At 43.2% G+C, this 136,214-nt stretch overlaps 3 protein-coding genes across 5 annotated transcripts; 2 read left to right on the plus strand and 1 right to left on the minus strand.

Moving 5' to 3' along the window:
• The first annotated feature begins 12,134 nt into the window (after positions 1 to 12,134).
• MYL7 (myosin light chain 7) lies at positions 12,135 to 19,752 on the plus strand. Its single transcript, XM_075855370.1, has 6 exons — positions 12,135 to 12,228; positions 14,205 to 14,280; positions 14,935 to 15,039; positions 15,957 to 16,035; positions 16,520 to 16,568; positions 19,648 to 19,752. Exons 1-6 carry the CDS (start codon positions 12,193 to 12,195, stop codon positions 19,750 to 19,752), a joined length of 450 nt encoding a protein of 149 aa, XP_075711485.1. The 5' UTR covers positions 12,135 to 12,192.
• An 11,263-nt stretch (positions 19,753 to 31,015) lies between these two features.
• Positions 31,016 to 55,930, plus strand: POLD2 (DNA polymerase delta 2, accessory subunit). Of its 3 annotated transcripts, none has more exons than XM_075858666.1 (11): positions 31,016 to 31,109; positions 35,093 to 35,321; positions 38,406 to 38,527; positions 41,589 to 41,712; positions 42,097 to 42,211; positions 46,500 to 46,698; positions 48,547 to 48,627; positions 52,375 to 52,532; positions 52,603 to 52,730; positions 54,448 to 54,549; positions 55,196 to 55,930. In XM_075858666.1, the coding sequence occupies exons 2-11, from the start codon at positions 35,102 to 35,104 to the stop codon at positions 55,336 to 55,338; spliced, it is 1,392 nt and encodes a 463-aa protein (XP_075714781.1). In that variant the 5' UTR covers positions 31,016 to 31,109; positions 35,093 to 35,101; the 3' UTR covers positions 55,339 to 55,930. The 3 variants fall into 3 exon arrangements, with proteins under 3 accessions (XP_075714781.1, XP_075714782.1, XP_075714780.1); XM_075858667.1 differs by lacking the exon at positions 31,016 to 31,109 and adding an exon at positions 31,122 to 31,167; XM_075858665.1 differs by lacking the exon at positions 31,016 to 31,109 and adding an exon at positions 31,363 to 31,443.
• A 422-nt stretch (positions 55,931 to 56,352) lies between these two features.
• AEBP1 (AE binding protein 1) lies at positions 56,353 to 92,469 on the minus strand. The gene is made up of 22 exons (XM_075858664.1): positions 92,139 to 92,469; positions 88,850 to 89,172; positions 86,029 to 86,766; positions 84,689 to 84,748; positions 83,709 to 83,774; positions 83,430 to 83,513; positions 75,859 to 75,933; positions 73,627 to 73,701; positions 72,986 to 73,042; positions 72,185 to 72,250; positions 71,969 to 72,078; positions 71,466 to 71,605; positions 69,830 to 69,914; positions 68,610 to 68,754; positions 64,622 to 64,710; positions 64,400 to 64,523; positions 64,092 to 64,288; positions 63,541 to 63,720; positions 63,058 to 63,448; positions 60,399 to 60,538; positions 59,375 to 59,474; positions 56,353 to 57,052 (listed from the first exon to the last, which is right to left on the minus strand). Exons 2-22 carry the CDS (start codon positions 89,127 to 89,129, stop codon positions 56,511 to 56,513), a joined length of 3,744 nt encoding a protein of 1,247 aa, XP_075714779.1. The 5' UTR covers positions 89,130 to 89,172; positions 92,139 to 92,469; the 3' UTR covers positions 56,353 to 56,510.
• Between the last annotated feature and the right edge of the window lie 43,745 nt (positions 92,470 to 136,214).

Below are 136,214 nucleotides of genomic sequence, written 5' to 3' on the forward strand. Positions count from 1 at the left end.
GTAACCCGTATCCTGTATCCCGTGCTCTGTTCTAGTTTCTGAGCCTCTTAGTGTTGCAGTCGTGCCCTACTGCACCTGCTGTCGTTTGCCACGTCCAGTGTCGTGTGCCACGTGTGGCGCAACCTGCTGCACCTACTTCCATCCGTGCTGAAGCCACAGCCACTGCCTGGACTAGTTTAGGTACCCGTGTGTTACGAACTGCTATAGACTTTTGTATAGACTGTGACTAGGCCAGCTGCCTCTCCGCTATGGCGGAGCGGCCTAGTGGGTCCACATACCCTGTGATCGTGACACAGTCTACGGAACATGTTCGTAAATTGCAAGCTGATTTGAACACACTAAGTGTTTGGGCATCCACTTGGCAAATTAAGTTTAATGTAGATAAATGTAAAGTTATGCATCTGGGTACCAAAAATCTGCATGCATCATATGTCCTATGGGGAGCTACACTGGGGGAGTCACTTGTTGAGAAGGATCTGGGTGTACTTGTAAATCATAAACTAAATAACAGCATGCAGTGTCAATCAGCTGCTTCAAAGGCCAGCAAGATATTGTCGTGTATTAAAAGAGACCTGGACACACGGGACAGAGATGTAATATTACCACTTTACAAAACATTAGTGAGGCCTCATCTAGAATATGCGGTTCAGTTCTGGGCTCCAGTTCATATAAAGGATGCCCTGGAGTTGGAATAATACAAAGAAGAGCAACGAAGCTAATAAGGGGCATGGAGAATCTAAGTTATGATGAAAGATTAAAAGAATTAAACCTATTTAGCTTTTAAAAAAGACGACTAAGGGGGGACATGATTAAATTAATAAAATAATAAATATATTAATGGCACATACAAAAAATATGGTGAAATCCTGTTCCATGTAAAACCCCGTCAAAAAACAAGGGGGCAACCTGCAGAGACGACAAACCTTCTTTACTGTGAGAACTGTGAATCTATGGAATAGTCACCGCAGGAGCTGGTCACAGCAGGGACAGTAGATGGCTTTAAAAAAGGCTTAGATAATTTCCTGGAACAAAAACAAATTAGCTCCTATGTGTAGAAATGTTTCCTTTCCCTTTTCCCGTCCCTTGGTTGAACTTGATGGACATGTGTCTTTTTTCAACCGTACTAACTATGTAACTATGTAACTATGACATGTAAAAAAAAAATAACGTTTAGTTACCCTTTAAATTTCAATGGCACTCCGGGAGAAAAAAGACCAAAATATAACAGTAACACTTCGTCCTCTATACATCTTACTTTGTTCAACCTTGATGAATGGAGAAGTGGAAAGAAATGGATCTTCTGAAGGCGCTGCTGCGTGGTGAAATCAACGGAGTAGCAGAGAGGTTTAGTCTGGTATAAAATATCTTTTATTGGAACAAGAAGTGGCTACGCGTTTCGACGCTGAACAAGCGTCTTCCTCAGGCCATGTACACATTAGACTTCTGACCCTTATAAATCAAAATGAATTCAAATTAACAAGAATAAAAAAACCGCCAAGTCTGCCGGGGTCAGAGTGCGACCGTGACGTCACAACCGTTTTTTTTAGGAAACATTAGAACGTAAAACCACAATCAAAAGAAGAAAAATCACATTGATAAAAACGAATACAATGAATAAATAGTTTAAAAGCATAAAAACTTGGTGATAGTGATACATAAGAATAATGCGTAAAACCATAAATAGTATTGCTTGAAAAACAGATAACGAAGATACAGGAGAAAATATATTCTTATACAAAACCAGATGAAACAAAGTTTTTTAATTAATTAATAAAACTTTTAGTGTTGTTAAAACGTTATAATGACTTTAGAGGAGACGTAATTTTGAAAGGTTGCTAGGTTACACAGAGAACGCTTGAACGCGTCTAAGTGACCTAGACAACCAATTGAACTACGGAAGCCGAGGATGGTCATAACGTAGGATAAAAAAAAGCGTAGTGTACCGAGAAGACTGCAATGGGTGAGTTGCAGAAAAAATATATATTTGTATGTGTATGTATTTACCTTTTATCGGAACAGTTTACAGACATGTAAGACATAATTAAAGTGAATCTTTTCACATAATTAGATGAAAACCTTTGTGTATCACACTAGGTAATTTAAATAGATCTAAACATTTGTATATGACAATAAATGTTGGTGATTAAAATATAATGGATGAACAAGAAAATACACAATGTATATCAAAAATAGATATGTTTAAAACTAGTTACTTTTTTTCAAAAGAATTATTCACTTATCTCATGTTTGTAAAAAAAATATATAGCATTTCATTTATCAGCTGATGTATACAAGAAGGGTAAGGAGAAAAAAAGTTTTTATTATTATGAATGCATAAAATTGAGATACGTTAGTCCAATGTGGATTCAGAGATATCATTAAGGCCCCCTGGGTGTAGTGTTTGTAGTCTAAATATCCAATAATTTTCTCTCTGTTTGAGTTTACTGAACCTATTGGGAACATCTGGATGGATATCTTCAATAGGGGTAATATAAATTTTATTAAATTGGCAATTATGTGCGTGTGCACAATGACGGGAAACGCTGTGTTTTAAAAAACGGTATTAACATTAAATCGATGTTTGTTTATTCTGGAGCGCAGGCATTGTGTGGTCCTGCCTATGTATTGTAATTGACATGAACACTCCATTAGATAGATCACATAAGAGCTACTACAGTTGAGGAATGATTTTATTGGAAATTATTACTTGGTAACCGTAGATGTGTAGGTATATTTCTTGTGAGTGATGTTGTTACAACAAAGACAACGTGAATGACCACACTTGTAGGAGCCATTAAAATTGGAAAGAAAATTTGCCTGGGGCAATTTCGATTTCCAAACCCTACTGGGAGCTAGAATATTTTTCAGAGTTAGAGAGCGTCTAAACTCGCTCGGGCTGGTATTGTATCCTTCAAATATGGGTCATTTTTTATGATATGCCAATATTTACATAGAATGGCCCTAACTACAAAGGTGCACGCCGCAAAGCCATAGCGTTATCCCAAGATTCCTGTGTAAATTCAACACACAGGAAACCCAAATCCAATAAATACAATACAAATTTCATCACTACATACAACAAAGGGAATAAAGCAGTTAGGGCCATTCTATGTAAATATTGGCATATCATAAAAAATTACCCATATTTGAAGGATACAATACCAGCCCGACCGAGTATTACGTTTAGACGCTCTCTAACTCTGAAAAATATTACGTCACAATGTCAGTTGGAGTACATTACACTACGTGTGTAGTGTAATGTATTCCAGCAGCGATCAGAGCTGCAAGTCTAAGTGTCCCCTAGTGGGACAAGTGAAAAAAGTAAAAAAAAGAATAAAAATGTTTTAAAAAAAAAGTGTAAAAATAAAAGTTATAAGTGATATAAACAATATATTTCCTGTAATAAGTCTTTTATTATAGGAAAAAAAATGAACACGTAAAAAAAAGTACACATATCTGGTATCACCGCGTTCGTAACGACCCCAACTATAAAACTATAGTATTATTTTTCCCGCATGGTGAACACCGCAAAAATTAAAAATAAAAAACAAAGCGAGAATCACTATTTTTTGGTCACCACCCCTCACAAAATATACAATAAAAAGTGATCAAAAAGTCGCATGTACGCCAAAATTGTACCAATACAAACTACAACCCGTCCCGCAAAAAACAAGCCCTTACACAGCTTTTTTTACTGAAAAATAAAAGAGTTACGGCTCTCAGAATATGGTGACACAGAAAATAAATTATTTTCTAAATAAGTTATTTTATTGCGCAAACGCTGCAAAACATAAAAAAACTATATACATCTGGTATCGCCGTAATCGTACCGACCCGCAGAATAAAATATAATGGTCATTTATAGCCCATGGTGAACGCTGTAAAAAATAAATAAACATCATTGTCAGAATTGATGGTTTTTGGTCACCAGGCTTGCTGAAAAATGGAATAAAAAGTGATCAACAAAATGGCATGTACCCCAAAATGGTACCAATGAAAATTACAGATTGTCCCGCAACAAATAAGCCCTCACGCAGCTCCGGTGGTGAAAAAATAAAAAAAGTTCCGGCTCCCAGATTATGGCGATGCAAAATGTGCAGAGCGTTCCAAAAGCGGATAAGATCGGGCACCATTTATAAGTGCCACAAAGGCCACATATCTGCGGATTATTATTTATTTACCGCATTATTATACCCTCTTATTATGCCCCTGATGTACTCTGCCCAGCCTACATATGCCCCCACATTATAAACTGAAATACCAGCAAAACGCCAGAGCTACTACCAAGCAAAATCTGCGCTCCAAAAGCCAAATGGCGTCCCTCCCTTCTGAGCCCTACAGCGTGCCCAAACAGCCGTTTACGTCCACCGATATGGCATCGCCATACCCGGGAGAACCCGGTTAATATTTTATTTGTGGTATTTGTGGCACAAACTGGGCACAACATATAGTGCACTAAAATGGCACATCAGTGGAAAATTGTAATTTTCACTTTCCACCATCGGCTGCGCATTAAACCCTTCGCGCACCATGACTTAATAGCATGTCGTGGTGTGGGGGGTGATATATGGAGCGTCTCACGCACTGAGCCCGCGCCATACGCTGCGGGTGTCAGCTGTGTATTACAGCTGATACCCGGGACTAACGGACAGAAACAGCGATCGTGCTGTTACAGGATCATGTAAAAATGACAATATACTGCAATACATTAGTATTGCAGTGTATTCTACCAGTGATCTAACGATTGCTGGTTCAAGTCTCCTAGGGGGACTAATAAAATATGTAAAAACAAAAGTAAATAGTTATTATTAGTGGAAAAAATTAAATATTTAAAGTCCAAAAAGAAACCCTTTTCATATTTTTTCTCTAAAGTAATGTAAAAAAATAAAAAATATATACAAAATTGGTATCGCTGCGTCCGTAAAAGTCCAAGCTATTACAATATGCCATTATTGAACTCGCACGGTGAACGCCGTGAAAAATAAAGAATTTTAAATGGCAAAATCGCAGTTTTTTGGTCACCTTCACTCTACCAAAAAATGTAATAAAAAGTGCTCAAAAAGTCTTATGTACCAAAAAATGGTACCAATAAAAACTACAGCTCGTCCCGCAAAAAATAAGCCCCCACACCGCTCTATTGACGGGAAAATAAAGAAGTTGTGGCTCTCGGAAAGCGGGGAGGAAACACGATAAAGAAAAAGCAAAACATGGATAAGTCCGGAAAAGGTTAATTATTTTCCAATGCAAAAACATTTATGACCACATGTGGGGTATTGCCGTACTCGGGAGAAATTGCTTTACAAATGTTGGGGTGCATTTTCTCCTTTATCCTTTGTGAAATTGAAAAAATTCAACATTTTAGTGGAAATAATGTTGATATTAATTTTCACGGCCTAATTCTAATAAATTCTGCAAAAGACGTGTGGGGCATACATAGATTCCTTAAGTGGTGTAGTTTCCCAAATGGGGTTACTTTTGGGGGGCTTCCACTGTTTCGGTCTCTCAGGGGCTTTGCAAATTCGACATGACACCCAAAAACTATTCCAGCTAAATTTGAGCTCCAAAAGCCAAATGGTGCCCCTTCCCTTCTAAGCCCCGGTGTGGGTCCAAACAGCAGTTTATTACCACATATGGGGTATTTACGTAATCAGGAGAAATTGTTTTACAAATGTTGGGGTGCATTTTCTCCTTTATTCCTTGTAAAAATTAAACATTTCTGAGTTCTTACAGAAAAAAAGTCGATTTTTACCTTTACAGACTAATTCCAATGACTTCAGCAAAACAACTGTAGGGTCAAAATGCTAACTGTACCCCTAGAAAAATTCCTTGAGGGGTGTAGTTTCCAAAATGGGGTCACTATTGGGGGGTTTCCACGGTTTTCATTCCTCCAGTGCATTGCAAACGCGACACGGCACTGAAAACTATTCCACAAAATCAGAAATCCAAAATCCAAATGGTGCTCCTTCTCTTCTGAGGCCTGCTGTGGGTCCTAACAGCAGTTTATTACCACATATGGGGTATTGCTATAATCGTAAGAAATTGCTTTACATGTGTTGGGGTGTTTTTTTTTACTTTATTCCTTGTAAAAATGTAAAATTTTTACGTTTTTCACAAAAAAAGTAGATTTTCATCTTCACATACTAATTCAAATAAATTTAGCAAAAAAACTGTGGGTTCAAAATGCTATCTATACCCATAGATCAATTCCTTGAGGGGTATAGTTTCCAAAATGGGGTCACTTTTGGGGGGTCTTTACTGTTTTGGTACCACAAGACCTATTCAAACCTGACATGGTGCCTAAAATATATTCTAAAAAAAGGAGGCCCCAAAATCCACTAGATGCTCCTTTGCTTCTGAGGCCTGTGTTTCAGTCCATTACCGCACTAGGACCACATGTGCGATATTTCTAAAAACTGCAGAATCTGGGCAATAAATATTGAGTTGCATTTCTTGGGTAAAACCTTCTGGGGTAGAGAAAAAATGTATTACAAATTAATTTTCGAAAAAAAAAAATGAAATTTGTAAATTTCACCTTTACTTTGCTTTCATTCCTGTGAAACGCCTAAAGGGTTAAAACACTTTCTGAATGCTGTTTTGAATACTTTGAGGCGTTCAGTTTTCAAAATGGGGTGATATATGGGGACTTTCTAATATATAAGGCCCTCAAAGCCACTTCAGAACTGAACTGGTCCCTGAAAAAATTGGCTTTTGAAATTTTCTTGAAAATATGAGAAATTGCTGCTAAAGTTCTAAGCCTTGTAACGTCCTAGAAAAATAAAAGGACGTTCAAAAAACGATGCAAATATAAAGTAGACATATGGGAAATATAAACTAGTAACTATTTTGTGTGGTATTACTATCTGTTTTACAAGTAGATGCATTTAAATTTAGAAAAATGCACATTTTTGCTAATTTTCTCTAAATCTTGGTGTTTTTTACAAATAAATATTGAATTTATCGACCAAATTTTTTCCCTAACATAAAGTACAATATGTCACGAGAAAAACATCTCAGAATCACTTGGATAGGCAAAAGCATTCCGGAGTTATTACCACATAAAGTGACACATGTCCGATTTGAAAAATCGGCTTCGTCCTGAAGGCCAAAACAGGCTCAGTCCTGAAGGGGTTAATGATATCTCTGAATCCACATTGGACTAACGTATCTCAATTTTATGCATTCATAATAATAAAAACTTTTTTTCTCCTTACCCTTCTTGTATACATCAGCTGATAAATGAAATGCTATATATTTTTTTACAAACATGAGATAAGTGAATAATTATTTTGAAAAAAAGTAACTAGTTTTAAACATATCTATTTTTGATATACATTGTGTATTTTCTTGTTCATCCATTATATTTTAATCACCAACATTTATTGTCATATACAAATGTTTAGATCTATTTAAATTACCTAGTGTGATACACAAAGGTTTTCATCTAATTATGTGAAAAGATTCACTTTAATTATGTCTTACATGTCTGTAAACTGTTCCGATAAAAGGTAAATACATACACATACAAATATATCTTTTTTCTGCAACTCACCCATTGCAGTCTTCTCGGTACACTACGCTTTTTTTTATCCTACGTTATAACCATCCTCGGCTTCCGTAGTTCAATTGGTTGTCTAGGTCACTTAGACGCGTTCAAGCGTTCTCTGTGTAACCTAGCAACCTTTCACAATTACGTCTACTCTAAAGTCATTATAACGTTTTAACAACACTAAAAGTTTTATTAATTAATTAAAAAACTTTGTTTCATCTGGTTTTATATAAGAATACCTTTTCTCCTGTATCTTCGTTATCTGTTTTTCAAGCAATACTATTTATGGTTTTACGCATTATTCTTATGTATCACTATCACCAAGTTTTTATGCTTTTAAACAATTTATTCATTGTATTCGTTTTTATCAATGTGATTTTTCTTCTTTTGATTGTGGTTTTACGTTCTAATGTTTCCTAAAAAAAACGGTTGTGACGTCACGGTCGCACTATGACCCCGGCAGACTTGGCCGTTTTCTTATTCTTGTTAATTTGAATTCATTTTGATTTATAAGGGTCAGAAGTCTAATGTGTACATGGCCTGAGGAAGACGCTTGTTCAGCGTCGAAACGCGTAGCCACTTCTTGTTCCAATAAAAGATATTTTATACCAGACTAAACCTCTCTGCTACTCCGTTGATTTCACCACGCAGCAGCGCCTTCAGAAGATCCATTTCTTTCCACTTCTCCATTCATTTTGACAAGCGGTCCTCTTTGGGAACCGGTCCGGATCTGGCAGCAGCACTTGTGGATTTATCTTGCGACTTATACATTTGGCCTTAGGTGAGCATGGTAATGTTTTTCATCTTCACCTGCTTAACCTATTGACCTGCACAATGTGGCGCCGTGTTTTTTGCTCTTTTCTTCACTATTTGTTCAACCTTGACCTCTACCCAGGGTTGGCAGGCCCACCAGCAGATCCTCCAGTGAGCCGATGTGATGAAACAATAATGTGCCCCAAAGATCCAGTAGAAGACAACCTAATTTGGAGCTGAATTTGGAGTCAATCTATTTCGTATGGGTTGGTTTACAAATAACCTATTTATCAACCTTTGAAACAATAATGTGCCCCAAAGATCCAGTAGAAGACAACCTAATTTGGAGCTGAATTTGGAGTCAATCTATTTCGTATGGGTTGGTTTACAAATAACCTATTTATCAACCTTATTGATGATATGTCCTGTGTGTGTGAAATTATAAAAACAAAGATTACAATGCAATTTAAAGCGGACCGGCACATGTTCTGTATAAATGGCGGGTGGTCCCAGAGAATCATGGGCCCAAGGAACCCTACTATGACACTGTGTATAAATTATGTATTCCTAACTGCATCCCCCTACACTTTATCTCCTGCGATCCTTGTGGAGAACCTGCAGTATTAACATACACTAGAAGGGCTTGTGGTGTGCACTGATACTAGCTATCTGACCTAGAAAATGGCATTTTTAGAGGGTGTTGGGGGTCGTAGACTAGTTAAGGAGTCTCCATCACCTTGTCTTATTTGCCCATAGGATAAGTTCTTAGAAATATATTTGAAAAAAAAAATGGTTAAAGTAGAAAAAATAGGACCACCGGCGCTGCTATATGGAAGTGAGCAATATGAAGACTTAGGCAACCATTAGATAAAGGACTTTAATGTCAGACAGGCTACGCGTTTTAACACCGAACCGGTGTCTTCCTCAGGCCAATACAGACTGTGCGGTTCCAGATCTGCTGATGGGATGGCAGTTGACCAATGTGTTTTCATATAATATAGTCCATCCAACATAGCATAATATACAGGGATATACACTGTGAAGTTGAGCCGTGTATCTAATTATATCATGTGTGATACCGTCTGCTTAGTTATTGGTCAGACAGAGGAATGAATACAAGAGGCTGGAACCGCACAGTCTGTATTGGCCTGAGGAAGACACCGGTTCGGTGTTGAAACGCGTAGCCTGTCTGACATTAAAGTCCTTTATCTAATGGTTGCCTAAGTCTTCATATTGCTCACTTCCATATAGCAGCGCCGGTGGTCCTATTTTTTCTACTTTAACCATTTCCTCAACTGACAACAAACATTGTTTGGCTGTGATTTGGACCTGGCTGCAGCTTTCTATGCCGTTATGACACTTACTGGTGTCCACTACTCAAGGTGAGCGTAATTGTCACATTTATTGTGGTCCTTTGTTCTACCTGGCTTTTACTTTGCACTATGTGGCGCCGTGTTCTTTTTTCTATTTTATTTTAGAAATATATTTGACATGTTAAAAAGGAGAAATTGAAGTTCAACTCAAAGCCTAGGGCTGTCCCTGCTCTTCAAGGACAATTGGCCAGTGTTCAACTTTATTAGCTATAGATATGTATATAATCTGTCTGGGAGATTCTGGGTGGGATGAAACTATAAGTTTAATTATAAAACACTGAGAGAAAGTCTATAGAAAACTTGTGTGCAGGAGAAGAGAACCAAATTAGCTATGAGATATCGGTATAAAGTGTTCTGGGGTTTCCATGTAGGACATCAGTAAGGGCTGATATCAACTGGAGGCATTGGAATTTGAACACTTAAGCCCTTATCTCTTGCAGCTCTGTAGGGCCATCTTTGGTTCTCTGCCTCTGGCATAGTCCTATTTTAACTATAGTTCAGATAAAGAGTGGTATAAAAAGTGGGGGTCTGCGGACAGACGGGCACTGGACAAAAGAAGACAGAAGAAATGGTAAGTGGCTGGTGTTTATATGCTATATATACCTATATATTCTATATATTCCTTTCCGTTTTATATCCTGGCAACTATATAGTCATGTGATGCTTTATATACTAGCCCCTACATACAAGACTTTCAATGGCTACCTGTAAGTAGCAGGAATAGTCTCAAGCTCTTTCACTCAGTTAGAATTTGATTCTGTGGTGTGATTTTCATTTATTTATTCGTACCTGTTTTAACAAGTGCTGTATATATATATATAGTTATTTTGCACGTCGCCGCATCTGCGAGAATCTAGTGAATTTGTCCCTCTGCAAAATATGGATAAAAATAACCCACAATGAATGGAGAATATGTCTCACACGAGACCACTATTTGCTATCATCAATTTTCAGCCTATTTGTGTACTTTCGATGCTATGTTTTATGTATATGGCTCAAAATGACAGACATGTCAATGTATATTGCAAAATAAAAATGTCACACATGTAGCAAAGTGAATAATAATATAACCTTACTAAATATTATGCCAAACAAAGCAACACATAAACAGTGTGACACAGTGAATATATATATATATATATATATATATATATATATATATATATATATATATACCTACTGTACAAGACCAGTAAGAAACAAAATATAAAGAATAGCATAAAAAGAGCCAGCATACAAAAGTAAAGGAATGGTCACTTAGCTTATGGCCTTGGGAAAAGCTATGTTGTCTGCACCAACACCCAGGGAATATCTCAAGGAGAGTCTTTAGACGTCTATTTCAATTGAGCTTACCCTTCCTTGAGGGGTACCACCTTTTATACCCTCATGCCACCTTTATCACAGTTAGTATAACATTCTCCAAAAGACCCTTGTTCTCACCAAAGCTCCCAAGGCTCCCTTATCGGCATGTATGTGTGTTTAAATGATGTGAACTCCTACTCTTAGTAATACATTACGTCCTTGTTCTTTGGTCCCCCCCTCCCATCTCCCCACCCCCGGGTACATCTTTGCAACAATATTAGCTCCAAGTGGTAGAACCAACGAAAATTAACTCCTTGCTTACATAAAAATACTTAGGACATAGATAACATGAACAAAGCTTAGAGATGTAATTAAATAATAGTAAAGTAACATTAAAACCTATAGCACTGAATGTATTGTACTGTGTGCCACGTTATAAAGAGGATCTGTCACAGAGAGTCTACTAGATGTCCTAGACAGGTATATGCCAACCTCAAAATTGGGCAAGTATATACCAAATCTACTGGATATATGCGACACCTTCCACCATATTTTCCAACCAATAAGGCCCCATGCACACGGCCGTGCCCGTAATCACGGGCCGCGATTGCAGGCACGGCTGGCCTCCGACGGCCGCGGACAGCCACCCACATTCTCGGCCCATGCTCTCATACAATCTATGTGCTCCCATTCCATCCTATCTTTTGCGGTACACTTCTATGGCCCGGACTCCTTACCGTAAATAAAAGGGAAGATGTCTTTTTACGGCCATGTGCATGGGGCCTAAACTTATCAGTGCTGATCTTCTGGAAGACCTGATGTTCCCACAAGGAGCTTCGGGTGTTCAGACTGTTTCTTGCGTCAGCTAATATATGATGAACAGGAGAAATTGGTACAAGCCATACTGGTTGTTTTGGTTGGTACAGCTCCAGTACTGGACCCATTGAGCCGCACTAACTATTGATATGTTGTTCCAAGTTGTCTACCACACAATGGAGATTTTGCCATCTACTAGTTCACATACTAGTCAAATTTCTTCTTACTATTTTTTCCACATTCTTTTAGTAACTGCTTTCTGTTCAGATTATTTTTTATATTTTTTGTGTTTTTTCCTTACCTCTCCCTCTATTTATTACTTTGCAGGCCAGCAGGAAGGCAGTGACACGTGGAAAGGCCGCAGCTAAACGTGCCCAGAGAGGGTCCTCCAACGTCTTCTCCATGTTTGAGCAGTCACAGATCCAGGAATTTAAGGAGGTGAATAAAGTTCTGAAATCAGACCTAGAGCTCAATAGAACTTCTCGGCAAACCTATATGTCGAATGTCATTGCTAGCAAAAAACAAAAATGTCACGGAATTTGTTCAGTCTTGAACTTATATCCAATCTCTAAATAGAAAATGTTTCCAAGAGCAAGCACATATAAATCATTGAGTTAGGTTCTTAAGGCTGCATTTTCTTAAAGAGGCTCTGTCACCAGATTTTGCAACCCCTATCTGCTATTGCAGCAGATCGGCGCTGCAATGTAGATTACAGTAACGTTTTATTTTTAAAAAACGAGCATTTTTGGCCAAGTTATGACCATTTTTGTAGTTATGCAAATGAGGCTTGCAAAAGTCCAAGTGGGTGTGTTTAAAAGTAAAAGTCCAAGTGGGCGTGTATTATGTGCGTACATCGGGGCGTTTTTACTTCTTTTACTAGCTGGGCGCTCTGAAGAGAAGTATCATCCACTTCTCTTCAGAACGCCCAGCTTCTGGCAGTGCAGATCTGTGACGTCACTCACAGGTCCTGCATCGTGACGGCCACATCGGCACCAGAGGCTACAGCTGATTCTGCAGCAGCATCAGCGTTTGCAGGTAAGTCGATCTTACCTGCAAACGCTGATGCTGCTGCAGAATCAGCTGTAGCCTCTGGTGCCGATGTGGCCGTCACGATGCAGGACCTGTGAGTGACGTCACAGGTCTGCACTGTCAGAAGCTGGGCATTCTGAAGAGAAGAGGATGTTACTTCTCTTCACAGCGCCCAGCTAGTACAAGTATTAAAAACGCCCCGATGTACGCACATAATACACGCCCACTTGGACTTGTACTTTTAAACACACCCACTTGGACTTTTGCAAGCCTCATTTGCATAACTACAAAAATGGTCATAACTTGGCCAAAAATGCTCGTTTTTTAAAAATAAAAACGTTACTGTAATCTACATTGCAGCGCCTATCTGCTGCAATAGCAGATAGGGGTTGCAAAATCTGGTGACAGAGCCTCTTTAAGCCACGAGATGGAAACTTTTTTTTTGAGTCAGAATCTGTGTATATTTTGTTTGTAAAAAAAAATCACCCATTGTTTTCAATGGGAAACTGTTCCGCATAATTTTCAATGAGCGGAATTGAAAACCACATCTCTGAAAAAAAAGTGACATTTCACTCCTTGACGCAGTTTCCGCAGCCTATTCCGCCATGAAAACAATGTCGGGTAGCCACAAGTAGATTAGTCCTATTGAATGGGGGTAATCTGAGTGCAAAAACATGGCCCTTTTTAATGGAAAAACTGCAGTAGAAATCCAAGGGTCAACCTTGGATTTCTGTTTTGGAATTGAGGCAAAATCCACATTGGATTTATTTTTTTTATGGCTTATACGTCCGTGCAACGCGCGTGATTTTCACGTGCGTCGCACTGAGCTATATTAGTCTATGGGGCCGTGCGTGATTTTTACTCAGCGTGAGTCCGCTGAAAAAAAGTCACGACATGTCTGTTCTTTGGGCGTTTTTCGCGCATCACGCACCCATTGAAGTCAATGTGTGCGTGAAAACCACGCATGCCACACGGAAGCACTTCCGTGCGAACTGCATGTTTCGCGCAACAGCTGTCAAAAGTGGAAATATGCTGCTGCCCCACGGAGCTGTTAAGTGCCTTTTGCGCAGGCAAAACGCAGCGTTTTTTGCCTGCACAAAAACGGCACGTTTGTGTGAATCCAGCCTTAGGAAAAATCCTCCATGTGAACATAGCCATATGTCATTATTGAGTGGAATTTATCACTGCATAAATACACAGGCTTGCCATTCAGGATTCTAGGGAATTTGGGTGAAAACCCCATGTAGAGCTGTAATGATGGCGTATTATCCAAAAATAAATAATGTATATATGCATAAATGACTGCATAGAATTTTATTTACTTATTTATATTATATTCCATATTAAAATGTGACAAGCCATTTTATGTGTTTTTCTATTGCTAGGCCTTCAGTTGTATAGACCAGAACCGTGATGGTATTATTACCAAGTCTGACCTCAAAGAGACCTACATGCAGCTGGGTGCGTAACTCTTTTTGCCTATAAATCATACAAGAACCTAATGTTTTATAAATAAAAATAACAAAAATGAATTAATTAAAAATTGCTTTCATAAAAAGTATTTAAAAAAAACAAAATCTTTACTAAATCAAAGTTCTGGGTCATCCTGTCTATTCAGATGTTTCTCAGTTATATCTAATGCCAAAGCTGGGTGACAACCGAGATGGCTGCCATTACAGCCTTAAAGGGAACCTGTCACATTGAACATGCAGTCTGATCTGCAGGCAGTATGTAAAAGAGCAAGAGGAACTGAGGAGATTGATATATAATTTTGTGGGAAAAGACTCAGTATAACTTGTAATTTATTCATTTAAATCCCTGCTCATTTGGGGCTTAAGGGTCCAGAGGGCGGTCCTATGTAGTGATTGACAGTTTTCCCTCTATGTACTCTAATACATTAAAGTCTGTCAACCACTAAACAGTACCACCAACTGGACTCCTAAGCATAGAAAGAGCTGGGATTTATAACATGCTGCCCTCAGATTGTAGTATTTTTAAGCTGACAGGTTTTTTTAAGCTCCCTTTACACTGCGTGGCCATTCAGAAATCCAGAAAAAAATTATTCCCCATCCATGACGTCCTACGGTTTATTAATCCCCCTTCTTACTTCTTCAGGTAAAATGAATGCAAATGAAGAGGAGCTTGACGAAATGTTAAAGGAAGGAAAGGGGCCCATCAACTTCACTGTGTTCTTGTCACTGTTTGGAGAGAAGCTCAATGGTAGGTCCATCAATAGCGTTCATGACATTCCTTTTCTTCCTCCTGAAGGAAATACTTAGATTGGGCCGTGCAGGTGGCATTTACTGGCTTCAAAACTCTCCTCTGTTGGTGTTTGCTGAGTTAGTCCATCAGGCGATCAGTCGGAGCTCCATCTAGATGCTACAGCCCCATCAACCTCGAACAATTGCTACTTGTCTCTTTACTTCAGGAAATCTTTATTGTGTCGGGAGTGACTTCATCCCTGGGGCTACACCAGCCCAAAGTCACATTAGTTTTACCCTTAAGGTCCTCTTACACAGTCCAATATGGGCCATGAAAACGAGCGCCGATCAATGAGGCAGCTCGCTGATCGGCGCTCGTTTGCTCCTTTCACATGGAGCTATGATCAGTAATGTATGGGAACTAGTGATCGTTACTACGATCGCTCGTGTCGTCCCCATACATTCCTAACATGTCGGCAGCACATCTCCCTGTTTACACAAGAAGATGTGCTGCCGACAACGATAACATTTGTTAATGCATAAACTATACAATCAGCCGATGAACAAGCATTTGCGTTTTTCATGCTTGAAAAAGGTCCCAATGTGGGATGGAAACGTTGCATTTGCCATGTTGGCACAATAAACCAAACGTTTTTCATCTTTACTACTGGAGTGCTGCAGGATTTATTTCTGGGATATCTGTATGGTTTGTGGATCGAGACTGCTTGCTGGCACCCTTTATTATAGGATTTTAATATATATATATATGGTACTTGGACCAAACTCAGTTACTCATGTGTGACAGTTCTGTAAATGCTGTGTGAGTCCAATATAAATTTAGCTCAAAACCGATGTAAAAAAGAAATTTTTATCCAAACTCTTGTTCCTCTAAATGGCACATAGATAATTGACTCTCTGAACATATTTCCTTCCCAGGGACGGACCCAGAGGATTCTATAGTCAGCGCATTCAAACTTTTGGACCCCAATGGAACTGGAAATGTCAACAAAGATGAGTATGTGACGTTGATTCTTTTGGGTAGATTGGACATCTAGGATTGTCAGTGGATTGTCTGCCAGCCCCTGTAGACATCAAAGTCTAACGTCTATGGGCAGCTTTAGATAATGCAGCCATCTAAAGGGGGTTTTACACTGGGCGATTATCGTGCAGATGAGTGTTTGTTCGTATAACGCACGTTGATGATAATTGCCCTGTGTAAACAGGAAAGCGATCAGCAGATGAACGAGCAAACACTCGATCATCTGCTGATTGTATCGTTTAAAAAAAGTGACATATCGTTGTCGGCAGCGCGTCTCCCTGTGTAAACAGACAGACGCGCTGCCGACATGATGATAATGTATGGGGACGAGCGAGGCAGGAGCAAACGAGCACCGATCAACGATTGTCGGCAGGTGTAAAAGGCCCTTTACACAGGGTATTCTTTCAGCAAGCGATCAGTGAACAAATATACTAATCTGAAATTATTTCCCTATCTTCAGGTTAAAACAATTACTGATGACACAAGCGGACAGATTCACAGCAGATGAGGTAAGATTCACAATTTTGGCATTTTTAACCCTCATACAGTGCCATAACTTGTAATATACATCCTATTATGTAAATGATCAATATTACCCCAAAATCTGAACAATATTTATTCAAAGTCATGTTATTGACTGTATACGCCAACTGCTAGTACCAAATGTCTGCCTTTCTGAAAATTTGCGTGGCTGTAAACCACGGCAATTCATGGTAAAACTATGAGCAATTTTGCTGCGCTGTTCTTGGCTGCACGACAACTATGGTCTCATTATCATCTCGTTTTTGCCTACGTTTAACACATACGCCAGGAAAAGCTCCTAACGTATACATTAAAAGTAGGCTGTGACGGATACCTAAGGCTGCGTTCACACGACCATGTTACGTCCGTAATGGATGGAACGTATTTCGGCCACAAGTCCCAGACCGAACACACTACAGGGAGCCGGGCTCCAAGCATCATAGTTATGTACGACGCTAGGAGTCCCTGCCTCTCCGTGGAACTACTGTCCAGTACTGAAAACATGATTACAGTACGGGACAGTTGTCCGGCAGCGAGGCAGGGACTCCTAGCGTTGTACATAACTATGATGCTAGGAGCCCGGCTCCCTGCACTGTGTTCGGTCCGGGTCCTCCGGCCGAAATACGTTCCGTCCATTACGGACGTAATGTGCTCGTGTGAATCCAGCCTAACAGTGGCATCTGTCACCTATAGACTAAAATGGTGTTTGTTTAAAGTCTAAGTCTTGAAAAGCTATTGAAAAGCCCATGACATATACGTTCAACAGATGCCTGTGCCATACGTCACCCATAGGCTCCCATGCGTATATATGCTATTCCATACTTAGGAAAAAAAGGGATAACGACATATACCAGTCCGACGAGTCCAAAAGGATACCCTTTTGGCCTTCGTCGGTCTAATGGAGCCCTATGGACAAATTTAGCATGTATGTCAGGAATTTTCCCAACGTACACGCTAAACGCGACCAAAAATTAGATGTGAACAGGTTCGCACGGCCACTGCGTATACATGCACTCTAAAGCTAGCCATATATAGAACCTAGACCCATAAAATGTTCAGTGGTGTTTTTCGTAACTTTTTTTAATCCGAGTTTTAGTGTGGCCCGATGTTACATTAAAGTCTACAGTAAAATATCAAATGCACTACACAGAACTGCGTTTTGGTTTGTGGCGTTTTTGAGGAAATTTTGTGGTCAATGGTGTTTTTTTCCAAATGCACATGTTCTGGGTATGGTGTTTTTCCAGGTCTTGTTTTTCCCATAGACTTCTCTATAGGACTTCAAAAATGGCAGAAAAAAAGCATGTACAAAATGACACCACATAAAAAACACCACCAAAAATGCCACTAAAAATGCCTAAAAAATGATGTTTCATTTTAATAATGCAAGCGTTTTAGGAAGCATTTTTTGATGCAGTGTAAAATGGCAGAAATGTTCTGTGTGTGAAGGAGGCCTTAAAGCTAACAAATCAGTGTTGTACGACGTGATCCAACCCAGACTGGAATTGTTGTTTCGTCCTATAATTATCTAATGTTTATATCCAGCATAGGGTGTATTCACATGAGCAGGTTTTGTGACTTTTTTTGCAACAGTTCTGCAAAATTGTGGTATAAATCCTGTGGTTTCAGCAAACACGCAGTGTTTTTGCCTGAATTTTGACATAAAAGCCATACCTCCCAACCGACCCAGATTCAGCACTATGCTTAGGGAAGCTCTTGATGTCACTGTCCATATATGGACAGTGACATCAGTGGCTACTGATTGAGCGGAATCCCCGTTGACGATGATCTGGCCAGGGGTTTCGCTCCTAGAGGAAACCCCTGAGGTCACTGTCCATATATGAACATTGACATCAGGGGCTCCTCCTGGACCAGAATCCCCGGCCAGAGTCGGCAGCGGGGATTCCGCTCAAGGAGTAGCCACTGACGTCACTGTCCAGATGTGGACAGTGACATCAGGGTTTCCCTCTAGGAGCAGAATCCCTGGCCTTTGCTCCGACTGGGGATTCAGCTCCTAGAGTGAGCACCAATGGCGATATCGACAGGGGGCGTAGCGCTATCTTCAAGAGGGGTGTGGCACTATCAACATGGACACTGTGGCACTATATAGGGGAACTATCTACATGGGCACTATCCACATGGGCACTGTGGCACTATCTACAAGGGCACTGGCACTTTATATGTGGGCACTGGCACTAGTGGCAGCTTTGGGGGCATTATAGTGTATGGGGGCAGCTATGGGGCATTATACTGTATGGGGCAGCTATGGGGGCATTATACTGCATGGGGGCAGCTATGGGGCATTATGCTGTATGGGGAAATTTGTTTGGGCATTATACTGCATGGGGGCATCTGTATGGGGATTATACTGTATGGGGGTATCTGTGTGGGCATTATACTGTGTGGGGGGACATCTGTGTGGGCATTATACTGTATGGGGGCATCTCTGTTGGCTTTATACTGTATGGGTGCATCTATGGGGGCATTATACTGTATGGTGGCAGCTAGAGGACATTATGCTGTGTGGGGGCAGCTATTTGGTGTTATACTGTGTGGGAGGCACTATAGGAGCATGATACTGTGTGGGCTGAACCGGGTGTGTATGGGAGGGGATTGGGTAGGATTAGAGGCGTGGATTAAATGAAAAAACATTTGCCGCGGCGCCCTATAAACGCGCCGCATAGGTTGTCCATCTTTCAATCAAAACACTACAAAACCTACTCATGTGAATACACCCTAAGGCCCTGTTCACAAAGAGTTTTTTGCCGCAGTTTTTGCAGCTTTTTTTATGCGTTTCTCTGCAAAAAACACTTGCGGTTATTTAATCTTTCTGTTGAAGAAATAGCTAAAAAAAAAAATAGCCTAAAAAGACGCGGCAAAAATCGCGGCAAAAAACGTGTCAAAAAACACGTGTGGTGCAAAACCACTTAAAAAAACCGGAGCTGATTTTTCCAGACAGAATTTTTTGCCTGCAAAAAAACTCTGTGTGAACAGGGCCTAACTGTACAGGTTAGATTTCGATTTCATAAAACAGTCCTGTATTGCTCGCTAATCCTTGCTATTTTCCAGGTGGAACAAATGTTTGCTGTGACCCCAATTGATGTGGCTGGGAACATTGACTACAAGTCTCTGTGTTACATCATCACACATGGAGACGAGAAGGAAGAGTCATGAGCTTATAACGTTATCATATGCTAATTAAATGCTCTATTTTCTACAATAGATTTCTTATGTGTCTTGAATTGCTGATTTCAGCGCTAAATTACAATATTTTAGAGATTCCATGCCCTTGTTGCCCATACATACAAATCAGAATCCATTCTTCATTTTTTTCATAGCTATGACTAAAGCCTGTATAGATTGCGCAAGTGTGAACATTGTTCTACTGGATTCTGGAAATGAGTGGTGGTCCAAAATCACAGACTTCACCAATGTGTTCTTTCTAAATGTTTTTATCATATATTAGAAAATCGATTTGACTGAATTTCCGATGTAAGGCAGTTGTTGCAATAATAATAATAATAATAATATATTGCATAGTTTCAACACTCAAAAACATAAATTATTCCAAACGTCTATATTCAGACCCCATTTTGTCACAACACACAATGGGACTCATTTTTATATTTTTCTGCAAACTTGGATCAAATTCCACAAATGTCGCATCTTAGGCTATGTTCACATCTGAACTTGGTTTTCCGTTATTGTGTTTTCTTATAGAAAAAAAATAGACGTTGTGGATGCGTCACATGACAGAAGCCAATGGCGCCTGACGGAAACCATTGACTTTAATGGTCCCGGCCGGGTTCCGGCATTTTGCCAGTCAAAATAGTGCTGCATGCTGTGCTATTCTGTCTAGCAAAATTGACGGAATCTGTGACTGAGCCTCCTAATAAAGCCGTTGATGTATGTGAGCGGTTCTCTCTGTGGCACTGTTATATAGCAACTATATGGCAGAATTATTCTGGCGCTGGATTATGTACGTATGTAATATGCAGGGACTACAGGGAATATAATGTGAGCACTGTGGGTATGGCCATACTGATGGGAAAGGTAAAAGCTTTGTGCCCGCAGGAGCTTGAAATGTAGATACAGAATTGCAAGGCAACCAGTCAGACATGATTAGATTGGCACTGTGCGAAGGCAAATAGCAGCAGTAAAGACATGCCAATTCAGTTGCGGTGATAGGCTCTGTTCACAATGATGTTGTGGTTTTCATTTATAATGGAGCCATGACAACTATGCCGGATCCGATTTCAAACTTATACCAACAAATCCTGTAAGTTTTCATCAGGACCCCAGTATTTTTGATGGCTAGGTTACATACCTTTCTTCACTGCAGCAGGTGTCCTCTACAGACAGGGTTCTCTCTTAGGGTATGTTCACACGCACTGTTTCCAGACGTAATTTTGGCGTTTTACGCCTCGAATTACGCCTGAAAAAACGGCTCCATTACGCCTACAAACATCTGGCCATTGCTTTCAATGGGTTTTACGATGTTTTGTTCCCACGATGTGTAATTATACGTGTCGCTGTCAAAAGACGGCGCGTAAAAAGACGCCCGTGTCAAAGAAGTGCATGTCACTTCTTGGGACATTTTTGGAGCCGTTTTTCATTGACTCCATTGAAAAACAGCTCCAATTACACTACCGTTCAAAACTTTAGGGTCACTTAGAAATTTCCTTAATTTTGCAAGAAAAGCACCGTTTTTTTCAATGAAGATAACATTAAATTAATTTAGAAATACACTCTATACATTGTTAATGTGGTAAATGACTATTCTAGCTGCAAACGTCTGGTTTTTAATGCAATATCTACATAGGTGTATAGAGGCCCATTTCCAGCAACCATCACTCCAGTGTTCTAATGGTACATTGTGTTTGCTAACTGTGTTAGAAGGCTAATGGATGATTAGAAAACACTTGAAAACCCTTGTGCAATTATGTTAGCACCGCTGTAAACAGTTTTGCTGTTTAGAGAAGCTATAAAACTGACCTTTCTTTGAGCTAGTTCAGAATCTGGAGCATTACATTTGTGGGTTCGATTAAACTCTCAAAATGGCTAGAAAAAGAGAGCTTTCATGTGAAACTCGACAGTCTATTCTTGTTCTTAGAAATGAAGGCTATTCCATGCGAGAAATTGCCAAGAAACTGAAGATTTCCTACAACGGTGTGTACTACCCCCTTCAGAGGACAGCACACACAGGCTCTAACCAGAGTAGAAAGAGAAGTGGGAGGCCCCGCTGCACAACTGAGCAACAAGACAAGTACATTAGAGTCTCTAGTTTGAGAAATAGACGCCTCACAGGTCCTCAACTGGCAGCTTCATTAAATAGTACCCGCCAAACACCAGTGTCAACGTCTACAGTGAAGAGGCGACTCCGGGATGCTGGCCTTCAGGGCAGAGTCGCAAAGAAAAAAACATATCTGAGACTGGCTATGTAATGAACCTGACAAAATGGTCCAAATTGTTATAGTAGAATGAAAAAAAAAATTCCTTGTTTAATTCTTTTTTTTATAAAAACAAATATATATATACGACTTTTCAGTTTAAATAAATATATATATATATATATACATATATATATATATATATATATATATATATATTTAAACTGAAAAGTCGTGAGTACATATGTATTCACCCCCCCCCCCCCCCCAAAAAAAAGTTCTGGTCAAACCAATTACTTTCAGAAGTCCCACCGTTAGTTGAATAAGGTCGCGTCGCCCTGTGCGCACTTAAACTGTCACATGATCTGTCACATGATGTCAGTATAAATACACCTGAAACACACCCGAGTCTACAACACCACAAAGCAACATGAAGACCAAAGACCAAACAGGTCAGAGACAAAGTTGTGGAGACGTATAGATCAGTGTAAGGTGTAAAAAAAAATATCCCAAATGTTAAACATCCCACAGAGGACTATTAAATCCATTATAACAAAATGTAAAAAATAAGACAACTACAAACCTGAGAAGAGAAGGCCGCCCACCAAAACTCACAGACCGGGCAAGGAGGGCATTTATCAGAGATTCAACAAATGCATCAACGATAACACTGAAGAAGCTCCAAAAATCCACAATGGAGATGGAAGTATCTGTCCATAGGACCACTATAAGCCATGCACTCCACAGAGAGGGGCTTTATGGAAGAGTGGCCAGAAAAAAAGCCATTGAGTAAAGAAAAACACGTTTTGAGTTCGCTAAACAGACTCCCCAAACACATGGAAGAAGGTTCTCTGGTCAGATGAGACTAAAATTTAACTTTTTGCCCATAATGAGAAATGCTATATGTGACGCAAACCCAACACTTCCGATCGTCCCAAGAAAACTATTCCCACAGTGAAGCATGGTGGTGCTGGTATCCTGCAGTGGGGGGTGCTTTTTATCGGCAAAGACTGGAGAACTAGTCAGGATTGAAGGAAAGATGGATGGCAATTCTTGAGGAAAACCAGTTTTGGTCTGCCGGAGAATTGAGATTAGGACGGAGGTTCACCTTCCAGCAGGACAATGACCCTAAGGGTATGTTCACACGCAAACTCAAAAACGTCAAGGGAAAACAGCTCCTGATTTTCAGAAGTTTTTTAAGCCACTCGCGATTTTCGCTGCGTTTTTCACTGCGTTTTTTACGGCCGTTTTTTAGCTGTTTTCTATAGTATATTAAAAAACGGCTCCAAAAACGTCCCAAGAAGTGACCTGCACTTCTTTTTCGCGTCCGTTTTTTTTTTTTTTAAACATATTTTTATTGAATTTTTTCACCACACAAAAAAAACACAAATCATACAGTAATGCATTGCCATAATAATAAACATTACAAAAAATGTATAAATGAACATGTGATAGTGAATGCTTCCCAGCAAACTAGGTTTGATCTTGGAAGTTATTCCCCATGGGCTATCAGCCCTCCTTCATCTCCTCTATCTCCTCTATCCTTCCCTTCCTTTAACCCCACCTGTCGGGTATTCCTGTAAACATTGTTACATAACTTTGCATATCTGCCTAACTTACATAACTAAACAATACACAGAACAAATAAGAAATTGGAGCATACATAACAATTGGAGCTTCGTGAAGCAGTTCACCAACTCAGGCAGCTAGTCCGCAAGAATAAAGAAATCCCAGTGGATATATATGCTTTACTCCCGTGATATTTTCAGTGCCCCTAAAGTGCCCTTAAGATCTTCAATCAAGTACCATGACGTTCCCGTAAACGGATCTATGATGTCCCTTCGTTCTTCACTGGTGAAATATTTTGTGAGGAAAAGCTTCCATTTCTCAAAGAATTTTTTGCTCTGCGTGTCTTTATTCTGTAATATACCAATGCGGTCTAGATAAAACAGTTTCCTCAACCCCTGGACCACCATGTTCTGAGTCGGTACTTCAGCTACCAGCCAGTTTTGGAGTATGCACCTCTTTGCCACTATCAGTGTGGCATGGGCCATGGGAGCTAAATGTGTCGTTTCTGTCTCTTCTAATTCTCCATCATGTTGTATATGGAATAAGACCTCCATTGGCCCTAAATTCCCATGGAACCTGCCCACCTGCTGCAATAAGGATGTTATCTCCCCCCAGAATGGCTGAATATGTGCACACGCCCAAAGGCCATGATACATGTCTGTCTTTGAGATATTACATCTAGGGCATGACGTTTTCCTATCTGGTTGTGAGGCGGAGGGGGCCAGGGTAAATGCATATATTGCTTGGTGAATGATCTTCAGATGAGTTTCCCTCCAGTTTTCGTTGTGCACGTGTGCCCTGAAATCCACCAGCCCTTTTTCAATATGCTTTTCAATGCCTGGTAAATTAAACAGTTTTTCCCATCTCCCAAAGGCCTGCCCCGGGGACATCTTCACTAGTGTTGGTCTGAGTGTACTATATAATTGGGAAATGGAGTGTCTGTGATTGTCCGTGAACCATGAATCAAACAGGTTGGGGGGGACCTCATCCGCTACATCCGCTAGTTTAGTTTTACAGTGATTAACTATTTGTAAGTACTGTAAGTGCTGATGCCGAACAAAAACATATTTATTCTGGAGCTCCTGCAAGGTTAACCACCTCTTATCCTGCGCGTGGAACATATCCCCCAGAGTCGCTACCCCTTTCTCCCTCCATTCTGACATTAGTTTGTTAGATCTTCCTGCTGCAAACTCTGGGTGCTGCCATAAGGGCATATGTTTTGAAATGCGATAAGAGAGGTTATAGTGTTTGCGCAATACCTTCCAGGCAATGATGGTATCTCGTAACAGAGATGATTTCTTGACGATCTTTGGGAGACAAGTGAACGTTGTGTGTACCAGAGCCATGAGATCCCAAGGTTTTGCTAGCTGTCTCTCCAGTCTAGTATTGGAGTGGAACTCTGTGTTGTGTTTCCAATCTAGCAGATGTCTACTCAAGCAGGCCAGGTTATAACCCCGAATGTTAGGGAAATTGACCCCTCCTTCCGCCTTCCTCATCATGAGTTTCGTGAGCGCTATTCTTGGTTTCTTCCCCCCCATATGAATTTGGTAAATGATGAGTTGAGTGTATTGATATCTGAGTGCTTGACCAGAAGTGGGATAGTCTGGAGCGGGTAGAGTAATTTCGCAAATCCTGACATTTTGACCAAACAGCTCCTTCCCATCAGTGATAGAGGTAGACTGTGCCATCTCAGAAGATCTGCTTGGATATCTTGTATAAGGGGGGGATAATTTAGATCATACAGCGAGTTGGGTGCCCGACCCACTTTAATACCCAGATAAGTAATGTTTGACTTAGCCATCTCAACATCCAGGGAGGCTAGGGACCGCCTATATGTTGGGTCCTGCGTTCCCAAATCTAATAACTGGCATTTTAACGTGTTAACTTTGTACCCTGAGTAGCTCCCAAAGTCGTTCAATGCCTGGAAGATACGCGGAACATCTTTAAGGGGGTCTGCGAGAAATAACAAGATGTCATCTGCAAACAACGTTTCCTTGACCTCCATCTCCCCCACCCTTATGCCCGTATATAAATTGGATGACGCCAGATAACGTGCCAGCGGCTCCAAAGCCAGATTGAACAGCAGTGGCGATAGCGGGCACCCCTGTCTTGTACCTTTACATAGACGGAATGGTTTAGACAGAAAGCCTGGTGTGGAGATTCTAGCCTTAGGGTCTTTGTATATGTGGTGTAATAATATCCTGAATGCCCCCGTTATTTCCATCTTATCCAGGACAGCATCCAACCAATTCCAACGGACATTGTCAAAAGCTTTCTCCGCGTCAAGTAAAAGTAAAGCCGAATGTTCCCCCGGAAATGGGTTATGCTGTACTCTATCTAGCACTGCCAGAACCGTCCTGATGTTGGTGACCGCCGACCTACCTTTAATAAAACCTACTTGTTCTGGGGCTATGAGGAACGGCATTATATTCGCTAACCTATCAGCTATGATTTTGGAAAGGAGTTTAGCGTCCACGTTTATGAGCGATATGGGTCTGTATGATCCTGGTAGTAGGGGGTCCTTTCCAGGTTTAAGCAATAATTTCACATAAGATGTATCTGCTGATGGTGGTAACCCCTCCTCTCCCAGAGCACTGTTAAACAAGGAGACCAAAGTCTCCGTAATCTGTTCCCGCATTACTTTAAAAAATTCGCCGGTCAGTCCATCTGGACCAGGCGCCTTACTATTTTTAAGGTTTCTTATTGCCTCATCCACCTCCCCCCTTGTGACCCTGGCATTTAGAAGTTGCAACTGTTCCGCGGAGATGACCGGTAAAGTGACCTTGTCTAACAGTGTGTCTGTCAGCGGAAGGGAAGATGTATCAGAGTACAGCTCCTCATAAAATTTAGCCAAGATGGAATTAATACTAGTTGGATCGCATGTTTCTCGCCCATTATGATCCCTTAATTTCGCTATGTGCTGCACTGAGCGCTTTCCTCGAGCCATATTGGCCAAAAGTTTACCCGCCTTACTTCCGAACTTATGTAAAGTAGCTTCAAAGTCTCGAGTATATATTGTTTCTTTCTGAGCTGCCCACTCGTCAAAAGAGTGTTTTGCCTGAATCCAGGCCTGTCTGGCATCTAATGTAGGGTGTGCCAAATATGCTGTATAGGTTGCCCTCAGTGCAGCACTAGAAGCATTAAATTTTTGTGTTATTTCCCGTTTTTTGCTGGCAGTATACGCCATTATCCTTCCCCTCAGCACTGCCTTGGCCGTATCCCAGTACAGTGAGGGGTCATCTCTGTGTTCTGAATTCGTCGACGTGTATTCTAACCACCACCCTCTTAGCTGTCTCACAAAGGTGTCATCAGTTGCTAAATGAGCCGGGAATCTCCATATGAAGTCTGATCCTCTGGGATATATTTCCTGAAAATCTACTCGTACCGGGGCGTGATCTGAGATCACTAGGTCCCCTATCTCAGCGGCTCTCAGCCTCGGTTGTAGTGTTGGGGATATTAAGAGGTAGTCAATCCTGGACCAGGACTGTTGAGCGTGGGAGTAATGTGTAAATTCCCGGGCATCCGGGTTACCCCTTCTCCAGGGATCTATTAAGTGTATTCTTTCCATCAGAGGTCCCAACACTCGGTCCTGTTTTCTGGGAGCCCCTGTTGGAATGGATCCCGTGCTTTGTGAACTGTGTGTGCGTCTATCCTCCTTGTGATCAGAAACTGAATTAAAGTCACCTCCCACTATTTTGTGCTGGACATTATCTGACATAAGGGCCCTTTCCAAACCATTGAAAAACTCAATATTATCACTATTAGGTCCATACACATTATAAATGCTTAATATCCCACATGGTGTGCTTAGAGTAATATGGAGCAGTCGCCCTTCCTTATCTGCATCAGTATGAATTACCTCGTGTACCAGGTTTCTGTTTATTAAAATAAGTACCCCCGCTTTACGGCCACAAGCTGAAGAGCCGTATACTTGGCCCACCCACAACTTTTTCATGCGGTGGAAGTCGCTCTCCTCCAAATGTGTCTCCTGAAGAAGAGCGATGTCCGTATGGAGTTTTTTTAAGTGACGGAGTACCATCATTCTCTTGTTAGGGGACCTAAGCCCCTTTACATTCCACGAGGTCAGCTGCATAAAGTGGGCGTTCCGAAAAGGTTCACAATTGACTGGTCATAAATATCTAATTCTAGGCAAGCGTGCTTTGCTGCCTTGGTAGCCGCCCGGCGGCGTCTGCTCCAGATTGCTCCCAACATTACAATAACAACATTTACATTCGGTGCCAGAAAATTGGCACAACCTTTAACAACAAAATGCCCATCCAGGAATGTCACCAGCATTTCCTGTGAGACAAACTTTAAATTGGCATACATAACTTCACTTTTTTCTGGTCTGTGACCCCTCCCCCCCTCCCCTTCCCGCCATCTTTTCGTGATATATTGGAACTTAACATTTTAATTTTTAAAGTATCAAAAAATAAGTTGTGCTTCCTATACAACACGGGTACAAGTGCTTATGCCTATTATAGCAAGAATTTTGTCGGCATAATATCCCACCAGAACCAATTGCCACATTAATATATAAGGCACAATCAAATGCGCTCATGGAGCCTCTATGCGATACTTATCAGTCCGGGATGGTTGCAAGCCGGTTTTCTGAGCGTTGTCGATGTGGCATCTTCGACGATTCTGCCCGTTGTTGCTTGGGTGAGGAAGTGGAATTGCGGGCGATATCTGACCATGTACAGTCCCTCGATGAAGAAACTGGTGTACGGGGACCTTCACCTCCTGTATCTTGACTCGCCGTCTCCTCTCCCGATTGTCTAGGGCCCCGAAGTCCAGGGATCTTGTCTACATATAATGCCGCCTCCTCAGGATTGTGGAATACCTTGGTGGCGCCATCCGTCTGCATGATCCTCAAAGTGGCCGGATACTGTAGCTGAAATTTAATTTTGCGTTTGTAGAGGGAGGTGCAAACCCCTCCAAATGCTCTCCGCCGCCTTGTGACTTCTGCCGAATAATCTGCAAACAGGATGACTTTTGCCCCCCTTATATGCAAAGGGGTATTGCGGTTCCTGAAAGTGCGCAAAAGTTCCTCTTTGTCATTGTAATCCAAGTACCGCATGATCACCTGGCGCGGTCTGCTTTGCGGCTCTCCTTTGGCGTTGGCGCTCGGACCAGGGGGGCCCACTCTGTGTGCCCTTTCCACTCTGCAAGATCTGGTCAGACCTAGCGCTTCTGGTAACTCCGTCTCGCAGATGCCCTGGAGGAGCTGCGGTCTAATATGCTCAGGCAGTCCCACTATCCTTAAATTGTTTCTTCTGGACCGATTCTCAAGATCTTCTAAGCGGTCTCTGAGTTTTGTGTTATCTCGCATTAGGTCTCTAATGCAGGTATGTGCCCCTGCTGATTCATCCTCCATGAGGCCAACCCGCTGCTCCAATTCATCTAGTCGATTGCCATGAGATGTCACCTCATTTTGGAGTTTTTGGAGCGTTGTTGTGACTGTGGCTATTAAGGATTCTCTGATGTCGGGGGCCAGTTGGGTAGCTACCTCAATTGCCAGCTTCCGATAATCAATCTGTGAGTCAGTCATTACCGACGGCGATAGCATTTCCCTCTGAATTTCTGGGCTCTGAGACCGGCTCTGTGAAAGTGGTGGCTGCAGCGGCGCCGCCATCTTGGATGGCCCCTCACCTCGTGTGCTGTGCTCGGCCGGACAGGAGATCTCTCTGCTGCCGCTCCGGAGGAGATATCTCTCCATAAACCTCCCGGTTCTTGTCCCCCACCTCTCCTCCTAATGCCTGGGTGTTTATATCCTGCGGGTGTGTGGCGTAGATGGGTTAGGGGATCAGGGCTTCAGGAGCTCATGCAGCTCCGTCCTCACATCCCAGCGCCGGAACCGGAAGTATTCGCGTCCGTTTTTCAAAACGGCCGCGTAAAAAGACGGCCTATCGGAGCAGAATTCCGTTTTTCCCATTGAAATCAATGGCCAGATGTTTGGAGGCGTTCTGCTTCCGATTTTTCAGCTGTTTTTCGGGCATTTACGGCCGAAAATAGGCCATGGGAACATACACTAAATATACTGCGAAAGCTACAGTGGGGGGGGGGGTGTTTAAGGGGAAACATATAAATGTCTCGGAATAGAGGAGTCACAGCCCAGACCGCAATCCAATTGAGAATCTGAGACATGACTTGAGGACTGCTGGACACCAACAAAACCATCTAACAGGAAGGAGTTGGAGCAGTTTTGCCTGGATGAATGGGCAATAATCCCAGTGTCTAGATGTGCTAAACTAATAAAGACACACAGCACCCCCAAGAGACTTGTATCTGTGATAGCAGCAAAAGGGGGTGGTAGACATGTTGTATAAATCAAATGGCACAAATCCCCCAAAAAATCCATTATAATTCAAGGTTGTAATCCAACAAAACAGGAAAAACACCACGGCCACATAAACAAGGACAGACGTGGGAAAGGGACACAATACACCAGGGATGTGTCCCTGATCATTGGGAGCGGTGATCTCCTCCTGGATGTGGATGAATGGAGATGGGTAGCGGCATGTACTGTTGGATTTCAATGCAAGAAAAAGGATCCAATCCAATTTTCAGCACTAAGGGCCTTTTCACATCAGGGTTCGGCTTCTGTTCATCTGTTCCGTTCAAGCTTTCCATCAGAGGAACAAATGAACGGAAAGCCGAACGGAAACCATCGCATCCATTTGCATTACCATTGATTTCAATGGTAATGCTTCCGTTTTAGTTTGTTTCTGTTCTGTAAAGGTTCTGGGTGGTTTTTTTTCCACGGAAACGGTAGCGTAGTCGACAGCGCTAGTGTGAAAGAACTGGAAACTTTACAGAACAGAAACAAACTGAAACAGAAACATTAAATTGACATCAATGGTAATGCAAATGGAAGCGAAAGTTTCTGTTCGGCTTTCCGTTCATCTGTTCCTCTAACAGAACGGTTGAACGGAACAGATGAACGGAACCATAACGCTAATGTAAACGAGCCCTAAATATAAAGCTCTGAGGTCGTTACAGAAGTGGGATTTTTTTTTTTGTCCACAATATGGTGCGCATTATAAAACCGTATTCTGTACCGTATAGTGGTCACCATTGTTCTGTACTGAGTGCGATATTTATGACACCATATTCCTGAACCAGTGTGTTTAGAGGGTAATACAGTATGATGTAGGTTATCAAATGCTGTGATTTTGTATATGGCTCATCCATGCAGTATTCAGCATCCATGACACAGATCCCAATGACGCCGGTGTACATCCGAAAGCCTTACATTACATTTCCATAAACTGTGAATTGAATTGGAGGGTTCCCCAATATATTTGACTTGTTTGTATTCCAGCTAAAATGAAGCTTTATAGACAGCTAGACATCTCATTGTAATTCCTAGCTAATAAATCACATGCATTTCATAGTCAGATGCATTTCATAGGTTTACCACAAGGGGCTGTAAAGCGTCTCGTTTTCCCACTTTCTGTTCGATTAATATTTATGACCTTCTCAACATGGCCGACTTCAGACGTCGTCGCTGGACGATTACGTCACGGCGACAGCTGAAAGAAGATCTTCAGTGGCGGGAGCTGCTGAACGGTGAGGTTTTGGTGCTATTGCTTTAGCTGAGAGTAGTGTAAATCCCGCATGATAATATGTACGTTTATTTATTATGTGACTGTTGTTCCAGCGTGCACTGTGAGCATGGCATGCTGGGACTTGTAGTGCCACACGTCAGAGAACCACGTGTCACCCAATCATATGATCTCTTTTATATCCTATTGGGACACTAGTGCGGTCAGTGTTACTAGTGCACTGGTCTCCAACCTGAGGCTCTCTAGTTGTTGTCAAACTTCAACTCCCAGCATGCTGGGAGTTGTAGTCTCACCAGATTGGTGACCACTACACTGAGTGCAGTTCGTTATTTTCGATGGTATGGTAACCTGCTGTAAGACCTGCTCCCAGTGTTATATATAGCCAATGCTTACTCTGCAATATAATATGATATTGTTACATCCATGTGATGCCATATTTGCGCACCTTTTTTATATACGCAGTACATGTGCCCTTGTTTGACTTTTTAATATATTGTATTGCGGTATCTCTGGAAAAAACGCAGACTTTTTTATTTGGTTTCAATCCTTTTATTGAAGAAGTACGACAACATCGCCCCGCGGTACGGAGCAAGTAAAATCCCTGCCCCCCCCCCTTCTTCTTTTTTTTTTTTTTTTTTTATATAAATCTCATACAACCCCTTGAATTACTAGCAACAGGTTTACAAACTTACATTACTTAGGCCTCATGCACACGGCCATAATTTTGATCCTCAATTGCAGGTCAAAGTACGGACCCATTCATTTTCATTGCCCACGGACACCTTCCCGTATATCTACGGGATGGTGTCCGTGCCGTAGAAATGACCCAGAAAAAATAGGACATGTCCTATTTTTTTGATTTTGCTGACCCTGATCCCATACTTTATAATGGGAGCACGGCCCGCAAATGCGGATGACCGTCCCTGGCCGGCCGTGCCCATAATCACTAGCTGTGATTATGGGCACGGCCGTGTGCAGGGGGCCTTATCTTGTACTGATCCTGAGTTAGAGCCCCGCTTTATTTTTAAAATTCTCCTGGTAGTCATTGGAAACGGTCAACAAGCTTGTTGTCAGACACATCCTAACATCTTAGCTGAGCTCCTATAATAGAGTGGGACAGTTAGGACTGATTCAGACGACCGTGGCGTTTTTGCGCACGCAAAACACGCGGCGTTTTGTCTGCGCAAAAGCCACTTACCTGCTCCGTGAGGCAGCATCATATGATGCGCGGCTGCGTGCTTTTCGCGCAGCCGCCATCATTATGACACGCCATTCGGATGTTTGTAAACAGAAAAGCACGTGGTGCTTTTCTGTTTACATTCATCCTTTTGACAGCTGTTGCGCGAAACAGGCAGTTCGCACGGAAGTGCTTCCGTGTGGCATGCGTGGTTTTCACGCACCCATTGACTTCAATGGGTGCGTGATGCGCGAAATACGCGGAGATATTGAACGTGCCGCGCTTTTTACGCAGCGGACAAACGCTGCGCAAAAAGCACGGACTGTCTGTACTGGCCCATAGACTTCTATTGGTCCATGCGTCCTGCGTGAAAACCACGCGACCTGCACGGACGCAATTCACGGTCGTCTGAATCAGCCATTAGGCTCAGGTTTAATAGGCTGGTCTAAGATGCAACAAATGTATTAAAAGGTACATGCCTTTGTCGCATCTTGAACTGTTCGCAAGCTATAAAAAGAAATCTACGCTAGCTGTGAACTAGTGTAGGTTTCCACTATAGTTTATAGTAAATTTGTTAGGCCACAGGTGTCCCTTCCGCTAAGCCCCAATATAAAAGGGTAAAATTTGGCAAAGTTTTGCGCAAAACTTGTGCGACTTTTTCTTAACTACTAAAGATTACTGTTCATTTTCTTTTGTGAAGACAACACTTCCTAGAATGCAAATCACCTAAAATAGAAGTCACTTGGAAATGTAAATCTTTGAGTCTTCTAGGTTTTTTAAATCTTTTAATGTTTTATTAATTTTTTTCTGATTGACGACCGCTACAGCCATAATTACGGTACTTACAGGAGTTGTCACCCAGCTTTCCGATGTTCCTTAAGCTACTAGGGTAAGGCTCTGTTCACATCTGCGTCTGGGGGTTTCTGACACGCTTTCCGATATTTTTGACGGCTAGGAATAGTGTTGTCTGCAGCACTTTTCTTACACGCAAAAATATTGGCATAGACCTATCCATCATAGCTTCTGTTATAAACCTTGACGCCTAGAAGCCTTGACGTTAGTGTGAATAAAGCCTAAGGCACCATTCACATCTGCGTCAGGGCCTTCGTTACCGATTCCATTGATTTTGCCAGACAAAATGACGGACACCAAAAAGCCAGACGATGCCCATTAAAGTCAATGACTTCTAATTGGCGCTGTTGGCTTCTGTCATGCGACAGAATTGACAGCTCCGGTTTTTTGTCATTCAGCTCCTATGACGGAGCAGAACAACAGAAAGCCTTGGCGCAGTTGCTAACAGCTAGCAGTAATGTAAACCGTATTTCCACAGGAGAAAAAACAAATGTCATTCTACCTCCCGCGATTAGCTGGAATCCATGGCCAGTTGTTACCCTCGCAGCGGCCGCTGCAGTGGGAATGTAATATTACTTGGCGGCCATTCAGATGTAATGCATAGACTTTCCGGGCCTACCTAATAGGGCCTATGGACAGGAGTTGTCGTCATGAGTCAAGGCCCAGTTACACAGGCAAAAGATCTATATCGGTCACGCCAGCATGTAGGATAATCACTTAATGTGCATAGGTGAAGCAACTGGTGATAAAGCGCTTGTTGATTGCGGCAACAATTGTTTAACCGAAAATAAAACGAATCGTCGATCGTTATGACATTGTGGTACGTGAACAAACATGAATCGGTTGATCTATAGAAATAGATGTTTTTTAAAGACACTAATGTCCAGAATTCTAAGTGCGCGGTGTCTCAAACTGAACGCACATACTGTAGCCTCCATAGACACCAGGGACCTGGGGTTGGGAAAGGGTGTTGAAAGACCGTCATTACCCGATTTCTTCATATCTACTCTGTAAATCATTATCTACTATTCAACAGGTATGAATGCAGTGAACAACGTCTGATTATGCGACCGAACAAATTTAGAACTATTATTTAGACAATTGTAAATCGCTGTTAGGTCGCTTACTGTGATCGCTCGTACGAATATCTGCTCGTGTAAATGGGCCTTTAGTTTTGACTCCTGAAAACATATGAATAGCTTTTCCTCAGCATCTCGGGTCTTCTGTTTCTGCTCAGGATTCTCAATTATATGATATCATGCGTAATAAACTTAGCCGTACTATGCAGACTGATTGTTAGCAGAAATGTCGTCCCATTATCACTAGATGGGGGTGTGATAATATCTGAATGACAGGTGTTTTGTACTGCTGGAGACAAGATAGGCAGGATACAGCACTGACAAAACAGTGACACTCTTATTTGCTTTAGGCTGCCTGCACACAGCCGTAGCCATATTCCTGGTTCGTGGCTATGGCTGGCCGCAGACAGTCAACCGCACTTGCGGGCCAAGCTCCCATTATAAAGTATTTGAGCATGGTCCGTAAAATCAAAAAATAGGACATGTCCTATTTTTTTGCAGATGCGTTCTACGGCCCGGAAACCTTTCCGTAAATATACGGGAAGGTATCTGTGGGCAATAGAAATAAATGGGTCCATACTTTGAGCCGCAATTACGGTCCATATTTGCGAATCAAAATTACGTGTGCCTTATTGTGTGGCACTGCTTTATTCTACTCCACCTGCCACTTCTGGTCTCTGAGGTTGGGGTAGGGTGGAGATAAGCAGTCTCCCTCCTCTTAGAGGCTGTTTATCATTTCCGTGGTTATAACCATTCATCTTGTTGCTGGTCTTCCAATTTTTTCAACTCTTCCAAGCATAATGGTTTTTTCTAATGTTATTATATTCCCATAATAAGTCAAGACTAAAAATATTTACTCAGAATTCCCTTCTTTCACAGGTAGCCATCATGTTCACAGATCTAGCTGTCGGTCAAGGGCCTGGACTCCTATCACCTCCATCTGAAGTCTCTGCCACTTTCACTAGAGTGTCTAATTCACTGTACATCAATCGCTCAGAAAGCTTTCGACTGGGAGAACGCAACTTCACTCGCCAGTATGCCCACATCTATGCCACCCGACTGCTCCAAATGAGGCCACTTCTTATAGAGAGTGCAAAGAAGAAATGGGGTATGCGTGTAAATGTGCAAGGGTATCTATTATAGGAAAATGGCATATTTTGAAAGAATTTTTTTGGGCCATTTTTTTTCTTGACATTTTTTATTTTTCCTCTGCGCTATACAGTCTGCATGTTGTTATAATGGCTAAATGACAGGTCCTTTTGAGACTAGATAGGCAGAATTTCTTCATAGATTATAGCATAGGGCAGAGTGCAAAAGAAGGATTTTAGGATGTATAAAAAGAAAGATAGAAAACCCGTGATTCAAATGTAATATTACCCCTCTATAAATCCCTTGTAATATTACCCCTCTATAATGGGAGGTGTTGCTTACAATGAAAGGCTAGTTATGTGTGTGGTCAATACAGAGCACTAGTACATAATGTGTTTCCAAGGAATCTACAAAGGACCAGGGGACACCCATTGCGTGTGGAAGACAAACTTTTCAGACATGAATATAGGAAAGGGTTCTTTACAGTTAGAGTAGTCACCCTATGGAATGCCCTTCCCCAAGAGGTAGGGATGGCAGACACTATGTCAGCATTTAGAAAAAGGCTTTACGATTATTTACTGACGTGTGGTATTGAGGGTTATATATAATCAAACAATGAATGACGTGTAATATATTGAGAAAGGTTGGACTTGATGGACCTGAGTCTTTTTTCACTCTATGTAACTATCTATAGACACACACTGCGCTGATCTGCAGTGCTACACCGTAGACTGCAACTCCATCTGCAGAACTGGTTTTCAAGACGTGGAGGAACCAGTCCTCCTCTTTCTGAAGATGGCACCCATTATTGTTAGATTCAGCCGTTTTAAAGGGAATGTGTCGCTAGAATTTATTTATTTTTTCTGTTAAACAGTTCGTATATAAGTGATTACACATTGTTTTAATTTTTTCACAAGTCTGGAAATATTATAAATTATATTCTAATTTATAACATTTCCATGTGCTGGTCACTAGAGGGAGCAATTCCCAAAATTTCAGCATTGGCAATGTGGTAAAGCAACCTCATTGCTTTATGCTGCAAATTTGGGGTAGACACACTCGCTCTAGTGTCCTCACACAATCCCCCCTCCCTTATCCTGGCTAGTGCCAGGAGAAGGAGGGGGTTGAATCTTCAAACCTCCTACACTGTGTGCCGCCATTTTCTGAGCGAATGCACAGTGTAGGAGGATTGGATACAGTGCTCAGCAGACGGTATAACACAAACATACAGGAACGTAAAACACACATCACATACACAAACATAACTTCCCTGCTCCTGCTGCCGCCTCCGCTCCTATTCCTTGCGTCTTCGCTGCCTTGAACATATGGCCGGAAGCCGCAACCGGAAGTCGTCATCTTACTGTCCGGCCGCGGCTTCCGGTCCACATGAAAATGGCGCCGGATTTCGCTCTGCCAAAGACCTTCCTTTTTGTCTGTGTGGGAGCGGCGCATGCGCTGTTCCCACACAGACCGCGTACGCTGCAGTGAATGGAACGGCTCCCGTTCGCATTCTCTATGGGGATGTATGTGTCGTTAATCGACACATACAGAGATGAAAAAAAAATGGCAGCCCCCATAGAGAAGTAAAAGTCAGAACAAAGTAAAAAGTACAACACAAGAACACAAATAAATAAAATTTATTTTAATATCAAACTAAAAGCAATATTATCTAAAAAAAAAAAAATTTTGTGACACCTTCCCTTTAAGTGTATCCTTCACAAATCTTTATACGAGAATAAACGTATAAAAGGGCCAATACTATTCATAAATCCTAAGGTTAACCCCTTACCGACATCCGCTGTATATACGGTTCACGTCAGGCGGGGGAGCATGGAGCGGGCTCACGGGCTGAGCCCGCTCCATAGGACGAGCGTGTCGGATGTGTGTTACAACTGACACTTCCGGGTAACGAGCGGGATCCCACTTGTTTAACCCTATAAATGCCACGGTTAATAGCGACTGCGGCATTTAAATGACTAAAAACAGGAGGGCGACACCCCCCCCCCCGTAATGTTTCAACGCCCCCCCACGACATGATTGCGGGGTGCCGCTGGTTGGCATGGCAGCCTAGGGGCCTGATGGGGGGCCTCCGGCAGCGCTTCATAGGAGACTGTCAGAATCATGATATACTGCAATACATGAATATAGCAGTATATCGTGCAAGCGATTTAATGATTGATGGTTCAAGTCCCCTAGGGGGACATGTAAAAAAACAGTAAAATAATGTTTTTTTTAATAAATAAAAAAAAAAGTTATAAAAAAACCCTTTTCCCATTATCCCTCAAGCACAATGTAAAAAAACCAACAAACAACATAACTGGTATCGACAAATCCGTAAAGTCTGAACTATTGCAATATATCATTATTCAGTCCACATGGTGATCGCCGTAAAAAATTAAAAACTTCAGAATTGCTGTTTTGTGGCCACTCCTTCCACAAAAAAAAAAAGTCTCGTACCCCAAATTGGTACCAATATAAACTACAGCTTATCCCGCAAAAAATAAGCCCTCACACGGCTAAATCAACAGAAAAATAAATAAAGTTATGGCTCTCAGAATATGGCGACAAAACTCACATTTTATTTTTAACAATCAGTTTTTTCTTTGTAAAATTAGTAAAACATAAAAAAACTATATAAATTTAATATCATCGTAATTGTATTGACCCGCAGAATAAAGTTAACATGCAAATTTTACCGCACAGTGAACCACAATAAAAAAAAATCACGCAAAAAATATTGTGGAATTGCTGTTTTTTTCCTATTCCACCCCACAAATCTTTTTTTTCCCAGTTTTCCACTACATTATATGGTACAATAAATTGTGCCGTGAAAATCTACAACTCGTCCCGCAAAAAACAAGCTTCATACGGCAATATTGATAGAAAAATAAAAAAGTTACGGCTTTTGGAAGGTGGGGAGGAAAAAACTGAAGTGAAAATCCGAAAAATGGTTGCGGCGGAAAGGGGTTTAAAGGCCTGAAGCCTAAGACTGCACTACTTCAGAATCTGCGTATTGTTATATAGCATATAAATACATACGGTTTGCATATGAGCCGGACGCTACACTCCGAGGACTTTCTTATACCTGGTGTTTTGCTTACAGGTGAAGATATAGCTGTTCGGAAATTATGTGAACTTCAGGCAGCAGAGAGGTGCTGTGTGGTGGGAACGTTGTTTAAATCCATGGAACTTCAACCGTCCATCTTGCGGGAGATCAGTGAAGAGGTACACGCACTTTCCTTGTCTGCCTTCACTGTATCCATATTTCTCAGTCTATATTTTCTTTCTTTAACCTTTATGGTAAAGCTTACCTACATCTCCCGACTCCCACAAATACATATATTCCTGGATCGGCTGTGCTTGCAAGTTCATTTTAAGAGGGGGAGGGGGATAAGCCATTGCACTGCTTATATGGCGGGGAAAACAAAGGATCGGACATGTTAAAGTCGAAACATGCTGCAGCGGGATAAGTCATTAATAATTATCTTTGAAGCTGGGAGCCTGTCCTCCATTTTAATAATTGAACAGGTGGGAATGTAACCTCTCTGATCCATTGTTTTCACTGGAGATGAGCGGTGCCATATATGTCCGGAAGCTGCTTATCTCCGTTCTCTTTTTACGTAAAATACACTTTTAGATGTCAGCTGTTCAACGGCTAGCTTTAGACTTTAGTCAAACAATTACCATAAACTTTCTCTGCGCGGAGTGCTCTCAATGAATGAGAAATGTTCATCTTTGATTTATCCACTGGACGTAATTATATTCCGATAGATAAATCATCACACACACACGTCCGTTCTTTAGGAATGCAGGGGGCCGTAATACGGCTTTAATTGCAGTAAATATTGTCCTCATTGTGCGGCGAACTTGACTCTTGAATATCACTTGGTGCGAATGATTTTTTTATTGGGCATTTACACCCGAAATATATATGCCCGTAGTTTACCTATTCATCCGGTGTTCATGAGATCGACCACAATCGGTCCTGTTTTTTTAAGAGAAACTATTCTCAAGAGCAATAACATTGCTAAGCTAGTGGACCAAAAAAGTAACTAAACAAATGGGGCGACTGCCCTGCTAGTAAAAAGAATGGCTTCAAGCTAGTAGTTTTCCCTTACAACAGCACAACAGCGATGTATCTGTCCATATTTTTAGTTATATTATAGATATTGGATTGTAGAGTATCGGGATCATGAATAAATAGTAGCATGAAAAAAATGACTACTTTAATATTATCGTTGTAAAATATTGCTAATAATCTCTAAATATTTCTGTCATCCTGACTTTCATGTTGGTTTCCTCTACATTGTTCTAATGTTCACACAAACCGTGTCGAAATTGGCTTAAAAAAAGACCCAAATCCGCCTCCCATTGATTTCAATATGAATCAGAGGCGGTTTTTGTTTATTTTTCAGGATGGACTTTTCCTGCCCTATCTTGGGGCAGATTCCACTCTTGAACCTCCTATTGAAATCAGTTGAAAGCAGGAAAAAAACTTGCATTGTGTGGCTTAACGTCGTTTTTTAAGCTTCTTTTAGTGAAATAAAAGGCTAGCAGATTTTACAGATGAGTAAGGTCCCCCACCAAAATAATCCTCCTCAAAAACTGCCTCCGTAATCCTGAACTTAATTTGGAGGCAGATTTACGTTTGGCTGCTTTTTCCTGTAGTTCTAGAATCATCCAGGAGGTGGCAGCAAATGCATTCACAGGCTGTTGTTTTAGGACTGCGGTCGGGAACCTTTTTTGTGCGGCGTGCCGATTTTAAAAAAATAAAATGAAAATCATAGATGAAGTGCGTAGTGTGCCATGAAACAGAAAGTCATTACAGACTGTTGCCATGTATGTGACCTAAACCAATTATTCAGTTAATTAAACTTGCATTTCAGTGAGTCTTGTCCCTGACGTTCTTTTCATAGATGATCCCTCTGTGGTGCATATGAGGTGACTGATCTGAACACAGGCCTCACAGTGGTCTGCAGTAAGGCTGCTTCATGAGGGGCTGAGGATAGAATTCATGTGTAAGAAGATATGTAAAAAAAAGTTACAGCCGCTCAGAAACCAGCTCAATTATTGTTCGTTGCAAGGCTTATGTGTTTTATAACGGATGAGGGGACATTTTGTATTCGGGGGCGACAGCCACTGTTCATAGAATTACAAAGCGAACATGACACTGGTGACAAAAACCAGGCCAAACGCTGTGCGTTACCTCGCCCTGAAGAAACCAATGACGTTGGCGCACGCTACATCTATTAATCCAACCAAGGGCGCGGCGTTGGGCTAAGTTTAGACTGGAGAGCACTCGCTGGGCTTCCTTATAGGTTCCTGACCCCTGTTCTGGGACTTCTGCTGAGACCTCGCCAGCTAGAATATGGTGACACCTGTGCCTGGTCTAGAAGGACTAATCTATTCCTCAACAATTATGGTGGAATACACATGACATAAATGATCTATCTCTTGTCATCCCACCTCCATATAATGGGTGACTGGTGCTTTTCATTGCATCCATTTAGAGACTGGTGCGGTGCGATTGTAAATCTATGGGTTGAAAGGATGTGTACCAGCATAGTTTTCCATTCAGTGGGCTTTAGCTGTCTTCTGATGTTACGAAGACTGTCTGAAGATAGCAAAGGTGACGAACAGTGAACCTGAGCCCCCACCAATAAGTAGAATGAAGGGGCCCACAGCACTCAACTATACACAGGGCCCCTTTGTCTCATAAATTGGAGATTTCCATTTCTGCAATATGTGTTTTTGGCAATTCTGTTGAGTTCAAATGGCGATGCCATCAGCAAAGTTTAGAGAGATGAAAATATCCCGACAAGGTACAGCTCTCGGGCAATGGAGTGCCCAATAACCGAGGTCTAAAATGTAGAAATATCTGAGCTATGAGCAGAAGCCAGCGCTCCGTGCAAGACTACCGTGGGCCCCTTTGATACATGTTACTGAGCTACGTCACTTGTGTGAGGACCGACGACCTTCTTTTGAACAGAACATGCCGGTCCTGCTGTCCGACGCTCATTCAATGAAGATTGTTATAATAAGAGGGTGGTGCTTCCCTAACTAAACAATGAACCCATGACTGACGGCTCGGCATTGTTTGGACTGAATCCTACTTTGAGGCATTTACATCAAGATTTAAATAAATAATATTCATATAAACATTGCAAACTCTAATCCGCATATAAAATGCACCCTTTCAAAGCCAATTTGCGAATTAAAGGGGAATGATATGTCTTTAATATTTGTGAGGCACATTATATCTGTTATTCTGTTCTCTTACCTCTAGCATAATCTCCTGCCTCAACCAGCAAGGCAAAAGTATATCAGTGATTCAGATGAACTGATACTGGAAGACGAGCTACAGAGGATCAAGTTAGAAGGTGCCACTGATGTGCAGATGTTTGTGACTGGTGAGCGCCCTTACCTTCTGCATATGGCACATTGGTGCTACATGATGTCTTCAACCATTCTGGGTTACCTTTCCCTAAGCTGGAGCTCCATGGTAAAAGTCAGGCCACACGTCGCTGTCACACGTCCCAATGTGTGGTGGTTCTATTAAATATGACCGTACATTACTCTTAGTTCAGCTGCACTAATCTATCATGGTCCTAAGTGTTGCAAAATTCTTTAGTATTTTAGGAAGAACCACAACCTCTCTCCACAATTTGTTTCTGAAGTTTTTCATGGCTTTGTATGCCACATTGGTTGCAGTTTGACTTTTCTCCCTCCCGTCACACAGCATGCGGTCTCGCCTATCCATCTTCATAACCCCTATCTTCCCTGTGTCCTGCTAGGTGCTGTAATAGCAGTCCTCGGTGCAGAAGACGATGCTGGAAAGTTCACGGTAGAAGATTCCTGCTTAGCCTCCCTTCCCCCACAACCTCCTCTTCCAGATTTGGAGGAAGACAGGTGGGTCCCTTCTTTCTACATCAGGTTTCCATCTAGGAGTCTGATCTTCCTTCTCTATAAGCTTTTTGCTGACAGATGATTTTTATTTTAAAGAAAGTCTCTCAAATGCAGACCATGCAAAACCACGATTATTCTGCAGCCAAACCAGGTACTTGGAATGTGTTCTAGAAACACACGGAGCTATTTCCTTTGGCTTCCTCCGTAGTACTTTCAAGGGGGAAAAAAAAGTAAATGGTCCATAAAACAAATACATGGAACTTAAAATGACGTAAAATGCATCTTGGTAAGGACACTGGTAGCTGAATAGGTAAAAAGTCATTTGGTCGTCCTTGGGTATGAACACTAGACTGGGATGTGTCTTGAATGGTTCATCTTTCTGCCTGATTTTGTCACTGGGGGTCTTGTATGTATATAAACAACAGTAGAGAAAAAGCACCTATATCTTCACTGAAATGCAAACTAAAATTGGTTGTAACATTGATCATTGCAGTTCATACAGTGATGTAGACCACACAGAAGGTTTTTTACATAGTAGTAGATGTAGCACATAGCTCTCTCATTAGGTCATTGTCTTACATTGTTGCAACTATGTATAAGTGTAAAGCGCAAAAACCTCTTGTATTCACCCATCCTACACCCTAAATGTAAAGGTTTTCCGACATAATTTTTTAATAAACCTTTTATATCTGTTACTTCTGTTCAACCTATGTTCGCCATCTGTTTTTGTGGCTGAATTTCTTCATTCTATGCCCCCTTAAAGTTATTTTCCAGTTTGTTTATATCGCATTTTGCTGTGACCGGCCATTTCCTGTTGTGAATAAAGACTACAAATCCCATGAATCAAAGCGCTGATGTTTCCTCCCCTAGTAGTTTCTCCCCGCTGAAGACCCTGTGTCTCCCGCTGTATTCAGCGCCGCAGTATACAACGGCGCTGAACACGGGGAGAGCATGCCAGTGTGTCTCTCCGCTCTGCGCCTCTCTCTCCCCACTCTGCCACTGTGTCTCCCCGCTCTGCCCGAGTCTCCCCCTGTGTTCAGCGCCGCAGCATTCGACGGTGCTGAACACATGGAGAGCATGCAAGTGTGTCCACTTCGCTCTGTCACTTTGTCTCCCCGCTCTGACCCTGTCTCTCCTTGTGTTCAGCGCCGCAGCATACAACTGTGCTGAACATGAGGAGAGCATGCCAGTGTGTCTCTCCTCCTGTCTCCCCGTTGAACACAGGGAGAGCATGCCAGAGTGTTTTCCCGCTCTGCCACTGTGTTGCTCTGCCCCTTTTGTTTCTCCGCTCTGCCCCTGGATCTCTCCCTGTCTTCAGCGCCGCAGCATACAACGGCGCTGAAAACGGGGAGAGCATGCAAGTGTCACTTTGCTCTGTGAAGGTCTCCCCGCTCTGCCCCTGTCTCTCCCTGTGTTCAGCGCCGCAGCATACAACGGCGCTAAACATGAGGAGAGCATGCCAGTGTGTCTTCCCGCTCTGCCACTGTGTCGCTCTGCCCCTTTATTGCTCCGCTCTGCCCCTGTCTCTCCCTGTCTTCAGCGCCGCAGCATACAGCGGCGCTGAACACGGGGAGAGCATGCAAGTGTGTCTCTCCACCTGACTTTCCCCGCTCTGCCCCTGAGTCTCTCCCTGTGTTCAGCGCCGCAGCATACAACGGCTCTGAACACAGGGAGAGCATGCCAGAGTGTCTCCCCGCTCTGCCACTGTGTCACTGCCCCTTTGTCTCCCCGCTCTGCACCTGAGTCTCCCTGTCTTCAGCGCCGTAACATACAACGGCGCTGAACACAGGGAGAGCGTGCCAGGTGCCGAAGGTTGCTGAACACTGGAATAGAGCATTCGTGTTGGACACTGAGTGTATCAACCACACAGCTCTGAATAGGAGTATAGAGAACATGGTACAACCCATTAACACAGTGTACAGTTACGTCATTTATGACGTGACCGTACACTCAGACTGCCGGAAAACGGAAGTTAGAGCTCATGGACGGGGCTGAGGCGGAAGTTAGAATTTCGGGTTATCGAGGCATCAAATGATAGAAGATGAGATACGCCGCTAGGAACATCTTTTCAAACGCAAGTACATTGCAAAAAGATTAGGTTTGACATGTTTAGTTTAACAGGCTTGTATTAATTGGTTCCGGAAAACCCCTTTAAGATATATGAATGATTTATGAATAATGCAGAGACTTACACCACAGTGTTTCTCATTAGCCGAAGTTGCATAAGCCCAAGGCATGTAATGTATTCGTCCTAGTGACGAAGCAGAAGGCAAGGTGCCAGCCAGAAGGTGTGCTTGACAATAAAAATCCAATGGAGAACCCCGCCAGAATTACCCGTATTTGACGTCGCATTGGGAAGTTAGGACTTTGTGTTCAGATATTGAATCTTTTCCAGTCCTCTCCTAGCATGGTGTGAGTTTGGATCAAGAGGTCAGCAAATCTGGTAACCATAGAAAAATACTCCAAAGATTTGTAGAAAGTACCGAACTGCATAAAGGAGGAGTGCTGTAATCCTGACCGATGTCCCAAGTGGTTAATGGTCCCTCTGGTAATCTCTGCCTACAATCTCAAGAACGAGCTTTAGGCCGGATTCCCACGGGCCGGAAACGCTGCGTAAAAACTATGCAGCATATCCAACCTGGAACCCGCAGCACATTCCGTCCGAAAAACCACACCACATTGTCCTGCGATTTATTTTTTTCGGCCGGCATTTCCACTGCAGGAAGCAGCGTAGAAATAAGAAAAAAATCTAACGCAGATAATTCCCTAGGTCGTTGTCATGGTGATGCGTTCCTACGTGGCTGTCTGGTCCGGCCTCCCTAGATGACCCTAAAGCCCATTTAATCACTGCAGCCTGTGATTGGCTGCAGCGGTCACATGGAATGAAACGTCATCCCAGGAGGCCGGACTGGAGGAAGAAGTAGGGAGTTTTGGGTAAATATAACTTTTTTCCCTAAGTTGCATTTTTTGTGGCGGAATCACTGCGATTCCGACGCAAAAGTCACAACACTTGACTTTCTGGTGCGGGTTTTGCATCCCCATTGAATTCAATGGGGAAAACCTGCAACAGAAAAGCAACGAAAACGCAGCATAAGTTGACATGCTGCGGAATTAAATTCCACACCACATGTCAATTTATTAAAGTTTTTTTTCCGCCGCGTGGGCATGAGATTTTCGCACAGAATTCGGTTGCGGAAATTCCGCAATGTTTACGCTACGTGGGAACCAGGCCTTCGTTTGTTGTCTTGTTCGGCAGCACAGAAGATGCTGTTACAATAGAAATTTCTGCTGCGTCTGCATATAGCCTTGTAACAGTCAAGGTATTTGTGGCCAAATATCATTGCCGGGAAAAGCAAGGACCTTAGATATCTCCTGGGTCCATATCCCACCCCTAATTCTATTTCCTAGCCTAGATTCCTTTCTAGCTTTTCTGGTCTTGTACGCTACAAATGTATGTATTCTGGACATTTAAAAAAAAGTAACTACCCATTGAGTGGAACTCTCCAGGTAAAACTGGTGCTGTGTTATTGCTTGGTGTAGGGTCTGAGGCGGCGTTGCGTGACACACTGATTCAAAGATCGAAGTCATGCACCACCCGCTCAGGTCCTGCACTAGGCATAGCCATGCGTCAGTTTTGCCAAGAGTTCTTCTTTATATAAGGAGTATCCCTTATGAATTCTTATATAAAATCATCACGTGTTCAGCCAGGGCTGGTTCTTCTTACTTTCAGCTTAAAGAGGAAAACTACTACATTTTGCCCGGGTCAATTTTCCATCATCCTGTGTGATTTGTCATTCGACCACTTCCTGTCCCTTATAGACCATCTATAGCTTTTTGCACACAGTCATTCTGTCTATATAGGACCAAGTAAAGGTGCTGCCCCACTGCTTCCTAATGTGAAAAGTCCTATGAAATTTCTCCAAGCAAGATGGTGGCTGGAAGCTGGGTTAGAATGGAAACGCTATGTCTGATAGGTGGGTGTCCCCACTGATCTCCATTCTAGCAGGTGAGCCGGCCGCCGCATCCAGTCGCAGCTTTAATGGAGAGATGACTGCACATTCAAGCCTATATTAGTTCCAAAAACAGCCACCTCTCCATCCAATCTCCACTTGGATGCGGTGGTCACCACACATGGTGGAACGAGGATAAGGGGACCCAATTTCTCCCAATAGTGAGAGGTCCCAGATGTGGCGACCCGCATCTGTATGACATTTATGATAAATATTGTGTATATCTCTTCTATGTAGATGTGTTTTTTTTTATGAATGACTTCTTTGGCTATTTGTTATAGGTATGTGCTGCTGGCATCAGGTTTGGGCCTTGGAGGAGGCAGCGGGGACAGCCTGCTGGGGTTGCAGCTGCTTCTTGACTTGGTGACTGGGCAGGCCGGAGCTGAAGAAGAGCAGAGCTGTGCGGCTCGGATATCTCGTGTCATTCTGGCGGGAAATCTACTCAGCGAGAACACTCAGGGCAAGGACTCCCAGAATAAGGTACAAAATATGAGGACTAGAAGCTGAAATATACACACTAATACAACTTGCGCAATGCTGGGTTATCCAAGCAATATTCTACAAGAAACAACACAATCTAATGTGACAATATGTTGTTAGCTACAAAGTATTAAAAGTCCTACAGCCTGGGCCCATAGAAACAAAACACATACACAAGTGTGCATTCTAGTCACCATATGGCTGTTTTTGTTGATTGGGAGTGTTTCTGTAATGTACAGTTGTATACATTATAAAGCGGATGTATGAGATTAAAAAAAAGGTCTGTTTTTTTTTCACAGAAACAGTGCCACTTTCGTACATAGGCGTTGTCTGGTATTCCAAACCAAGCCGTATTCACCATCTAAGTATCTTATGGCATATCCCTAATATATACCATAACAATCTGTTTGATGGAGCCCCTTTGCATTATTCCTGCACAGTGGAGCTCCCGGCCATCCATTGTGCAAGGAACTCCTACAAAATTTTATCTCATTCCAGTGAATGGGCCTGAGTTGTAGTTCCCTACACAATGGGTAGCCGGGAACATCGCTAGGAACTTTGTGACGGAACCTCAGCGCTTAACTAGCCCTGCATCTGCTTCATTTTGGGGGCCAGTGGGGGTCCCAGCATATCCTAGTGATATATCATTGTTACCTATCGTGCGAAATTACCTTCAAGGGCTTTTATTGGTCTCGGCTGCAGGATTCTCACATTACTTGACTATTGTGATACTATATTACTGGTAATGTATTATTCATGTGTGTGTATTTCTGAAATATGACTCAACACCAGCATCATAGTGCTGCAATTAGAAGGTTATAATCTACACCAGGGGTCAGCAACCTGCGGCGCCGGTGCATTTGCTGGCACACTTACCTCTCCGGTGTCCAGCGCCGTTGTGTGCTTCCGGGTGTTGAACACAAGGAAAATGAGTGGCACTTCGTTATGCCCTTGGTGGTGCTGATCACCAGGAGAGAGAGCAGTGCTTCATTGTGTTTGTCGTTCCTGAACACCGGGGGCAAGCACACAATGCAGCACTGCTCTCTCCGGGTGTTCAGCGCAGCAAAGACAGAGTTCAGGTGACCGCTCTGTAAAAGAAAAAGTTAGCAAAAGTTGACAGCTCTCTCCTATGTGCACCTCCCAATCTGGTGTTCAGTAGCCGTGGTCTCTCTTATGTGCACCCCCCCAAGCTGGTGTTCAGTAGTCGTGGTCTCTCCTATGTGCCCCCCCCCAGCTGGTGTTCAGTAGTAGCTTTCCTGTGTGCAGCGGCCCCAAGCTGGTATTCCGTAGCCACGGATTCTCCTATGTGCACCCCCCATCTTTTTTTATTTTTTTGTTGCAATATATTTTAATTACCTTCTTAAAGTAATTTTGGAATAGACTACTTCCATGACATGTCAACCAAGTCATAAAATTCGCATTAGTGGGCACTCAGCATTTAGGACCCCCATAAATGTCAAGAACATAGGGGTCCCAGTCCCCTTTAAAGCAAACGTCTTCAATGAAAACCATGGAAGTTTTTCAGGGTACACAGACAGCCTTGTTTGAGACATCAGTGGGGGTCACACAGCATAAGTATGTTTCAGTGTTGTTTATCTCTGACAGGTTGTGTGATTTGGCTGACTTACCGGGAAATGACTTCGACAGCAGAAGATTTGTTACTCGAGGCCATCATGGTGCTTTATGTATAGCTTTCAATTGACACTGGCATTATAAACACTAAAATGTCCTTGATGTCTAGGAGCATCTGCTGATTGAGTTCATCCTCGGGGGGTGATAATATCTGAGAAGGATCTTATCACTGAAGAGAAGACAATATCTAAACCTGTAATCTTTTATACCCTTCAGGCAAAATATCTGAGTAAGAAGACGCAGGCAGCCAGCGTAGAGGCTGTGAAGATGCTCGATGAAATTCTTCTCCAGCTTAGTGTAAGTGGTGCCGCAAATGTGTTTCTTTTTAAACTTTTTTAACCCCTTCCTGACATTTGTCGTAAGTATACGTCATGGAAAGCGACCGCTGCATTTAAGGTGTTAACGAGATCGCCGGGGTGCCGATGGCTGCATTGACAGCCGGAGGCCTAATGCTGGCCTCCCGGTCTGCCTAGTACGGAAGCCGATTAGGCCCCGTCTGGAGGTGGGGCCTAAAAGGCTTCCGGTACCAACGGCAAGATGTCGTGGGCTCAGAAGCTGAGCGTGCGTCATCAGCGGCGGGTGTCAGCTGTATGTTACAGCTGACACCCTGCTGGAACGGCGGAGACCGGAGGTAGCTCCGATACCTGCCATTAACCCCTTAGATGCAGCGATCTAATGTGGTTTGTAGCAATTCGGCAGTGATGCGATCGCAGGGCTGCCAACGGGTGCTATGGCAACAGGAGGCCTAACAATGGCCTCCTGTTCTGCCACTAAGAAAGCCGATTAGGCCCCGCCCTTAGGCAGAGCCTAATCGGCTTGCTCTCAGTGAACGACTGACCATTCTAATACATTGCACTACATAGGTAGTGCAATGTATTTGAACATAAATGAGACAATTGGACCTTCAAGTCCCCTAGTGAGACTAAAAAAAAGTGTAAATAAAGTGAAAAAGAAGTTGTTAAAAAAATAAACGTTTCTCTGGTAAAACATTCTGTGTTACAGAAAGTTCTGAAAAGAAAATTACATTTTTAAAATTTTACTTCTACTTTGCTTTCATTCTTGTGAAACGCCTAAAGGGTTAAGACACTTTCTAAATGCTGTTTTGAATACTTTGAGGGGTGCAATTTTTAAAATGGGGTGATTTATGGGGGTTTCTAAAATATAGGCCCCTCAAACCACTTCACAACTGAACTGGTCTCTAAAAGTAGCCTTTTAAAAGTTATAAGCCCTGTAACATCCTGGAAAAATAAAAGAATGTTCAAAAATGATGCCAATCTAAAGTAGACGTATGGGAAATCTTAATTAGCAACTATTTTGTATGGTATTACAATCTGTTGTACAAGCAGATAGATTTAAGTTTACAAAAATGCACATTTTTGCAATTTTTCGCTAAATTTTGGTGTTTCTCACAATTAAATACGAAATGTATCAACCAAATTTTACCAGTAACATAAAGTACAATGTGTCACGAGAAAACAGTCTCAGAATCGCTTGTATCGGTAAAAGCATTCCAAAATTATTACCACATAAATTTACATGTCAGATTTGAAAAATGAGGCTCTGTCAAGAAGGTCAAAAGTGGCTGCAAAGGGAAGGGGTTAATCTTGTACAGTAGGTGTTCAGTTCCCTTCGCATGGAATTGAATACTAATATTATATACACTACCGGGGCAGAAGTATGTGAAAACTCCTTCTAAATTAAACCTTTTGCCATTGCTAAGCCACTAAAGGGGATATTTAATCTGGACAACTCCTTTCCATATACACTAGTAAGACAATTGGAGGTATCAGAGCGGGTCCTAGACTTAATATCTGAGCTGCTGAAAAGGCATGGTTTCCATTTCATTTGAATGGGCTCAGTTTTATACTAGATTTCTACTGCAGAGGAAATGAGTGACCACACAGTACTTCCCCAGGCTGATCACTGGGCCATACACATAAGATGTATGTCTGCAGAACCCACCGATTTCTGCCAGTCCTGCCCACCACCTAATATGTATGGCAGTGTCCAAACTCTTCCCTGAATGCAGATGTTTTTCCTTTTTACAAGGAGATAATACACTGCCAGAGGAGTCTGGCAGTGGCTTTACTCCTTCTCCCTATTAAGTACACATGGAAACGCCGCCGGAGGGGTCGGGAGGAATAGCTCAGTCGAACGAACGTTCGGCAAACGGCTATCTAAAGTGTATGGCCAGCTTCAGAGAAATCAGACCCACCATGATCAGTTCGCCGGCATGGCTTCATTTTAAAAAGGGACAAAAATATCTTTGGGAACAACATTGCAACAAGAACTTTTCAACTGCATCCTAAACAATTGGGCTTCCCTAGCCACAACCGCACACAAGCCTGGGCTCACCAGTGCAATTCCAAGCTTTGGAATCGGTGGAGTTCAACACTCTGCCATTGGACCACCATCACTATGTTTTATGCGGTGATGAGTCTCACGCCACTATCTGGCAATCTGGGTTTAGCAAATGCCAAACAGAAAACTTTCAGCCCAACGGTATCGCGGTGACTAGAAAGTTTGGTGCAAGGCTTTTTCTCGACAGTCAGACTGGGCATGTTTGTTTGAATGAAAGGAAATCCCTTGAATGTTGTTGTGTGTTGGAACACGTGAAACAAAATGGTAATTGTGCTGTGAACACCGTGATGTACATAAAAAAACGATTTGGCGTGGCGGAATGTGATTGCAAAGAGCCTTGACCGCAACCGTATTGTGCACCTTTGGACTAAACTGGAAGACAACTGCAGACCAAGCCACCTCACGGTGCCCGAGCTTGTTAATATGCAGAAGAATGGACGCATGCCCACATCGAGTAAATGCTCTGCCTAGCAGATATGGGGCTGTTATAACGGCACTAGTGGGACCAGCTCCGTTATAATGTTCATGGTCTTCAATGATATACAGTCATACTCTATATAAGTCCACATTTAGTAGAGACCGCTATGGCAGCAATCACATCCTCGAGTCTGTGTGGATAGTATCCGCTTTACACATATTGACTCCGCTTTTTCCTGTGTGAGAAATTGTTGAAGAAATCTTCATACTAGTGTCTGTTTAGCTTATTTAAAGGGGTTTCCGGTTTCAACAAAAAAAGTTAGTCTTTATGTAATGAAAACAATTTGTTTTCTGTATTGCTCACAGTTTTTAACATCACTGCTTGCTGTCATTCAATGTGAACCTTCATTGTTTACTTCCAGTGGATGCGATGATCACACAGGTGCTGTGTGCGTTACAAGACGCAGCTCTAATAACTGTACTGTAATGGTAATCAGTCCTGCACGTGTGTGTCCATCACATGATCAGAACAGTTTGTATCCACTAAAAGTAAACCGTGATGTCCATATTAAATGGCAGCAAGCAGAGATCTTGAAAGCCGTGGGGAATTGATAGCTTTTCAATATAGGACAAATAACATTTATTTGATATAACTGGAAGACATTGACAACTCCTTTCTATGTTGAAGCCGTTCCATCGATCGCCGCAAGTCCGCTTCATAAACCCCCTGCCATCCACTGTTATCACCGAGGGAAGCGCCAGCTATACATTAGTATTGATTTAATGGCTGTCCATGTATCAGATCGACAGGCCGAGTCTACTAGAGTGAGGTAGCGGCTCGCCACTCTAAAAGAAGGTGTCCCGAGTGTGAGAGCCCTTTCTATGATGTCCATATGCCCGAATAGGGAATCCTATAGAAGCAAATTGTCTTAAATAATTCCTATATTGTTTAGCTTCTATCAGTCTTCTCATTCTTACTCACATACATTTGGTAGGTTAGATAGAAGTAGGGGGTTGATGAAAGACCATATAATAATATACATATGTTTGTTGTCTGCTACCATGGTATCATATAGGCGTGTATGGGAGCTGTAGACACAAAATGCCAGGAAATGTTAAATGACCTTATTATTTTCAGCTTTCTTCCTTTTGTATTGATCTTTGGCTATGACGGTGAACATGAAGAATAATACGTGTACTGACATGTACTGGTGCTCATCCTGAATAAGTGTACAATTGCATATATAATGTGTTCTCTATCCGTAGGCCTCTGTTTTTGTGGATGTCATGCCTGGCGCTTTTGATCCCACAAACTACATCCTTCCTCAACAGCCCCTGCACCGCTGCATGTTCCCTCAATCCGCCCCATTCTCCACCCTTCAACTGGTAACCAACCCTTATGAAGCAGAAATTGATGGTGTCAGGTACCCATTTTACCACTACAAGATGTAATAATTGACTACTATATAGTCTGACCTTCCAATATCTCCACAGGTTTCTGGGCTCAGCTGGTCAAAACATCAGTGATATATACAAGTACTCCAGTATGCAGGATTATCTGGAGATCCTGGAATGGACACTGCAAGTAGGACACTCGTGTCCTACTGCTCCAGACACGTTGGGTAAGGAGGACTCTATGTATGGCCTTCTATTTACTACTGTTAAAGGGATTGTTTCACTAAGGCCCCATGCACACGACGGTAAAAATCGTCCGTGATTGCGGTCCGCAATTACAAACCCATTCACTTCTATTGTCCACGGACACCTTCCTGTTTATTTACGGGACGGTGTCCGGGCCGTAAAAGTGTACCACAAAAAATAGGACATGTCCCATCTTTTGCGTTTTATAGGCCATTCTCGAGAATGCGGGCAGGCTGTCTGCGGATGGCCGTGCCCGCAATTGCGGCCCGTGATTACGGGCACGACCGTCTGCATGAGGCCTAAGACAACTCATTTTCATATACCCTGTTAAGGCATATGAACATCATACAGTAGATCCCCCTCTATGAGCCAGAGCAGAATGTTTCTGATTATCCGCAGCCCCCACTTTGGTAGACCTGACCCGTACAAATATTAAGCTATATTCACATCTGCATCTGCTCGGAGCATCCGTTGCAGATTCTGTCAAATTGGACGAGGTAAACAGCACCTCTTAAATTAATCATATGAAACCCATTTAAATTATGCTTTAAAGGGAACCTCTAACCAGCATTTCACCTATTAAACCAGCAATACCTGGTGGTAGTGGGTGAAAAATCATTTTTATGTAACCTATAATTATCTTCTAAGTCGGCGCTGTAGTATTCCGTTATTTAGTGTTCCCACGCTGTATGCTAATGAGCATAAGTCATATCTTCGTTCGAAAAGAGTCGTATCTTCACTCCTCAAGACTTTCCGAGTAAACCACGGCTCCTTACTTTTGATAGCTCTTCGCTTTCCTTCAGCACACACAAAATCCCATGCTTGCACATCGATGTCATGTTCTAGTGTGTGTGTGTGTGTGTGTGCACAACGTGACACTATAGCGGCGCATTCGCTGCAAATACATGACGGGTGCATTCTATCTTTGGCGAGATTTCGGCATTCAGCGCGGGCAAGTTTTCGGCAGTGGGCGGTCATTAGAAGAGGAGCGAACGAGACTGACAGGTTATTACCAGAAAAGGCACAAAATGTTTGCGGACCGTTATTTACGGTCAGAGAAGGAGTTTAGGAGAGGGGATAACGGCAATGAACTCTTGCCAGCAGCGGCCAGCGAGTGGTGAGAAGAGTTCAATAGGTGAAATGCTGGTGACAGGTTACCTTTAAACTATGCATTACCCACAACTATTAGAGCCAAGTTCTACCGCAGTTCACACTACCCAGAGCCATCCAACAGTTTTCCTTCTGTTTTATCTAAAATTCTTGCACTTTACAATATGTTTAATCTTTTTTTATGTGAAAAGTCAATGGAGGAGCTCTATCAAAACTGGTGCCCAAAAAAAAAATAATAGAGTAGGTTCCCATGGCAAACAATTAGGTTGCGGAAATAATTTTCAAAGTGGCGTCTGAAAAATGAGTTGAAGCCTGATTGGTTGCCATTATTAACTCCTCCGCTTTTCTCTTGGACTAGTTGTGATAACTCTCTCCCCAATGTTTTTGCCTTCAGATGTGAGAAACTCCCAGACCTGTGCGAGTGCCCTTGCCGAAGGGTACAATGGCATGCTATGGTGAAGGACCACCACAGAATGCAGTGCCTCTAACAGTATAGTCCTGTAAAGTGTGCAGATTATATACACTGTGTATCCGACCTTTTCTTCCTATTTCTATAAATGGATCTGTTTGTCTATGTCATCTTTGCAGGGTGTTACCCCTTCCACATGTCAGATCCGTTCATTCTGCACAGCTGCCCCCATGTGTATTTTTGTGGAAGTGCCCCCAAGTTTAGCTGCAAAGAGGTAACAGGTATGAATTTTTCTGATCATCAACATATTTTTAGCTCTGATTTAGTGCGATGATATACGGTATTGAGTAGTTTCAGGTGCGGAACGTTTTCTTTATGGTGAAGGATCATCTCTCAAACCTACACCTATATTTGAGGGAAATGTAGACGTTGCAATTTCCATATACAATTTGGTTAATAGACTCCCTCTGTTTATGAGTAGGAGTGATCTAGTAATAGACCAGGGCTAAATGACATTCTCTGCAGCCTGCCTATTGATAGCCCATGTCCACTAAATGGTGCCATTCTTCTGCTGACCGATTAGTAGCACAACAACAGGGTATTCGATTTTCTCAGTGATGACGTTCTCTATTACTAGATCTCTCCCGCTCATTGATTAATCCAATAATGGCAATACCCTCATATATACACTTCGATGTCTGTTTACTGAAATCATTATAGTGAAACCTCTCCAAAAGACCGCCTTTTTGAGAAGACCACCCCCTTATCCAGACCAGATTGGGAGTTCCACTGCGCGCACACACGCTAGAAGACCACTTTTCAATGCATTGGGCGGGTCGTCTCAAAGAGGTTCTACTATATAGCTGTCTTGTGGTAACGATAATTTGACTCTGGATGCAGTAACATGGTTTTGTATGTTCCCCGTAGGAACGGAGGGACAACGGGTTCTTCTCCTTACCGTGCCCGACTTCAGCAGCACACAGACAGCCTGCCTGGTAAATCTCCGTACCCTACAATGCCAACCAATCTGCTTCTCCGGATTCAGCGCAGATGATGAGTCATGTGACTGATGTAGTGTCTTCATTTCCCAAGGACTGTTTACCAAATCTTCTCTGAGCCGTAGCAACTTAGAAGATGATATTGATGTATTAAAAAGTAAAAAAAAAACTACAATCTGTAAATTTCCACTGATACTGTTACATCACTATTTCGATCCAAACATTTCATTTCTGTTGTTTGTGGAACTCTCCCTTGTCCTTGTTTCATATCCCTGGGAGAGAACATGTATAAGGGTATCAGTCCTGTAAAGATCGTGATACACGGATGATTGTTGAGCAAGAAGAGTTGGCGAAACTGATCAGGACAGATCAGGGGCACTGTGTGGGGATTTTTGAGTCCCATTTCTTTGGGCCCTGCAGCTCTGTACAAGGTGAACCTAACATGTCATAATCCTGACGTTTGTAGCGTAACATATTCCCGCCTAAATCAGAGATGTTATTATATCTGGTAAAAGCTTTCCTTCCAGGTTCCAAAGCAGGAATTCCATGTCAGGTGGACCGTAATCTAGAACTTAGGTTTATGTGCGTTGTTTACTAGCGTTTATATTGTATTTTTTTATACTTATGATATTGAGTGAGATAATAAAACATTCTTTCTCTTAAAGCCTGGTGTAGGTTAACTTCTCTCCCCTTCGGACTGTGACCATATGAATTATTATTGAATATTTTACTTGCATCAGGGAAATGTGTAGAAATTTTATTGGAAACCAATGAGACTATACATTAGCGTGTTTAGTTACCAGGGTGGTCTGTAGGGTCTTGTAACCCAGAATGAGCAGACATGTATACTTTCCTACGACATTTTTTTAAGGGTTGTCCGGGATTAGAAAAAAAAAGAGGGGGTTGTTTTGTTTTTTCCAGGAACAGCGCCACTCTTGTCTATGGGCTGTGTCTGGTTTTGAACCTCATCTCTATTAAAGTGAATGGGTCTGAGGTTCTAACTCTGGACAACCCCTTTAACTCCCATGCCAGAAAGGTTATTAATCCAGGAGTCCAGATTAAAAAAAATAGGTGTAAGTGTAAAAATAGGGCCACATTACTTTATTACAGCTTTACTGTGGACCCGGCTTACAGATAATCAGAGCTATATATACATGTAGAGTTGACCCCTCTGGGGTAGAAACTTTAACCTTTTACGACGCTCAAACATCAATTTGTAACCCTTCTCCTTTGAGGTGGCCCTCTCAGAAGTCCCCAAAGTTTACGGTATAAGTCTCTGCTGTTGTGAATGGGGCAATAGGTGTAGTGCCCTCCTCTTCCCAGGTTTCTGTCTCCACTTCTGTGACTATTTCTGTGTAGGTCTCAGTCTCTGTGTCCCACAGAGATTCAGAAGGAGTGGGAGGCTGCAGTCTGTGGGGAGGCATGGTTGTGGGAGTATCTGTAGGAGGTAAGGTGGTGGTTGGAACAAAAGGAGTAGTTGTAGGTGGAAGAGTGGTGCTGATATTGCGCTGGCGATTCAACATTTTTCGTCTCAACATGCGCTGCTTTGCAGATGGGGAAAGGCGACGGCCCCCAGGTGGAGCTAGGCGAAGAGGTCCCTTCCCTCTCATTGCAATTATTTCCTTGATTCTTTGCCAGTTTGAATGTGCCAGAACAAAGTTACAGTGAGTTGCCCCCATTTCAAAGCCAACAGTACATGTCTTGGAGCTCTGTGTAAAACCTTCGGCCCGCACAGTCACTCGATACTCCCCAGGGTTGAGAATATGAAAGTAGTCACCGCCGCTCCCTGTGACAAAGGAGAGGTTATAGAGGGTTATAAAATCACAACATGTAGGACTCCTAAATAGTGGTAATGCGGAGTTGGTCACGGGAAATCAAGCTGATGTAGCCGGCGCCAGTGCTGCTAATACATCAATTAATATACTTAGTTGGCTAAATGTAGATTTGGTCCAAGTTAAGTAAAATAAACGTGAACAACGGTCCAGGACCAGATGGGTTACACCCCAGAGATCTTCGAGAACTCAGTTCAGTTATTTCTGTCATCCTGTTCATAAAATTTTGAGATTCTCCTGTGACTGGTATAGTACCAAGGGACTGAAAATTGTCTCAAGGACCATATCCAGAAATGATAGCAGTGTAGTGGGAAGCTCTCAAAAATCAGCCCTACGAACGGCGCTGTTCCCTTTTGAAGAGGTGTAATATTGGTTTCTTTATGCCGCATGGCAAGGAGGCAAACACTGTGTATGGATGAAAATTCTTTAATAAAATAGATGAATACAAGCGACGTGTTTCGGAGCCGAACCGGCTCCTTACTCCGGCAGTATCACAGAGATAGAACTTCTATTTCTGTGATACTATTTTATTAAAGAATTGTCATCTATACACAGTGTTTGCCTCCTTTCCATGCGACATTAAGGAACCGATCTCACACCTCTTCAAAAGGGAACAGTGCCGTTCGTAGGGCTGATTTTTGGGAACTTTTCACTACACTGCTATCATTTCTGGAAACCGGACAAAGAATTTTGTATCCGGCACAACTCGTGGCCTTCAGTTCCCTGGAAAATCCACAAATCAAAGAACCAATCTACAGGGGTGTCATGCTCCCAGCACGACATCACCAGGTGAGCATATCGCTACAACACCATTTACGCCATATCTGATGTGAGTAATACCCTATGTTTGCGCCATTTTTTTACCTTTCAGCTTCAAGGACAATATCCAGAGAGTTGTAGTCAATGATTCCTACTCTGAATGGTGACCGGTAATAAGTGGTGTACTCTGGGACCACTATTATTCAACTTATTTATTAATGATATAGAGGATGGTATTAACAAGACTTTCTATTTTTACATATAACACCAAGCTATGTAGTATAGTTCAGTCTATGGAAAATGTTCATATATTACAAGCCGACTTGAATACATCGAGTGTTTGGGCATCCACTTGACAACTGAGGCTCAATCTGGATAAATGTAAAGTTATGCCTCTGTGTACTGATAATCTGCACGCATCATATGCCCTAGGGGGAGCTACACTGGGGGGAGTCACTTGTTGAGAAGGATCTGGGTGTACTTGTAGATCATAAACTAAATAACAGTATGCAGTGTCAATCAGCTGCTTCTAAAGCCAGTGGAATGCTGTCGTGTATTAAAAGGGACAGGGACATATTACCACTTTACAAAGCATTAGTTCGGCCTCATCTAGAATATACAGTTCAGTGCTGGGCTCCAATTCATAGAAAGGATGCCCTAGAGTTGGAAAAAATTGAATAAAGTGCAACTAAACGAATAAGGGACATGGAGGATCTAAGTTATGGGGAAAGATTAAAAATGTTTTCTTTATTTGGTCTTGAAAAGAGACGACTAGGGGGGGACATGATTAATTTGTAAGTATATAAATGGCCCGTAAAAATGGTGGAAACCTGTTCCATGTAAAATCCCCTCAAAAGACAAGGGGGCACTCCCTCCACCTGGAGAAAAAAAGGTGCAATCTCCAGAGGCGACAAGTCTTCTTTACTGTGAATCTGTGGAACAGCTGGTCACAGCAGGGACAGTAGATGGCTATAAAAAAAGCTTACATCATTTCTTAGAACAAAAAAAATATCAGCGCCTATGTAAAATTCTGAGCGCCACTTGGGATCAGGAAGGAAATTTCTCCTTTTTTTGGGCAGATTTGTTTATACCTCATGGGTATTTTTTTAACCTTCCTCTGGATCATTATCAGTAAAACAAAATTCTATAGTTTACCGATATACTGTACCTTCCCTGTCTCCCATCCTTTGGTTGAACTTGAGGGACATGTCTTTTTTCAACCGTACGAACTATGTAACTGCATATACATTGGTTCATTTATATTGCATAGACATAATCTATTTATCATCTTAGTGTATTCTGCAACCTAAGGTAATTTTAAGTTGCCTAGTAGCAACCACTTGATTTTTTTGCCTCTGACTAACATGTATCTGCTGTACTATACACTGCCTCTCTATACACAAGCATTTTTTAGGATTCATCCCCACATGCGACCGGAATCATAAGAAAATTGTACAAGAAATCATGCAGTATGTGAGTAGGAAAAAAGGGAATATTTTTTACAATTGTAGTTTTACCTGTTTTGACATCGTGGTGTATCTCCGCTACAGAGATGGTGGCATTAGCTATTGGTTCCCCATGGCGATCTGTCACAATGCCTTTAATCCCACGATGAACCTGTCCAAATAAATAAAGTAGGCACATTGAGTGGTAGGTGAGGGAATATATGGCCATGTAACCATGTAACAGACGGGTCAGGGTAGGATCCGGGGGAGTGCAGTATTATTTAATGTTACATAGAAATGAATGTGAGCTACAGTATGCCATAGATTGATGGTACAGAAGATGGGAGTGGCAAGAATTGTCACATTTACACCCGTCAGTAGGGAATGGGGCAGGGTCATCCCGCTATATGTTCATTATTAGAAAAGGACAACTGATAAACTAGGCATATGGATAGGCAAAAGCAGTGTATGGGAATGATTTGCTCCGCCACCACACTGAACTGCTTTTGAGGTAGGGATAGGAATAAAAGTTCCCCATGATGGTAAAAAATAAAATAAAAAATTAAATGCATTGCATTACTGTGTTTTTCCCAAAAAAATGTCGGCTAAAACATGGTGGCCAGATGTTCGATTTTGTCCAAATCTGGCCCTATACTGGTCCTGAGTTACAGTCTGTATTATTGGCCAGAGCTGCATTTACAATTCTGGTTTCAGCGTTGAAATCACCCAGCATTCCTTGCTGGCGGGCAATGTACAGTATTCTTATGCAGGGAAAACTAAGGTCCCACTGCATTATAGGAGCTCAGCTAAAGATTTTTGACAACATACAATGTATTTAGAAAGTTACCCAAGTTTCTATGTGTAGTATAGTGGTATGCTAAATGGTGTTCAAAGGTAGATATGAGCGTTAAATTACTTGGTAGTAGTCTATTGTAAAGACCCAAGATCTCTTAAGTCCTTAGTCTATAAAGCATACTGTTTCTTATATTAACATCCTTCTTGTGACGTACCCGTTATATGGTGTGGACTATCCCTGCAAAAAACATATAGGTCCTGCCTCTTCTTCATATCTAAAAATAGGGCAATGTTTACTCACCTGCTCCATGAAGGTAAGCAAAGATTCTTTGTTGTTCTCCCATTCTTCAGCCAGTTCACTTTCGTGTGGGAACTTGTCACAGCCCAGGTATATGGAGAGCTCCATACAGTTATTGTGAAGGTAACTGAAGTCGTTCATACCTGGTAGGGAAAAGAGTAGGCCATATGATTCCACAACTAAACGAATTATAAACCGTTCTATGTGCAGGGTTAGCGGTGTTCTTTCTTACATTCAGAGGTACTACAATTATGGGGACATTGTTTATAGAGGTCTGGAATATGAAACGATCACTTAAATTCAAACATTTACTAAAACTGGTGTTCACTCTCTATGTCAGATGTCACTCAGATGTTACACTCGCTATTGACCGTGGCATCGGAGGGATCTCTAATCCAAGTCATTGCAGGCATGTGTCAGTTGTGTAAAACAGTCGGCACCCACTGCGTATGGTCCGGGCTCGGCTTCTGAGCCCTCGCCATGTTTTCAGGGAGCACATCTGCCGTACATGGATGGTGCCAAGTGGTTAAACCTGCTATCATCAACCTCATTACTAAAAAAACAGCATCTCTTAACCCGTTTTACACTGTTAACTACCGACCTGTCTTTAGTCTCCCCTTCATCTTCTCTGACTTAATCTGCTATCTCTCTCCTATATCTCTTCTCTACCCCTTACAATTTGTTTTCCGCACTCTACTCTCTACAGAAACTGAATTATCTTTCTGACCAACCGCTAAACCTACGCCTATACCCTGTGCCAGTCACTGAACTGGTTGCCCATTTACTATAGAATACAATTTAAACATATTACCCTCACCTTGAAGGCTCTCCACAGTGCTGCACCTCCTTTCATCTCCCACATTTCTGTCTACCACCCTACCTGTGCGCTACGTTCTACCAATGATCTAAGATTAACATCCTCCATAATCAGAACCTCCCACTCCCATCTCCAAGATTTTTCTCATACTGCACCAGTCCTCTGAAAAGCGCTATGCCAGACAATCAGAGGAATTCCCAACATCCACGATATTAAAGAGAACCTGTCAGCAGTTTTAAGGTCTCAAAACTGCTGTCAAATTGATAAAGGGGAGGGGAAGCGCATGACCAAGAAACCAATGTTTGATTCCCCTGGCGTGGCGGGCCACTCTCTACTCTGAATGATGGCTCTAGCGGACAATCAGGAGACCGCTAGAGCCGTCACTCAGATTAGAGGGGGGGGGGGCCTGCTGCATGCAGTGCATGAGCACTTGCACATCAAGTCCTGCCTTAGTAGCACTTGCCATCGGCGCGCCAGGGGAATTAAACATCATTTTCTCAGTGATACATCTTGCATCATCAAGACAAAAGGTATTTTTAAAATGCCATCCTCTTTATCGTACTGTCGGCAGTTTTGGAACCTCAAAACTGCTGACATGTTCCCTTTAAGTATGTCCTGAAAACACGTCTTTTTAGAGAGGCCTATTACATTCCCTAATCTAAATCCTTTTCTTTATCCCTCTCCCTTTACTCAAAAGTATCCCCCACACTCCTTGCACCCTAACGCACTTCATGTCTGTCATACACAGATACTGGCTGGTGACCGGCTCATGCAGTTTTATGTTTACTACACTATTGTTATAATACATGGCTGGACCATTGTACTTAACTAGCCCTTTTTACCTCTTGTGTCACCTCCTCTTCCTCATAGATTCAGATGATTTAGAAAAAATAATCATTCTTAGTAGAAGGCGCTCTTGCGCTAGTGTGAAGGATTAGACCAAATTCTCAGTCGAAGCAGAGTATCACAATGAGTGGAAATTTTTTCTTTAAAAAGGACATGTGTAAGAAAACAACATTTATTACAAAGGTAGTCACAGAAGCTACGCGTTTTGACCTCGAACTGAGGTCTTCATCAGGCTTGTACCTGCCTGATGAAGCCGCCGGTGTCCACTCTGAGGGCCAGCAGACTGCCTAGATACGGAGCATCAAGGCTCCATATGCTTGATGATCGAGTTGGGCCGACTACCTAGCACAACTCCAAAAGGTGAGTGTATTATTTATATATATATATATATATATATATATATATATATATATATATATATATATATATATATAATATATATATATATATATATACATACACACACACACACACACACCCCACCCTGTTTTTGTGGCATTATCCCAGAGGAGCGCTCCTTGTCTCTTTTTTTTTCCCTTTATCACTTCTTCCTAGATTGTAGCTCTTGTGAACAGGGTCCTCACTCCTCGTGTTTGAATTATTAGCTATTTTTGTCACTTTGTAATGTCTGATCTTGTATGTACATGTTCCCTCTGAATTATAATCAAGTGCTGCGGAATATGTTGGCGCTATTAAAATAAAGATTAATATTATTATAGTATATCAAAGTGCATTTACCAACCAGGTGGTGTCAGAAATTGCAACATAGCCATGTTCTGGTGACTTCCCTCATGTAATGCAGAGGGAGCATAACAACACTCGCCACCAGTTTCTGCTTTGTAGTAAAACCCCTAGACCATCACAGGAGTAGTGAGCTCTAGCTTTGTGACCTGCTGGCAGTATAGTGTCTTGCTGAGCTTCAAAATTACCTATCACCTAACTGAAATTAGGCCAAAACATTGATATGGTTCTAGAACTTGATACATGTGAATTACTTACTTCCAGAGACAGGCCTCCATTTTGCTCCATTGACAATGCCCATACCCTTGGTGTAGTCATCTGCATGGCAGCTACCACGGGTGGTTTCTCCCATGGTTAGATGGGCTGAGGCATAGGAGATAGCAAGCCACCGGAAAATAGCATGGTCAGGTGTCCTGGACACTCCTTCTTCATCCTCTCCTGCACCTTCAACAGCAAACTCCTCTTCTTCTTCTTCTTCCTCTTCTTGGAGAAACTGATGACGATACCGGGGTGGTGGTTCCTCTTCCTTCACTGCCCTTGCCATATCATATGGGTAAGAGACCAGCTTTTCTCCACCTTGTAAGTTAGCTCCCAGAACAAAAGGAATTTTATCCATCCAAGCGATGATTGCTCTTGTCTCAACTGCCACCTAGAAAAGAAATACATATGTTTTGTCTACATCTCAGCATTAAATTCTATCTTCCTAATTATACTGCGAGCAGCCACCAATGTGAGACTTACCGTGGCATCTTCTGACAAAAAGCCTTCTGGAATAGGTAAATTATTGTTAGGAAAGCGATGAGGGACCAACTTTCTGTCCTCTGCGGCCCACAGTGCTGTGTTAAGGTCTGGGAAGTTGGTGAAAATATCATAGCCTTCTTCTGTCCAGTGGCCCAATGCCCAATTTCCCAGTTCTGAGCCCTGTGGTAGAATGGAAAAATTTGAGATCAAGACTAATGCTTATGTTTTTTTTACCCCCAGAAACAGCGCCTGTCTTGTCCATTAACTGTACCTACTATTGCAAACCCTGCAATAGAGCTGAGCTGTGATACCAGACATAGCCCATGGACAGCAATGGCGTGGTTTCTGGAAATAGAAAATAAGACCCTCTTTTTAATCTCAGACAAGTCATTTAACCTCTCAGGAAACTAAGTGGTCTAACGTGTAAGACATATTGTACAGTAAATAAACACGACTGGATAGTGTATTAAAAATATCAGTGCAGAGTTTGCTCAGAGTTGGACTCTACATTTTTAAGGAGGCTTCTACAAACATATGTACTGTGTACTCACCATTGGACTTGCAATCTCATACCCATCAGGGTTTAGTGAGGGCACAAGGTGAATCCTGGTCTCTTGGACTAGGGTTGTAATGCGTGGGTTGCCATCTCGATATTCCTTGCACATAAATTGCATGAGAAGAAGAAGCAACTCTCGCCCTAGAACCTCATTACCATGAAGTCCAGCTGTGTACCGAAATTCTGGCTCCCCTGTTGCGCAAAATGCAAAACAGTTTAAGATTATAGGCAAATTGTTAATCAATCGGTCTCTGGCCTTTTTAATTGAAGGCCATTTTGCTATGAATTCATTGACTTCCTTACCTACTTCGTGCTCCCCTGGATTATTTGAAATCTCCATTGCGTATATTTTCAATCCTTTAGCTGTCTTCCCTATGTTATATATTCGAGTGATGGTTGGACATTCTTCATTTACAACTTTCATGAGCTGAATGTGAAGTGGTATATTGAGAAAAAAAAAGAGATGTTAAGAAATTAAAAGCAGGATGGTGTTGATGCAGGTGACAAAAGTGAAGAAACACTCACCTGCCTCATATCTTTGTAATTGTGATACTTAAAATCCAGGTTATCTGCAGATGTTAACACTTCATTCTGGCTGTAATAACTGACCACATCTAGAAAGAAATTGAAGCTGATAAGGGATAATAGCTGCAGGGCCGCCATCAGGAATTTCAGGGCCCCCTACAGCTAAATTTTCTGGGCCCCCCTACCGTGGCACCGCCTGTTAACGGTACTCCGTCCAGCACTATATCATGGTACCCAGGGCCGCCATCAGGGGGGGTATTAGGGGTACTGATGTGAGAGGCCCGGCCAAACCTAATTGAAAGGGGGGCCCGGCAAACTGCCGCGACTTGCCTTTGGTAGGAAAAAAAACAGCCCCCTGCAATGGGGCCCGTTTTTTTCACCAAAAGAATGTCATGAGCTGCGGGCGCCCCTTTCAATTAGGTTTGGCCGGGCCTCTCACATCAGTACCCCTAATACCCCCCCTGATAGCGGCCCTGGGTAGCATGGGGGCCGTCAAACACCGCCGCCCGTGTGACCGATCGTGCACACCCGCAAACTCCCGCGCATGCGCACCGGCGACCGCCTGGAACCGCGCACCGAATTTTGAGGCAGATTTTGACCTGCCCACACTATCTTGCAGCGTTTTTTGCCCGCTGCGATTGAGGACAGCAGACAGAAAACGCAGCGAATAATGCATTTTCTGCCTCCCATTGATTTCGATGGGAGGCAGAGGCAGAACCGCGGCAAGAAAGGACGTGCTGCTTTTTCTTTTTTCCGCGACTTACTGTGCTGTCACTTTCACTTTCCGTTGCGGGGTTCACCCGACAGAAACCTCAGACGGAACCCCGGAACGGAAGCGAACAGTGATGTGAACAGGCCCGAACACAAAAGTTTTGTATTTTTTTAAGCTGGTTCACCAAAAAAAAATAATTCCAAATTCTACTGGATCAACTGCCTATTTAGAGACCGGCAGCAGCTCCAGGAGCGACATCATAAGGGACACACTAGGCGGATATGCTGAGTAAAACTCCACAGCTTATCCGCCCCGGTAGCCGCAGGGAATTCTGCCAGCAAAACCGCACCAAATAGTGGCGCAGGTTTCGTGAGGCGTGTCCGCTGCGGGAATCATGCAGGGAAAAAAAAGTTTAGACTTGCCCCGGCCGTAGTCCTGGTGACGCATCTCTCTCTTCTGAACGTAGCCCCGCCTCCTGGGATGACGCTGTAGACCATGTGACTGCTGCAGCGGTCACATGGGATGAAACGTCATGACAGGAGGCGGGGCTGCGCTAAGAATAGAGGATCGCGTCACCAGGACTACGGCCGGGGCAAGTCTAAACTTTATCAATTTAAAAAAGTACCTTCTTTTTTTTCTCATTTGTGATTTTTGCGGCAGAACCGCAGCATTTCCGCAACAAAGGAGCGCCGATTCCACAGAATAAATTGACATGCTGCGGCTTAAAAAGCCACACTGCAGGTCAATTTTTTTTGCAGCGTGTGAATGAGATTTGTTAAAATCTCATCCACTCTGCTGCGACTGTAATACGCTGCGGATTTTCCACAATAAAATGTGTTGCATAAAATCCACAGTGTTCATGCCTAGTGTGTTCCTACCCTAAGGCCGGATTTACACAAGCGTGTGCTTTTTGAGCGCGCAAAAACGTGGCGTTTTGCGCATGCAAAAGGTCCATAACAGCTCCGTGTGTCAGCAGCGTATGATGCGTGGCTGCGTGATTTTCGCGCAGCCGCCATCATTATGACACTCTGTTTGTATGTTTGCACGCGGTGCTTTTCTGTTTTCATTCATAGTTTATACTGCTGCGGAAGTGCTGGGCGTGATTTTCACGCACCCATTGACTTCAATGGGTGCGTGATGCGCGAACAATGCACAAATATAGGACATGTCGTGAGTTTTACGCAGCGGACACACGCTGCGTGAAAATCACTGACAGTCTGCACGGCCCCATAGACTAACATAGGTCCGTGCGAGGCGCGTAAAAATCATGCGCGTTGCATGGACGTATTACACGTTCGTCTGAATAAGCCCCAACAATAAGGCCCAGTTTACAGAGTTTTTGGGCCTTGATATTGACTCGGACACTGCGTCAGAATCAGCACCAAACAACTTCCAAAACCGCCTCCCATTGATTTAATCTGAAATCAACGGGAGCAAGTCGCGGAAAAAAGAAAAAGCAGCACGTCCTTTCTTGCCGCGGTTCCGCCTCTGACCTCCCATCGAAATCAATGGGAGGCAGAAAATGCATTTTTCGCTGCGTTTTTTGTCTGCTGTCCTCAATCACCGCGGGCAAAAAACGCGGCAAGATAGTGTGGGCAGGTCACAATCTGCCTCAAAATTCTTTAAGGAATTTTGAGGCAGATTTTTTTTTGCCTGCAAAATACTGTGTGAACAGGGCCATACATAAACAGCACTTTGAGATCATTTACTCACTGTGTCAAAAGAGCTGCTCCCACTCCAGTCCTCTTCCGGCGATGTCTTCCAGGCGAGGTCTTCGGTTCAGACGTCCAGTCCTTCACCTCCAGCCAGGCTCCAGGTAAGTTTTGTCCATGTGTGTCCGCGGCTGCGCGCGCTTCGTTCGCGCGCGGGCGATCGCGGGTGCGCGCTTCCGGGCTTTCGCAGGTGCGCGCGCGGGCGGTCTCGAGTGCGGGCGTTCGTGTATGCGCGCTCGCGAGTGCGCACACGCGGGAGTTTCCTTGTGCGCGCGATCGGGTGCGCGCGCGCGGGCGGACGGTTTGACGGCCCCCCATGACGAGGGGAGGGAGGGGGCCCGCAGCAGCAGCTCACGACATTCTTTTGGTGAAAAAAACGGGCCCCATTGCAGGGGCCCGTTTTTTCCTACCAAAAGAATGTCGCGGCAGTTGCCGGGCCCCCCTTTCAATTAGGTTTGGCCGGGCCCCTCACACTAGTACCCCTAATACCCCCCTGATGGCGGCCCTGAATAGCTGTGTCAAGAAAAAAAGATAACTATTCCCAAAAGAGAAGATTAAAAGATTTGGGAAGTCCCCATAGGTACGGGGCCCATTAAGGGATGACCAGTCACCGCAGTCAGGAGTTTCAGGAAATAAGCTGTGATTGTTATAAGTGGTAATTTAAAATGCATGTAAGGGCTCATGTACATTGCCATATTGGGATGTTGTGTGGAACTGTAATACGGCACCCATGCAAATATGTGGATGTACCTCCATTTGACCTCCGTTTCTTTTTTTTTCATCATGGAATCTTGAGGAAAAACTTGTCGCTTGTATCATTGCATAACAGAGATATTGAGCGCCTTATCGAGGCCACGTATGGTGGCACACAGAGTCCCCACAGGTCTGTAATCCAAAGAGGGGCTTCGCCATGTGCATGAGGCCTAATACTAAGTTTTCTTCTGTTCCCTCTCACAATAGTCTCTCAGTTCTTTTTCTCTCTTAGGCCATTTGCCAATGCAAATTGTGGATTTTCTGCACATTAGTTGCAGGTTTTTTATGTAAAATTTGTACCTAAAATTTACAACTAAAGTATAATGCAATGTATGTGAATGAAATGATCACAAAATCCGATGCAGATGCAGCAGAAAAAATACGCACAAATCATGCTGCAGATTTGGGAATGTTTCCTCTGTCAAGGATTTTTTCTAAATTTACAGAGGATTGTCCCATTGCCTAACAAAGGGTAACAACAACAAAATTCACAGCAAAATCTGCATGCAAGGCTCTGTACACACCTGCGTCTTGGTTTCCATTTACCAAGACGCAGTGCAGTCCAATCTGTTGTACGCCCGACTGACGCCATTGACTTATAATAGGCTCTGTTGGGTTCCGTTGTGGTGTCCGTTATTATGACAGGAATAATGGCGTTGCATGCAGAGCTATCTTTTCGGGTCCAATAAGATGGCATGCAGATTTTTCTACGAATTTCAGGTCACACTACAGCAAATAACCTGATATCCTGATAGTTCCCCCCGTTCTGTATAACCACTTATCATGTTCATTGCAGGTTAAGGTTTCTTACTGGATACTGGGCATCCTAAGACCTCCATGCGCATGCACAGGCTGCCATTCCAAGTCTGTGGGTATATACGGAGAAATCTTGCTACCACAGATTCTGGAAAATCTGTCTGCACCGGTGTATCCTTGTCCACATTCCCATAAAACATCTATAAAGAGACAGATTTTGTTTTAGCTATAAAAACCTAAAACATTCTGGGCCTCGTTTATCAACATTTTTCCAGAGCAATTTAACAATCTGAGCGCTGATTGGTTGTTATGGGCAACAAGGCCCAATTGGCCTCATGCTTATAAGCTGTTCTAAGAAAAAGTGTCAGTGTTTCCTCTAGCAACCAATCAGATCGCCTCTATCTTTTTCAAATAAGCTCTGGGAAAATGAAAGCTAAAATCTGTTTGGTTGCTATGGGCAACACTGACACTTTTTCTTAGAACAACTTATAAGCATGAGGCCCATTGGGGCTTGTTGTCCATAGCAACCAATCAGTGCTCATCTTCTTAAATTGCTCTGGAAAAATTAAAACCGCACTGTTTTTGCATTCAATATTTCTATAATGGGGTTCTTAAACACAGTATTGTGCATAGGACGCAGAGGCATAACTTGAAGGTCCTGGGTCCCGGTCTAAAATTTGTAACAGGACCCCCCACCTACCATGTGCCATCTATAATAGTGGTGTCTTCTTATGCAGCACAGGGGTCCTTGGCCTCCTCATGCTCCAGGGCCCGGGTGCAGCTGCTTACTCTGCTCCCCCTATAGCTGCGCCCACTAGAACAAAAGTATATGTGACAGTGTGGGTACTACCTCCTATATGTGACTTATATTTAATCAAAGTGTGCCAACGTGGTAATTACAGCCTTGCAAAAATGTATTTCGGTGGAGTCTGGAGAACATCTCTAGGGCAGCAGTAAGACTATGTATTAAATGAATATCCATTATAATATGGACCTTCTATTAATGGCCATAAAAAGCAAATTATTAACATCTAAATGGGCCAAGTGTATTCAAGCACATAAAAGTGACCTCTAGCCCAATGGAAGAAATCAGAGTTTAGCGTTTATTTTCTAAACTGCTTGGATATATGAAATGGGCAACAAGGAGTTTTTTTATTCAAGACAGTTTTTTGTCCTCGGTGTCGCCTTAAGAAGCTGAGCATCAAAAATAATCATCTGTGAAATTAAATGTTAAAGTGTCATAATCCTAAAATGCACAGATAACCACATACTCACCATCTCCTCGTACCCATTGCTGTACATGGTCCATTTCTGACTGTCATTACTGAAGCCCACATAGAACGAGGTGACAAAATCATCACTGCCAGGGAAGAAAATGGGGATTAAGAAATACAGTTCCAAAATTAAGGCAAAGAAAAATCAACATTTTCTTTATGGTTTATAAAGTGGCTACTACATTTATTTATTTATTTAATTTTAAAATAAAAGGGGGGAACCAAATAAATAAAAAAGAATAAACTTTACAATGTACTTACTCACGAATCTTAGAGTGTACTTATTCAGGAATCTTTCTCTGTCCCCCCATCATTGGTTTCCATCATTTCTATGTGGTCCTTCAGCCTCTGTGATGATCCATCCATTTGATATCATGTCATGATGCCTCGTCCTCCAATAGCAGTCATGGACGTCACATCCCTATGGATTAAAACATCATCGTGGCCTACTGCTATAGGAGGATCTAGCATGTGACGTCACGTGGATGAAGCATCACAAGAAGAAGAACAACAACTCCTGGGAGAAACATAGACCAGTGATGGGGGAAACAAGATTTCCAAAGGTGAGTACATTGTAAAGTTTATTATTTTATTTTTATTTTTGGCAGGTTCTCCCAATCCTTTTAATGTTTTCTATGCCAATCAGAGTATAGCTACCATTATTGTTTTCTGTTTACTATAATGCTTCTTTAAAGGGGTCGTCCAGTTTAGAAAACCTAGTTATTAGAGGGGAGAGGGTCCTCGGTGCAGGATCTTTATCTCTTGGCCAGAGTGGAGACCATCTCACCCCCTGGAGGACCTCTCCTGTCCTGCATTACACAGACAACCCATTGATTTGAATGAGCGCTGTTTAATGCTTAGTTTCCCCTGTGGGGTCGCTGCAGGGAAATTGAACACTTGCTGCCAGGTTTCCCCACAGATTACAGCTGATCACTGGGGGTCCCACAGGGGGACACTTTGTGATCTGCTTATTGTCAAGGGACTCTTCTAACAAGTAGAGGTTGTCCAGAGCAGAGAACCCTATTAAGAGCATTTTCCCCTAAAATCAAAAAAGTTGTAAGATATAAGTTCTTGAATTGTCTTCTTCAGTTGTTACTAATTTTATTCAATCGTTTGTTGGTTATATCTACCTCTGGGAAATCCAAATGACAACCAATATGGCCAATACTACAGCTCTCTCAGGGGTAATTGCCTAGCCTTCACTGACTAAGGCCTCTAGTACACTGCCATATTACAGTTATGAACAAGCTCAGAGTTGTACTAAGCTATAAATCGGCACCAGTAGAAGTCTATGGGGCATTGTTTCCAGGGGACAATACTTCTGTAGTATGGTGCCGTATGGATGAACCACATGGGGGCACACAGAGTGCATAAGGCTTTGGAGTTTAGTCGTAGGGACTACTGTGTGTGTTCCACTGTACATGCCCTGCAGACGCTTTGCATTTTAAGTCATATGATGCAATTTACACACAGTTGCAAAAAAGTTTCCCCAGATACAGCTAGATAAAAAATAATCATTTCAATTTGAAAAGTCAGGAATGTTACTTATTGTACCCATGGTCCACGTCTTTTGCGTAAAAACGTATGGATTGTGAATTAATTTTGGGGCAGATTTCAAATTCAGAGAAAGTACATACTGAATGATAGAGTCCCGTCCTTGGGTTATAACTCCAGTGAATAGCGTGCTTCTTCTAGTGTCCACCTCCAACCACTGTGCTCTGCCATCATCCTCGGCACACCAGGCACCATCAAAGAAGTCATCTTCATCAGAGCCTGCCTAGAGATAGGACATGTTGTAGATCCATTATATACAGATTGTAGTAAGTAGCCATTCAGCTAGATATACTAAAACGGCTAATTGTTTCCTTGTGTCTTCGATAACTCGATAATTGACCTCCTGATCTTCTATTTAGGAAATATATGAATTTCCACTATATTGTGATCACGTATTGCCCCGTGTAGATGGGCTTTAAGGTATAGCGAGAGGTTTTTCATGCTATTCCAAAAAGCTTAATTTATAACGGACACAAATATATTTTAATAGTACACACCTAAAGATTATTTCTATTTTTATGGATAGACAATTACAAAGCATTAAAAACTTGCTGGATGACTTAACCCTACCTAGTTTTATACATACTTGCATGTTAAGACGACCTCTTTGAGCATGCAGTCCATGGCGCAACATAGAGGAAGCAAGCATCTGATCATCTTCTATCCGATGGGACTCCAGACCGATGGGGGGGCACTCTGCATTAAGATTTAACAATTAGCTTTGGAATTACCTACCAAATGAATCAACCAAGAGCATTTTAGATTTTACAAGATCAAACTATGCACAATAAGTTCTACATACTTTTCCTCTCCTTAGGAATTTCTTCCACCTCTTCAGAATCCCATGTTTCTGGGGGTTTCTTCTTGTCTACCATAGAAAAAAAGAGATCATATAAATGTACATATTAGATTTATCCGAATTACGGCCTGTCTATCATTTCTATAAAGAAAATTGATTGAGAGCTATTTATCAATGCTTTTTGATGTGCTGAAGCATCTGCAGGTGGACGGAAATGAGGACCCATGTCTAAAACTTACTGGTAACATCTAAAAATCAGGCCCTATATGTAACATGGAAAATGGCTGTTAATTGATGTGCGTGCATCTGGTTATGTAAACTGCAGGGTTATGACTCCATTTATCTAACTAAAGTAGTGGTGTGGAAAGAAGCTCATAGAAAAAATGTCCGCCTTTTTTGGTGCTTGCCCCATCCATCCCAACCCCAGTACAGTACATGCCAGTACAAAACATCCCAGTACAGAACGGCAATCTTTTGTAGGATTGAAGACTGCCATGACTCTCAGGTCACTTCCACTTCCAAGAAGGATGATAGGTCCAGCTCAATCCTATGGCACCCTCTATACAGACCTCCATAGTATCCAGATCCTTGGACAGACGCATACGAAGCCACAAATACCATCTCCCTACATCATTACTGTCCGCTTCCCATCCTTGTCTTTCCATTAAATCTATCTCTATTTTTCTATTCATGTTCAAGCTGATACATGACAACTACAGATCACTGCTCTGATGTCTCTTCCACTGTGATTTTGACCCCCGTTGCTACTGGCCTACGTTTACATGATTGCCATTTCCCCCTCACCTTTCCGCTGTTTCTCCTCTTCCTCCCTCTCCCGTTCCTCTTTGCTAGTTGTTTTCTCTGTAGACATAAAATATGGTACATATAATACATTGTGGACATATAATACATGGGTACATACATATAACACATTGTATGTATCATACTCTATGTAGACATACTCCTATATAGGATACGTCTACAGCCTTTATGTTAGCAAATGCATGATTATTGAAATTACTAATATAGATCTGTTGGTTAGACCCAAAGTTGTGGAGAAAAGAGACAGCTGGGTGAAAGACACATTCAAATTACACACTCTTACTTTAAAGTTAGATGCCACCTTAAGTTACCATTGGCTATATAGTTATACATCTTTATGAACATTTTGCTGATTTCACTTATATTTTAGTTACTTTTTACTCTTTGCTGTACAGGCTCCCCACGGTGCCGTACGGATTTGTATGGGAAAAAAAAATATGCATACAAAGGTACAGTAAGGACCCATACAGATATATAGGTGCCATATTACAGCTCCATACAACTCAGAGGCTATTAGGAGTCGTAATATAGCTGTGTGCATGTACCCTTAATCTGTATAGCTATTATTAATGTTGCAACTATATCCATACATAACTATAGACATTTTTCCATAAAATAATTACTTGATGGGTATTTGTCTTCATCTGTCCACTCTTCCTCCTTTGTCTCTGGTGGCTTGAGGTACAACGTATAATCATCTGCTCAGATAAACAGAAATTACATGTATTTTGCAGGTGTTGACAAGTCAGAAGACTAATTTAGTGAAGACACAGCAGTCTCAGCTTTTCTCATAGTCATAAAACACATACTGTACTCTTTAATCAAGTCAACTATGGGAAACCTTGTTACTTATTGTCACCTTCTGTACTTGCTGATGATATGCCCCTAGCCATATAGTATGGCCTACACAACTAGGGTACTCATTATCATAATACTCCTTTTTATCCCTTCAAACAAAGGCTGTCACCACTGTAAAAAAAAGATGTGAGTTAGGCCGAATTCAGACGAACGTGGTATACGTCTGTGTGGAGGCCGTTAAAACAACGGCTGTCACACGGACGCATGTATTTCAATGGGGCCGTTCACACGGCCATTGTTTCAACGGACCGTGTGAAGGGTCTGTTGAAAAATACATGTCCTATTTTGTTCCATTTTCACAGATCCCTCGATAGACTCAAGTACCTGGGGATCCATGAAAACAGGACACGCACGGGGGCAACTCGGGCGTGAAAAATTGCAGTTTTTCATGTCCGAGTTTCCCCACGTTCGTCTGAATTCGGTCTAAACCACAAGGAAATGTAGGATGAGAACAGAGACAAACCACCTGATAATGTATTGTAGTGCAAAGAACATTTCCTACGTTGCGTAAGTTCATCTGTCAAAAACACATCAATGTTTCTAATAAGTGTATTAAGGCCTTCTGACCTGCAGGAACCAAACCAAAAATTCCTATGTATCCAGTAAGCTTGAATTTACTTGACTTGTATTAGTAGCCAACATTTAAATGTAGCAGCCAACTCTGGGTTTGGTGATTGACCAAACTTCTCTACAGTGTTTTGAAGATGCAGGTGTACACCATGACCTATCCTATTGAATCGCAGAAAAGATTGGAGCAGTATGAAGGAAGGGGAATACTCCTGTAGTGGCCACTCGTCCATGATATAGTTTATTAAATATCTGTGGACTGTATACTAGTTGGGGCAACATTATAACACTGCCAATAATTGGCACTAAAAAGTCCACAGCTTGTTTCTTCAAAAACTCCAGCTGCTACTGGTGGCTAGTAGTAGCCAATAAGTCATGGGTGCACATTTCATTGTCAAATTTACTTGTGCTCTTGTAACAGGTCCTCTTTAAAGTAATAATCTAAAACAAATTACAACATATTTATGAGTAAAACGTAAGTATACCCTAAACATGGGTAACGTCTGCACTCATTTCAAGGTACCTCAACAAGGGATTGATTGAGGAATATTGGAGAGGAAGTGAGAAATATTTGGAAGTTGAGCAAGGATGAGGCTACTGAGACAAAGTTACACCTGCTCTACCAAGTTTAAGAAGGCAAAAACAAAAAGTGGCCATACGCGTTAAACTAACGCCGACCGAACCAGCTAAGGCTCTATTTACATCTGCGTTGGAGTCGACTTCGCTATTGCTTCCGGCAAAACGACGGGTCCGGTGCACAACAGACACAAACGGATGGGCACCGGATCTGTCACCATTGAAATCAATGGTGATGGAAACGGAAACCTCTGTCAGTTTGTGTCAGTTCATGGTCCTTTTCTGACGGAAACCTCTGACGGAACCCCAACGCAGATGTGAACGAAGCTTGATATGTATAAAATCTTTGTTCAACGTTCGTTCCGCAGATGTCGGGGAACAAATTTCAATATGCCTGATCCTTTGCTCTCATGGGAGATAAGCCGCCGCTAGAGGTGTCTGGAAGCGGCATATTCCCTTCTCCGCATTGAGAAAAAATGCACTCTCGTCCGAATCGAGTGTGCATGTGTATGTGAAGGTTGGGAGGAATAGCTGCCGGCTGAACAAGCGTTCAGTCGACAGCTATTAAAGGGGTATGGCCACCTCTAGCCTGAACTTTGGTTGAAAAGGATAATTTCAGCCTCATTCTTATAGAATTGCTTTTCCATTGCTCATGTACTGAGTGGATTACTATGATACCAGGATCAGACTACACAAGGTTTCTTTGTAGTCTGTAACCATGAAAACACATAGGTCTGCCTAGGAGCTGTATACACAAAACTTTAGTAGTTTTTTAATGAACAACTTTGCTTATGTTTTTTTAGATGCATTGGAACAATAAAAAAAAAATGGTAGCAACGTCATATGGTACTCACAGTCATCGTAATCCATTCCTGGTTTTGGGTCTGGGTATTCAGGAAGTGGTGGGGGAGTTACCACTGCTGGCTTCTCTTAGGAGACAAAAATACGCATTAAAGGAATTCAAGTGAAATGTCTAGCATATATAGTAAAATATATTTCTTTGACAAATTGTGGTCCAGAAATCTGATTAGTCTGGCATTCAGAAAAAAAAATATTTAAAGGTTATTTTAATCCAGAATTTCCCAATGGACTGGAATTTTCAGGGTCCAAGCTTTGGTAGAAAACACATGGAAGATTGGATGGCCTGCTGCTGTGACACGCAGTGATCAGCTGTAATCACTGCAGCAGTGATCAATTTGCCTGCAGCGCCACCACAGGTATAAAAAAGACATTACAACGTTTTTATTGAAATTAATGGATTGTCCATGCAATGCACAGATGTGTTGGATCCTCCAGAGTAAGGGATGCTCTTTGTAGCTCGTCTCAGCTCTGGCTAGTAGATGAGGGTCCTAAACGAGTTCTACTAACTCAGAATTCCCTAATAGGATATTTGAAAATCATTTCTTCAAACCACACAACCCCTTTTTGTATGAATGCTTAAACTACTTTGATCATTTTAAATTTGAGAATGTGGTCAGAAAGACAAGAAGGCTTATAGGACAACTGCAAAGCAAATAAATAAAATGGATCAGTTTGATATCAGATGAAAGGGACATTGATTTTTGTAATTGTAGGTGAAGCTTGGCTTACGTTACCCACTTAGGGTATGTTCACACTGTATATTTTCAGCCGTTTTTCGGGCCGTAAACGCCCTAAAAAACGGCTGTAAAATACGGGGGGCTGAACGCCGACAAACACCTGCCCATTGATTTCAATGGGAAAAAGGGTGTTCCGTTCCCACAAGGCGCTTTTTGCGCGGCCATTTTTAAAAACTGCGCGTTAAAAAAACACCCCATAAAAAGAAGTGCATGTCACTTCTTGAGCCGTCTTTGGAGCCGTTTGCATTGTCTCAATAGAAAAACAGCTCCAAAAACGGATAAAAAAAAAAAATGCATCACACACACCCCCTGAGGAAGCACCGCAAGCGAAACGCGCGTTGGGGTTCTTGTGAGGAGCCTGTACCGAGTCTCTGTTTGAATGGGTAAGGTTATTACGTTTTACTATTTAAAGATGCACTGACACTTAAACTCAACTTCTCCTTCCCCTCTCTCTACCCTATGATACTCATTGTTAGGGATCTGTCAATTAGGAAAGGGGAACTTACTTTTGTTCATATATACTCATTCAAACAAGTACTTTTACTTATAGTATTTATACCTCGGTACCTTGTTATTTCTTGCTCCGTCATTTCTCACTGGAGTCATGTCCTTATGTAATTTTTTAACATTGTTTGTTATATATGTTTAATAAAAAGATTTATATATTTTTATTTATTTGGCTATGTGCTCTGCTTGTTCTTTTGTTTATGATCAAAAAACGTTTGATGCTTTAAAAACGGCAGAACATCAGAGGCTCTTTTCCCCTGAAAAGCCGTTTTTTGCGTGTGCACATAGTCTCAGAATTCAGATATTAACAGAAAGCCTCAAAATAACAACTCAAAAGGCCATAAGTTTTGTGGATTTTGCTTTGGACAAGGAACAAGAATGCTGTGTTATCTGTATGGTATTTAAAACTGCAACTTCCCCCACATCTTCCCTGTCAGTCAAATATAGGGTCACATGATCCCAGTAAGCTCCGACAGATGAGAAACCAACGCTGTCTTTGCAAGTTCTAGCTACAGTAATCCATATTTAGTGTAATATATGACATGATGCCAATGTCAGATGACTGGCATAAACATTACACAATGTGCATGCTCAACAAAAATCAAAGTACAATATTAGAAGATAAAGTATTTGTCTGTGATTAGAGAAAAGGGTCTGCAACTCAGCTCCATTCACTATAAGGCTACATGCACACGTTGCGTAATTTGCTGCAGAAAATACGCACCAAAGCCACAACAGTACGCAGAAAATTCGCAGGTAAAAACCGAATCTAATTGTACGTTTTTCTGTGAGTTTTTTGGTGCGGTTTTTACGTTTTGATCCATTTTTCTGCGCTTTTACATGCTGCGGGTTTTGGTGAACTATATAAGACGCAATTCACAAGTGGAAACGCAAGATAAATTGACATGTTGCGGTTTTTAAAATCCGCACCGCAAGTCAATTTACATGCATAAAAATACTGCAGCGTGTACATGGGTCTTCCTGGAATTTCATTGACTATGCTGGTACTGTATTACACTGCAGTTTTGCCGCACGCAAATATGCGCAGCAAAACTGCGCTCAAGACGTTACGGCTGAGGTGCAGTTAAAATTGCAGAAAAATACATCCAAGCATCCAATAACCGCATGCATTTTTACCGCAATATGGTGCAGGTTTTTTTATGCGGTTGCATTGTTTACTGCAACCGAATCGAAAAAAGCACATCAAGTGGTAGAAAAAAAACCACATGAGTTTTTCGGATGCATCTTTGATGCTTTTTACACCGCAATATCTGAAAAAACCCTAAAGGCCCTTTTACACCGGCCGATAAGCGGCCAGTGCAGTGAGCGCCGATCAACAAGACATCGTTGATCAGCGCTTCTTTAATCCTGTCACACGGAGCTATAGATGGGGACAAGCGGTCCTTACTCAGATCGCTTGTCTCCATACATTATTACCATGTCGGTAGCGCAAACTCAAACTCAAAAACGCCTGAAAATACGGAGTTGTCTAGCGTTTTTCGCTGCATTTTTAACGGCTGTTTTTGGAGCTGTTTTTCTATTGAGTCAATGAAAAACGGCTTCAAAAACGTCCCAAGAAGTGACATGCACTTCTTTTTCGCGGGCGTCTTTTTACGTGCCGTATTTTTGAAAACGAGGCGTAAAAAAACGTCCCATCGGAACAGAACGCCGTATTTCCCATTGACATAAATGGGCAGATGTTTGGAGGCATTCTGCTTCCATTTTTTCAGGCGTTATTTGAGGCGTAAACGCCCCGAAATACGCCTGATAACACTCCGTGTGAACATACCCTAAAGCTCCCCCTAAAACGGCAGTATAGCTGTGTAGTATTACGCACCCCCTTGGTCTGTGAAGTCTAGAGTGCCCCCGAAAGTCTCATCTGAATTGTAGGATTTAACTTAAATGGATAGTCCACTACTGGATAACTGATGACCTATCCACCGGAGGACAGTACAGATTCCGCACCATTAAGACAATCCGGCTGCCTCCGAGAACTGGCCGTACATGCCGGAAGCAGTTGGCTATGGGCACTGAATAGCGGCGAGCTGCCGTACTGCAGCCCTGCTCCTATTCAAGTGAATAGTAGCAGAGCTGCAGTTTGGCAGCACGGCCACTATGCTATGTACTGAGCCAACTGCTTCCGGCTCCGTACATAGCATAATGGGCCATAACATCTGGTGCCCAGAGATAGCCGGAGCGGCTTAACGGTGCGGAGTCCAGGTCTTGGACCCGCACCAATGATATACTGATGACCTATCCGGTGCATAGGTCATCAGTTGTTCAGTAGTGGACCACCCCTTTAATGGCCCTTTAGTGCCCATAAAAAAATTGAAAACTGTTTTTTAATACCTAACTGCCATGCTGAAAATTGATTGCCAAGAGTTACAGGCCCGAAGCCAGAGGCTGCACTACTGAGAGATTTTCATGACAACATGACAATGACAATAACATTTTGATTCTCTTCTAATTTTTGTTAGGTACAGTGCTATCATAAAGACCTTGTGTAGGTTTAAATCACAATCTACATTAATATCTACATGCTACCTGGCTTTATTGAGGCCAGTATACCTGTGTACTTGTTAAATTACAACACTGTACTATACAGAGGTCATGCTATCATCAGAATGTCTCAGTAGTGCAGCCTCAGGGTTTGGGCTTGTAACTTCAAGCAATTATATCTCGGCATAGACATAAGATGTTAAAAGCTGGTTTTCACATGTATAATACACATGATGGGCATGTTCAAACAGCGCGGATACGCTGTGTAAAAGCGCACAACATATCCGCCCTGTGTGCCGCAGGGAATTCCGGCCGTAAAAACCGCACCAAATTCTTGTGCAGTTTTCCGGCCATGATGTCCGCTGCGGAAAACTGCACAGAAATAAAAGAATACTTACCATGGCGTCGCATCCCTCCGACGTCATGACGCTCTGCAGGCCTGGGATGACGTTTTATCCCATGTGCCCGCTGCAGCCTGTCACATGGGATGAAACGTCATTCCAGGAGGCTAGGCTGGAGGAAGAAAAACAGACTTCTGGGTAAGTATAAGATTTTTATTTTTTTTGCGGTGCATTTTTTTGCTGCGATTCTGCTGCAAAAAAACGCAACATCTGCTATTTGCTGCGGGATTTACCTTCCCATTGAATTCAATGGGAAAATCCTGCAAAAAATAAGCAGCGTTCACACAAATACAATTGACATGCTGCGGATTAAAAAAAACACACCGCATGTCAATTTCTGAGAGTTTTCTCCACTCAGCATTCACGCAGCGTGTGGATGAGATTTGTTCTATCTCATCCACTTTGCTGTTACTGTATTATGCTGTGGATTTTCCACAACGAAATCTGTTGCGGAAAATCTGCAGTATTTACACAACATGTGAAGTGACCCTAAATGGGTTTTCTCATGACGACAACCCCTGTCCATATTCCCTATTAGGTCATATGGATGACATAGAAGGGGGTCCTGACTCTATGAGGTAGAACAGAGAGATATTCTGGCGGACCCGGCCATTCATACATTACGTGAAGGCCATGTAGTACTTTTACCCTGCAAAGGCCGCAGCAAAAGAAAATACTGGCCAGACATGACTGTTATCTCCGGGGTTAGAGAAGATTGACCCGAGGTTATCATCTGGTCTCAATTTAAAAAGGAGTTGGCTTCATCAGACATCTTCTTTAAAAGACCTTTTATAAATGCCTCTTGGTAAGTCTCTTTTGAAGAATCTTTGCAGAAGAAATCAAAAGCCCAAAACCAACTGCAGGCTACACACACTCACATGTCTATAGTAATCCTTACCAGTAGCGTACTGGATTCACTCAACCACTATAAAGAATATAAAAAAAACTGTTTATTCTGTAGTTCTGCATTGGAAATTATTTTGCTCATAACATTCTGGAGTATTTTTTCTTTTTGGCATTAAGGATGGAATAATGGGGTCATAAGTGAAATTCTCACTCATTACTAAGATTAGATCCCAATTAGTCTGGTGTAATGGCATAGCTGGAGATATTTAGCTGCTTCTCCACCGTTGGGAAACATTTCACAACGTCCTTCAAAAACTTTATCTATGTCTGTAATAACAAGCCAACTTTAAAATAGGTTTTCCTTGGCATCTTCAAATTCTTATGAACATATGAACAGTGGAAAGTTACTGAATTCACTGCTATATATAGCTATGAGATAACAAAAGGCACACTTTTTTCTAGGAACAGTGCCACTCATGTCCATGGGTTGTGCCTGGTATTGTAGGTCAGACCTATTTACTGCAATACCAGACCCAGCCCATAGACAAGAGTGGCAGTGTTAAAAAAAATAAAAAAAAAGTGTGCCTTTTGTTCTCCTTTTATACAACTCCTTTAGGCCAGGATGACACACAGTTTTGATGCCGTTTTTGTGGCGGTTTTTGGCTTCGTTTTTTTAGCCAAACACATAAGTGGAGATGCATCAGTCATTCCTTTATACCTTTCTTTCCTATTGGATCCACTTCTGGCTTCGTCTCAAAAAAATTTAGCCAAAAACTGCCACAAAAACTGCATCAAAACTGTGTATGTGATCCTGGCCTTAAAGAAACAATAATGACATTACAGCAATCTCATTGAAATCTGAAGCTTACTCAGATGCTTTCACCTTTAAGGAGCCAGTGAAGAGCTACTCCATTAAATCCACCAGTTTGCAATCATAGAAACATACTGACGATAATAAGATTTTTATTTAAAAATGAATGAATGTATCTTATTATATTGATGACCTATCAATTTATGATCGGAAGAGGTCCAACCATTGGAAGCTTGACCAATCAGCAGAATGAATAGGCATTGGCACTTACTGCAATACCCAGCACAGTGCCATCAATCCAAATGTGGCATTTCCAGGTCATTGTTATGTTTTAAGGAGGAAATGCTCTATGATTTATCTATCTATAGAAAATATTATATTAGCTGTCGGCTGCTGGAGACTAGATAGGCAGGATTACACCAGAGGCAATAGCAGAGAGAAGAGTCTAAAACACCCTGATTTGTTTTAGTGTATGTTCAAACAGGGCAGATACGCTGTGTAAAAAAACACAGCATATCCGCCCTGGTCTCCGCCGGAAATTGCAGCCGAATAACTGCAACATATGAATGACATCTGTTCAAATCTCATCCACTTTGCTGCTACTGTAGGGCTTGTCTGCATGTAATGGAATTGTTGCAGAAAATTTCTGCAGTAATTCCATTGAAAGTAGCAGACATTCTGCTGTGGCAAAAGTGCACCATTTCTTTTTGACTGCAGAAAATGCTGCATATTTTGCTGCGTTTTTCACAATGCTGGTAGATGGTAGCCTCTCCTCTGAAAAACGCAGCAATTCTGTCCACTTTCGGAGGCAGGAATTGGCATGCTGCGGTACGAAAAATATGCACCGCGGGTCTATTTCTGGTCTGAATTTTTACGTAGCATGTGGATGAGATTTGTTAAATCTCACCCACTTTGCTGCTACTGTATTCTGCTGCGTATTTTCCGTCCACAATTCCGGACGGCAAATAAGCAGCAATTACGCTGCGTGTGGACGAGCCCTTACACTGCGGATTTTCCACAATGAAACACGTTGCAGAAAATCTGCAGTATTTAAGCTACATGGGGACATACACTTACTGTGGGACAGAAGGAGATTGCTTTATGCAGCTTCCCCTGCAATTTTCCTCTTCCTAGAAATTAGGAACCTTTCACCATGGGACGCTGTAATTTATGGGACTCTAGAACGCTGGAACTTATGTTATGTGTTCACCAGATGGCTAAGATCAACAGCCGTAAACCTTAAAATGTGGACAATATTCTTCCCTTTCATAGGAGAGACAGGTCTGAAAAGCTTCTTATATAATGAGCGTTCTGATCACTGCAGGATCTGCAATCTCCTCTCTACAAGGCCAGAAAAGTGGCTGAATGGCTGAATTTGGGTGGACTGTGAAGGGCCGGCATTGACATAATGGATTTTGAAAGGGGAGATATTGCATCTAATATTAATGGGAATGGTCTAAGACTACTATACAGATGCAGCAGACCTAAATGTATTATTTCATTCTGGGCTTCATCCTTTGTTACTTAAAATAATGCAGTAAGTGTCCCTGGAGTACTATATAAAACAGCTGATAATATATTGTCTTATAACCATGGGCTGTACAAAATGACAAACCCAGCTCTGCTACATCTGTATACAAACATTTAATAGCCAGATATTTATAGGAGAGGGGGTCGTAGAACTTTAGATAATTGAGAAGACGTTGCTGAGATTAATGCTGTGAAATGGAATTTCTCTTTACAACGTCTTTTAAGTTTCTTACTAGGTGCAGGTTTTTCATAGATAACAGGGTGATCTGGACGTTGAGGCACTTTCGGAAGCTTCTCATGACGTCTGTTAGTCCCATCTACATGAGGAAAACAAATTTAATGTGAAGGAAGCACAAAAACACATATTTAAAGAGAAGTCAACAGATGGAGAAGAGGTATAACATTGATTTGGAACCTGTAGATAACAATAGCATAAGAAAAATGATTTATAATAGATAGCTGACAGACAGAACAAAAAGAAAACAGTAAAGGGTAAATAATTGGTGACATACAATTATCATAGTCCTCTCTTTCCAGACGTTCATTGTAATCTTCAGTCGGAGGCTCATCTTCCCCACCTGATGGGAATATAAGAGACAGTATGGCCAAATGTGTATATAAAATTCTTAGGTTTAGATAACTGTTTCCATTTCTATAGGTTACATGGTGTCTCAATGGTTAGCACTGCTGATTTAATGTGAAGGTCCACCTTTGAACGACACTTTGTATTTGTATTCTAAATAGGTCCAAAATTCTTTGCTGATTCATTTCTTCATATATCTTTAAAGAAGTCGGAGCTCCAATTTTCTGATACAGAGCTCCAAATCCCCTTCATTGACATGGATTTAAAACCTAGAATTCTGGCTACTTGCAGTCACCACTAGAGGGGGTATGGAGGCTTACCGCATGCTGTTTATACAAAAAGAAAAAAAGTATGCAGTAAGCTCCCCCTAGTGCCGGCTACAGGCAGTAAGAATTTTTTCATTTAACTCTATGCAGGGGTTGTGGAGCTCTGTATATAAAAAAAAACGAACTCTTTAGAAAGACCTAAAGATGACATGGTATTAAAAACTAGACATTTGTTTTTAAAGCACTGAGTCCTCAATTCAAAATCAGACCAGGGTCACATTTATATGGAATTTGAATATTTTCACTGCATTTTTGTGGGTTTCATTCCAGACTTAAAAAACAAACTTAGACTATTGGCTTATGAGTCCCACTGCCAACTGATGAAGGAATATTGTTTTAACAGTGCTGCCAAAAGTTTGTTACTGGGTAAAAAATACATAGGGGGCATCATTAGTCACTTTTTCTCAAAAGACCTTGTATTGAGTTGGGTTTATTCAGCCAATAGCTGTTTGCTACTAGATATGTACGAGCTGTCTGTCTATAGATTATGCCGGCATAGACATAATCATAATCTCAGAATAAACAAGAGCAGTAATGTATATGATTGAGATAAAAAAAAAAAAGTTGAGAATGTGTCACCCACCAGGCCTTGTTCTTCCTCTTCCAGGTTCCTCAGGTTCAGGAAGTGGTTCTACATATCCTCCTGGAACAAAAAGACCCCTTAATATAAAGCACCATGTCTCTCGACATCTCTACAAAATCATATCTACATTTTATATAGTAAATTGTCTGTTTATACATGTATTTAAGAATATTAATTTTAACTAAAGACTATTCTCTATATAATGTGCCGGCATGTATAAGAGTAATACAACACTCCTGGAGGCACAAGGCCTATAGTCTTCAGTGTTCATTGCAGCTGAGAAATGAGACACATTCTCCAACACTTAATCCAGGTCGCTCTAGTTCTACATCCAGCCAAGCAGCCCCTACAACGACTATAATCCTCTGAGATTGAGACCTCATAATATGGTTGAACAGAGCTCTTTGATTGGCTGGTTGATGGCCGTCCTGATTTATAATTCACATACGTGAAGTTGAGCAGGATGAGGCCTCTACCTGAATTAACCTCTACCTCATCCCATAACTTGTGATATTACAGCCAGATACTGCTACTGAATGCCAATACACTTCATTGGGATAGGGACGATATGTGTGCAAGGTATCCTTTGTCTTTGCTTCCTATACATTGTCTCCCCGATTTCTCCTTTCCGTACATAAAATGCACATAAAGCCCAATTTTACTTGTTCCTCCATCTTTACCCTTGCCTTGAGGTTTAAACCCAAAAGCTGCACATTTTCTCAGAATCCTTCCATGCCTTTTGTTGCAAAGGTTGTAAACCTACAGCATATACAACCGTAGCTACCTGTAATGAAATGATGGTCACCCAGACAGAAAGTTGCTACAAAGATCAAAAGGTAACAGCATCAGAATTTCAAAAAAGATAAGTGATGCAAGCCCGACTGGACAGGAACTAACTGTCCCCAATAAATGCAAAAAGGAGAACCAGGCAGCACATCCCAAAAAAATAAGGAACTTTTCATTCACCCATGCAATGTTTCAGCTCCTCAGAGCCTTTCTCATGCTTGAGAAAGGCTCTGAGGAGCTGAAACGTTGCATGGGTGAATGAAAAGTTCCTTTTTTTTTTAATGCGCTGCCTGGTTCTCCTTTTTGCAGGAAGTTGCTACAAGTCATCCTGAACTCACACATCCTAGAGAATACCTGAAACTATTCATATTTTCAAGGATTCCCTCCTTCCACCTAAACTTAATGAACATTTTGTTGAACAAGGACATGTCCGATGTGATTTTTTCCTCCTTCTCAATAGTCAAGAAACTACACTGATGAGGACAAATATCTGTATGCATGAGGCCTCAATAAAAATTCATCATCAATATCATATTAGATTTATGGAACTCTACCTTCTGACCATACGTCTTCTCCAGTTTGTGAGTTTGTGCCAGTCACTGGTGGTCTTCTGTACCTTTCCTCTTCCTCTGGGATCGGGGGCTTTCTGTGTCTTCCCTGTTCAGTAATATCAGGTGTCCTATACCGCTCTTCTACTTCCTTTGTCACTTGTGGCCTTCTGTTTCTGTCCCCTTCTCTTATAATTTCTGGTTCTTTGTATTTTTCCTCATCATAGTCCTCTGGGACTTCAGGTCTATACCGCTCTTCCTCTTCTCCCTCTGTGATGTAGGGTCTTCTGTATCGTTCCTCATTATAATCCTCCGTGACTTGAGGTCTTTTATGTCTCTCCTCTTCTTCTCGCCCTGTAACTTGAGGTCTTCTATAACCATATTCATCTTCTTCAGGAATTTGTGGTGGTCTGTATCGTTCTTCCTCTCCTGTAACTGGTGTTCTATAACTGTCTTCTTCTTCATCTACTTGAGGTTTTGTGTTTCTCTCTTCCTCTTTTATTTTCTTGTTCCTGTCTTCTTCCTCTACCTCTGGACGTCGGTCCTGTTTCTTAGCTGGTGTCTTCTTTGTAGGTTTTGGAGGCTTAGGTTTTTTGGTTGGTTTTGGCTTCTTTTCCTTAGGTTCCTTAGGCTTTTTGGTTGGTTTAGGAGGCTTTTCCTTTTTAGCTGCCTTCTCTTTAGGTTTTTTTGTGGGTTTTGGGGCTTTTTCTTTCTTTTTTTTTTCTTTAGCCTTTCCAGCTGATTCTGTGGTATAAAAAAAGCTCATGAAAGTCTGGAGCAGTTCTCAATATTCATAGTCACTATGTACAATTTCTACCAAAGTAACATCATGCAAGAACTTTTACAATATTAGAAAACACGTTTCAGATAATTGCTACTTTTTCCATTAATGCTCCTGCACACAGCAGAGTCATGTGCACGGGGGCCGTCTAGCTACTTTGTAAGAAGATATTCCGGTGAATATGTATTATGTCATGTATGCCTCAATATTAAATCAAAGGCCCTTATTACAGCTCCATACAAAACTGAGCCATAGTACGGCCTTGGTGTGTTGGTGGCTCGGTGTGGGACTTTATCCGAGATACAAGGAAGGTAAGTACAACTTTCTTTGTAAAAAGTGCTTGCAGAAATTATTCTGAATTTCGTAGCTCTAAGTTCTTCACTGGTGTAGTCTAGTATAATGTGATTACATCTACAGCATTGGAAACAATACATTTCAATATTCTGGATTATTTAGAGTACGGTGGAGCTATAGGACATGCAATTCAATGCAATTAGAATTGAGCATCAACACTGTATTAAAGAATCTAAAACCCTTATCTCACATTGTTGAAGGCCCATCAATTTCAGAGTGAATGAGAATAGGATAAAAGTACTAGCCCCATGTGTCAGAGATTTTACGATTCCAGCTCTGAGTCTTCAGGCAGATATTTAGTAGCAGGCTGAGTCTCATCTTCCGGAAGAAAAGTAACTGTTCAGGAAAGTCTATACTTCATCCCTTTCTCCATTAACTACCATTTTTTAAGCCTTGGCCCCACAGTATCTTTTATATAGTCAAAGTGGGTGTCATAAATATATAGGCATATTTTGTCGGCTACACACTTAATTGGTCAATGTACAAATAGATTACTTATAGTTACTCTTTCGTACATTATGTTTTAATTTGACAATCTATTTTCCATTCTAAGAGTGAGTTCACATCTGTGTTTCAGTTTTCCGTTGTTCAGCTCCTTCATAGGAGTGCTTGAAGTGTCGGATCTGTCGCAAGATGGACACCAACAACACTCGACAAAACATATTGACGTTAATAAGTTTCGTCGTAGTGTTTGACGATTAACCAGAAAAAATAGCATGCTGTGCTATTTTTTTCGCCATTTTCAACCAGATCTGCAACAGAAGCTCTTATTGGAGCCTCCAATGCAGATGAGGACAAAGCCTTAGTAATATAACATTGAATAGTAGCGTGCGTAGCTACTAAGCTCTATTATCCACTTGTACACCAGTTTTCTCCCACACTTCAAAACCATGCTAGGGTTAATTGGCTTCCTATTATTTTGAGAATGTACCTGTATGTGTCTGGTCTGGGATAGTCAGATCCTCCCAAGGAAGTGCTAAACCTAACAGTGGTTTTCAAATGGATGAATCCTGACAGAGTTCTGCAAACCACTCAGTCAAAGACATTTGTCTGGGCCTCCAGTGCTTGGTGGTCCTCCTAAGTGCATGATATATCCATTCTTCCACACACGAACCAAAACAAGATCCTGCCAAAGACGTGTGTCTTGCTTATGACAAAGAAGGTGGGCAACTTGCTAAAAAGTACACCTTACATGGGAAGAGGTTAGGCCAAGAGGATAGATGCCCCCTTGGAAAACCAACTGACCAGACTTGAGAAGACAGATCCTTGGATTGCAGCATGGAAACTGACCCCAGAATGGACATTGGTTGCTATATATCTTATGTTTTATTCTGGTAAATAATTTTATGAATTGACAAGACCCCCAACACCTCACAACTTGATGACATTCCACTAACTTATAGGCAAGTGTACCCAAGGCATTTACCCAATACTACATAGCCCACCAGTTAGAGGGTCTCCGGCAGACCTGCTGTTCAGACTCGATGTCCTTCATATCTTCGAACCTAGTTCTGGGTGAGTGACCTGTTGCATGTCATCTGCATGTTTATATGTTCTAGTTTGCACTGCATACCCTTCCTCTGTCACTGAGGCCGGTACCTTGGCAGTAAGGAAGGATTTAAACCAATAAAGAGAAACTAACAGCCTAAAAAATAGCCCTGAATAATTGTTCCATCAACTCTTGCTCCTCACCTCCACTCTCTCCTTTAGGTGCTTTTGTTTTTTTCCCTACTTGAGTCTCTTCCTCTTCTTCCTCGTACCCTCCACCTCTAGTAATTTCTACTCCACCCTCGTCTTCCCTTCTGGGTTCTGCTTTATCATCATCATCTTCCTCAGGGACCAACTCCTTGAGGAATCCTTCCAGGAAATCTTCAATCTCATCATCAGTGAGAACTGTCTGTGCCCGGCCTGTAGAGGGCAACAGTGGCAGGAGCAGGGACAGAATCACTATGGATATTCCACTTTTCCACATCCCTCACTTCCAAGAGCAAACAGTGCCAAAAAAGGAAGGAAGCCTAAAAAGAATGAAGGGTAATATTTTAAATACATATGACACAAAATGCAACCATACAGAACAAATATAATTACATTCTTGAGTTGTGATGTTTAATAATTCTTATCTTGTAAAATTGTCAAGCACTTATGCCACACCAATAACATAACAGGGATATTCTGAGTAACCTTACAGTATCACAACCTCCTTAAAAGCATCTACGTGTCTGCTGCCTTGTTTAATCATGTCCACCAGAGTATTTTAATGACCATATACATAAATATGAGTCCATAAAAGAGCAGTGGAGGCGATAATATCTGTATCAATGATTATAATATGCTCAAAGTGGGTTCATGTTTGGACAACCCCAATCAATATGCCCTACTAGGGAACATGAAGTTAATGGGTAGGAGGACACTCCTTTTTTAAAACAGAGCACGGACCCATTTCTCTGGTGGTCCTCTCACATCAATGCCCTGCATGGACTTCTATTGATCTCTGTGGACATCAAGTATTGAATTTCCTCTCCAGCGACTAAAATAGGTAATCAGCAGGTGGTTGGTCCAGAGACATAAGCTGATTGCAGGACCTCAGCAACAGGACTACCCTCTATATGCGGTTTTTCCACCACAGACATTGAGAGCATATCACTAGGGTATGCCATCAATGTCTGATCAGTGGGGGTCTGACCGCGGGTCCTTCCACCAGTGCCTGGGGGTATTTAAACTGGACAACCCCTTTAAATGAAAGTTGCAACCTGATTGATTGTTTAGGCAGCTCCTCTACTTCCTTAGGTCCAGTTTTGATAAATCTCCCCTCAGCACCTGAGTTCTTCCCTTGGGGTCGTAATACTTACAAAGTGTAAGTGCATAGTATGTTTACTACAATACACTGTTTGTCATTCACTACTATGTGTTTAAATCCCTTAGGAAAAAAAAGATCAGAGAAAAAACATATAATAATGATAATAACACAGATAAATACTAACTAATAGCATAATGTAAAGTCATTAATATAGCACATGTTCCTCATAGAAGGCTGTAAAGCTAAATACAGAACAGACTAACATATGCATTCAGAGAGGCCGGTTGATTAGGACCAGAAGGGGATTTTTATTTTATTTTTTACTCATATTCCGATGTGTCATATGGGTCTCGTGGGCAGGTCTATGAGCTGTAACTCACAAAACAAAGGGACCACAGTGTTCAACAGGGAATCCATGCAACGGGAGTCACAAAGTTCTGTAACATTTTACTATATGTGTGTCATTTCTGGAAAAAGTGCCAGATTATTACAGAAAGGATAAAATGAAAACAGCTCAGTTTACATAGTGACAGATTACAAAACTGCAGAATGTAGGGAATTATGTGCTATATGAGTACACACTGTCCAGTGTGACTATCACTTTACATATGATGCCAGGGCCAAATAGATATATTCATCTATAACATCCTTTCCTCAATAGGATTACAGTAGCGCATTCTAGTCCCAACTGTGATCCCAGTGGTAGTCATGACGATCAATATGGTTTTACTCTTCCTCTTTTCCTCAGTAGCAATATTGAGGAAGTGGTAGTCTGAGACACTCCCTACACTGTCATGACGCCTGTTAGTGTAAGTGAATCGGGTGTGTGGACACAGCTGGTGATGTCATTCACTTCATTTGCATAATTTACCCAAGGGGACTCCTAGGACTGTAAAGTCACAAGATGACCACTGGTGATATTCTTAGCTTTAGACCTCTGATCATGTAGTAATATAATGATCTCTCCTTCTAATAAGGACCTTTACATGGGCCAATGATCAGTTGAATGAGCGCTTATACAAACGCTCGTTCTCGATCATTGCCCTTTGTAAACAGGGCACAGATCAGCCGATGAACGAGCAAACGCTTGTTCATTGGCTAATCGCATCTTCTATGCAAACCTAAAAATGGTTGGTAATTGGCAAAACACCTCCCTGTGCTGCCGACATTATGCAAATGCATGGGGATTGGTGGGTCTCCCCCACCGTCGCTGAAACAAAAATGCAGAAGCGCTCAGCTGAGCGCTTTGCACATTTGGCTGTGATTAGCGCACCTAGTCAGCCTGGAGACATCTCACATAGATGTTCTATATGAGCCATCTTCAGCCTGACAGGGAGCGAAGGTGCAAAGCGCTCAGCTGAGTGCTTCTGCACCTCCGTTTCAGCGACGTTGGGGTTCTCAGCACCTGTACCCCCACCAATCCAAACTTTGAAAATGTCTCTATGACATATCAAAAGTTCGATGAAAGTGAAGTCACTCTTTAGAGGAATTATCAGCTTTGGGCAATTGCTCTTCATTATAAAGAACCTCCAGCCATAAACTAATCATAGTGATCAGCAGTAATCTATGGGGGATCATAACCACAAATGTTCAATATCTCTATAGCGCCACCACAAGAGAAATGAAGTATTACACGGCTACAATTCAATGGGCTGTCCATGTAATACATGGATGTGCTAGGTCCACCAGAGTGACATGCTCTTTGTAGACACTTTCTGCTATGGATGATAGATAGGGACTCTCCTCTATTATCTCAGAATTCACTGATGGGGTATTTGAAAATGGGGTTCCTAAACCAGACAATCTCTTTAAGGTTCATTTTCAAAGAATCCACATTTTCATCTGGGTCTTCTACTAGTCTTAGTTTACACATTACCATACATATCAGTTAATACACAAATAAAACATCAAAAAAATCATGAGATAATATACAAGTTTGGAGTTCATATTAGGTTAAGAAACAAACCGTCACTTTCTGAAGCAACATAATACATTTAATATGGTAGAAAAAGAGACATTTCAAGAGCAAAGAGGAACGGAGGGATTTGGATCAAAAGTACGGACTATCCTGTAAAAAAAAATAATTTATACTTAGACGCTATGAGTAAGTATCACGTAAAGTAACAAACTCCCCTATCACCACAGCTGTACGGTTATCTATGGGCTGAATAATGCTCCACCTACCTCTATTGGAGATCCAGTGATCCCTCAGGTTGTGATATAGGAGATCTCTGGCCAAAAGCACCAGGTCAGGTACCACCACAGTTAGGAGTAATATTATACTGTCCCGCTCCACTAGGGCTTTTAGGTCCTATGGCCACCAGAGTCTGATGATGAAGAATAAAGAGATAGTTCAGATCCACCAGAGTTCAGGGACGACACGACATTGTGGAATCTGCTGGTGACTGTAAAACAAGGGTCCAAAGATTGTCCTTTTTATCCAAATTCTTTGTGCTTTTATCCCAACTCCTCTGACCCTCTCCGTCTGTACCTGACATCTGCTGGAAGGAAATTGAATCCAGCCCCTCTCCACCCTGCCTCCCCTCTAAAATTCTTAACCCTCCCAGCACCACAAATCAATGCTCCTGCAAGACAGGGAGGGAAAGTAAAAAGAATAAAAAATTTAAATTGACAGGAAGAAGCGGCCAGAAGAGTTGCAGAGATCTGCTTACATTTGCTGGGAATACAATTATTCGTTATATTAGTTTCTCCATCTTAAAGTGTTTTGGGGTTTTTCAGATATATATAAAGATCTTATAGAAAACTCTTAATTCTTCTTTCATCCCAAATTTAATAAACTACATGCAAATGAATATTGACAATAATGCATATTTTACTTTACACAAAGCTTAAAATTTTAGGTTCTCCCAATTCCTCATGGCTGAAATTTGCTATGGTTGGGTCATCACAATAAAAACTTGCTTTAGTTGTCCCTGTGTCTGCAATAGTGACATGGAGGAATCATGGTGGTCACTGGTCACTATGAACAATATTAAATGAGGACCCTCAGTTCGTGGCGATACGCGTGTGGCTGCGTACCGTCCTCCCTACTGCCACTTTTTTCCATTGATAACATCTCGATAACAGGGTTGGTTCATGGCAATTTATTTTTAGTTTTTGATGTCGTATCATTGATAGAATGTGATGTTCTTCACACTAAGGGATATTTCATCGTAGATACAATTTTTGCATTTACTTTTATTACTACCTCCTAAGCTTGATTTGTTTATACACCTGGTTCACCTATTATCACGGACAGTATTTTTCCTGCAGAGAATCTTTCATTTATATATTATATTGGCAATAGCTACTTATTATTGGAGGGTTGACCTCAATGGGAGCAACTTATTATAGTTTGTTCCCCACTGGTTTGTATTTTTATGTACTATAGTGGTCTAATTGGCGTCAAATTGCAACTTGCCTGAGCAGTATTTTAACAGCAATCTTGACACTTGAGAAATAATGTAATAGGGTTTATTGCTTTGTTATTTTATCCGTTGTTTACCTGTTTTAAATAAATAAATAAAAAACGGATAGATTTACTGTATGTAAACAGATAATAAAGGTATAGCATTACGTTTGCATATGTCATCCATTGAGATCAATGCTAAAAAAAAAGTTACGCCGCGAATACCTTTTTTTGAAGTACAGAATAACGTAGCAGACTACGCTTTTCAATACTTTTTTAGTGTTTAAAAACGTATACGCTCGGCAGATAGCACAAACGCGATGTGAAAGGGGCCTTAGTGTGTTGGAGACGTTTGCTGTCTTGGTTAAAATGGTCAAAATGAAAGGGGTTGTCCGGACACATCAGGACAACTGCTGTCCATATGCCCTATTATCTTATTAGGGCAGATTAATGCCAGAGTGCAGCTCCCACTCCGGTGGACTCATCACAACCATGTATTACAAGGTAGCCCATCCATCTTAATGAGTGTTGTGTAATACAATTACCCAGAAGTGACCGCGAAGCCAAAAGGTATTTTATGTTGAGCTGTACTAACAGTACATTCTCCATTCTTGGTGTACAAGGTCATTGTTTGTTACTGACTTGGTATATTGCTTGTTACCTTTCACCTTTTACTAGAAATGAAATGTAAAGTCTTAAAATAGCTACTCCTGTAACGGCAGGGGGTAGGGAGACGGACAAGTGAGCCCTAATCTACCCGCCACTCTGTCCCTGCCTACTTGCAACGACCCGCCCTAGGCGACGGGGTACAACTGGGCGGCGGTCCCTGCGCTCAGTAAGTGCACGACAAACACGACAAACATACAAGGAACACAAGCAAGGAAAAGGGGCCGTTGCCCACGGCAACACCGTGAGCAACCAGAGTGGTGAACGAGCCGAGTCAAGCCAGGAGTGTGCGAGGTACAAAACGAACAGCAGAAGAGTAGTCGGTAAGCCAGGGTCGGTATGGAGCAGGATCAAAAATAGCAGGAGCTGTAGCTGGGCCAGGAACCACAAGGAAGGAAACCAAAGCAATAACAAGCACCGAGGGACAGGAAGTGCAGGCTTAAATAGACCGAGGGCGGGAGCTAGCTGAGTCTGGCCAGGTTACGATAGGCTCTCCCACTCCTAAGCCTGCCAGCCTGAATGGTGGAAGCAGGAGTCAGTCTCAGGGATGTATTCTCAGGTGCTGACTGATTAGTTCTGGGAGTTAACCCAGCAGTGCCTGGCAGATCCTTTACAGTACCCCCCCTTTTATGAGGGGCCACCGGACCCTTTCTAAGTGGACCTGGCTTACTGGGGAAACGCAGGTGGAACCTCCTGACCAATACCCCAGCGTGAACATCCCGGGCGGGTACCCAAGTCCTCTCCTCGGGCCCGTATCCTCTCCAATGGACCAGGTACTGGAGGGAGCCTTGGACCATCTTGCTGTCCACAATCCTGGCCACCTCGAATTCCACCCCCTCAGGGGTGAGGATGGGAACAGGAGGTCTCCTCGAGGGAGCCAAGGACGGGGAGCAGCGTTTGAGGAGGGAGGCATGAAACACGTCGTGTATCCGAAAAGACGGGGGTAACTCCAGCCGGAAGGAGACAGGATTGAGGACCTCAATGACCTTATACGGCCCAATAAACCGGGGAGCAAACTTCTTGGACGGAACCTTGAGACGCAAGTTCCTAGACGACAACCACACCAGATCCCCGACCATAAACAGGGGGTTAGCAGAACGTTTTTTATCAGCCTGAGTTTTTTGTACGCTCTGGGACACCTCTAGGTTTTTCTGAACCTGGGCCCAGACTGTGCACAGTTCCCGATGAACGACCTCTACCTCAGGATTGTTGGAACTACCAGGTGAAACGGAGGAGAACCGTGGATTAAACCCAAAATTACAAAAAAAAGGAGAGACCCCAGACGAGTTACTGACCCGGTTATTAAGGGAAAATTCGGCGAGGGGAATGAAAGAGACCCAATCAAATTGACAGTCAGAGACAAAACACCTTAAGTATTGTTCTAGGGACTGATTAGTCCTCTCCGTTTGGCCATTGGTTTCAGGATGGAAGGCAGAGGAGAAGGACAGATCAATCCCCAACTTCATACAGAAGGCTCTCCAAAACAATGAAACAAATTGTACCCCTCTGTCCGAAACAATATTGACAGGGACCCCATGGAGACGCAGGATGTGTTTGACAAACAAGGTAGCCAACGTTTTGGCGTTGGGTAGTTTCTTGAGGGGCACAAAGTGGCACATCTTACTGAAGCGGTCCACCACCACCCACACCACCGACTTGCCTTGGGATGGAGGCAAATCGGTGATAAAATCCATGGAGATATGTGTCCAAGGTCTCTGGGGAATGGGCAACGAACGCAGTAAGCCCGCTGGTCGGGACCTGGGAGTCTTGGACCTAGCACAAACCTCACAAGCGGCGACGTAGGCCTTAACGTCTTTAGGCAACCCAGGCCACCAATAATTTCTGGTAATGAGGTGTTTGGTACCCAGGATGCCTGGATGGCCAGATAGTGCGGAGTCATGATTTTCCCTAAGTACTCTTAGCCGGAATTGCAGGGGAACAAACAGCTTGTTCTCAGGAAGGTTCCCGGGAGCTGCACCTTGATCAGCAGCAATTTCAGAAACTAAATCAGAATCGATCGAGGAAATGATTATACCTGGAGGCAAAATACAAGCAGGATCTTCCTCCGAAGGAGGGCTGGCCATGAAGCTACGCGACAGTGCATCAGCCTTAATATTTTTAGACCCAGCCCTATAGGTAACCAAAAAATTGAATCTGGTAAAAAATAACGCCCATCGAGCTTGTCTCGGGTTTAGCCTCCGGGCAGATTCTAGGAACACCAGATTCTTGTGGTCGGTAAGGACCGTTACCTGGTGCCTAGCCCCCTCCAGGAAGTGGCGCCACTCTTCAAATGCCCATTTAATGGCTAAGAGTTCGCGGTTGCCAATATCATAGTTACTTTCAGTTGGCGAAAACTTCCTGGAGAAGTAGGCACAGGGGCGGAGATGGGTGAGGGACCTGGTACCCTGGGACAAGACAGCCCCCACTCCCACCTCAGATGCGTCAACTTCCACGATAAATGGCTCCATTTGGTTGGGCTGAACCAGCACCGGGGCCGAGACAAAGCACTTCTTAAGGACCTCAAAAGCCTGGACAGCCTCAGGAGGCCAGTGGAGGAGATCAGCACCTTTGCGAGTGAGGTCCGTAAGGGGCTTAGCGATGACCGAGAAGTTAGCAATAAATCTCCTGTAATAATTAGCAAATCCCAAAAAACACTGTAACGCCTTCAGGGAGGCAGGTTGGACCCATTCCGCCACAGCCTGAACCTTGGCGGGGTCCATGCGGAATTCATGAGGAGTGAGGATTTGACCCAAAAATGGAATCTCCTGTACCCCAAACACACATTTTTCGGTTTTGGCAAACAGTTTATTTTCCCGAAGGACCTGGAGCACCTTCCTGACATGCTCCACGTGGGAGGACCAGTCCTTGGAAAACACCAGTATGTCATCAAGGTACACTACCAGAAAAATCCCCAGGTAATTTCTCAAAATCTCATTTATGAAATTCTGGAAGACCGCAGGGGCATTACACAACCCAAAGGGCATGACGAGGTATTCGAAATGGCCTTCGGGCGTGTTAAACGCAGTCTTCCACTCATCCCCCTCTTTGATGCGAATAAGGTTATACGCCCCCCGTAGATCCAATTTAGAAAACCATTGGGCCCCCTGAACCTGATTAAAGAGATCAGGAATCAAAGGAAGGGGATACTGGTTCCTTACCGTGACCTTATTCAGGCTACGGTAGTCAATGCATGGCCTAAGACCACCATCCTTCTTCCCCACGAAGAAGAAGCCAGCACCTACCGGAGAAGAAGAGGGACGAATGTAACCCTTGGCCAGGGATTCCTGGATATACACTCTCATAGCTTCACGTTCGGGACAAGAAAGATTAAATATCCTACCCTTAGGAAGCTTAGCTCCTGGTACCAATTCGATAGCGCAATCGTATTCTCTATGAGGAGGTAACACTTCGGAGGCCTCCCTAGAGAAAACATCAGCGAAGTCCTGAACAAACTCGGGTAGCGTATTCGCCTCCTTAGGGGGAGAAATAGAATTAACAGAAAAACATGACGTACAACATTCATTACCCCATTTGGTTAGCTCCCCAGTATTCCAGTCAAACGTAGGATTATGCAACTGCAACCAGGGAAGACCTAGCACCAAATCGTACGATAATCCCTGCATCAACAGTACAGAGCATTGCTCCAAATGCATGGAGCCAACAAGGAGTTCAAAAACAGGGGTATGCTGTGTAAAATAACCATTAGCAAGAGGAGTGGCGTCGATACCCACTACCGGGACAGGTTTAGGCAAATCAATAAGAGGCATAGCAAGGGACATAGCAAATTCCACAGACATGATATTAGTAGAGGACCCTGAATCCACGAAAGCACTGCCGGTAGCAGACCTACCACCAAAAGAGACCTGAAAGGGAAGCAAGATCTTAGTACGTTTCATATTTACGGGAAATACCTGTGCGCCCAAGTGACCTCCCCGATGATCACTTAGACGCGGAAGTTCTCTGGCTGCAACCTTACGCTTAGGACAGTTGTTCACTTGATGCTTGTCGTCCCCACAGTAGAAGCAGAGACCATTCTTCCTGCGGAATTCTCTACGTTGTTGGGGGGACACGGAGGCCCCGAGTTGCATAGGTATCTCTGAATCTTTCGGGGAGGAACGAAGCAACGGAGCTTCGGGAGGCATCATGGGGGAGTCGGAGGAGAAAACACATAAACGTTCACGTTGTCGTTCCCTGAGACGTCGGTCAAGTCGTATCGCTAAAGCCATAACCTGGTCTAGGGAGTCACAAGAGGGATAGCTAACTAGCAGGTCTTTCAGGGCATTCGACAGACCCAACCTAAACTGGCACCTTAAGGCAGGGTCATTCCACCGAGAAGCTACGCACCACTTCCGAAAGTCAGAGCAATACTCCTCAACAGGTCTCTTACCCTGACTTAAGGTCACCAGCTGACTCTCGGCAAAGGCAGTCCTGTCAGTCTCGTCATAAATAAGTCCGAGAGCAGAAAAGAAACAATCAACGGAGGAAAGTTCAGGGGCGTCAGGAGCCAAGGAGAAGGCCCACTCTTGGGGCCCTTCCTGGAGCCGGGACATAATTATACCCACCCGCTGGCTCTCAGAACCTGAGGAATGAGGCTTTAAACGAAAGTAAAGCCTACAACTCTCCCGAAAGGAGAGAAAAGTCCTCCGGTCCCCTGAGAACCGGTCGGGCAACTTGAGGTGGGGTTCAAGAGGTGCGGTGCGGGGAACTACCAGGGTAGCATCAGGCTGGTTGACCCTCTGAGCCAGGGCCTGGACCTGTAGGGAGAGACCCTGCATTTGCTGAGCCAGGGTCTCACGGGGATCCATAGTGGTGTCAGGGACCAGGGGTAGACTAGGTATGGGCTTGTTATTATGTAACGGCAGGGGGTAGGGAGACGGACAAGTGAGCCCTAATCTACCCGCCACTCTGTCCCTGCCTACTTGCAACGACCCGCCCTAGGCGACGGGGTACAACTGGGCGGCGGTCCCTGCGCTCAGTAAGTGCACGACAAACACGACAAACATACAAGGAACACAAGCAAGGAAAAGGGGCCGTTGCCCACGGCAACACCGTGAGCAACCAGAGTGGTGAACGAGCCGAGTCAAGCCAGGAGTGTGCGAGGTACAAAACGAACAGCAGAAGAGTAGTCGGTAAGCCAGGGTCGGTATGGAGCAGGATCAAAAATAGCAGGAGCTGTAGCTGGGCCAGGAACCACAAGGAAGGAAACCAAAGCAATAACAAGCACCGAGGGACAGGAAGTGCAGGCTTAAATAGACCGAGGGCGGGAGCTAGCTGAGTCTGGCCAGGTTACGATAGGCTCTCCCACTCCTAAGCCTGCCAGCCTGAATGGTGGAAGCAGGAGTCAGTCTCAGGGATGTATTCTCAGGTGCTGACTGATTAGTTCTGGGAGTTAACCCAGCAGTGCCTGGCAGATCCTTTACAACTCCCCTAAAAGCTTGTGAAAACGTACCCTTTAAAAGATAAAATTCTGTCTGCCACCACTAAGAGGAGCTTACTGCATATAAATGTATTATTGAGTTCAATGGGAGCTAAATACACAGTTGAGTCATAATTTTATGACCACCTCCTACTTTCGATGTCGGCAGCGCGTAACCCATGACGGAAGTGCTGTGTCGTAGACTGGCTTGGTGGGTATATAGGGTGTGCGATAGGCTGTCTGAACACATATCACTCGTTGTTGCCTGGGTAAAAGGGGCAATTTATCGGAATTGCAAAAAGGGATGATTGGCTTTTGGACCAAGGGTGGCGGTATTTCACAAACAACGCAGTTTGTGAACAGTTCATGTGCTGCTGTAATGAAAGTGCACCGTGAGTGGACAAATGGCACTATTGGGAATAACCGACGTCGAAACTGCGGAGCACCACGTGCCACTAATGTGAGAGGTGAACGTCGGCTACGAAGGTGCGCGAGGGCCGAACGACACGCTACAGTGGAACATCTCATGGTGGTCATTGAGGGTACTTATGCCACAGCACCGCCTTTTCATGGCGCTCTGTCATAAGCCTGGAATGGGCTGTGTCGGCTAGAGCGCGTGTTGGGGTGTCTATTTGATAGGCATGTAAGGGGGATATGCCGCATATCACTTACAAATGTCCCCTCATGTCCCTGCTGTCTGTAGTGACCCGTGGAGGCACAAGCGAAAGGAGAGCAAAATTGACGTGCCCACACACCATACATAGATCTCAAGGTGGGACTCTCGTGAGGTTGATTTCCCTGTATGCCGCTTCCTCAGTTAAAGGGCATGAAAGTGTAAATTAGTTGTCAAATAAACCAAAAGATAAAGCAATCTTGTGCGTCCATATCTATTCATAGCAGCCCCGTGTCAGGCATAGTCTGCGCCACTATTCACACAATTTTTTTTGTAATTTTTTTTTTAGCTTATATTTACCTCACAATACGAAAAATAAACCATGAGGTTATAGAGACCTTGAGTACACAAGGTAAACTTTTCATGTGACGTCTTTTTGCTCTTGACCTCTGTTGCCCCTACCAACCACATTGTTAAAAGGATACTATGGTTATAGCAAGTAGAGGTTATTTGTTGTATCGTGAAACGTTATACAATTCTTCAATATACTTTCTATATTAATTCCTCACAGTTGTTAAGATCTCTGCTTGCAGTCATTTAATAGAAACAGGTACACGGCAGAGCACTGATAACTGTTACAAAATGTACACCTGTGTGATCCTCACATGACTAGGTCAGATATTTTTCTTTTGGAAGTAAACAATGAAGGTTCATATTGAATGGCAGCAAGCAGAGATCTTAAAACTGTGAGGAACTGATACAGCATATATATATATATATATATATATATATATATATATATATATATATAATCTCCTAATAAAAATTATTTATACCATGTTATACTATGTTCCATAGATGCAGCCACGGTGCTCATGTAGAGGTGGCCCATTAAAGTTGGTAGTAGAACCTGTGGGACCCTCCCACTCTACGATAGCACACTGGCTTCATGGTGCCCTACCCTCCAAGTGCTGGAAAGCATAGAGATTGTGAATAGACGCCTGTCCATACTCTTCTTGGATGAGGGATGGGGGGGTCGGTATGAACCAGAGAAGGGGCCTCATTATGATTTTTTCTATGGGGCTCTCATACTCCTCTGTGTACTGCCTTGCATGCACTACCACTTAACATCTGAACCACCACCCGCTCAGTGAAAAGTCATTTCAATGAGAATAATGGAGACATTATTCTCCATATGTAAACAGTTACATCTGTGCTGGTGCATGACTGTTTGTGGAATTGATGATACATTGTCATTCATTACTATTTATAGATGCACTTGCTTTATACAGCACAGGGGACCCCCTAATCCTCGGCCATAAGTGATAGCGGGAGACACAAGTTGACTCTCCACATCTTTGAAGTTTTACCCCCCGGCCGGCAGTACACTGTGTGATCTTCCATGTGTCTGCTGAGTGTGTATAATGACTGTGTGTTTGGAAGAAGAGTGAGAGGCTTCCATTCCACAGTGATGGGGGGGGGGGGGGGTGGATCAGGAGACAAGAAATGTGTTGTTGGGGGGCATTATTTTGCTGGCACTGGATATAAGCTCTTGTTATTTTAATTAGGTACAGGCTTGTTAACATCACACAACACAAGGAGTCTCGAGAGACCAGCGAGGAGCAGTACACGGAGAGCCTCAACAGGATAATAAATGGAAAGCATAACTCAAGCCCTAGTTCAGACTGCACCTGGCAATGTTTTATATGCAATAGTCCAACCAATGTTACAATATTCCCCAAAGGCCTGCAGATGATCGCTCCAATCACATATCGAGAGACCTGTAATGACTCATCAGTGTTGAATGCAATTATAGGGGATTACTTCTGATCTGTTTCGCAATCACATTCTTTGCAGAGCATCTTATCAATAACCCCCCCTGTTCCAGCTATGCAGAGTGTCTTCATTACAGCTCTTGTTATGGGAGCCACCATGGCCATTTTGTCCGGGGAAGCCGCCACCAGACATTTTCCCTGCAGTTGCCTCTGCAGGGGAAATGTAGTATTATATGGCGATCATTCAAATGAATATCTGCTAGAGTTGGAGGCGCTCATAGAGGGACCTCCCATGGCATCAATAGGCCCCAATAGGGCATATGAAAAAAGGGTTGTCTACATGACACTCTGTTCCAGCTGTGAAAAGTATCCCACGATCAAAGAGGCTCTGTGACCAGATTATAAGTGCCCTATCTCCTACATAATGTGATCGGCGCTGTAATGTCGATAACAACAGTGGTTTTTATTTTGAAAAACAATCATTTTTGAGCAAGTTATGAGCAATTTTAGATTTATGTTAATTAGTTTCTTAATAGACAACTGGATGTTTTTTTACTTTTTACCAACTGAGCGTTGTACAGAGGAGGGTATGAGCCTGACCAATCAGTGACCAATCAGCGTCATACACTTCTCTTTGTTCCAGCCCATTGTAAGGCTGGGTTCACACGAGCATGTTCGGTCCGTAAAGGACGGAACGTATTTCGGCCGCAAGTCCCGGACCGAACACACTGCAGGGAGCCGGGCTCCTAGCATCATAGTTATGTACGACTCTAGGAGTCCCTGCCTCGCTGCGGGACAACTGTCCCGTACTGAAAATATGATTACAGATTACAAATTAGCATAAATCTAAATGAAAAACCACTGTTGTTATCTACATTACAGCGCTGATCAGATTATGTAGGATGTAGGACACTTATAATCTTTTGACAGAGCCTCTTTAAAGGGGTTTCCTAGAACAGGATAGATGATAATTTAATGATCACTGAGGGGTCACTGATGGGACCCCCACCAATCATGTGAACGGGGTCCCGAACCCTCCATATCCTCCTCACTGCTCGACCACAGTGAGCAGGACTTTGAATGGATTGACGTTCAAGACATGCGCGCTGCTCGATTTAATGTCTACAGGAATGACAGAAACAGCCGAGCACTCTCATAGACAATGAATGGAGCGGCGGGCGCCTGCCGTTATATTAAAGTTCCTTCTTACTGTGGAGAGTGTAGTGAGTAGGATCTGGGGGTTCGGGACCGTTGATCTCACGATCGGTGGGGGTCCTAGAGGTGGGACCCCCAGCAATCACAAGATTATCACCTATCCTGTGGATATGTGATTATTATAGGGGTATACCCAAAATCATAAATTCTCTCTTCTAAAGCTGGCCATATACTCATTTTTCTAAAAGTTCTCTCTCAACTCCCCCAAAAACTTGCACGCTCGGCATCTGCAGTCGGAGAACTGTTGGGAGGCCCCATACACATTAGATCGTGGGTCAATCCTGCCAAAATCAGCAGGTTCAGCTGACTTTGATCTACTGTGTATAGCAGCTTTACTCTGAAGAGTATCTCCCCATTAACCCTATCTTCCACCTCGAAAGACTATTTGACAATGAATGCACTCTTTCAGTTCTGCAGTATATTACCAATATTTTCCAGCTGTGCAGAACATCTCGTTTTCCAGTTCTTCAGAGGACCTTGATATTATCAGTCCCTACAGTTCTGCAGATTATCTTGCCAGGTCTACTTCTTTTAGGTTTGTACTGGATTTTCTTCCAGGTTTTCTTCCAAGTCTCTACTGTATCTTGCTATTAACCCTATCTTTCAGCTCTGAAATAGGAGTCTTACATATAGATTTGTAGACATCTGTCCACTGCATTTATCAGACATATCAGAGTTGGAGCTGACAGGGTTAAACGCTAGTGGACATCTTGAAGATTTTGTCATACCCATCTGGCCACCACTTAAAAAACATTTTCTGAAACCTATCAGCCACAATATGGATAACATGAGGAGATTTATCTTGGCTAAGCACAAAATGATAAACACATTGGAACGAGCTGAGACCTCGTGATGGGACAGAGAAGGCCAAAGCTTCAGAAGCAGGACAAGGCTAATCATACATTTTTCCACAACTGTCTTCCTGCTAAATTGCACAACACTTTGTATTTACACCACTAGCAAAAGTTCAAAAGGAGAAAATAGATTAAAAGCTCCACATTTTTTTTTGTGTCCTAAAGGAGAACTAATAGAAGATCTATATTAAGGGGGTGTCAGGTTTATTAACTGTTCAGTCAATAGAGGGGGACCCTGTTCAGGACCTTCATTTATTGTTTCTCTCTCTGGAGGACCTGACACATATGACATTACTCAGACAGTCTATGGATTTCAATGGAAACGGTGTAATGCCTTATTTCCCCTATGGTGGTGCTGCAGAGAAATTGAACACTTGCTGCCAGTTTTGCCACAGATTACAGCTGATTAGTGAGGCTCAAAGCAGCGGGACACCCTATGATCAGCTAATGATGGTGGGGCCCTTCTAATAAGAAAATGGTAGCCGCTTTAATACCCCTTAAGTGAGTTCCAAAAAATGGATTCCTGTGCTTGAATTTACAGGCATCTTATGAGAAAAACGTTGCTGTCTCTGTTCCCACGACAACACTTCCTGCTCCTTATAGAAACCACTCAAATTCTTTTCTTTGCTAAAATGCTGGATTCTGGTGGCTTTGAGGTCCCGTTTCATATTTAGCTGGAGTTGTTCTTTTTATTTTCAAATCCAATTATAAACAGAAAAGTTAAAACTGATTAAAACTAAATTTGAAAAGTACATTTTACAATTGGGAATGTTACTTGTGATACAAAAGAGATTTTCTCATATTTGTGTTAAGGTCCATTATTATCAAGCTTGTTCAGCAGAGCTCAGATAACAAAAACGAATAAATGAATAAAAGGATAAATGAAAAGTACAACTAAAAACCAGTAGAGTAGGAGTCAGAGTTATAGTCAGAGGGTGAATGTCCTATCTATTGAGAAGTAGGTCATTAGCTCTTCCATTCTTTTGATTTTGCCTGTCTTTCTGGACCCATCTAAAATTGATCTTCTGAAGATTGTTAGCAATTCTGGAATTAAAGAAAGCAGCAGAAATACTGAGACATTTCCAAAGGATATAAAGGTAAATTTTATCCAAAACTGTATGTAGTGCATTGTGCCCCCCATATTACTACCATATGTGTCCTCTTACATGGCACGATGTGGGCCGTGTAAACGAGCACCGACCAACCAGGCAACTCGTTGATCGGTGATCGTTTGCTCCTTTCACAAGGCGCTATGTTTGGGGATGAGGGCTCGTTACTAGGATCGCTCGTCCCCATACCTTTCTATCATGTCGGCAGCACGTCTCCCTGTATACACAGGGAGATGTGCAGCCGACAAGGATAATATTTTCGGCTGCATAAACGATGCAGAGATACAAAGATATCAGCTGATGAACGAGCGTTTGCCCGATAATTTCCCCCTGTAAAAAGGCCTTTAGTCAAGCATGGGTAATGCTTATTTAACTCTATGTAATCTAGAGAGTATAACTAGTTTTCTGAGCATCACTGGGGAGGGTTACCTTACTGGTATAGATAAACCAATATTTATTTATTTTTTTAGAAAAGTTGCAGCCAAGTTCTTCATTTCAATGTGATGTAAAATTAAGATATTAATCTCTAGTTTTACTTTGAAATATTGTATTTATGTTTGATATAAAACGGGAGAAACACACAATGCTTTGAATGGAGCTGGATGTAGAAGTGATATTTTAACTGTATCATAAAAAATACTGTTATTGTAAAAATAAAACATGTACCAGCCAATGGGGGGGGGGGGGGTTCCTGTTGAGATAAGTACGACTGATGGAGCCTATGGGAAAACGTGTGTTTCCAATCACTGCAGTCTGTGGTCTATCTGAGTAAATCATTTATAAGTGGGCAGAATGACCCTACAAGCGACAATTAATATCCCAACAAGTTGTTTCAGCCAAAGCAATGCTGAATAATTGATTGTTTAAAGCTTTACCCAAGATTTAGTACTTACGTCATGGATTCAATCCATTATTCTCATCAGTGCTATTGGTACATAATAATAATAATAATAATAATAATAATAATAATGAAAGAACCCAGACCCTTAGGAGGATCTACATGGGATTACAGACATCCCTGAGCTATAATTAGGTATTTTGGCGGAAGGTTTTCCCGCCGGTATCAGGGCAGACTAGGTAGTCTGCCTGGTGATAATTGTAATTGAGACACAGCTGTGGCCTATGTGACAGTTAGGGAAGTTTTGAGCCTTAGCAACTGTCAGGAATTGGGGGAAAAGATAGGGTCAGGTGATTAGTTATGTACATATAAACCAGGAATATGCAGTGGTCATGGCAGACAATCTGGCATATTCCTGGAAGAAGTAACGCTGCCCGATCATAGTGTGGACCCAGAGGGACAGACCGGAGGATTACTGGACCAGCCAGCGCTTACCGCTACCATGGAGGCGCTGTTTGCGGAGCGGAGGACCCAGGCAACCTCTTCTGAGACGTCGGCTTGGCTTGAATCCTGCCTTCTGGAGCTCCGGAGCGATGTCGCCTCAAGGACCGGGAAAGGAGGAGAAGCTGTGAGCGTTGGATAAGTATCTGAAGCGGTAATGAGGGCAGGGGTTATGGACGAAGAGGTTCCTGCAGCTGCTGATGACGTGGGACACTCGAGTAGACGTCGACGTTGGCTGTACGTCCCTTTGCCTATCAGAGGACGGCACAGAAGGGGACGGAATGATGACTATCTGTTCCAGCGGCTGCTTGCGCTTCATCCAGCAGAGTTTCCCCTGGACTGCTTCAGGATTTGCAGCCTGGATTACCTCCTGTTTCCTCTATTGGATTACAGCAAGAACCTACGCAAGCACAACCCTGGCAGGCCCGTAGAGATTGCCATCTTAACGCTGTTGCTGGTCTCCGGGCCCCGGTTGTGGCACCGTCTGGACGCCAGGATTCAGTGGAGCAGCATCTCACATCCCTGTTAGGGCAACTGTCCACTTTAGTCTAATCCCTGCATAATTCTAATTCTGCTACAGCAGCTGCTGCTAATAGCAGGGCTGTTTCTCCATCACCAGCTAGTGCCCCAGTTATTGTAACAAGGGTCTGGGGGTCTTTTGATCCTGCTAATGACATGGGTACTTGCGATACGGAGTCCGTAGTACCCTCCAGGTGCCCAAGTGTGAGGGGGGTATCTGAAATTTGTTATAAAGAAGAACTGACATGCGTCGTGTCCAATTTAGGTTTCCATTTATCTCCTTTAGTTAAGGATAAAATTTGGAAGAATGAATATGTTGATGTAATCTCTCTTTTATCAGCGTCTAAATAATTTTCTTCTAAGCTGGAAAAAAAAAAAGAGGACAAATCTGAGGAAGATAGGTGACGTCCTGTGTCCAAATCATTTAACAATTGGCTTCAAGCCTCTTGTATATTTTCTATTATTATGGGAGAAAGATTCCCAGAGAAATGTTCAGGTTTATTCCAGCATGTGGATGTTGTTTTGGAAGCTTATAAGAACTTTGGAGGTTTTGGTTGGTTTTTTATATGATATTAATTTTAGACAGAAGCTGTCAGTTTTTCCCTCTTTGAAGTGGGGAGTTAAGGATGTTGGGCTGTGGTTGAACTTGATGCTTCCTCAGAAACCTGTTGTAACCTGTTGTTCTCCGGGTTGCCCCTCAAGCAGGAACATTTCGTAAAGGTACACGTTTTGCCTTTAACGAATCTCAATGCAAGAGGTCCCACACTTGCAAATGCAAACATGAATGTTCTTTTTGCGGAGGTAACCACGCCATGTCCAGATGTTTCAAGAAGGCAAATCTTCCTTCACAGTCCTCTGCAAAGGAGTTATCAGCAAAAAGCCTTGACTCCGGTAAAGCTGGAGAACATGTTGCCCTGGCTCGCTCAGTACCCAAATCGTCAGATGGCACAGTTGCTCACTGATGGTTTTGGTTCTGGTTTTTAGCTCCCTATTTTTTTAGGTTCAGGTTGCATACGGGTAGATAATTTATTGTCTGCTAATTTGCATCCCGAAGCAGTTGAGCAAAAAATTGGTAAAGAAGTTGCTTTGGGCAGAGTAGCTGGCCCCTTTGTTCACCTGCCTTTTGCCGATTTTCTTTTATCTCCATTGGGAGTTGTTCCCAAAAAGAAGCTTAATGCTTTTCGTTTGTTCCATCACCCTTCCTTCCTGAAGGTGATTATCTAAAGAACTTTCCTCTGTTTCTTATTCTACTTTCGACCAGGCAGTTGCTATAGTGAAGCAGTTTGGTCCCGGGGCATGGATGGCTAAGGCCTCATGCACACGACTGTAGCCATGTGCATGGCCGTGTTTTTTGGGTCGGCCGGCCACGGAGTGTCAGCCGCGAGCCGCCCGCAAATCGCGGGCCATGCACATGGCCGCGGCCATTATTTTCAATGAGCCCAGACCGCAGAACACGGCCGTAATAAGACATGCCCGTTCTTTCTGCGGTCCGGGCTCCTGGGCCATGCACGAACCGTGGAAACCTGGGTCGTGTGCATGGCCCCATAGGAATGAATGGGGCCGCAATTCTCCCGTGGATTTTAGGGGGAATTGCGGCCACAAAATCACGTTCGTGTGCATGGGGCCTAAGGCTGACATTAAAGCTACTTTTAGATTGTTACCTATTAATCCTTTGAGTTTTAGTTCATTAAGTTTTCAGTTTAATAACCAGTTCTTCTTTGATAAATGTTTGCCTATGGAATATTCATTGTCATGTTTTTATTTTTAATCTTTTTCTAGTTTTTTAGAATGGGTGGTAGCTATTAGGGTAATGAAAGGCGGTATTATACATTATCTGGATGATTTCTTATTTGTCGGTCCTGTTAATTCTCCAGTTTCTTCTCAGGTTTTAGATATGTTTTTTTAAATTTGTATGTTTTTTTTTTTCGTTAGCGGTTAATAAAACTGTTCCTCCCACTAATTGTATTGAATATCTGGGCATTGTCATTGATTTTGCCACTTGTCAGTTTAGGCTTCCGGAGGAAAAGATTTCTAGGTTGAAGTTGCCACTGCTTAATCTGTGTACTGTAAAGTGAAGAAGGCTTCGGTTTAGGATATTCAATCTGTGTTATGTCTATTGGCTTTTGCTTCTAGAGTTATGCTGATGGGCAGGACTTTTTGTAGACGCACAGCTATGCAATTATCCGGGATTAAAAATCCTCTTTTTATGGTTGATATTTATAGAGATTTTTGTTTATGGTTAGATTTTATGGCACTCTACAATAGTCGTTCTTTCTGGCAAGCTGATTTTGTGAATGCTGATCAATTAAATTTATTTACAGATGCCTCCGGATCAATTGATTTTGTAGGTTTTTTTAAGGTTTTGAGAAATATTATCTCATTTGTGCTTTTCCCTCTGGTGGTAGCATTATCTTTGTGGGGGTCAGCTTTTGAGAACAAAACTGATTTGTTTGCACACTGATAATAAAGGGGTCTTTTTGCCATTAACTGTTTCTCTTCTAAATGTCCGTTAGTAGTTAAGTTGTTACGTAATTTAGTAGTAATTTGTTTCAAGTTAAATATTTGGGTAAAAGCCCAGATTTTGCGAGTTGGACCCCTGGGCAGAAGAGGATGGGGAGCTTTGTCCAGATCACCTTTGGGGATTGATATGGGCATGATCTTTCATTTTTTTTAAAAAATCAGTAGCTAAATCTACATGGTCAGGTTATGTAGCAGCTTGGAAAAAATTGTGTGAGGGGTTATCCTGTTGTAAACTTCCAGTATCACGTAGAACTAAACAGTCTTCTTTAATATTTTGGCTACAGTTATTTGATAAGAAATTGTCTTATAGCAGTGTTTGTGTAACGTCTATGGCCGCGGACCGTCGTCCTGACTCACCCTCTTCACGAGGGTAGGAGTCAGAGGAGAACATCAATGCTCCTGCCCTCGTGAAGATGTTTCTCTCCCGCTCTGGCCCTAAGAAGAGGGGGCGTAAGAGGGGGGATACTGTAACGTCTATGGCCGCGGACCGTCGTCCTGACTCACCCTCTGACGGTTGCGGCCATGGACGAGTGAGTGCCGGGCGGCATCTCCCTCCTGGGAGACGCCGGCACTCACTTCCTGGTCCGGACACTGTCTCCCACAGGGCGCGCGCGCTGCCTTAAAGGGCCAGTACGCGCACAGTTGCAGAATACTGCAATTAGCTCAGAATGCTTCTGCACTATAAAAGGGGCTCTGCCGTCTCGATCCTTGCCTGAGCATTGTTGTGTTACCTTAAGTTTGTCATTGCAAATGGTCTCCTAGTGTTTTCCAGTTCCCAGTGTTACCTGTTCCTGCTGCCTGTACCCTGTATCCCATGCTACCATAGCCCTGTACCTTCAAGAGTTGGAGTCGTGTTGTGCCCTACGCTGCATCTATTGTGTCGCACCCCGTCGGGTGTCTGCCTACTGTCGGAAACCTCATCTTAGCCTGAATCCACCGCTACTGTCTACATTGCCTCAGGTACCCTTTCTGAACTATAGATATTGCATTGTATCTGTTTGGCCGGCTGCTATCCCGCTACGCGGTACGGCCCAGTGGGTCCACACCCCGCGACGTGACAGTACACTCAGGCCATGGAGCCCGCTGGTAAATTCAAGGGCCTGTCACCCTCCCAAGCCATGCAGGCTGACCTGCAGGACATGCGAACACGACAGGATCAACTTCTTGTGGCAGTAGACTCCTTGGCACTACAGCTAGGGGCGCTAGCTGCTTCCTTCTCTGCTCCTGTTCCAGCTTCTCCGACTGACCGTCCTGCTACATCTCCTGGCAGCACCAGTCCTGACCCTCAGTTCTCGCTGCCACTACCACCTCGTTTCTACGGAGACGCAAGCGCGTGCAGGGGATTTCTCAACCAGTGTCATATCCAGTTCACCCTGCACACCAGAGCATTTCCCTCAGACGGCGCCAGGATCGCCTTCATTATTTCTCTACTTACCGGCAAGGCCCTGGCATGGGCGAACCCAATCTGGGAATGACAGGGACCCGAGACCCCAAGACTTCTAGGGGTTCATGCGGTTATTCCGTACTGTGTTCGAGGAGCCTGGACGAGTCTCGTCGGCAGCTACTTCTATACTGAATCTTCGCCAGGAGGACACTTCCATGGGTGACTACACCATCCAGTTCCGGACCCTGGCAGGAGAGCTGTCCTGGAACAACGAGGCGATAGTAGCTTCCTTCTGGCATGGTCTGTCATCCGAGATTAAAGACAAACTAGCTGCTCTGCAGATCTACCACCTACCTTGGACGACCTAATTTTACTTGCCGCCTGGGTGGACATGAGGCTCAGAGAAAGATTCCAAGAGGTTCGTCAAGAGAGAAGGCTTCCTAGCTTAGCTCCCAACTTCCAGCAACCCCTCATATCCTCATCTGCTGCTCCACCAGAGGTTCTGATGCAAGTCGATTGGCTTAGACTATCCATCAGGGAAAAACAGCGCAGGCGCTCTTCTGGACTCTGTCTATATTGCGGCCTTGCTGGCCATGTCGTGCGTCTGTGTCCCCAGAAGCCTAAAAACTCCAACGCCTAGGGTTGGTTGGAGAGACAACCCTGGGCGACACAGCATTTGACAGAGAACTCTCCTCCAAGCTGTCCATCCCTGTGACTATTGTCGCTGGCGAGAGGACCCATCTGGTCTCTGCCTATCTGGACTCTGGCTCTGCAGCCAATTTTATACACGAAGACCTTGTGGATCTTCTTCACTTGCCCACTACCCTTCTGGAGAAGCCGTTGATCATTGCCTCAGTAGATTAACTGCCGCTGCCCGACCCAATATTGTCTGTAACGAAACTGCTGAGGCTTCAAGTGGGAGCCCTTCATTCTGAGCTCATCTCCCTGTTTGTCCTAGCCAAGGCCGTCAAACCCATGCTGCTGGGTTTGCCTTGGCTCCGTCTACATGCCCCAGTCCTAGATTGGAACTCCGGAGAGGTTCTCCAGTGGAGTCCCAAGTGCCTCAACCGCTGTCTGGGGCATATCCATCCGCTTCAGCCTCCTCCGCATCAGTAATTGGCAGGGTTACCATTTTGCTACTCTTAGTTCTTGGATGTCTTCAACAAGAAGGAGGCAGAAACGTTGCCACCACATCAAGCGTATGATTGTCCTATTGACTTGGTTCCTGATTCGTCCCCTCCTCGCGGTAGAGTATAACCTCTCTTCTTACCAGAAACCCAGTCAATGGCTGCCTATATTAAGGCGAATCTAGAGAGGGGCTACATACGCACATCCTCATCCCCGGCCGGTGCCGGATTTTTCTTTGTGAAAAAGAAAGACGGATTCCTCTGACCCTGCATTGACTACCGGGGTCTCAACTAGATCACGGTAAAGAACAGACACCCATTGCCTTTAATCTCTGAACTGTTTGATCGCATACGGGGGGCGAACATTTTTTCCAAACTAAACCTGTGGGGGGCCTACAATCTAATCCGGATTCATCAGGGTGACGAGTGGAAGACTGAATTTAATACACGTGATGGGCACTACGAATGCCTGGTTATGCCCTTCGGCCTCTGTAACGCCCCCTCGGTCTTTCAAGAATTCGTCAATGACATTTTCTGTGATCTCCTCTATGTCTATGTTGTGGTGTATCTCGATGACATTTTGATTTTTTCTCCAGATCCAGTAACTTATCAGAGACATGTCCGCCAAGTTTTGCTTCGATTAAGGGAGAATCACCTATATGCCAAGCTGGAGAAGTACGTGTTCGAGAAAAAGTCTCTACACTTCCTGGGCTATATCATCTCCGATCAGGGGCTCAAAATGGATCCTGAGATGGTAAAGGCTGTCTTGGAATGGCCACGCCCTCAAGGCTTAAGGGCCATACACTGCTTCCTGGGATTCGCCAACTTCTACCGGCTGTTTATTCCAAACTTCTCCTCACTGACAGCTCCCGTCTCTACCCTCACCAAAAAGGGCATGAATGCCAAGGTATGGACTCCAGAAGCCACGTTCAAGAGCATAAAGAAGGCCTTCACGTTAGCCTCAATCCTTCATCATCCTGATGTGTCCGTACAGTTTTCGGTGGAGGTGGACGCCTCCTCTGTTGGTGCTGGTGTACTTCTGTTCCAGAGAGGTTCCAAAGGCAAGACTGTGGTATGTGGCTACTACTCTAAGCTTTTTTCTCGATTGGGGATCGGGAGTTACTGGTCATGAAACTTGCTCTGCAGGAGTGGAGACACCTACTAGAGGGCGCAGCTCATCCAATCCTGGTCTTCACGGACCACGAGAACCTCACCTATCTCCAGACGGCCCAACGGCTGAATCCTCGTTAAGCCAGGTGGTCGGTGTTCCTCGCTCGGTTCCAGTTTGAGCTACACTACCGCCTTGCCAACAAGAATGTGAGGGCCGATGCCTTGTCTAGGTCGTTTGAGACAGAAGACACTGTGGAGTCCCCACAGAATATCATTGACCCTTCCTGCATCATCTCTGTCAACCCTCTGCAAGTTAGAGACATTCCTCCGGGAAGGAGCTTTGTACGTCTGGCAGACAGAGGAAGAATCCTCCGCTGGGGACACAGTTCCAAGCTGGCTGGTCACGAGGGTGCCCGTAAGACCCAAGACCTAATTGCCCATCAGTTCTGGTGGCCCACGCTGAACAAAGACGTTACAGATTTGGTCTCCTCCTGCACGGTGTGCGCAGCAAATAAAGTTGCCCACTCCAGACCAGCTGGTCTGATCTAGCCACTGCCTGTGCCCGATGCCCCCTGGCGACATATTGCAATGGAGTTTGTCACAGCTCTGCCTCTCTCTGCTGAATGCAGTGTAGCCTGGGTGGTGGTGGATCGATTCTCCAAAATGGCTCATTTTGTTCCACTGACTGGTCTGCCTTCTGCTTCCTGACTGGCCGGTCTCTTCGTCCAACACATCTTCCGTCTGCATGGCTTGCCTCTGCATATTGTCTCGGATCGAAGGGTTCAGTTCACCTCAAAGTTCTGGAGAGCACTCTGCGGTCTCCTCGGTGTGATGTTGGACTTCTCCTCGGCCTACCATCCAAAGTCCAATCGCCAAGTCGAGAGGGTTAATCAGATTATGGAGAACGATCTACGGCACTTTATCTCCAGGCAGCATGATGACTGGGTGCAGCTGCTTCCTTGTGCTGAGTTCTTTTATAACAACCATACTAGTGAGTCCACCACCTCCAGCCCATTCTTCATTGTCTACGGCCAACATCCACGAATACCTCTTGGTGCCTGCAGCTGACTCTACTTTCAGGGACTTTCTGCAGATATGGCAGCAGACCCGAACTTCTATTCTGCTGGCGGTCGACCGCATGAAGAGAAAGGCATACACTAGAAGACGAGAACCTCCCCACTTTCTTCCAGGTACAAAGGTCTGGCTTTCTTCCAAGAATATCCTGCTAAGGGTGCCGTCTGAAAGTTTGCTCCCAGGTTCCTCTGACCCTTCGAGATTGAGCTGCAGATAAATTCTGTCTCTTACAAGCTTCGGCTGCCTCCCACCCTCAAGATCCCAAACTCCTTCCATGTCTCCTTGCTGAAGCCTGTGGTCCTGAACCACTACTCCAGGACTCCTAGTTCCACAGTGGCTCCTGGACACCAAGAGAGTAGGAGGAAGAACGTTTTATTTGGTAGATTGGAGAAGATTTTGTCCAGAGGAGAGGTCTTGGGAGCCAGAGAAGAACATCAATGCTCCTGCCCTCGTGAAGAAGAGACTCACCCTCTGACGGCCGCGACCATGGACGAGCGAGTGCCCGGCGGCATCTCCCTCCTGGGAGACGCCGGCACTCACTTCCTGGATCGGACACGGTTTCCTGCAGGGCGTGCTCACCCGTGCGTGCACAGTCTTAAAGGGCCAGTACGCGCAAAGTTGCAGAATACTGCAATTAGCCCAGAATGCTTCTGGACTATAAAAGGGTCTCTGCCCTCTCGATCCTTGCCTGAGCGTTATTGTGTTACTCCTAGTGTTACTCCTAGTGTTTTCCAGTTCCCAGTGTTACCCGTTCCTGCTGCATGTACGCTTTATCCCATGCTACCGTGCCCCTGTGCCTTCAAGCGTTAGAGTCGTGTTGTGCCCTCCGCTGCATCTATTGTGTTGCACCCCGCCAGGTGTCTGTCGGAGCCTCATCTTAGCCTGAATCCACCGCTACGGTCTACATTGCCTCAGGTACCCTTTCTGAACTATAGACATTGCATTGTACCTGTTTGGCCGGCTGCTATCCCGCTACGCGGTACGGCCCAGTAGGTCCACACCCCGCGCCGTGACAGTTTGTAATCTACTGGCTGGTGTTTAGTTTTTTATGAAAATATTGCAAGAACCCTAAGTTAACAGTTATTTTTTGATAAAGCAATTATTGAAAGATTATAAAAAAGGAAATTGTTTCCCTGATGGGAGATGTCCGATTTCTGCGGATATTCTGTTCCAATTATGCACAGTCTGTTTTATGTTGCCTCTCTGATTTTGAAGCAGTGTTGTTTTCTGCTGCTTTTTCAATTATGTTCTTTAGTGCTTTACGCATTGGGGAACTTTTGCCAAGGACCAAAAGGTACGTTTTGGGCATGTTATTTTCTCAGGTCCAGGTTAAGACAAATTTTGTTACATTATTTATTAAAAGGTCGAAAAAGTATCAAGAAGGGTAAAGGTGTTTGACTGCGTTTGAACAGGCTACAAGGTTTTTTAGTTTGTCCAGTGCTTTTGATGTGGAATTACTTCTCTATTAGACCAGTAGGTAAAGAATTACTCTTAATCTTACCCAGTTTCAGTTAGTGTTTCGGAAATATCTTGGAGAAATGGGACTGCTTAACCATCATTTTTCTTCCCATTCTTTTCGTTTAGGTGCAGTTACAGAAATGTGAAGGTTTAATTGAACAGGTTATTTTAATGAGTAATTGGTACCCAGACCCAGATGTGGTGATTGTTCATTTAGGGGGTAATGACATGGATAAAGAGAGTACTTAATTTTTCTTTTAAAGTACAGTTTATTAACAATTAAACTACTCTTTCCAAAGGTTAAAATAATGAAATAATGTTTTCATGAGATGTTCCATGTCTTTTGTGGCTTCAATCTAGGGATTTAAAATTTTGTGATAAAATTAGAAAACGTGTTAATAGATATATGTTCACATTTTTGCCTTTCATTGGTGGTTTTTCATTTAGACACATAGATCTGGAAGGTGGTGTGCCCGGTCTTTTTAGAAAAAACACTGAGCATGTATCAGAAAATGGTTTGGACATTGTTAATCTCAACCTCCAGGCAATGATTGAAATTGCTTTTGGTGGGGTTGGGCCAGAGATGCCTTTAGGCATTCTGGCCTTTTGGGGTAAGTCGCTCAGCAGTATGAGTGGACATTTATTATTTCTGGTAGACTTAGACCTCATTCACACGACAGGGTCTGAGTGTTGGCCGGGAAAATCGGCCGTTTTTGGCCGATTTTCCCGGCCGGTTTGCATCCGTTCCGATTCCGTTCCGGGCCGAGTTGCCGTTTTTACCGGCCGATTTGGACCCGATTTGCATCAGTTTTTTTCCCTGTCCGTTTTAAAATCGGATGAATTTAATTTAAATTTGTTGCCACACACAGCCCTTTGTAGATAATGCCACAGCCCCCTGGTAGGTAATGCCACCCAGCCCCCTGTAGGTAATGCCACCCAGCCCCCTGTTGGTGATGCCACACAGCCCCCTGTAGGTGATGCCACACAGCCCCCTGTAGGTGATGCCACCCAGCCCCCTGTAGGTGATGCCACCAGCCCTCTGCAGGCGATGCCACCCTGCCCCCTGTAGGTGATGCCACCCTGCCCCCTGTAGGTGATGCCACCAAGTCCCCTGTAGGTGATGCCAAACAGCCCCCTGTAGGTTGCACCCATCCCCCCCCCCCCTTCCAGGAGAAGTCACTGACTTCAATGTCCATATATGGACAGTGTAGTCACTGACTTCTCCTTGAGAGGAATTCCGTTTCAGAAGTGAGTGACGTCACTGTGTCCATATATGGACAGTGTAGTCACTCACTTCTCCTGTAGCGGAATCCCCGGCCATAGAGTCGGGGATTCCGCTGCAGAAGTGAGTGACATCGCTGTGTCCATATATGGACAGTGTAGTCACGCACTTCTCCTGTAGCGGCATCCCCGGCCATAGAGTCGGGGATTCCGCTGCAGAAGTGAGTGACTTTGCTGTGTCCATATATGGACAGTGTAGTCACGCACTTCTCCTGTAGCAGAATCCCCAATCCCCGGCCGGGGATTGGGGATTCCGACTCCTACAGGGAGCAAAAAAAGACCCTCCTCCTCCTCACATGCACTCTGCACTGTGAGGAGGAGAGAGAGTGCGCGAGCGACGGTAGACCCGGCCATCACTCGGGACACATTCCGGTGATGGCCGTGTATTACCCGGCCCCATAGGTTTTTCCGGCCGTCCAAAAATCGGTCATGTGAATAGCCCCTTTAGGGGTCTATTATTCCTAATGTAGCCGGGTGCCGGCCGATTTATGAACGGCCGGCACCCGGCCAGGAAACCCTGTCGTGTGAATCCCGCCTTAAGCTTATGGCTAAGTCAGGTTAATAACTCATTTATGGTGTTTATTATTATTATGAGTTAATCTATCTTATGGTAACTTTAAGAAAAGGCTGTGGCCAAATTTTTTTACCACCACTCACTCCAGTGTTGTGTCTATTTATTTATTGTTAATGTTTAAGTATGTTATAGGTTTTTGTTTAGTTTAAATTAAATTCAGTATGTTTTGTAATTCCACGACAGTCAGGAAGGCAAACACCTTCTTGGCTTTAGATATTCAGGCTCTGGCTGACGTTGTTCTTTGAGTCAATCTAATTTGAAAAGACTTTACTGGAGGCATTCGGCTCATAAAAATACAGAGCAGTGGGGACAAATATAATGAAAAGGAACCTGGTTTTGACTCATGTTTATAAATTAGAGTATATAGTATACTGAAAAAGTAAATGACACTATAAAACTATAGTGGTTTAGGTTGCAATATCATTCCATGCAGCCATATGCCTTAAATATTTGATGGGGGGTTCCATCTCCTGGACCCCAATATATTGGGAGGTGAGGTGGACACTTCTCTTTTTTATTACAAGTTCCGGAGGAGAGATCACAGCAAACATTTGGCTCCTGGTACAGGTTTATACTGCCCATTCACAAGGGGTGAGGATTATCGGAGCTGGGTAACACTCTCCATATATCAGCTGAATGACCTGCACAGTGGTATAACTATAGGGTGTGTAAAAGTTGCATTCGCTCCCAAGCGCTCGTGTCTGAGGGGGCCCATGGGCACTTCTGTCACATAAGTGGCATACGATAGTTTGGGGGCCTTGGTATACATGTCTAATACGTCCCAGACAGGGCCAGCCTTAGGACAGATGGCGCCCCATGTGAAATTATCTTTCCGCGCCCCACCCGCATCATAAAAAAATGCCCCATAAAAGAAGTATAATGCCCCCCACATTATAATGCGCTATTTATTTGCCCCACATAGTTTAATGGCCCTTTAGTGCCCCCTATACAGTATAAATATATTTCATAATATAATATATTATAACCCCTTCAAGGACACAGTATTTTGTCCTCTAATTGTGCCCACACAGTATAATGCCCCCCTCCCCTGGCTGCCACACACCCCCCCCCTTGTAGATAGTGCACCCCTGTAGATTGTGCCATACAGCCTCCCTGTAGACAGTGCCATAATCCCCCCCTCCTCCTTGTAGACAGTGCCATACAGCCCCCCACCTCCCCCTTGTAAACAGTGCCCCCAAACCAAAAAAAATTGTACGAACTGAGCTGCTCCACGACCGGAACCTTGCGTAGGCCGGGGTGATCCTGTAGTCTAGTACAGAGTTTCCCAACCTTTTCAGACTCTAGGCACCGCTAGAAAATTTTAATTTCCTCAGGGCACCCCTACCAAAAATTGTTTTGAGAAAGACAGATAACGGCTAAAAACAAGCACTACACTCGTAGGGTGTGTTCACACAGCATTTTTTGTAAGGCAAAAAAAATCTGCCTCAAAATTCCTTCAGGAATTTTGAGGCAGATTTTGAATTGACAGTGTTAGGCCTCATGCACACGACCGTATTTTTTCCCACCCGTAAATACTGGCGTAAATACGGGTCCGGTGTCACACGTATTCCACCCGTTTTGCACCAGTATTTACGAACCCGTGCCCGTAAATATGGGTCCGGTGTCACCCGTATTACACCCGTATTTACGGGCACGTTTTTGGCGGCAAAATAGCGCTGCACTAATCGGCAGCCCCTTCTCTCTATCAGTGCAGGATAGAGAGAAGGGACAGCCTTTTCTGTAATAAAAGTTAAAGAAATTCATACTTACCGGCCGTTGTCTTGGTGACGCGTCCCTCTCTTCACATCCAGCCCGACATCCCTGGATGACGCGGCAGTCCATGTGACCGCTGCAGCCTGTGATTGACCTGTGATTGGCTGCAGCGGTCACATGGCCTGAAACGTCATCCAGGACTTCGGGCCGGATGTCGCGAGGGACGCGTCACCAAGGCAACGGGCGGGAGACCGGACTAGAGGAAGCAGGAAGTTGTCGGTAAGTATGAACGTCTTTTATTTTTATTTTTTACAGGTTTATACTGATCGGTAGTCACTGTCCAGGGTGCTGAAAGAGTTACTGCCGATCAGTTAACTCTTTCAGCTCCCTGGACAGTGACTATTTACTGACGTCGCTTAGCAACGCTGCCGTAATGACGGGTGCACACATGTAGCCACCCGTCATTACGAGAGCTCCATAGACTTCTATGGACTGTCCGTGCCGTTATTACGGCCTGAAATAGGACATGTTCTATCTTTTTCAACGGCACGGGCACCTTCCCGTGAGAAAACGGGAAGGCACCCGTCGCCAATAGAAGTCTATGAGCCCGTTATTACGGGTCGTGATTACGACCCGTAATAACGGGCGTTTTTACGGTCGTGTGCATGAGGCCTTATTTGCATTTTTTTTTTTCGGTTTGAAGCTAATGCAAAAGACGCAGGCAAAAAACGACTCCAAAACTAGCTGCCTCCTATTAATTTCAATTGAAGGTCAGAGGTGGAAACCACTTGAAGACCATCAGCCCCCCATTCCCAGTAAAATGACCATCAGCCCCCCACTCACAGTAAAATGACCATCAAACCCCATTCACAGTAAAATGACCATCAGCGAACCACTCACATTAAAATGACCATCAGCCTGCCGCTCTCTCACTAAAATGGCCATCAGCCCGCCACTCACAATAAAATGACCATCAGCATGCCACTCACCGATTCCCCCTGTAGATAGTGCCACACAGCCCCCTTGTAGATAGTGCTACACAGCCCCCTTGTAGGTAGTGCCACACAGCCCCCTTGTAGGTAGCGCCACAAAGCCCCCTTGTAGGTAGCGCCACACAGCCCCCTTGTAGGTAGCACCACACAGCCCCCTTGTAGGTAGCGCCACACAGGCCCCTTTGTAGGTAGCGCCACACAGCCCACAGCCCCCTTGTAGGTAGCGCCACACAGTCCACAGCCCCCTTGTAGGTAGCACCCCCTCTCCTGTAGATAGCGCCACTGTAGCTCCATGAAGGAGCAAAATCCCCCTGTGGCCGCTCCTGGAGCGCTCCGCTTGATGTCTCACTCTGTCCATATATGGACAGTGACATCAGGGGCAACTCCTGAAGCGGAATCCCCGTCCACGGCATTGCCGACGCTGTGACCGGGGATTCCACTCCAGGAGAAGTCCCTGTTATCTGTGTCCATTTATGGACAGTGACATCACTGGCTTCTCCTGTAATCCCCGGTCACAGAGTCAGCAACGCTGTGGACGGAGATTCCGCTTCAGGAGTTGCCCCTGATGTCACTGTCCATATATGGACAGAGACATCAGGTGCTTTGTCCAGAAGCGGAATCCCCGGGCACATGGGGATTCTGCTCCTTCAGGGAGCTACAGTGGCGGTAGTAGATAGCAGGGCAAGAAGATACCTCCCTGCTCTGCTATAGTGGAGTCGCTACCGCTGTAGCAGACGCAGGGGCTGCTAGCAGCGACGGCCATGGGGGGTCTGTTCCGACGGGCGGCATGGGCGCCCTCATGCCCGGTGTCGCTGCTAGCAGCTGCTTCAGCGGTGGCGACGCCAATGAGTGAAGAAGCGCCCAGGCAGAAAGGCGGCTGCTGAGTCGCTGGGCCTGTGCTCTTCTGAAACAAGTAGGGAAAGGGAGCCAGCGCAGCACCCCCTTACACCTGCTGGGGGGATGCACCCTGTGCAATGGCACAGGTCGCACACCCCTAAGGCCGGCCCTGGTCCCAGGTTACGCCTATGGGCCTGCCTCTTTGATATATATGCCTATAACTTGTTTACTGAATGTTGGATAGCTAAATGGAGCTAGAAAGACATTGTGCAAGCTGCTCATGCACACTATGCTGACATATTTAATATCTTGGCAATCGTCAAAAGTTGTGCATACCAGTCGTACTACTGTTAATACATACAATTATACATGGTCAGCTCAATTTATGCAATGTCTGCCTCTCACAATGCGTTTTCATCGCCATTTTCTATCAATGGTGGGTGTATTTTCTAATTTTACAAGTGATACGTATATTATGTCTATAAACACAGGGCATAATATCCAAGCATACCAAATTATGCATTTCCCTGAAAAGCTGCACAGAGCCAGACAGGTTATGTCAAGACAGATTCCCATCTCTCCACAGAGTTCTTCAGGAGACCATGAGTGTGCAGGACGTGAATGCAATTCCAGGTGACTTCAGTGGAAAAATAGGTTACACATGTTTAACTAAAGCCATGTGGTATTTCCATGACACATCCAGTCCTGGCCGTGTAATAAATCATCAACATATAGCTCTCAAATACCACTGCTCCTACAGATCCTTATATATGTAATGGTCTATAGAATGCATGCGTATACAGGTCAACTTGCAACAGCATGTTGGTAAAGAACAGTATTAAAACTCATTTTAAGGTCATTTGTCAACTTAACTCTTGATCTGAACCTGCAGTATGACTGCAACCATGGAGTGCACAGAAATCTATCTATCTAACTATCGAGACAGGGAGAAGGGATAGCAGGGAGCAGTGGAGAAAAGATTAATGTGATGTATGACGTCCTGTACTATAGGCAGGGGGGAGAGGTGAGAAAACCATGTATTTTGAGTATGAGACGTCCAACAAGCGGGAAATAAACCCCAGGAGCATGGGCATGTGACTGAATGGGAGACTCATTTACAGAGGCATTTCAGCTACAGACAGTACATTAGTAAGTGACCAATCTTACTACATGTAAACGGTCTCCACAAAGACCAGGGAACCCCATTAATTGTATGGATTGATACTAAGCACGTAGATATTTTTTTTCAACAAAAAATATTTTAATGGCAAAAATGTGTTTATTTTCTTCTGTAATTTTTGTTTTTACAAAAATGTATTGAACTTTATTTATTTGTTTTTCGTCCCGTGAGTTGACTTTTACTAATGATTCTTAATTTTAAAAATAATGCAACGGAATAACTATGTGTGAAAAACTCACCTATTAGGCCCTTCCTAAGGCAGGGCATTGAAGGGTCTTTGTGATGACAGCCCATTGGCTTTATAAGCCCTTCAACAAACAAACTGCCTTCTCTCACAGCTAAATATTTCAAATTTTGACTCATAAGTCCAGAGGATCTCATGCCATTTCTCTGCAACCCAGTTCCTATGTTTTAATGCATAGTTGAGTCGCTTGGCCTTGTTTCCATGTTGAAGGTATGGCTTTTTGGCCGCAATTCTTCCACGAAGAACACTTCTGGCCGTACTTCTCCGTACAGTAGATGGGTGTACCTGGGTCCCACTGGTTTCTCCCAGTTCTGAGCTGATGGCACTGCTGGATATCTTCCGATTTCTAAGAGAAATAAAAATGATGTGTCTTTGATCTGCTGCACTAAGTTTCCTTGGCCGATGACTGCGTCTACGATTCTCAACGTTGCCCGCTTCTTTGTGCTTCTTCAAAAGAGCTTGAACAGCACATTTTGAAACCCCAGTCTGCTTTGAAATCCTTGCCTGGGAGAGACTTGTTGCTGTGCTCTTGCCAGGGTGGACCTGTGACATGAAACTGTCTTCCACAACCTCATCTTTGTAGCAGAGTATGACTGATCCTCACCCAGTTTTAAGCCTCCTACACAGCTGTTTCTGTTATGGTTAATGACTGTGTTTCAACCTACATATGAAAATGATGGTCATTATCACCTGTTTGGTATAATTAGTTATTCAAACACCTGACTATAATCCTACAAAAATTGAAAGAATTGATGGCTTTTTGAAGGCAAAGGGTGGTCACACCAAATATTGATTTGATTTAGATTTCTCTTCTGTTGATCTTCGTGTTTTGTTAATTGATAAAAAAAAAACTATAGACACTTCTATTTTTGAAAGCATTCTTACTTTGCAGTATTTTTCCACAACTGCCTAAAGCTTTTGCACAGTACTGTACGTCATGCTGTGGAAGGTACTTCCCTTTTTTATCGTAATGTTATTGGGTAGTGTTGGAAGGGGCTAAAAATAAATGGCTAAACTGCAGGGCCAAAAAAACTATTTTGGCCTTAGTAACCCTGCAGAGACACTATTCTGTTAAACATGGAAACAAATTCAGCAGCGACCAGCAGCTTTTAAGTGTGAGAACCTGCCAAATAGCTCCTCATACCTCAATCCTTATTGTAACATGGAGGAGAGACACTGACGTTAACTGTAGTTCCATAATCTTTTCAGTCTTACAGGAAAAAAAAAATGATACGCTATGAATGTAAAATCTATACCATCACCTCCCCCACGTCTGCCAGATGTAAAACTTCATCTTACTCTCATTATGCCTGCAAGACTTCAGCCTCAATTTTTTTTAAATATCAATCATCGTAAACTGTGTGTATTTATTAACATAGGGAATCCTTTACATCTCAATGTTGATGTATTTTATAAAAATTTTAGCAGGACACATCTATAAGGAATTACAAGTCAGTGAAGACCATATGTTGTGATCGCTGAGTGAGCAACTTTATATGGGACATATAGTTGGAATAGATTGGGTGTCCTGCACTTCATGTGCAGAATTACAGATATTTATATGTACAGGTCCTTCTCAATTAATTAGAATATCATCAAAAAGTTTATTTATTTCAGTAATTCAATTCAATAAGTGAAACTCATATATTATATAGATTCATTACACACAGAGTGATCTATTTCCAGCATTTTCTTCTTTTTATGTTGATGATTATAGCTAACAGTTAATGAAAACCCAAAATTTAGTCTCTCAGAAAATTAGACTATTGGGTAAAAGTTGAAGATTGTAGACTCATGGTGTCACACTTTAACCAGCTAATCAACACAAAGCACCTGAAAATGTTTCCTAAGCCTTTAAATGATCCAACAGTCTGGTTCAGGAGGCTACACAATCATGGGGAAGACCGCTGACTTGACAGTTGTCCAGAAGATAGTCATGACACCCTCCACAGGGAGGGAAAGCCACAAAAGGACATTGCTAAAGAAGTGGCTGTTCACAAAGTGCTGTATCCAAACATATTAATGAAAAGTTGAGAGGAAAGTAAATGTGTGGTAGAAAAAGGTGCACAAGCAACAGGGATAACCATAGCCTTGAAAGGATTGTCAAGAAAAGACCATTCAAGAATCTGGGAAAGATTCACAAGGAGTGGACTGCGGCTGGAGTCAATGCTTCAGGAGACACCACACACAGACGTATCCAGGACATGGACAACAACTGTTGCATTCCTTGTGTCAATGTAAGAAGCGTCTTACCAGGGCTAAGGAGAAAAAGGACTGGTCTGTTGCTCAAAATAAATTTTGCATTTCATTTGGAAATCAAGGTCCCAGAGTCTGGAGGAAGAGTGGAGAGTCATAAATCCAAGTTGCTTGCGGCCCAGTGTGAAGTTTCCACAGTCATCCATGGCTTCGGGAGCCATGTCATCTGCTGGTGTTGGTCTACTGTGTTATTTCAAGTCCAGAGTCAGCGCAGCCGTCTACCAGGAAATTTTGGAGCACTTAGTGCTTCCCTCTGCTGACAAGCTTTATGGAGATGCTGATTTAATTTTCCAGCAGGACTTGGCACCTACCCACACTGCCAAAAGTACCAATACCGGTTTAATAACCACAATATCACTGTGCTTGATTGGCCAGCAAACTCGCCTGACCAAACCCCATAGAGAATCTATGGGGTATTGTCAAGAGGAAGATGAGAGACACCAGACCCAACAATGCAGACGAGCTGAAAGCCGCTATCAAAGCAACCTGAGCCTCCATAACACCTAAGCAGTGCCACAGGCTGATCGCCTCCATGCCACGCCGCATTGATAACACCTCAGCAGTGCCACAGGCTGATCACCTCCATGCCACGCCGCATTGATAACACCTCAGCAGTGCCACAGGCTGATCGCCTCCATGCCACGCCGCATTGATGCCGTAATTCATGCAAAAGGAGCCCCGACCAAGTATTGAGGGCATATACTGGACATACTTTTCAGTAGGCCAACATTTTGGTTTTAAAAATCATTTTTGAAATTGGGCTTATATAATATTCTAATTTTCTGAGAGACTAAATTTGGGGTTTTCATTAATTGTTACCATAATCATCAACATTACAAGAAAAAATGCTGGAAATAGAACTCTGTGTGTAATAAATCTATATAATATGAGTTGTACTTTTTGAATTAAATTACTGAAATAAATTAACGTTTTGATGACATTCTAATTCATTGAGAAGGACGTGTATTACAGCCCTAGGAGAGGTTGGTTATAATTTCTAGTCAACTTTTTTTTTGTTATATCTGTTTACGAGAAAGCTGCATGACAACCTATATGGCCAAACGACATTTACAAACTACTGAATGATAAATCTGCCTAGTTACAGTATGTGGTAATATGGGGTGGGGGATATATCACTGCCTAACTAGTCAGTAAATAATTTAAATGTGGACACCGAAAGTGGTATTTTTAGTTTATTGCTACACATGCCAACCTTCTGAATTGGACGTATGGTTGGAACATTGTGTGGAAGTTCTGTCAGTTACTGACTCGCCACAAATCATTGTTGCCATAGGTTTAACCCATAAGGGGCATCCTAAAGATGCCCTTGTGTAAAGTGCCACTGTCTAATTACATTGTCATTTTAGAACTCCTGTGTAGATGCCCCATATAAACCGTTATAGACCATCCTCGAATAGCCAGCCAGCGAGCCACTGAAAAGATAGTCTTTCGCTTTAAGAGGACTCATTATGACCATATATTACTTTGTCAACCATTACATTTTATTGTTGCTATATGATACTTTGTGTCTCCTACAGGAAATGTGTAGGTGCCATGTGCTTCCCCCAATGATGAGTCTATGGCCAATTTTATACCTTGGCCCATCAGTGGAAAGCATACCGGGGGCCCACCCTCGAACTGTACAGAAAAGATGTATTGTCTACTGACCGAAGGACTATAAGATTACTAGTAAAATAACTCTGCAAGGCGATAAACTCCATCAACAAGTAACCTACTATAGGCGTTGTGAAGCTTATGGTGCTTGTTATGGTAGGTCAACTTTCTCAGGTCAGATCCTGGGCCAACAGCAGACTCCTCTAGTTAATCCTTTTGAAGGTGGCATAGAAATTGTTGGCATACATTTCAGTGATCACCAAGGGAATAAGCACTATAGACTGAAAGAAATCTGTGTGATACATTACAGTATTTTCTGGGGGGAAGATTGAAGTTGCACACGTGAGGCGGTCAGCAGTATTACAAATGGCACATAAGAATTGTCGGGATTTTGCATTGAGGTCCAGGAGCTTCAAGTTGTAACACTTCACTTTTACAGGTGCAAGGGCTCACATTAATCTATTTAATCATGCAAAATAGTTGTGTGCTCACAAAAACGGGACTTGTGGAATGCTGAGGAACGTGGTAAACGCACATTAGTCACCATAGTATCTGCTTCATGCTAATCTGACATCAGACTATAAACCGCCCGTTGAGATCACTTTCATCTTGGCTGTTGTGAAAGTTTATTCAGCACAGTCATGCAGGCCTCATAAACACGTCCTGACTATCTGGCTTATATTTATTTTTACTATGGGGCCCTATGGGCGAAATATGCCAGGGTATGCCTATACAGTGGTATACGTCGCAGCCTCCTGTTGGAAGTTTAGGTTAAGAAATCCTTCCAGTGTTTACCTCCGACAGAAGGGTCAAATGTGATGTGTTCAGAACCTTAGGATACATGGATGTCATAGAGGGGGTCCACATAGGCCAAGGAGGAGAGCCCCTCCGTGTATTACATAAACGATTATCCACTTGAATGACTGCCATAAAATACAGCATTACTCCTGCAGGGGAGATGTATAGCTGGCCACAGAGATAATAGCGGATTGTCCGGGGTTTCAGGAGCTGGACCTACAGCGAACAACTGATTGCGGAGTCTGCTTCATTTCTAAGAGATGTTGTCATGTTGAGATAAACACTTGTGGTTTTAAAAATTACCCTTAGGGTCCTTTTACACTGGCCAATTTTGGCCGTAACAACGAGCGCAGATCAACGAGACAGCTCGTTGATCAGCGTTTGTTTGCTCCTGTCACAAGGAGCTATCAGTAACGTATGAGGACGAGTGCTCTTTACTACGAACGCTCGTCCTCATACATTTCTATCATGTCGGCAGCACTTCTCCCTGTTTACACAGGGAGATGTGCTGCCAACAATAATATTTTCTGCTGCAGAAACTATACGATCAGAAATTATACGCTCAATGATACGAGCGTTGTCTCATTCATCGGCTTATCGTTGCCTTGTTTACACAGGACAATGATTGGGAACGAGCGTTCTTTGAATACTCATTTGCCTGATAATTGGCCCGTGTAAAAGGGCCCTAAGGGCTTATTCAGACGAACGGGATATACGTCCGTGCAACGGACCTATATTAGTCTATGGGGCCGTGCAGACATGTGCGTGATTTTTACGCAGCATTGGTCCGCTGCGTAAAAGTCACGACATGTCCGTTCTTTGAGCGTTTGAAGTCAATGGGTGCGTGAAAAACACGCACGCCACACGGAAGCACTTCTGTGCGACCAGCGTGTTTAAAAACATCCAAACGGAGTGTCATAATGATGGCGGCTGCGCGAAAACCACGCAGCCACACATCATATGCTGATGCCCCACGGAGCTGTTAAGTGTGCAAAAAGCACACGCTCGTGTGAATCCAGCCTAAAGGTAATCTTTGCATGAAGAGTTCTGTAATTTTCCATTGCAGCATATACAATTAGAGCAATAAAGTTCAATAAGGAAAAATCTTTAATACTTTATTTATACATTATAAACATTTGAGCATAATTAATAATTAATCCTAAATAATGAACAATTGTTTAAAGCATCAATTGAATTTAGAATGAAATATTTTAGAATTGGCATAAAAAAAGGCAACAACTAGCACGCAACATGACAGCCTTAGTGATTGTCCCATTTAAAGGGGTATTCCTTTCCTAGACATTATAATCCAGATGGATATGCATTAAATGTCTGATAGATGCCGGTCCCCCGACCCCGTCCCGCCCTGGATGCTCAGTGCAAAGGGGAACTGGGAATTCTGGAAACAACTAAGCTTGCTGTGCTCCGCAGCGACCAGCAGCCGCTTCTCTAAATAGGATGTGATCGGGGGTCCCCTGTTCATGGGATAGGTGCATGTCCCAGAGTTGGGTCCATATATAAGACATTTATCGTATATACTATGAATATGCCATAAATGTATGTCTGATATGGAAATACCCCTTTAAGCTAACTAAGATGTTAGGGTAGTTTCTTAAAGTTTGTAGTTCAGATTGCGCAAAGCCCTTTAATGCCCTTATGTCTTAGCCCTAACGCACACGTGCGTGTCGCTTGAGTACCGTCCATGATCCATAGAAAAATAGGACATGTTCTATATTTCCACGGCTCGGAGAGATTCATCCACTAAAGTGAATGGGTCCGTGAAAACTATCGGGTGCCATCCGGATGCCGTGAAACATGGCCCGAGTGGCACTCGGTCGTGTGCAAGAGAACTTATGTGGTGACAGTACTTAATGTAATAAATGCAGGGAGTAGCTTAGAAGGGACTGATGGGGCCTGTTCCCCAGATGCTTGGTGCCAGGGGGCACACCAATAAGCCACAGCGTATTTGGATACAGGGATTGAGAAGCAAACGGAATCTTTGCCTCAGGAGAAGGAAAGTCTAGCTACGATTCTGATGAGTGTCCTTAGTTTACATTGGAAGACACTCATTTGTGGGATCAGCAGTTTGTTAGGAGAGTACTGTACAACTCACCCTATATAAACCCATTAATAGAGAAATTGCCTTTCATACTAAGAGTCTTATATTACTCTTTCTTCGCTTGATTCAGCAGGATCTCATCCTTGCCATGTCTGAGATTTTGTGATCTGCATCTCCATCCTCCTCTCTGATTCTCCGCTCCCTTTCTCTCACTTCCCCTTTGTTGCTCTCTCCCTCTCTCCGTCTCCTCCGCTCATTTCCTGATAGGGTGCTGGTGCCAAGCCTGAGTCAGCGGCTCTGCTCTTAGCTGAAGAGGAGGGGGGTGATTACTACACACAAGGTCCCGGGGCAGTGTCTGAGCCCCAGACTCACCCGGAGAGCCTAATGTTCTGTAAACAGCACTGCCACCAGGACAGGCACAACAATGAGGCTTGATCACAAGGAATTGTTCTGGAGCCAGATGGAATAGCAATAGTCAGGTCATGTACCTCAGCGATATAAAAGTCAAAACAACACTGCAGTGAAATCTTTGTCAAATTACAAGACTACATAACTTGTAAGCATTGTTAATCGACCAGGACCGGGGACTTGGGGGCAAGGGGCCATAAGGGGGTCATTAAGAGCCCCTCACTGGGGAATAGAGGCAAACAGTATTGGTAAGACTTGTGGTGAGACAAGATGGCGCTGGGGAGTGGATGGTAGTGGGGCCTTTGTTCTAAGGAAAAAATATGCTATGGGAAAAGTGGGTTTCAGGATTGGGTCAAGTGTAAAAGGTGGGCAGAGTTATAGGAATAAAAGAAGGACCAGGTGAAGGATTTATTACATAAGCTTTCTAATAGACCACCCACCCTTCCTAGCATTTAGGTAAAATATGGGGTCAGATTTAGGTATGTGGTGAAGAAGTGTTTCTGCATCTGTGAGATGGAATTGCAAAGCTTCACCCCAATAAGGGTGTGTGTAATTAATAGGCCCACAGAGGGCATGGGATGGCTGTCGAACTGTCAGTGGGCGGGGCATGACTGTGCGGTTGGTCCTCTAAAAAGGTCAAGGTAAGCCTTGGGGGAGGATTGGCTCGACTGTTGGAGGCGGGGGTTGTAATTTGGTCCGGGCTCATCAAGTTTGTATGTCCATGTGATAAGATGCATGAAATAAAATGGGTGGCACTAGTCACCATCTTTTTTTCACCAAACCCTTGTTGTGTTGTGTTAATTATGGGGGTTTTGATTTGAGCAGCTTCGGAGGGGGGATTAGCAGGTGCCCCTCTTATACGGAGCTGGGAATGACACTAGCACAGTATACGCGGGATTATACTGTATGTCAGAATTCAGCAACATCATATTCCACAGTGGGTCACACCAGTAGCATTTTAAATGGGTGAAAATGCTATACAGATACAACTCAATGAGTTGCTGGTGCAGGTGCAGCGGCCTGCAGTATCATCGCTGGGACAAAATTTGTCACACCACCTGCAACATTATTGCCTGCTGCTGACACTGTGGCAGAACTACCTGCTGCCAATCCGCAACAGTACTGATGCCACTTGTGGTGCAGTCAACGAATGTCAGTGATTTGGATGTGTATTGAGGCCCCCGACGTCAGATGTTGGCAATCAGAGGGATCGGGCATGTTGAGATTCATTGTTTCTGTAGGAGATTATCCAATTCCCTATGAAATAAACACGCATGCTCTGCTAAGGTGAGCGTGCATTTTTATGGTGGAATCAGAAGAAATAGCTGTCGGACGAACAAGCTGTGTGTATGGCCATCTTAAAGAGGACCTCTCACCTCTTTTGACATGTCTATTTTAGTAAGTACTTGTATTCCCATGAGATAACAATTGTGGGGCATCTTTTCTTAGTACTCTACGTTGTGCCGCTCCTCCGTGATTCCTCCTAGATTTATGAATAAATTGACAACTGGGTGTTACCATTCTCCTTGTCAAAGGGGTGTGTCCCTACACAGTCTCACTCTGTCAGCACTGATTGGACATTGTCAGTCTGTGTAAGGACACACCCCAACTGGTAACACCAAGTTGTCAATTTATTCATAAATTTCTAGGAGGAATCACAGAGGAACGCCACAAAAACGGAAATGATAATTTTATGGGAAATACAATAATTCACTAAAACAGACATGTCAGGAGAGATGACTGGTCCCCTTAAAAGTTGGCTATATATTGCTATATATTTATATATATAAAAAATAGACTGGATTCCTGGCGCTCTCTTGGTTTATGGTGCAACTGTCCCCCTTCTTACTGAATAAACACAATATAAATAGATTTTTGTCTTATTGTCCATATCGCCTACCTCAAACTGTGTCTCAACTGATTTCCCTCGCCTATTTTCCTTGGTCTATATTTGACTGTCAAATTGACCCTCCACTCTTTTTCCCAGACCAATCTCTCCCCTTTGGCCTCTCTTGTACCCTTTTCATTTTCTTTGCCTTCTCCTCTGTTCTCTTATCTTTGACATTGCCTTTCTTCTCTAGTCTAGACAAGTTTTTTATCCACACTTTTAAGACTATCATTTTAAATACCAGTACTCCCCCTACCTGTCCAATGAACCTCATGTCATTCATGTTCAGCAGCCCTCTTATAAGCATCTGTTTATGGCGACATTTATTATAAACATTTTTACTCAGTTCTATATAGTACTGAAACTTATACTGTGCTTTATATTGTTAAAGAGGACATGTCAAATCTCCTGTTCTAAGCAAGTACATGTATTCCCTATGAATAATAATGCTGGAGCACATTTTCTTTGCATTGTGCGGTTCCTCTGTTGTTCCTCCTGGAAATGTATGAATAAATTGACAGCTGGGTGTTACCATTCCCTTTGCTAATGGTTAATAAGTGCTGACAGTGTCAGACTGTGTAGAAAAACACCCTATTGACAAGGGGAATGGTAACGCTCAGATGTCATTTTATTTATACATTTCCAGGAGGAACAACAGAGGAACATCACAACACAGCTCTAAAAAAAACGCTCTAGAATTGTTGTTTCAGAAGGGATACAAGTATTTACTAAAACAGACACGTCAGAAGAACTGACAGGCCCTCTTTAATATAGACTACTATAAAAATAAAAAAAAGTGCGCACTGGAATGCTGAAGGAGTCGGAGGGGAGAATAGGAGCGGTGAGCGGAAATTATTTTTTATTTTATTTAACTCTCCATTGGGGGGTCGGGGTTAGTCTAATGGGGGGAGCAAGGTACGTGGCCCAGAGCTAGCGTAGATTTCCATTATAATTTCTGCCAGTTTTCTGGGGTTAATTATAATAAGTTTGTCGGGCCATGGTGGTGACACCCCCTTTCCCCCGAAGCCACTTTTGTGACTTTTCTATGACAGAAAACTGGCGTAGAGAGGTTGATCAGTTACCCCCCTTGTAAGCCACACATTTACCAAAGTATTTTTTATAACGTTTACAACATTCTTAGAAAGTTTTAGACTCCAACAACAGCTATCATACTTGAAGTTCATAATTTCTTATCCTAAGGCATCTTGGAAATTACATTCTTATGTTGTTCACAAAGTCCAGTTGTTGATAATAGGATTAAGCTGGACACTAAATATGCTCTGATAAAAGACTAGTGCCAGTAGGACGGGGTAGACTACTGTACACGCTGACTTTTCCCGCTGTTCGGGAATTTAATAAAAGAACATATTTAGACCTGCCCTGCAGCGTAGTACTTACAGGAGATGTAATAACTACCAGTATCCCCCCCCCCCCCCCCCGCTCTCACATAGTTTGAGACAACACACAGGTCCATCAAGTTTAACCTATTATTTTCTAGACTAGACTTTATTGATCCGACTTATTAGTCTGGCGCTGGCCATACACATAAGATAGCTGACAGACGAACAACAGCTAACTCCCTCAAGCTCAGCAACGGCTTATGTTAAAATCCAACATACCTAATAATAATAATAATAATAATAATCTTTATTTATATAGCGTCAACGTAATCTGCAGTACTTTACAATTCAGAGGGAACATGTACAGACAATGTCGGACATTGCTTAGTGAAAAAACTATCTAACAATTAACGAGGAGATCACAAGATCTTACAATCTATGAGGAACAGGAAGTGACAACATGTAAAAAGTGCTTGTTCTGTACAATGGTCCGGCCATCTATTATACACATAGTGTAGTACACATAAAGCTGCATCAGCCGGTCACCAGCCAGTATCTGTGTATGACAACTGGGATGTTTATTAGGGTACAAGGAGTCTGGGGGATACTGCTGACTGAGGGGGTCAAGGTTCTGATGACTAATGTAATAGAGAGACAAAGAAAGGAGTCAGGTTAAGGATTGTTATAGGCCTGTCTAAAAAGATGTTTTCAGGGCACGTTTAAAAGTGCAGAAAAATCTTGGAGATGGGAGTGGGAGGTTCGGATTATGGTGGATGTTAATCTAAGGTCTTTGGCAGTACCTAGAGCGCGAGTAGGGTGGTAGATGGAGGTGAGGGAGGGGATGAGGGAGGTGCAACACTGTGGAGAGCTTTGTGGGTAAGAGTAACAAGTTTAAATTGTATTCTAAAGGAATGGGCAACCAGTGACTGGCACAGGGTAGAGGCATTGGTTAGGCGGTCCAGTGCAGTGACTGGCGCAGGGTAGAGGCCTTAGTGTAGAAGTTGGTCAAAAAGATAAGCCTGGCTGTTGAATTAAGGATAGAATGGAGAGGGGAGAGTTTAGTGAGTGGAAGACCAATTAGTAATGAGTTACAGTAGTGAAGACGAGAGTGAATCAGAGCGACAATGAGAGAATTGGCCGTTTCCACGATAAGAAAAGAGCAGATTCTGGAGATGTCCTTGAGGTGCAGGTGGCAAAAGCATCCCCTTTAGCATAGTGTATCCATACCTCCCAACCATCATGGATTCAGCGGGACAGTCCCCAATTATGGGCGGTGTCCCACTGTCCCGGGCGGCCGGTGGTATGTCACGGTTTTAACTATATCTGCGTCCTCAGGACTCAGATACAGTTGAATCTAATGCTGAAGCAGGGAATCGTCAGCTCCTGCTTCAGCATTCAATTATGGAGTCCCAGGCCAGAGCAGCGCAAGCTCTCTGGCCTGGGGACTCCTGACTTGGAAAAGCCCTTGATGTCACTGTCCATATACGGACAGTGACTTCAGGGACTTTTCCAGGAGCGGAATTCCTGGCCAGAGCGTTACCGACGCTCTGGCCGGGGATTCCGCTACTGGAAATGCCCCTGGCGTCACTTTCCATATATGGACAGTGACGTCATGGGTTCCTCCTGGAGAGGAATCCCTGGCTAGAGCGTTGCCGATGCTCTGGCTGGAGATTCCACACCTAGAAGCACTATCTACAGGGGGGGGCACTGTGGCACTATCTACAGTGGTCACCGTGGCACCATGTGAGCACTGTGGTGGTATGTGGGCACTGGCATAATCCATGTGGGCATTATCTAGTGGGCATTGTGGCACTATGGGGCATTACACTGTATGGGGCATCTGTGTGGGCATTATACTGTATGAAGGCAGCTATGGGGGCATTATACTGTATGAGGGCATTTGTGTAGGCATTATACTGTATGGGGGGCATCTCTGTGGGCTTTATACTGTATGGGTGCCTCAATGGGGGAATTACACTGTATGGGGGCATTATACTGTGTGGGGGCAGCTATTTGGCAATATACTGTGTGGCAGGCACTATGGGGTATTATACTGTGTGTGGGGCAGCTATAGTGGCATTATACTGTGTGGGGTTCTATGGGGCATTATACTGTGGGGAGGCACTATGGGAGCATGATACTGTGTGGACTGAACCAGGTGTATATGGACAGGAATTGGGCAGGGTTAGAGAAGTGGCTTAAAAGGGGGGGAAAAATTCTGCATCGCACTACGCACGTCTCATCAGTTGTCCCGCTTTGCGGTACTTGAAAGTTGGGGGGTATGGAGTATCCCCCTTATGTTTCTCCAACAATTCACCAATAATTGTGAGTTATGAAATTCATAAGCCCTGTCCCTTTGCAATCTAATAGACAATAGGAAGCTGCTAGCTGTTTTTAAGGTGGCAGAGGGAATCTTCCCTGCTGGGCACCTGTACAGCTGCACCGGTTGCACTTGTGGTATGTCCCCCACCCCATAAACATGAATCTGATGTGTATGGACAGTTTTACTACTCTTACAATAAGAAAGAAGTCTCATGTTTTGATAATAAAGTCGTCTTTTCTCTAGTTGTGTACAGACAGGCCTGGGTATAAAAAGTTTAATAAACAGCACATATACTGTATACCAAGTAAGAAGGTAAATTCTCAAAGGCATTCCCTAAACTAAATGACCCCAATGTTCGCAATCTTTCTTCATCATGGAATATATCCATGCCATGCACAAGGAGCTTTCCCTGCAGGGATCCACAAGAAGTATGTACTGTATATTTAGATCATGCATTATGCCCAACAAGACATTTGGGGAAATTTATTATTAGCTTTAAACCACATTTCGGACATAAAAAAAAGTGTAAAATTTGGGCGCACGCCATATTTGCACTAAAATAGGCTACATTTATCTCCTCTCGCCACTTTTGAAAGTGGTGAGAAAATTGGGCAGTAGTTAACAACAGGGAGGCATGCGCTTCTTAATAGATTTGGCGCATTTCACTCTGACATAGTTCAGTTTAAGACTGGCATATAAAACGCCATTCTTAATTGATTCCCCTCAATGTGTCTCTACACATGGCCTCTATAATGGGACAACGCAAGACCACCACATACACCTCTGTGTTATCACATACAGGTCTATACCACATACATATGTCTTTCCACCACATGTAGCCTATAAAAGCTTAAAGGGGTATTCCGGTTACAACAAGTTACCCCCTAACCGTAGGGTAAGGGGTAACTTGCTGATCGGTAGGTGTCGGACAGCTCAGACCCCCACCGTTTACAAGAACAGAGACCCCCGAAGTTGCCCGAACCCCTCGTTTGAACCGAGCGGCAGGTCGCTCATGCGCATTGCCGCTTCATTCATTTTCTATGGGAGTGCCGGAGATAGCCGAGCGCAGTGTTCTGCTTTTTCTGGCGCTGCCATAGAGAGTAAATGGAGTGGCAGTGCTAGGGTATGGGCACTTTGGTGGTGTTTTTTGTGCTCCAGTGCCCAT

The sequence above is a fragment of the Rhinoderma darwinii genome, chromosome 3 (genome assembly GCF_050947455.1).
Source record: "Rhinoderma darwinii isolate aRhiDar2 chromosome 3, aRhiDar2.hap1, whole genome shotgun sequence".
Taxonomy (NCBI): Eukaryota; Metazoa; Chordata; class Amphibia; order Anura; family Rhinodermatidae; genus Rhinoderma; species Rhinoderma darwinii.

What these genes read in the sequence shown, in the direction of transcription:
- MYL7 (XM_075855370.1), top strand. Translation starts at nt 12,193, where the DNA reads ATGTTTGAGCAGTCACAGATCCAGGAATTTAAGGAG. An exon ending in GTTTGGAGAGAAGCTCAATG is followed by an intron (nt 15,040 to 15,956) that starts GTAGGTCCATCA and finishes TTTCCTTCCCAG; the next exon opens with GGACGGACCCAGAGGATTCT. An exon ending in GGAAATGTCAACAAAGATGA is followed by an intron (nt 16,036 to 16,519) that starts GTATGTGACGTT and finishes CCCTATCTTCAG; the next exon opens with GTTAAAACAATTACTGATGA.
- POLD2 (XM_075858665.1), top strand. An exon ending in TGCGGGAGATCAGTGAAGAG is followed by an intron (nt 38,528 to 41,588) that starts GTACACGCACTT and finishes TCTTACCTCTAG; the next exon opens with CATAATCTCCTGCCTCAACC. An exon ending in GCAAGGACTCCCAGAATAAG is followed by an intron (nt 46,699 to 48,546) that starts GTACAAAATATG and finishes TATACCCTTCAG; the next exon opens with GCAAAATATCTGAGTAAGAA.
- AEBP1 (XM_075858664.1), bottom strand. Translation starts at nt 89,129, where the DNA reads ATGTGGAAAAGTGGAATATCCATAGTGATTCTGTCCCTGCTCCTGCCA. An exon ending in GCAATGGGTACGAGGAGATG is followed by an intron (nt 68,755 to 69,829) that starts GTGAGTATGTGG and finishes GTCTCTTTATAG; the next exon opens with ATGTTTTATGGGAATGTGGA. An exon ending in TTTTGTCAGAAGATGCCACG is followed by an intron (nt 63,449 to 63,540) that starts GTAAGTCTCACA and finishes TTTCTTTTCTAG; the next exon opens with GTGGCAGTTGAGACAAGAGC.